This window comes from Taudactylus pleione, unplaced genomic scaffold (genome assembly GCF_031769625.1).
Source record: "Taudactylus pleione unplaced genomic scaffold, aTauple2 ptg000796l, whole genome shotgun sequence".
In the NCBI taxonomy this organism is placed as follows: Eukaryota; Metazoa; Chordata; class Amphibia; order Anura; family Myobatrachidae; genus Taudactylus; species Taudactylus pleione.
The window spans coordinates 1134760-1277684 of record NW_028285198.1 but is presented as its reverse complement, the minus strand read 5'-3'; the positions used below and the strand labels follow the sequence as shown (position 1 = coordinate 1277684).

General features: G+C 47.0%; 1 protein-coding gene across 6 annotated transcripts; it reads right to left on the bottom strand.

Annotated features, from left to right (window-relative positions):
- Positions 1 to 27248: 27248 nt before the first annotated feature.
- Positions 27249 to 102270, bottom strand: FERMT2 (FERM domain containing kindlin 2). Of its 6 annotated transcripts, none has more exons than XM_088457955.1 (17): positions 102189 to 102270; positions 100653 to 100819; positions 70261 to 70494; positions 57522 to 57656; positions 56885 to 56917; positions 56427 to 56652; positions 56199 to 56301; positions 52404 to 52511; positions 45031 to 45165; positions 42738 to 42787; positions 40426 to 40550; positions 37761 to 37867; positions 37081 to 37302; positions 33473 to 33493; positions 31216 to 31340; positions 30429 to 30570; positions 27249 to 29554 (listed from the first exon to the last, which is right to left on the bottom strand). In XM_088457955.1, exons 2-17 carry the CDS (start codon positions 100807 to 100809, stop codon positions 29381 to 29383), a joined length of 2097 nt encoding a protein of 698 aa, XP_088314081.1. In that variant the 5' UTR covers positions 100810 to 100819; positions 102189 to 102270; the 3' UTR covers positions 27249 to 29380. The 6 variants fall into 6 exon arrangements, with proteins under 6 accessions (XP_088314081.1, XP_088314082.1, XP_088314083.1 ...); XM_088457956.1 differs by lacking the exon at positions 102189 to 102270 and adding an exon at positions 101931 to 102002; XM_088457957.1 differs by lacking the exon at positions 102189 to 102270 and adding an exon at positions 101377 to 101481.
- Between the last annotated feature and the right edge of the window lie 40655 nt (positions 102271 to 142925).

Genomic DNA, 142925 nt, shown 5'->3' with positions numbered 1-142925 from the left:
AATCTAATAAATAGCGGACATGACGTATGGTGCGAGCGGCCAGGGGGCGTTTTTATCAAATAAACGAGCGTATGTTTTGCTCGCTCGTTCAGACTTAGAGGTGTGAACAGACTGCAATGTGCGAACGGATCATTTGCATAGCCACCCCTTGTTTTTGAACGAACGAACGCAAATAGCGAACGGCTCTGAATGAGGGCCATTGTGCCTTATACCCAATGCATGTAGCCATAGGGATCATTGTGCCTTATATCCAATGCAGGGGAATGTTACTAATGACCCCATATGAATGTATATATGTTTTTTTTATTTTATATAACAGCTTCATAATGGGGGTAAGGTGCAAACGGAGATTTCTAGACTCTTCAGGGAGACAGGGAGATTGCTGCTATTTCAGGGACAATCAGGGAGAGTTGGCAAGTATGGTTATACCCCTTTCACACCTAAATACTTGGTCTGGTCTGGGTTATTGAACATGGTTTCAACCCATCTTACAGCTCTTTGTACCCCTTTTCCACCAAAATGCCGGGTCCGGCCTTGGTTTTCAAACACGGTTCCACCCGGGTCAGACCCCTTTCATACTGCACCTTGGACCCGGGAAAGTGTAGTGGGCGTTCCTGGGCACTGACAAGGTGTCTTAGGGCATCGCCTCCCCAACGTTTGTAGTCGGCGTGCAGTCTGCACTGAAGTGCGCTGTTTGGGGCCTGGCTGATTGACCTAGATTATGTCATGGCCCTGGAAGCCTGGTAGAATAGCCCAGCGCTGGCCAGGCCAGAAGTTAGTTTATGTGGCTTGGCACTACGGACACGGTGCTGCCGGTGGTTACTGCCAGTCATTGGTCCCGGCGCAAAGGCCGCACTGCACCCACCTATGGGGTGGCGTCCATGTGCATCCGCTCCACTTGAACGACCCTTTAGCTGGCCCTGGGTAGAAGTACAAGGAAATCTGTGTTTGCAATTATGCTGACAAGGGGCCTGATTCAGAGCCGGACGCAATTAGCGCTCGCTCGTCCAGAAAATAGGGGTGGCTATTCAAATGAACCGTTCGCTCTTTGCGGTCTGTTCACGCCTCTAGGTCTGAACGAGCGAACAAAACTTGCGGTCGTTTTTTTGAAAAATACGCCCCCTGGCCGCTCGCATCCTATGTCATGTCCGCTATTTATTAGATTAATCGAGTACATCGACCAGCGTATGAACTGCTCGCTATTCTTGGGGTTGGTTTTTCCTACCACAATTTTGCGAGCAGTTCTGGCTATAAAATAACCCAGTGACGTGGTCAATGACGCTGCTGTATTAATTATGCACACCCATAAAACGCCCGTTTTGACCTTTAAGCACGCCTGCATTCGGATCTCCACTCCCCGTTTTCAAGCACCTTCCCCTGTTACCACCCACATACGCCTCTTTCTGTCACTCAAATTATCAGGCATTCGCTATTTTGCGAGCACATGAATTTCGACCACACTGACTGGTTCGCGCATGCGTATAACGGTCCGTACGCATGCGCAGTTGGGCAAACATCGCTCGGAGCGAACGAGAGGCCGCTTACGAGCGGCTCTGAATCAGGCCCAAGATTCCATGATGACATTTACCAAACAATACAACCACTAGGGGTCAGCACACAACAACCAACGGGATGAAGTTACATTGCGTACCATCTGGATGCCGGCTGACGAAATCCTGGCGTCAGAATCCCAAACCGCGGACAGAAGACCAGTGTCAGAATTCCAAACCGCGGACAGAAGACCGGCACCGGAATCCCGTCATGAGTGGAGATGCTGACGCTGGGATCCCAACAGCCGGCATCCCAATCGTAAGTATAGCGGACACCATTAGCTGTTAGCAGCTGGGTGGTTTAGGCACCCCCAAGGGTAGGGTTAGGGTGCAGGAGGGGGGAGGTTAGCGTGAGGCTGCGGACAGGGGGGTTAGGGTTAGGCACCACCGGAGGGGGTTAGCCACTAAGGGGGAGGGTTAGGTTTAGGCACTAACCAGGATGGTTAGGGTGCAGGGTAGGGGAGGGTTAGGGTGCAGAAAAGTATGGTTAGAGTGTAAGGGGGGTAGGGTTAGGTTTAGGCACTAAGGGGGCAGAGTTAGGTTTAGGCATTAACTGGGAGGGTTAGGGTGCAGAAGAGGAGGGTTAGGGTTAGAGGGAGAAGGGGGCGGGTTAGCTCACTTACATATCACATCGGGATTCTCAACATCGGGATGCTGCCATCAGTTTTTTCACAACCGGCATCCCAAGAGCCAGCCTCCTATACCTAACCCCAACCAACAGCAGCTCGGAGTATGAGATGTTGTATTACAGCACAAATGAGCAAGCACCAATCCCTTCATTTTATACACAATTGTCTATATATTTACTGAACTGTATACTAAGGGCATCTTCATTTATTATTGAACAGTTATTTATATAGTGCATACATAGGGTCCGATTCATTGCGGATTGCTATTGCGATCGCAGCTCCGTATAAGCGCACGCAGGTCTGCTGCGAAAATATGCTAATGAATGCTATCGCAATGCCGATATGTCCATCCAGTGGAAGGCCCAGAATAGGCTCCCCGGGTCAAAGTTCATGGCGTGGAAATGCTGGCAAAAGCAATGGAACTCGCCCCCCTCACGGGCCTATCTGGCTGTAGAATTGTGGATTTGTGTACGCAGCTGGTGGTACCGTAAGTGCAGTATATACAGTATACACTCTTACTCGCAGGGGTGAGAACATTGCACCTAATGGAATTGAGCCCATAATTGTTCTTCAGATTTACTCTTTCTGCGTTGGAAAGCAACTAATGAGCGCTGTGCTGATTCATCTTTACAAGTTCCCCGAGTGCAGATGCCTATCTTGTGATTTATATATATCATACTTGCCTACCCCCATGGAATGGCCGGGGGGCTCCTGAAAATCGGGTGGCACTCTTGACCACCCCGAAAGATGAACAAGTCTCCCAGGGGCTGTTGCCCCTGAACTAAGCAGATACTGTGTCTGCTGCAGTCCCCCCTAGATACTTCCAGGACATACTGGAATTTTGCAGATATCACCTGCATTTGGGTAGATATCCTGCTAATTTCTTTTGATAAATAGGCCCCAATGTAATAAAGGATGTAATCAAAGAGTGATTTGACCCCCAGACTCTGCAGCCTGCTGACGCGTAGAATCTTGTGTAGAATGAGCGTTACAGTTTTTGTGCGTTTCCTAATACGTCCTGCATGCAGCAGTCTCCTGGCAGTGACATCACCCAGATAACCTAAGTTGTAGAGCGTCAGACTCTTGGGAGAGTAACCCAGGGGTTCACGGACATGCTACAGACTACACTGAACCCTGCAACGTAATTGCCCATGTATTGGATGTTATGCCAGCGGCTTATATGTTACATACATGTATTATAGAGCATCCCTCCTACGTATTGTCTGAAGCATCTATTGCATCATCTCTTATTGGTGCCAGGACTAATGGCATAAATCTTCCCGGCTGCTGTCAGAGGTCCCAGGATGAGGCAAATTGTCGCCGTCCTGCCCTGACAGTCTCTAAGCTGCCGGGGGATTGAGCTGTGCTTCCTGCCAATGCTACAAAATCTAGATTGGATTGCCCAGCCCAGCTGGAAGGAAGGGATACAGTACGTTCTCCTTATGAGTTACAGTGCGGCTGTGGATACTGCGCCAGCAAATATAGAGCAACAGGCTCGTTGTGCAATACCCAAGGTGGACATAAAGCAGCCATAGCTCTGGTTACAGACTGTGACAGCTCATTCTATCACTATGAAAAAGCTGGGTTTTAGTGTAAAATCAGTACGGAGCTGCTTTTCAGCAGGGCGGTGCTGTCTCACGCAGTCTGTGCTTATTTACAGGGCCGTAACTAGGGTAGTGCGACCAGTGCCATGGCACAGGGCACCGCAGGGCAGGGGGTGCTGTTTGGGCCTGTCAATTATCAGTTTCACTTGTAACTTCCTATTCTTTTATCCCCAGCATCTCCTGGCCTCCCCTATCTCTTCCCTGGCCCTTCCCCATGAGGCCATGGCCCTCTCTCAGGTGCACTATATTATGTCACTGTTTATCCCCAGCATCTCCTGGCCTCCCCTATCTCTTCCCTGGCCCTTCCCCATGAGGCCATGGCCCTCTCTCAGGTGCACTATATTGTGTCCCTATTTATCCCCAGCATCTCCTGGCCTCCCCTATCTCTTCCCTGGCCCTTCCCCATGAGGCCATGGCCCTCTCTCAGGTGCACTATATTATGTCCCTATTTATCCCCAGCATCTCCTGGCCTCCTCTATCTCCTCTCTTCCCTGGCCCTTCCCCATGAGGCCATGGCCCTCTCTCAGGTGCACTATATTATGTCCCTATTTATCCCCAGCATCTCCTGGCCTCCCCCATCTCTTCCCTGGCCCTTCCCCATGAGGCCATGGCCCTCTCTCAGGTGCACTATATTATGTCCTCCTCTATCTCTTCCCTGGCCTTTCCCCATGAGGCCATGGCCCTCTCTCAGGTGCACTATATTATGTCCCTATTTATCCCCAGCATCTCCTGGCCTCCCCTATCTCTTCCCTGGCCCTTCCCCATGAGGCCATGGCCCTCTCTCAGGTGCACTATATTGTGTCACTGTTTATCCCCAGCATCTCCTGGCCTCCCCTATCTCTTCCCTGGCTCTTCCCCATGAGGCCATGGCCCTCTCTCAGGTGCACTATATTGTGTCCCTATTTATCCCCAGCATCTCCTGGCCTCCCCTATCTCTTCCCTGGCCCTTCCCCATGAGGCCATACCCCTCTCTCAGGTGCACTATATTGTGTCTCTATTTATCCCCAGCATCTCCTGGCCTCCCCTATCTCTTCCCTGGCCCTTCCCCATGAGGCCATGGCCCTCTCTCAGGTGCACTATATTATGTCCCTATTTATCCCCAGCATCTCCTGGCCTTCTCTATCTCTTCCCTGGCCCTTCCCCATGAGGCCATGGCCCTGTCTCAGGTGCACTATATTATGTCCCTATTTATCCCCAGCATCTCCTGGCCTCCCCTATCTCTTCCCTGGCCTTTCCCCATGAGGCCATGGCCCTCTCTCAGGTGCACTATATTATGTCCCTATTTATCCCCAGCATCTCCTGGCCTCCCCTATCTCTTCCCTGGCCCTTCCCCATGAGGCCATGGCCCTCTCTCAGGTGCACTATATTATGTCACTGTTTATCCCCAGCATCTCCTGGCCTCCCCTCTCTCTTCCCTGGCTCTTCCCCATGAGGCCATGGCCCTCTCTCAGGTGCACTATATTGTGTCACTGTTTATCCCCAGCATCTCCTGGCCTCCCCTATCTCTTCCCTGGCTCTTCCCCATGAGGCCATGGCCCTCTCTCAGGTGCACTATATTGTGTCCCTATTTATCCCCAGCATCTACTGGCCTCCCCTATCTCTTCCCTGGCCCTTCCCCATGAGGCCATGGCCCTCTCTCAGGTGCACTATATTATGTCCCTATTTATCCCCAGCATCTCCTGGCCTCCCCTATCTCTTCCCTGGACCTTCCCCATGAGGCCATGGCCCTCTCTCAGGTGCACTATATTATGTACCTATTTATCCCCAGCATCTCCTGGCCTCCCCTATTTCTTCCCTGGCCTTTCCCCATGAGGCCATGGCCCTCTCTCAGGTGCACTATATTATGCCCCTATTTATCCCCAGCATCTCCTGGCCTCCCCTATCTCTTCACTGGCCCTTCCCCATGAGGCCATGGCCCTCTCTCAGGTGCACTATATTATGCCCCTATTTATCCCCAGCATCTCCTGGCCTCCCCTATCTCTTCCCTGGCCCTTCCCCATGAGGCCATGGCCCTCTCTCAGGTGCACTATATTATGTCCCTATTTATCCCCAGCATCTCCTGGCCTCCGCTATCTCTTCCCCATGAGGCCATGGCCCTCTCTCAGGTGCACTATATTTTGTCCCTATTTATCCCCAGCATCTCCTGGCCTCCCCTATCTCTTCCCTGGCCCTTCCCCATGAGGCCATGGCCCTCTCTCAGGTGCACTATATTATGTCCCTATTTATCCCCAGTATCTCCTGGCCTCCCCTATCTCTTCCCTGGCCCTTCCCCATGAGGCCATGGCCCTCTCTCAGGTGCACTATATTATGTCACTATTTATCCCCAGCATCTCCTGGCCTCCCCTATCTCTTCCCTGGCCCTTCCCCATGAGGCCATGGCCCTTTTTTTCTTATGTCCCTATTTAAAAAAAATGGGGGGGGGGGGGCGCCAATGCTCTCTCTGGTACAGGGCTCCAAAAAGTCTAGTTATGGTTCTGGCCTAGTCTAGCCTTGCCAATATTTATGGATGTTACCAAGTGTACACAGCCCGTGATGTAGTTTAAATTAAAGATTTGTGGTTCGGATTTACTCGGTTATGTTCTGGTCTAAAAATGGCGTCATATTGGATATCCAGCTGTCACGTGTTTTAGACAGCCAATAAGAGAAATCCGAACTAATCCGGACTTGCGAAAATAACCGAGTAAAACTGAACCCGCACATCTGTAGTTTAAATCCTGTCTGAGCGCCGGCATCCCAACACCATTCATAATCCCGGTGCCAGCGTCCCGACAATAAGTAGTGGGGTTATGGGGGGGGGGGGTTAGGGTTAGGCACTAGGGGTAAGGTGAGGGTTAGGCACTAGGAGGGAGGGCTAGTTTTAGACAGCGGGGAGGGAGGGCTAGGTTTAGACAGCGGGGAGGGAGGGCTAGTTTTAGACAGCGGGGAGGGAGGGCTAGTTTTAGACAGCGGGGAGGGAGGGCTAGGTTTAGACAGCGGGGAGGGAGGGCTAGGTTTAGACAGCGGGGAGGGAGGGCTAGGTTTAGACAGCGGGGAGGGAGGGCTAGGTTTAGACAGCGGGGAGGGAGGGCTAGGTTTAGACAGCGGGGAGGGAGGGCTAGGTTTAGACAGCGGGGAGGGAGGGTTAGTGGTAGGGATAGGTTAGGATACTTACCAACAGTTGTTGGCTGCCTAACCCTGTTGGGATGCCGGCATCAGGATTCTGACCGCCTGCATCCCGTACCCAACCCCACAGCCAGGGCCGCCAACAGCCGCGCCGGGCCCATGTGACAGGGGGCGTGGCCATGCCCCCTTAGAAGAAAAAAAAAAAGTAAAAAAAAAATTATTTGCGCCGCTGCGCGCTGGGTAGGGGGGCACTGTATCCCAATCTCTTCCCCATGAGAGTGCTTTGTCACACATGAAACGTTTTAAGACACAGTGTAGGCAGTGGCATCATTAGGGGGGTGCGGACCACACCGGGTGTCACCCTCCAAGGGGGTGATACCAAAATGCTGGCTCCTCAGTGACCGGGAATCAAGTGCTGCACTGTAATATTATTGTGAGGCGCCCGGTTCTCAGTCACTGAAGAGGTACCAGGGGTGCAGGGGAAGTCTCTGGGGGCAACCTGGCATTTCTGGGAGTGCTGGGGGCAACCCCCAGATTGATTAAACTAGAGGGGCGTGCTGCAAGGCCATGCCCCCTTCACATCGAGGCCATGTCTCTGCCCAGGCGCACGTGCATTCAGCACACGCAGGGAATTACACGCGCCGGGCGTGACAGATGCCAGTGACTAAGCTGCACCGAGGCACTTTGCAGAGTTTAAAGTCTGTTGGCAGCAATAGTTGTGATTAGTCCCAGGTCCACCTTGTGAACAAAAGTCATGTGCAGGACAGTAGTCACCCTCTAGACAAGGACAAGCTGCGTGGGGGAGACCTAGCTTGTCCTTAATATTACATTGAGGAACTCCTGCATTCTGAGTTAATCAGCATTTTGTTAAATGTAAGGGCTCTTAATATATAATGGGTTTCTTGTAATATACTATAATGTGGGAGCTATTAACATAATGTGGGGCTTATTGGGAGGAACTTGATTTATTTATTGTGAATGCTATTAATTTTATTCTGTGACTGGCAGGTGGGAAATTAGCCTATTAAGTAAATGTAAATTGTATTAATTCAGTACCTAAGGGTAGAATAGGCCTATTGATTAAACGTGAGTACTATTTAATTTGGGGGCTTGTTGGGAAGAAATAGACCGATATAATAAATGTAGTTGATATTATTTGTAAGGACCTGTTGAGTGGAAGCTGATCAGTTTATTAAATGTACGTATTAATGAAATGTTGGGGGTCACTGGTGAGAAGGAGGCCTGATTATTAATGGGGGTGCTATTGATTTAATGGCAGGGATGGAGGCTTAGAGCATTCGCCTCCTGGAAAACCAGCAATGAGTGAATAGTAAATATTCCTTTTCCAAACAGGGCCCCAACATTCCAGGATCCCAGCAACAACCGAGCCTTAAGGTGCCCACACATATACCGATGTGGTCACGATACGATTTTATGGCCAATTTCCTCATGAACTTTCACGGGAGCTCCCTTGCCGTCGTGATCACGATTTGGGAAAAAAGACACCCAATCTGTCTTACGATCTCACGATCTATCGGATCGTACGCATCGTGAGATTGGACATAACAAATCGTGAGTTGAAAAAAAACAAAAAACAGGCTCTTGACTATTGGTGGGAAATTTAAATAGCCATAACAATGGGAGGGGCTATCTAGGGAGTATAAACAGCAGGAACCCTTAAACTCTGTGTACATTCTGCTCTGCTACTAGATGAGGCTAGGTGTATTCTTGCTGAATCCTGTACATTGCTACTGTGCTCTTTGTATTTGGCTTGCCTTATACAAAGTTTATTCTACCTGCAAGTGTGTGCTACCTACCTGCATTCTATCCTGTTCCTGAATTCTGTACTGATGCGTCCCTATCAGTATAAAGTGTTGGTCGCTGAAGCCGGGGTCCGGGAGATTAGGAAGAGGGCCCAGCGAAGAAGGACGAGAGCATGCTGGACCAAGGAGTGGCTGCTACAAAGGGATACCCGCTCTCACATGTCCCTGCTGATAGAGATCAAGGAGAACAACCCGGAGGACTATCGGAACCACCTGCGCATGGATGACGCCAGCTTCCAAGAATTGCTGCATCTGGTGACCCCCCACATCAAGAGACAGGAATCAAGGTGGCGGAGGGCAATCCCTGCTGAAGACAGACTGGTGGCTACCCTGAGATACCTGGCTACAGGAAGGTCACTGGAAGACCTAAAGTTTGGGACACTCATCTCACCGCAGTCCTTGGGCGTCATCATTCCGGAGACCTGCAAAGCCATCGTAAACGTGCTACAGTACCAGTATTGCAAGGTAAGTAAAAAAAAAACACCACACATTGGTTTCTTGTGCAAAGAAACATTTTTATATTTATTTTTTACTCAACATAAAGCAAGAAATTGCCTTCTTTTAGTACAATGTGCACTGACCTGCAGGCAACTGATAGTGTGCACTAAACTGTGTGCAAAATACTTTTTTATTACAACTTTACAAAAGAACATTATCACCAAATTTTATGAATCCCAATAGGTAGCCGGCTGTATGTGATAGGGTGGGTCAGACGCCAGTTTGAACAGGCCAATACTCACATGGCACAAGTACACATTGTGGCCCCGGCTTCCAGCTATGTGTACTTGTGCCATGTGCGTAGTGACCTTGTTCAAATGGCGTCATCACCACCCTATCCCATGCAGCAAGCACCGATTGGAATTCATAAAATTTGGTGATATTACAATATAGAAAAAATTTACATCTCTGTATATTGGGGCGACTCATCTGCTGCATCCAGCAGAGCATTATACAAGGTGGTGCTGGTGCTTGGGGTGCTTGGTGAGGGAGTAATATCTAACTGGGCAGGGGGGGGGCGGACATACCTATTTGGGACAGGGGAAAATAGCATTGGATCTGCAATGTATGTCAAATTTGAGATATTTTTGCTCATACAGCGACTCAAGAGGTCGTAGTTTAACCGTAAAAAATTTCGTTGGATATCTGCATCCAGATTTCTCAATGTGCTGTTCACATGAGCTGTGAAATCATCAATTGCATCTGGGGGTTTCTGCAGCAGCCGTTCTGCGTTTTGTAAAAAAATGGTCCTCTCGTTCTGTAAAATTCTCCTTTCTGCCTTTTTTTTTCTTTTTTTGGGGTTGTTGCGAAGATGAGGGTCCAGGTGGAACTTGACTTTCCACTTGTGTGCTATTCTCCGGATCACTGTCGCCACCGAGCAGACTGAGGTCCGGTGTTGATGTTAAATCAGGGTCTTGGGTGGGAGTCTATATAGGAAAAAAAGATATAAAAAATATTATAGTCATGTTTTAACATCTTTTTTCCTATTTTTACAGTTTCCTAACACCGTGGAGGAGTGGACCAGCATCGCGGAAGATTTTGAACAACGTTGGAATTTCCCTAACTGCGGAGGAGCCATCGATGGGAAACACATCCGCATCAACCCACCTGCCAACACCGGATCATATTACTACAACTACAAAGGATTCTTCAGCATCGTTCTCATGGCAGTGGTGAATGCCAACTACGAATTTCTGTTTGTGGATGTCGGCAAGAATGGGCGTGCTTCAGATGGTGGGTCCTTCAAAAAGACGGCTTTCTACCAGACACTCGCCAACAAAACCCTCAACCTGCCCTCACTGGACCAGACAAAGCACGGCCTAAATTACGTTTTCGTTGCAGACGAGGCTTTTGCATTACATGAACATGTGATGAAGCCATTTGCACACAGGGGCCTGACCAGAGAGAAAAGGATCTACAACTACCGTCTATCCCGGGCACGGCGCATTGTGCAAAATGCGTTTGGAATAATGAGCAACCGCTTCCGCATTTTCCACACCACCATCAATCTACATGTGGAGAAGATAGACTGGGTCGTGATGGTGTGCTGTGTGCTGCACAACTTTCTGCAAAGAAAATCTACTCAACGAGGACCAGTCCCAGCTAGACCAGAAGATGTAGGACCCCTGGAGGACATTGAACATTTGACATCTGTGTCTGCACCAACAACTACAACAACATCCACCGCACGTACCAAAGAAGTGAGGGAGGAGTACATGACCTATTTCAATGGACCAGGTGCTGTACCATGGCAGGAGGACTATCTGTGAACTACTGACTAAATTGGACATTTGGTATTTAACAACAAAAACATTAAGGATTTTGGTTTAAACTGTGTCACTACTTACCAAGACTTCTGCAACCTCTTCATCTCCCTCACGCTCAGACATCAAGATGATTGATTCCCTTTGAGGCTCTTGTTCACTGATGAATGACATCATTTAGTAGTACCACAGCGCAGGAGTATATATTTCATCTGTAGGAGCTCCTGATTTTTTGGAGTCATCCACCTTCTTTTTTTCTTTGATGTATACTGTCCTGAGATTTTGTATCTTTTGCCGTACAGTTTTCAGGTCTGCATCAGATATGTATTTTTTTGTATACACCAACAGTTCCTTGAGTGCGGCCAACTTCTGCGACTTATTGTGGTACTTCCGAGAACTGATCTTCCACAGACAGTCTTTCGAGTGCAGGATTTCAATGAATCCTGTAACGAATTCACGTTCTGAATCCATGGACATTATCTATGAATAAGAAAAAAAAGGACATTTAAATATTTGTGTATATAGTTTTGTAAAATGTAATGTTGTTATAGTTCACATTTTTAATGTTTTAATATTTTATTTTTTACAGGTTTTTAAAGGTTTGTTATGGTATTCTAATCATGTTTTCTTTTACAGGAATGTTATGTGTTTATTGCTTGGTAATATAATGTTTTTCTTTGACAGTATGGGTTTTCCACCTTTGGGCCTGTCGTTGTGGTAGAACTACAGATCCCAGGATGCCCTAAAAACAGTTTCAAAGGTGGGTGGCAGGTCATCCTGGGATCTGTAGTTCCACAACAGCTGGAGACCGAAAGGTAGAAGACCCCCAGCTTGAAATAATGTGTGTTTTTAAATGTAATGTATGGTGTTTTTTTTTGCAAAAAACGTGTTTATTTATTTATTTGAGGTATTACACACATTGGTGGGCAGTGGGGGAGCTTAATGCATGACCCAGCCACCGCCCGCCTCAATACGGCGGGCGGTGGCTGGGTCATGCATTTATTGCCTGGAGGCAGATATTGGTGGGCAGTGGGGGAGCTTAATACATGACCCAGCCACCACCCGCCTCCATACGGCGGGCGGTGGCTGGGTCATGCATTTATTGCCTGGAGGCACACATTGTTGGGCAGTGGGGGAGCTTAATGCATGACCCAGCCACCGCCCGCCTAAATACGGCGGGCGGTGGCTGGGTCATGCATTTATTGCCTGGAGGCACACATTGGTGGGCAGTGGGGGAGCTTAATGCATGACCCAGCCACCGCCCGCCTCAATACGGCGGGCGGTGGCTGGGTCATGCATTTATTGCCTGGGGGCACACATTGGTGGGCAGTGGGGAGCACATATTGGTGGTCAGTGTGGTTGTATTTAAACTGTACCAATACTCACCAAAAATTGTCCAAAACAAGACTTCAGTGTGCAGGCTCCTCAATGTGCGACTGTCTTGCTCCATACACGATGCTGCACAAGATGGCGATGGGGCGTGTCCAGGCTTCTGTCAGTCAAATTCCGCATTGTGTGATGAATCGTACGATTCGTGAGGAAAAAAACCCTCACGATCGGCGTCCATCGGGTTCATGGTTGGCTAATCTGCCCTACAGCATGGCAGATCAGAAGATGCGATATACGACGAGCGGGGACGCGCATCGGCATCGTGCTCGTGAGTATAAACTCACGATTTGTACTTTTTTTTACCCGATTCGTCGTCACGATTCGTCTAAATCGGCCAAATCGTGTAAAATCTCGCTATGTGTGTGGGCATCTTAAGACACCAGCAGCTGTCTGATTCTGGCGGGATTGTCCAATCACGACACATATGTGATAGGCAGTAATAAAATTAATTCTACATTATACCAATGCTGTACAATACCACCATACAGTAGGTGTAGTTTCTCTTCAGTCAAGATGAAAAATATAACGCTAGAGTTTTATTGACTTCTAGGCACTTTAGCAATGAATTCCAAAGCAAGCACGCAAGCGTTCCTTCTGCCACCATCCTGAGGTTCACAAAAACAGGAAAAGGGTCTCTCCATATTGTTCAGCGATACCCATAGATCTCTTAACACCAGTTTAATTTACTGGAAACACACAGTAAGCGGAGACTGGCCCCACACGCTAGTCTAGCTCAGGCCTAAGATACTTGTTCTAATTTCAGGAAAATCTGAGAGGAGGTCTGTCTGCTGACCTGAAGTATTGTTTAGCCTGTATTTCCATCGATAATTGAACATTGCAGTAATGATGTTTTTCAAAATCAGTTCCAGGTTGACCCTCGGCTTTCCTGGTCTAATCGTCTATGAAATTATTTCAGCCAAATAGTCTGTACATAGTGGTCAGGCGTCCACCCAGGGACCTTACAGGACTTTTCTCTCTTTCTCTCTAATATGACATTACTGTGCCTTGAATCTCAATGTCCAGCACTTTTTTATCAATTTGGAAAAAAAAGAGTAATTGATACCTCAGCAATTGGGCTGTTCAAGTACATTCCCAGAATTAATACTCACTTAACTTGAATTACAGATCCGACAACTGTCCTGATTTAGGACGAACAAAGTCTATGTGATTGGACAGTCCTGCGGATCAGAACTCTTGATTCCAGGACAGTTGGGAGGTGTGCCACACTAACAGTGCTGCGGGTGCCAGGGGAACATGTGTGCTGCATTGAAGGAGCATTTTTAGGGGAGGGAAATAGAACTGGGCACTTCAGACATGATGGGCAAACCCCTGGAGAGACATGGTCCACCCCATTGTGACGAGACCTTACAAATTGCTTCATGCAAACTGTCTGCATTCCCCAAAGTAAGTTGGGAGGTGGGTACCTGTCACCTGAAGACTGCAATCTAGGATATTTTTTAATAATTACAGTGCACTGGTTACTTACAGTGCATTGTATGGCTAATCAAATATTCCTGAACATGCAGCCTATCCATACACCAGGAAACAGTGACATCACTGAGAATGCAGCCTATCCATACACCAGGAACCAGTGACATCACTGAGAATGCAGCCTATCCATTCACTAGGAACCAGTGGCATCACTGAGAATGCAGCCTATCCAGTCACTAGGAACCAGTGACATCACTGAGAATGCAGCCTATCCAGTCACTAGGAACCAGTGACATCACTGAGAATGCAGCCTATCCAGTCACTAGAAACCAGTGACATCACTGAGAATGCAGCCTATCCAGTCACTAGGAACCAGTGACATCACTGAGAATGCAGCCTATCCAGTCACTAGGAACCAGTGACATCACTGAGAATGCAGCCTATCCAGTCACTAGGAACCAGTGACATCACTGAGAATGACCAGTAATATGCACATGCGTATAGTAGTTCTAACTCAGGCAGGTATAGAGGGAAGTATCTCTGGCTTCGCTGGTCAACACTACTGGGATTAGCTAATACTATCCTGAGACTCAGGTTAGCCAGCAGCAAAAAAGCTAATAGACTCAGGGCCTGATTCAGAGCGGCCGCTCGTTCGCTCCGAGCGATGTTCGCACACATGCGCATGCGCCAACAAGTCAGTGCGGTCGGAAATTGTGTGCTTGCAAAATAGCGAGCGCCTGCTAATTTGAGTGACAGGATGAGGCGTTTGTGGGTGGTAACAGGGGAAGGTGCTTGAAAACAGGGAGTGGAGATCAGAACGCAGGCGTGCCAAACGGTCAAAACGGGCGTTTTAAGGGTGTGCATAATTAACAAAGCAGCGTCATCGACCACGTCACTTGGTTGTCTTTTAGCCTGAACTGTTCGCATGATTGCAGTAGGAAAATCCAACCACAAGCACTGTGAGCAGTTCATACGCCTTTCGATGTACTCGATTAATCTAATAAATAGCGGAGATGACGTAGGATGCGAGCGGCCAGGGGCGCCTTTACAAAATAGTGAGCGCATGTTTCGTTCGCTCGCTCAGACATAGAGGCGTCAACAGACCGCAAAGAGCGAGCGCTCTATTTAAATAGCCGGCCCCTTTTTCTGAACGAGCGAGCGCAAATAGCGTCCGACTCTGAATCAGGCCCTCGGGCCGCTCTCCCTATAGAGGCCTATGGGGATGATAGAAGTGGCGCAAATAGGTTGTCACAAATTTCTCCCTGTAAATCTTGTTAACTTAACAGTCACTTGAGAAATCCCTTTTATGTGTGGTGAACATAGAGGGGACGCTTTATAGTTGGACACAAGATCACTCGTGCAAGTCGTGTGTCACGTTAGCATAGTGTTTTGAGCTGGTTCAAGAGGTGTTTACGTGAAGGTGCGCAGACTGGTTCAGCATGTCCCTCTTCAGACGGGGTGGGGGGGAGGAGAGTCACACAAGGTGGTCCCTCTCTCAGCAGACCATCCAACATGACCCCATCCACCAGGTACAAAGTTTTCTGCTCCTGGACTGCCCACTTGGTTTATGATTTCTGTCACCTGTGTAAAAAAAAATTGTCTTCTCTTCAATTACTCAGTTCAACACAGGGGACTGCAATCATAAATGAAGTGGGAAGTCCAGGAGCAAAGCATTTGTGTACCTGGTGGAAGGGGTCATGTTGGAGGGTATGTCTCAGCCTCCACAAAGATACTGCCCGTAGTTTTGTGGTGTGGACTGCAGGGCTGGGAGAGGAGGAGGAGGAAGCCTCGCTGGATGGATGAGCTTATTTCCACTTTATTGTAAGGACCTGGAAGTGAGGTTAGGTGAGGGCGGAAGTACAGTTCTATGTCAACGTGGATGGTAGGGAATGATGTTGGACAGTAACTGATGACGTCAGGGTGAGAGGCATCTAGATACTACGCTCGCTGGACAGCAGGTGTATACAGGGCTGGCGCTAGGCTGTGCTGCACCCAGCGCCGTATTTAGTTGCCCCTTCCCTCCTCCGCTCCCTCCCCCTGTGCTTACATATTACCTATTCCGCCGTTAGGGAGGGTGGGCATTTCCTGCGCCCTCCAGATACAGTGGCGCTCCGGGCGACGGACCGGCTTGCCCGTGCCTGGAGCCGCTACTGGGTGTATACCCTAAAATTGCATACTCTACTTATTGATTTCACCCTACAATACTGCAGCTGTATTGGCTTTTGATCGCTGGTTAATAAATAAGCGTAAATTCTGCACCTTAGACGGGTCACACAGGTGCATCTCTTAATAAGTTGATAAGGACCAACGTATATTCACTCTGGGATCGTCTGTTTTGCTAAATTTAAGGACATGTCTATCTTATGTGTAGCTCAAAAAACAAACCAGAAAACAGCGGTGTGATGCATTCACTAACCGCCATCTTTTACGTTCACCCCCAGAATGTACACACTGACCCTCCCTCCCACTCAGGCACTTTTCCCAGTGCAAACAAAATTGAGATTTCTCAACAAGTACTAATGTTTGACCATGTTCTTAACTTAGGAAAGAACAAATTCTGGGCACTGTTGTAGAGTAAAGGCATTATCTGTGTCACTGTGGTGATATGTGTCTGACTTGACCTCGGTTACATTACATATTTACCAGTAGAGGGCGCTAACAGCGGAGTTTGTTCTGTTTTGTCTCTATGTCATCCAGATATCCTGAGATCACACTGAAGTTCCAGTTTCTTAAACATCATCATTCATTGTTGATAAGACAAACAAATATTTCACAGAAGCTAAAGCAGATTTTATAAAGTGGAATGGGTCTGTAATTTCAGCTGTCGGAATGGCTCCTGTCAAAATACAGACAGTCGGTATTTCGACACCTATCTTAAATCCCATGTCGGACTTTCAGCGTCGGGACTCAGAACGGTGGCATGCCATCTGCCGGTCTGATAACTACATCCCTATAAAGCCTTATTCTGGGTACACACTGGCTGATATTTTGGCCATCCAATGGAAAGGCTGATCTACTGCGTGTGCGTCGGCCAGTGTGCACAGACGATATGTATTTGCATGGCGCCGTTCACAGACATCTCGTTGGCTGTGCAGCACAACCGAAGGCAGATATATCTTTCATGTGTGTACTCACCTTGAGCCACATATACCACGTGCGTCCGACTTCGAATCAGCCCCATTCAAAAAAAAAAAATTGCTTATAATATGAGTCATTGTGTGTTCTACATACAGAGGCCGATGTGGAGCTGTACGGGAAATATGCCTGAAAAAGAGTGACGTATCCAGTTCTGTAAGGGCAGCATGTAAGCCCAGGTTACACCAGGAGAGAGCAGTAGTATATGTGCCTGGGTTACACCAGGAGAGAACAGTAGTATATGTGCCTGGGTTACACCAGGAGAGAGCAGTAGTATATATGTGCCTGGGTTACACCAGGAGAGAACAGTAGTATATGAGCTTGGGTTACACCAGGAGAGGACAGTAGTATATGTGCCTGGGTTACACCAGGAGAGAACAGTAGTATATGTGCCTGGGTTACACCAGGAGAGAACAGTAGTGTATGTGACTGGGTTACATCAGGAGAGAACAGTAGTATATGTGCCTGGGTTACACCAGGAGAGAACAGTAGTATATGCGCCTGGGTTACACCAGGAGAGAACAGTAGTATATGTGCCTGGGTTACACCAGGAGAGAGCAGTAGTAGATGTGCCTGGGTTACACCAGGAGAGAACAGTAGTATATGTGCCTGGGTTACACCAGGAGAGAACAGTAGTATATGGGCCTGGGTTACGCCAGGAGAGAACAGTAGTATATGTGCCTGGGTTACACCAGGAGAGAACAGCAGTATATGGGCCTGGGTTACACCAGGAGAGAATAGTAGTATATGTGCCTGGGTTACACCAGGAGAGAACAGTAGTATATGGGCCTGGGTTACACCAGGAGAGAATAGTAATATATGTGCCTGGGTTACACCAGGAGAGAACAGTAGTATATATGTGCCTGGGTTACACCAGGAGAGAACAGTAGTATATGTGCCTGGGTTACTAATTAACCACTTAACTGACAAATTCTTTTTCCAAAAACCGCTCCAAAATTGTCGGTTTCTATTATGATTGAATTAGGTCAAGAACATAATTTTAAAAACTTATCCATCACTATTTTATTTGAAAAATATATATATATTTTTTTAAAACCCAGTATACCATAAAAATAGCAATTTTTATGTTATACGGTAGTGATGGCCATTGACAGCTGTACTATCGATGGTTCAACCATCGTTAGAAACCATCAATTGTTTAGCGATTGGTTGAGATCTGCGTAGACCACAACTGGTGATGTATCCTAAACATCGATCGAGGGTTGCCATTCATGGTGCAACATTGATGGCCACCAGCAATGGCAAACAACTTGTTTTCAGTCAGACAATCGATGGTTTGCAAACCATCAATGAGAGAGAGAGATGGTCGTATCTGATACAACTGTGCCAGGCAAGTGGTTAAGGGCCTGATTCACTTTGGATCGCTATTCTTCTTATACGCACACAACTGAGCTGCTAATATCAGCGGTGATATGTAAATGTTTGCATTCACATTGCGATTGCAGCCTGACATAAGGACGCCCAATTCCCCTTACCCACGTCTGTATACTTGACCAACACAGTGAAACCATCTGTAACATCAGCCAGTTAGAGAAGCCCAGACCTTACTCAGGAATTACTTACTGTATGCCAGGGCCGCAACTAGGGGGGGCTGGAGGTGCATGTGCACCGGGTGAGCCACTGTAGCCGATGCCAGTGACCTCCAGCCCGGCGCTGCAGAGAGGCTCCAAGCCGGACGTCCGCTGGTAATATTTATTCCCAGCGGGCGCCCTTCTCCTTATCTGCAGCGACGCGGTGTAGCCGGAGCCGGAGGCTGGAGTTCTCTCCCGAACTCCAGCTTCTGGCTCTCCCCACGGGCACTATGGGGGAGACGTCATGATGTTTCCCCCATAGTTCCAAGGAGCAGCCGGCGGACCGGACGTGACGCTGGATGTAGGAGCAGGGTTCAAGGTAAGTATTTTTCTTTTAATAAGCTGCACTACAGGGGCATGGGCATTATCACAGGGGCATGGGCATTACCACAGGGGAATTACCACAGGGGCATTACTATGGGGGCATGGGCATTAACACAGGGGCATTACTATTACCACAGGGGCATTATGATGGGGGCATGGGCAATAAGGGGCATTACTAATGGGGTATGAGTACTACAGGGGCATTATTATGGGGGCATGGGAATTACCACAGGGGCATTACTATGGGGGCATGGGCACTACAGGGGCATGAGCACTACAGGAGCATTACTATTGGGGCATGGGCACTACAGAGGCATTACCACAGGGGCATTATAATGGGGCATGGGCATTACCACAGGGGCATTATAATGGGGCATGGGCATTACCACAAGGGCATTATAATGGGGGCATGGGCATTACCACAAGGGCATTAATATGGGAGCATGGGCTCTACAGGGACATTACAATATGGGCACTACTACAGGGGCATTACTATATGGGCACTGCTACAGGGACATTACCTCAGGGGACATTACTATAGGGGGAATTACCAGGGGGGCGCCAAATTACTGCCTTGCCCCTGGTGACAAAAATCCTAATTTCGGCCCTGTGTATGTGCACGCTATGAGGCCTCAGACGGCACCTGGTATCACAGTGGATAATTTATGCACGCCCCTGCTGCGGCTTTGAAATGCACAGTCATGCCTGCGTTTGCCCAACCACCCCCCACAAACGGCACTTCTTGTCAATCACTCTGCCATGGGTCTGCCTAGCACACGTACTGTGATGCATGCGCAGTGCGAATTCATTGACCGATTGCGTACGTAAAAGCAACTGCGTTCATTGCTGAATATACACACACACACACACATATATTATATATATATATATATATATATATATATATATATACACACATACACACACAGACACACACACACACACATATATACATACATACACACACACACGTTGTTATCCCCTTTAAAGACAAAATCAAATGGGAATCTGTTACATGCAAATATTAATTAACGGGATCAGTGGGCGGGATCGTGAAGCACTCAGCCAATCAGAAGCGGCGGACGAATGTCACAATTATCAGTGCATATTATCGAGCAGCCAGTAGTGTAATATATATATGTAGATACATATAGATAATTGATTGCAGGTGCGCTCCATTTCATTATTTTGTATTGATTATTGTGCTTATAATAAACAGCCTTTTTTTTTTAGGAGTTTTTTTACCCCGTCACCCTGATGTCTCTTCCCGACACTTCCAGCCTCATCTCCTCTCTAATTATGTATCTATGTAACTTTCTCTTACTGTCCAGGGCCGCAACTAGGGGGGGGGGCTGGAGGTGCACGTGCACAAGGTGTGCCGCTGCACCCGGCATCAGTGACCTCCAGCTCGGCGCTGCAGGGAGACTCTAAGGCGGGCACCCGCTGAGATGTTACCAACGGACGCCCGGCTCCTTCTCTGCAGCGCTGCGCTAGCCGGAGGCTGGAGTTCTCTCCTGAACTCCAGCTTCCGACAGGAACTATGGGAGAGACGTCATGACGTCTCTCCCATTGTTCAGAGGAGCAGCCGGGCGGACCCAACGGCGGCGGTCACAGGAGCGGGGTTTAAGGTATTTAAGGGGGACTACAGAAGCATTACCAGGGAGCACTACAGGGGCATAATCAGGGTGTGCTATGGGGGCACTACAGGGGCATTAACAGGGGGATTATTAGGGGGCTCTACAGGGGCATTAGCAGGGAGCTGTACATTGGCACTACAGGGGCATAACTAGGGGTATTACTACATGGGCACTACCAGGAGGCTCTACAGGGGCATTACTAAATGGACACTACATGGGCACTACAGGGGTATGACTATGGGAACATTACCATATGGCCACTAGTACAGGGGCATTGCCTCAGCGGGCATTACTATAGGTGCACTACTATGGGGGCTCTGCTGTGGGGGAATTACCAGGGGGAGGGGGGCGCCAAATTACTGTCTTGCCTCGGGTGACAAAAACACCAGTTTTGGCCCTGTACTGTCTGTACCATTTTGTACTTTGATTTACCCCCACCTGCGACGTTGCGGAGTCTTTGTGTGGCTACATAACGAAAAAGGTACAAGCTGGTACAAAGACATTTATCGCCATAACAACCAATAGGGAAACCAAAAAAGTATGTTTTATTTTTTTGTTTTGTTTTTATAAGGTTTAATGAAATGCTTTGTAGTCAATGTGTCACCGGCACACCCACTGTCCTCACTCAGGATATACTACCGCCCCCATTTATCCCTATTTGCAGAGTGCATCAATGTCGCCTAATGCACAGCGGCCATGAAGCTGCTCTATACCCAATGTGATAGAGCTGAGCCCTGTAATTACTTGTGGCACTCGCAGTGTTAACCATCTCATCCCAACTAGCAAATAAAACTGTTTAAAGCTATAATCATATATAATAGAAAAAAATGGGGTACACTCACCAGTCATCAGAAAAGAGAGTCCTTTATTGAATATACATCATAGCAGGATTACAGCATATCTACGTTTCGGTCCTGCCAGCATGCACTCCAAATGCTGGCACATTCATGCCTCTCAAAACAGCAAACATAAAATGGAAGCTGCTCAAATCAATTTGGCAATACTCTTCAGGTGCATGAAGGGGAGGGGTCATACTAAACAGAAAGGGGAGTATCCCCTAGATATCCCCCAGCACACTAAATTGTACCTGCAACAATACAGGCTCTCAATTTGGATGTATTTCTGTATGTGCCTTTATCATGAGGCCTTACAACAGACAATTACATTGCCCAGAGTGGGTTCTGTTATCATGCAGAGTAGGGACTGCCAGTATCAGAGAAGCCGTGAAGTGGCCTATACCATATAGTTTTCAAGTATTGTTGCAGGTACAATTTAGTGTGTTGGGGGATATCTAGGGGATACTCCCTGTTCTGTTTTTCGGTTTAGTATGACTCCTCCCCTTCATGCACCTGAAGAGTACAGCCAAATTGATTTGAGCAGCTTCCATTTTATGTTTGCGGCGATCACTCTCACCTGCTGTTTCCGTATGCTACACTTTGCCAGGATCAAAGATTGTGGATTGATTATGCTGGCTGCCACAGTGCGAATGTAGTGAGTGCTGAACTGCTCATGAGCCTGCTGTCACCCCTATACTCTATCAGGTCACACCCAGCCTGCCGTCACCCCGATACTCTGCCGTCAGGTCACACCCAGCCTGCCGTCACCTCTATACTCTGCTGTCAGGTCACACAGCCTGCCGTCACTTCTATGCTCTACTATCAGGTCACACCCAGCCTGCCGTCACCCCGATACTCTGCCGTCTGGTCACACCCAGCCTGCCGTCACCCCGATACTCTGCCGTCAGGTCACACCCAGCCTGCCGTCACCCCGATACTCTGCCGTCAGGTCACACCCAGCCTGCCGTCACCCCGATACTCTGCCGTCAGGTCACACCCAGCCTGCCGTCACCCCGATACTCTGCCGTCACCTCTATACTCTGCTGTCAGGTCACACAGCCTGCCGTCACTTCTATGCTCTACTATCAGGTCACACCCAGCCTGCCGTCACCCCGATACTCTGCCGTCAGGTCACACCCAGCCTGCCGTCACCCCGATACTCTGCCGTCAGGTCACCCCGATACTCTGCCGTCACCTCTATACTCTGCTGTCAGGTCACACAGCCTGCCGTCACTTCTATGCTCTACTATCAGGTCACACCCAGCCTGCCGTCACCCCGATACTCTGCCGTCAGGTCACACCCAGCCTGCCGTCACCCCGATACTCTGCCGTCAGGTCACACCCAGCCTGCCGTCACCCCGATACTCTGCCGTCACCTCTATACTCTGCTGTCAGGTCACACAGCCTGCCGTCACTTCTATGCTCTACTATCAGGTCACACCCAGCCTGCCGTCACCCCGATACTCTGCCGTCAGGTCACACCCAGCCTGCCGTCACCCAGATACTCTGCCGTCAGGTCACACCCAGCCTGCCGTCACCCCGATACTCTGCCGTCAGGTCACACCCAGCCTGCTGTCACCTCTATACTCTGCTATCAGATCATACACAGCCTGCTGTCACCTCTATACTCTACTATCAGGTCACACACAGCCTGCCGTCACCTCTATACTCTGCTATCAGGTCACACACAGCCTGTCTTCACCCCGTTATTCTACTATCAGGTCACACCCAGCCTGCCGTCACCCCGTTACTCTACGATCAGGTCACACAGCCTGCCGTCACCTCTATACTCTACTATGAGGTCACACACAGCCTGCCGTCACCTCTATATACTCTGCTATCAGGTCAAACCCAGCCTGCTGTCACCCAGATACTCTGCTAATAATAATGATCAGTACAGCTCTAAGATATTGTGCCCGTGTAGGTACTTAAATGTAATAACAGAGCAATAATGCCTTTGACAAGCCATCACTGACAGACCACAGTTTGTTACATATGGAATTATTGGAAGGAAGTTATATTTAGATTTTTTTCTGCCATCATGGTTTAGTAAGGAACAATTCTCACTTACTGTAAATAGACTTACGCCTTCCATCCATATGTCATTACCAGGAAACCCTAATGGTGTCTGTAGTTATATGCCGTAAAGGGCCGTACCTGAGCTTGGCGATACTCTTAGCTACCAGACACTGACCTGATCGAATAGCTCTACACGTTCAGTGGAGTCTTCACTCCTGGGAATAAGAGAGAGGTGAGCACCCAGGGCATACTAGTTTGGCATGTATAAAGTATGTAGCAGAGATACAGTGTCTGCGGCCAAGTTACCACTGGTGTAGTAGGAAGGAAGACTCATGCAGGGACATCTTGCTTGCTAGGCTGAACGAGCACAGAATAAAGTTACTTACCGTGATTTGGGCTGGGTCCCCGTGAGACTGCCATTCACTGCCTCGCCAGACGGCACCTGCAAAAGACATGACACAATGCCCTCCCACAAAGTACTACGCTAAACTACCTTTACGCCGCCAGCCACACTAGCCTAACAAGGCACACTGACCATATTAAACCATATTAAACTAAAACTATTTGGCCAGCCTACCTTTAATTGGGGACGGACAAGGAGAGTGGCTGGGAGAACGCTGGCCTACAAAATGTCAGGAAATGACCAAAAGAGCGGTAACACAAAATGGTGGCAAAACACGCCTATTGCCCCACAGGCATAATGCCTGAATCACCAAGGCCCCAGGGGCCTAGTGCGTGAGTACAACACTTACCTCCCGACTTCTGGACCACAACCCAGAGAATAGTCCTCAATCTAGGGCTAAAGGACTAGTGCCCAGCAATCAAATGGGGCCACAGGCCTAGGGCCCAACAATCACGGAGCAGTCTCTGGATCTGCTTTCATGGGTATATTTACTAAAGTGCAGGTTTATGTAAGTGGAGATGTTGCCCATAGCAACCAGATTCTAAGATACTAGCTAGAATCTGATTGGTTGCTATGGGCAACATCCCCACTTCTAAAAACCCGCACTTTAATAAATATACCCCTTAGGGTCTTGCCTCTGCATCTTCTGATGTGGATTGCCACATTCTCCTTCGTCTGTGCTTTCTTCTCTGGAACTCTTCCTTCTCTTGACTTTTGCTGTCAGACAGAACCAACCCGCTTGCGATGGGCAAATATATGGCCACTGAGGGGGTGGGGCAAGAAAGGGCAGGCCTGCCATAGAACAAATCCTGTCTGTGGTAAATTCAGACTGTCCCACCGCAGTGCTTGATACATTCCCCCATCCAGAAGTAACCGCTTGCGTTTGCGCTGGCAATAGGACTTTTCACCCTCTGAAAAATAAGCCCTCAGTATGTTACTGAGGATAGTGGATTCCAAATACAGGAAAGAGTGGGTACAGAGTTCAGCTTATGGCTATAATCAGCCTGATAGGCATTCACAGATATTAGAGAGTCGGGGAGAACACCTTTTTTTTTTTTTTATTACGTTGAGGGGGAATTTTAGTTGTTTGTGGTTTGAAACCAGGAATTCCCTTTATGCCAAAACACAAATTCTTAATAAATGTATGCAAATTTCAGGCCATTTTATTTAGGTACATTTATTTTGGAAAGACCCTCCGCAATGTCTGATCCATCCCAAGCCAGTATTAAATAGGGCAGTGTCATTTTAACCTCCTTACTTTCCCGATCATATAACTGGCCTGGATAAGGATAGTTATCAAGGGATGTAGTCAGCTGACGGGATGCAGACAGTCTAAATACCAGCGCAGGAACCACCCTCCCCACAGCAGTCTAGATTCCGGCTCCAGAATACTGACCGTCGGCATCCCAAAGGTATGTATGAGGGGGTTAGGTTATGACCCCAGGGAGGGTTAGAGTATGGAGAGGGGGAGAGTTAGCATACTGAATACCACATTTTCATTCCTTGCTTTTATGTTGAAGATTTGCAATTTTTAGGTGGCTGTACAGCTGTGGATTACATGTATAATTGGGTGTGCCATCAATAAATGTTTGTGCCCTAGCACAAAAGGACAGGCATGGCAGCGTGCGTAAAGATAGGCTGCACTACGTGGCAAATACTGCATGAAAATTGTACCCAGTGTTCGGGGATTTGAGTACTTAAACCTTTAACATTCTTTAACCATCAACACCAAATCCATGTTCTCAGTCTCCCAAGACACAAAACACAAACCTCCACTTTACTCCTCACCTCCAGCTTCTCTCAGTGCCGTCACCTCCACCTTTAAAATTATTGCAAGAATACACCCTTTTCTTACCCAAGAAAATAAACTGTTTGTCCATTCGGTCACCAACTCCCACCTGAACTACTGCAACCTCCTATCTGGCAAACCTCTAAAGGTGCGTACACACAGTTCGATTAAATTGGATGATATGAACAACAACGATCATATCGTTAATATCATGCATGTTTCAGTACCCAACAATTTGCAATGCGCAGGCACATATGGTCGATATCGACCATCGCCAGTTTATGTAGGCCAACCTGGTCGATAACAACCAGGTTACTATAGGGATAAGCTATCGTTGATCGCTATAGTCGTTGTTGGTGTGCAGGATGATCGGTAGTCCAGCACACCCGGGAGACTGAACAACAATATTGTTTCGTCTGTACGCACCATTAGACTGGGTACACACTAGAGCGATATCTGCACAATGTCATTTTGAGACAAATTGGAAACGACATTGTGCTGATCGCACCGTGTGTACGCTCAATTGTGTGGTCCTGTGAGTCGTATAAAAAAAACCATCTTCTGGTTGGCCGTTCTGCATGGTCAATCAGAAGATATCGTGAACAATGCGGCACATAATGTAGTGTGTGCAGCCAACCGGACCAGTCGGTCAAATCAAAACGACCAGTCGTTTTGATTTGACCTCTGAAGACGTCAACTCTTAAAGATGGTTTGTTCTAGTGTGTAGAGCAGCAACGATAAATCGTAGTCAAAAGACACGTTTAATCGTTCCGTCGCTTGAAGGATTGCACAGTGTGTACGCTCAATATGGTTTGTCCTGGGATGAGGGGAAATTGGAGCGACAATTGCGTCATTTTGGCATCGCTCTGATGTGTACCCGGCCTAACCCATCAAACATCTCAAAGTACAATCCTCTTTGATTGGCCCCTGACCTGCACCCCTCCTGCCGTCTTCAAAATTTCTTCTATGACGTTACCCACTAATAGAATTCCCATCCACGCCCAGTTACTCCCCACCAAACTTCACATCTACACTATCCCTCCTAGTACTGTACATCCCTCTCTGCTCTCCCAAACTCCCATCCAAGTCACAACACTGTATCCTCATAATGACAACGCTACAACACAAATGCACAGACATGATCACCAAGCACCTCCTTGTAAGCCACTGGGAGAACCGGAATGAAAACTGCTCCACAGGTAAAAGTTATTTTAGTGCGGTTTAGAAAGTGACGGCAGAACACTGGCAGCATTATTTTCAGTTACCTATAAGAAAGTTTCATAACCCCTCCCCACTGTGAGGAGCACTGCTAATTAGAGAGCAGAGAAAGACAGTAAAAAAAAAAAAAAATACAATAAAAAAAAATAAAATTGTAGTCAGAAAACCCTGAGACCTTCACATAGCAGATGGCATACAACGATGCAAGTGGATTACTATTACTACTATTTCATTCATAACCAGCTACTTATAAATGAATATATTTTTGGTTCAACAGTCTAGAAAAAAAAAATTAAAGAAAAATAACCCCCCCCCCCCCCCACACACACACAAACTAGGCACAAGCTACATGCTAAAGGCACAGTAATTAGTACCCAATTCCTGGCTTAGTACACTCTGTACACTGCATGGTACAATAACGGAGACCAGAATTTGAGGGCTCAGCACCAGTCTTTGTTGTCCATGAAAAGATTAGCAAAAAAAAAAAGACGAAAAAAAAAAAAACATAAATAAAATGTCATCTTTTATTTAAAATAAAAAGCATTTATACATCATTTTAAATCATAACAAAACTTTAAACTTGTGTAGTACAGTTGAGGTGTCTCATGCAGCCCTTTGCACTGACAAAACGGCCAAATAATGGATATATAAGAAAGGCAGTGCCCAAAGGGACAGTAACTTCTCAGGATGTATGGAATTAAAAAGGAAAAATCTGTGATAAAACATTCCCCCCACGTGAGAAAGAACATGTTCCACAACGGTCTATGGCTCAATCATTCAGAGTAGAGAAACTTTGATTTCCAGATTTAAAAAAAAAAAAAAAAAAGTTAAAGGCTTTTCTGGAAAATTCATCTTGCTGGGGCTCGGCAGAGTCTTTGCAGTTTACATAACATCGGCCGCATAGACTGTGACGTGATATATAAACAGATAGGGTTAGTGTTTGTCTTTCATTGCACTTTCCTCCGCCAACAAGTTAAAGTTCTGCAGCGACGACCCATCCATCGGCCCCTCTAAAGGACAGCTCATCTATCAGAGGAGTATGTAACCTTTAGCACTGAGCCAGTTGCCAAGTCGCATCTCCCAGCCAACTATAGAGATCGCTGGATGGGGGGATTACGTTGTTCTATTTCAGTTCTTTGCCAGACCAGTCCTACTCTTGCACTTTGTTGTCAAGGAGAGGCCTTAACGGGCCACTAAACCTAAAGTACGGGCTGATAGACAAGTATCATGTAACAATCACAAATATAGGTGCGCAAGTTCCCATTACCCAATAACACTTAAAGTTCATTGTCTGTGTAGTGCGCACAGCTATTATTCGCAGTCAACCTGTGTAGGCTATACAGCGCATTTACTAGCTTACAGCATTTTTTTTTTTTTTTTAATTAATTACATTTGTGTGTCTAAATAATATTTGAGTGTTACAATACATGTTATATCTCAGGAACTTGCATTTTAGCCTTCGCTTTCTATGTACACCGCTCATGACAGTCATGTCATCCTAGCACCATATTCCATTTTCCCACTGACCTCCCCATGATCTAGACGAGACAATAGAAGTTCTGTGACACGAGAACATTATAAAATGTAGTGATTTTTTTTTTCCCAATACACAAATAAAAAATAAAGGAATACATTCTTAAAAGTTGTTTTGTTTTTGTTAAATGCAGATACACTATATCTAAAGCAAAACAGTGAGTAGTTAGGCAAAAACAAACAAAAACACTGTACAATTTTATAAAATTTGTGTTTGTTTTTTTTTTTACATAAGTTACACAAAAAAAAAAAAATGTATACTTCATTAGACCTTAACTTCATATTGTTATGAAACATTGCATATCTGCTGCAAGAACGCTGGTGAACACTACATTTTGTTTAATACTATACGGTGTAGATAATAATAAGAGGAGAAAAAAGGTAATCTACTGGGGTATGAAATGGATAGGATACTTTAAACCGTACCCATAGTGGAGGTAGCCACGTTGGCGGCTGAACCAAAAAACTCACAGGAACCCATCAAGTCACTTGTAGGCCGCCAAGAATATCGGTTCAGGCCCCAAAATAGCCACCGCCACGCGATGCAAGTGACTGGTACCCTTAGTTAGGGAGTTTTCTTAAATACTGCTCTCAAGATAGCTTAAGAATTCAAAGTTGACCTAACCTGTCAAAAGCAGACAAGCCAAAACACTTTTCAGAAGGTAGGGCAGTTTAAAAATCCACAAAATTAAATTATACACTGGATTGTTTTAATAATTTTAAGCCCTGGGTAGCGTTAAATTCCTGCACTCTCCCCTTAGCTTAGTTCATGATTAGTCCCCGTTGCTGCAAAAAACCCGCCTCTCAAACCACTGGCGGATTAAAAAAAAAAAAAAAAAAAAAAAAAGAAGTCCTGAAATTTCTGCCAAACGATTTTTTTTTCTCCTCTTTTGGCAGCAGGCAGAGCCGGCTACATATAATGGTGGTAGAGTACGGAAGTGCTCTGGTTAATGGGCACCGCTCGCGAAAGGCAATACGTTCATAGAGTGGATACATTTCAAGCTAACGTTTATTTAAATGGATTTTTCTTAAGCAGCATACTTTAGGAAAAAAATAGAACAGCTCTGGTAATTGGGGAAGAAGAAGGGAAGCGGCATGGAGCATCTCACACCCAACCACTGGTGAGTTTAAAAAACATCTCCTCATCGAGACTCTCGTTCTGGTCCTTGGCCCGCGTGGACAGGAAAATGTATCCGCCAATAAATTCGTGGACTACTTTGCAGTCCACTTCCGCGCATATGAAGGAGAGCCGCATTTCATCCGCAAACTCCACGGTCACCTACAGGGCACACAACACATTGGAGAGATTGTCTGATTGCCCAGTTTCCTGGTGATTTCACAAAAACCACACACAGTACATTCATTAACAAAAGTAACTTTTACCCTATAAACTGCACAAGAACAAAAATAATTCAGGAAGACGTTACTGTGCAAAGAGCCAGTTTTGTCAGTACGTGACCTTTATATGACGGAGCCTTCTGAACGGAACTTCATATTCGTGGCTTGTTCTGCTGGTCTTGGGCAAGACTAATGCACTAAACCAGGGGTTCTCAACTCCACAGCAAGCCATGTGTTGTGGATTTCTTTAATCACGTACAGGCGAGTTAATCTATGTTTCTGGGTCAGTAATTATCCTACCTGCTTCCATAGACAGAAATCCTCACACCATGAGCTGTTGGGGGTATGCGAGGGTTGAGGATGAGAACCACTTGTGTAATCAACTAAGAGGGCATTTGACAAAAGTCAATGTATCCTAAGTGCATGTGAAAATCACATTTGTAACCCAGATACATTGACGACACTATTTTCTTTCCTTTGTTGTTTAAATGTACCCGACCCCTACCCCTGGTGGGGGCCAGTGGTCAAAACTGCACTACCTGGCTTCAGTCTCCATCTGAACACCTTCATTCCATGGAAGGCAAATCTTACTGCTACAGCACATAGTGACATAGTAGTTAATTGTGTGCCTCCCCCTTTGAGGCAGCAGTTCGGGGAAGGCACTCTCTTGACTCTGCATATACAATGCCCCGTGCACAGAGCGAGGAAAATCAGAAGTTCTCAGCAAGCTCCTTTGTACTTATTCTATTTTACCCTTGTGAACTATATGCTTGCTCCCCCCCCAATATAAAGTTTATTAGCCACATTAATCTTACCATTTTGATTTCCCAGTTGACATTCCACTGCTTCATGTTGCTAAACCGCCATGTTTTAATAGCGTCTCCAGTGCTTGCATCCATCCTAATGAGCCGATTGTAGGTAATGCCGATCAGCTCTTCTTTCTTTCCCCCTTGGAACCTGCATAAAGGGATAGAGCCTGTGTAACTACATAACTTGTGAATGAGCAACGTCACCAATGCCAACGTGCCCTGGTTAAACTGGAAAAGGGGTCTGAACTTACCCTTGCCCCATATTTATACTTTCCCGGACAATCTCGAATATGGATCACAATATATGTGCGTACACAGTAGAAGATTTTTTGAAACAATACTGCAGAGAACGGCACATAGTTATGACAATTTTTGTTTAATAGTCTAGTGTGTACGCACTAGATCAACGGCAAGTGTGCATGCACTTACCGATGCCGGCACCCCCGCCAGATCCCGCCGCTGACGATATCGCTGGGTACACACATCGTTTAGTGTGTACCCAGCTTAAAACAGTTCCTAGCACAACTGGCCTAAACGGTCACTTGGTGGGTGGTCAAGAAAAAGACCAAATTCAGATTCAAACCCTGTAAGATGTTCATTCTGCCCTACAAATATAATCTATTCATTGTCTTATACATCTGCGCAGATCTCTAAAATCCGAGCCAGTGATTGCGGGAACTTGGGCGTGCTGAAAACGTATGCCCGACAGAAAGATTTGCAGTGTAGACCAATCATATCAATAGTAATCTTTCCGCAGTGGTGGTTTGTATGAAGTGCTAGTAAGCAAACTGACCTGGCGAGAAAATGGGTGATGCCAAATTCTGGCAGCGACTGCCAGGCCTGGATGAACCTCATCTTCGCTTCTATTAGACTCATCTGAGCGACGTTCTGATGCGCCTCCAGGATTCGGGCTGTAATCTGAGCGGTAATTGAAGACATGTCAGGAGATAAAGAACCGAAATCCGCATGTCAACGAACAACATTGTAACTAGAGGAACAGCAGTAATGAGGAGGCAAAACGTCCGACGACTCCAGGCCTAAAACTGCGGGCCACATGGGCCCGTCCCTATGGCGTCAGCGTGGGGGCTGCCAAACTACTCACTTTGTGCAAAAAAGTAAAACTGGGATGTGCAATCTGTAAAATGTATCAGGTGCATATTCTGAAGGTTTAGCTATGGGCTAATTAAGGGCTTTATTACTTAATCTTGTATTTTTATTCAAAATGGGAGACAGATGGTATTGGTACCACTAAGAAGTGTTGGGCATTGGACGTATAAGGGTGAAATAAAAAAACAAAAAACAAAAAAAAAAAAATAAAAAAAAAAAAACAAAATAAAAAAGGACATGGGGTAAAAAACAAAAACAAAAAAAACAAACGAAAAAACCACACACGGATCTCTGGGCCTAGGGTTCTATCTGAAGACTGAAGGACAATGAGATTGGGATGTACGTGCAGCTGGAAGCAATTTAAACTTACATACACAGAGGGCCTGAACAACATGCACTGGAAGTTTTTGTATTTCTATTTTATAGGATTACTAATATTTTCAGATTCCTTATCGCAACCACTTACATTTACACACGCTCGTTATTTCTTTAAAAAGCTAGCAACATAGCGGAGAGCAAGTCACCAGGCCGGATTGCTGTACAACCCTATCTGACCACATACATTGTGGGCGTTCCGGGCACACCCATGTGTCAGGAAAAGGGGGTGAACGAACATCTCATTACCTGCTGCCTGATGACTACATATAAAGTCTTGTAGGACATATTCCATTCTGACAGACATGTTCCCAACAGATTTATATCCAGGGAGCACACCCCTGGATCATCCAAACTTAGCTCCCACTTAGGAGCCAGATGAGTGTAACTTGCTTTTGTGAGTGAGGTACATACTGGCAGATTTATTGGCAGATTAATTGATCGGCCAATATATCGTGCGTGCGTCGGCCAGTGTGTACCAGCGATGTGTCTGTGAATGTCGTCGTTCACAGACCTCTCTCGTCGGCCGTGCTGTGATGACATATCTGCAGGTATATTGGCTTATCAGGCTGTGTGTACGGGCGATCAGCCCACCACTCATACACTTGCTGCAGAGGCTGCGGGGAGGGGGGCACGACACGACCCCTGCCCTGCAGGACCCGCGGCCAGATGATTGTTCAGTGTGTATGAGCCACCATCATCTGCAGATATATCTGCTAGATGTGTACCCCAGCTCAAGACATAATGGAGAAGTTGGGTGCCCAAAACAGCACCCACAAACTCCCACCAACAGTATATAAAATAACCAAGCTGGCATACAAAACCTGCAGATACCATACATCCACAACTCATGGATGGAAGCTAAAAATGTACTTTGCTTGCTGTGGAATACAGGCTATTGGAGCATGTTACCAACAAGATGTTGAGCACTTTGCGTTCTTCACTTTGTCAATGAGTACAGCGGCTGTGCCCCTCTTCCTCCCCCCCCCCCCACCCCAAAATCAAAATGTGAAACTCCAGTTTCAACTCAGGAAAGCTAAACGTGGTGATATAGCGAATTCCAATCACTTAACTGATCGTTACATCCTCTTCTGCCAGCAGATGACACCCACATTCCAAACAGAAGAAGTGGTTGGCACGTGGGCAGGTCAGCTGTCATATGAAATTCCAGACTCTAGATAGGGGATGGGCAGCCATTGGCACATCATACCTAGTCAACCCACAACTGCCATAATTCCCAGCCAGCCAATACCCAACCTCTCTCGCAGAGGTGATTATTCATAGCTGGGGTTCCTGAGCTGGTACTAATCAGAGTGCCCTGCTGGGCATCCTACCTCTACATTAGCCGAATCGTCATAAAATAAAGCAGCTTTAGGTTACATTTACTGAGCTGTGTTTTTTATGTTTCGCTACACTTGGAAAGGATTCAGGTTTCTGAAAACAGGAAATATTAGAAGGGAAAGCCCGTATCTCAGCGTTCTTAGCTCATAGCAGCAAATCTGAAACATAGCAGGGTTAGAACGAAGTCACAAAACGGCCACTGAAACATAACACTACTTATAACTTACCAAGTCTCTTACATAGCCTGGCTGCAGACGCCAATGCCGAGAAATGGAAGGAAGGATAGAAAAAAAAAAAAAAAAGAAAAACAAAGGTGGATAAAACAAAAAGAGCAAATGAGATTTATGATAAAAACAAGCAAAAAAAAAAGAGAAGATCTGCATTTCTTCCGAGAATAGAAGTCCAGCCAAAACATGCAAATTACCTTTGAGAGAGAGAACAAAAGAGCAGAGTTGAATGCAAGCAAAGAGAGAGGTGGGCACCGTAACCATAGCGGGAGGTGGGCACCGTAACCATAGCGGGAGGTGGGCACCGTAACCATAGCGGGAGGTGGGCACCGTAACCATAGCGGGAGGTGGGCACCGTAACCATAGCGGGAGGTGGGCACTGTAGTGTACGATGCGGGCCGAATGTTTACTATTTGAAACACATGGGATTTGTATGCAAGGAAATGTATGCACTATTTCACAGTCCATTCCCAATCCTCTGAACGTGATCTCCTCGACATGCAAGGCGTAGAAGACAGATTTAAACCATTCATAACACATCCCCCTGTTTGGGTTGCAAGGGGCTAGAGCAGGGGTTCCCAACCACGGTCCTCAAGGCACATTACCAGTCCAGGTTTTGAGGATAGCCATACTGAAGCACAGGTGACAATTAGTACCTCAGTTATTTTGATTTAAACATCTGTGCTCAAGCCTGGATATCACCAAAACCAGGACTGTTAGTGTGCCTTGAGGACAGAGGTTGGGAATCACTGGGCTAGAGGAAGAGTCTTCCCTCCCTCGATTTGCAGACCCCCTGATAATTCTGGAGTGGACGGAGTTTTGACAGCAAACACCAAAGATGAGCCATTTATTTGGGGGAGGTGGCCTGATCTTGGGAGGTGTCTCCACCTACCACCAATTTTGCATAGTCCTGCCTTTGGTGGACAACTAAATGCATTCACCAACAAATCAATGTGCGATTACGGCTGCGTCTGAGAACTAGGTGGAGATGTAGGAAGCCTTGGAGAGTGATCGGTCCTTTTTCTCTCTCCACTGTATCTATCAGCTCCTTACACCCATCTTACTGACTCTGTTTGAAAAATAACAGTTAGGAGCGGATTGCGTTTCTCACTATGGGGTAGATGTACTAACCAATCAGAGCGGCCAGACAGGACACTCTGTATGCCTCTCGGGGAAGGGGGGGGCGCACCTGATACTACCATATATGGTGTGCGGCCACTGGAAGACCGAAAAAAATATGTTGTGATTTAAAAAAATAAATAAAAAAAAATCTACTGAACTCAACATACAACTATACAATCCAGTGCACTACCACTGGCTAGACGGGCTGGCTCGCCACCCAGACACATCCTCAACCCAGCGAACTACATGACTGCTGCAGCTTGGCCATGGGGAGCAGGGCAGATGTGCGGCATTACACTAAACCTTTGGGAAGCCATTAGGAAAAAGGGCTTTTGCTTTCATTTTATTATTTATTTATTATTGCCTGGATTAAGTTTTGGGCCAAAAAAAAAAAAAAAAAAAATTTCCAATTTTTTTTTTCTCTACTCCTTCGAGATCTCTAATATATACAGTCAGGTGCATAAATATTGGGACATTGACAGAATTTTCATATTTTGGCCTCTATTCACCACCACAATGGCTTTGAAATGAAACAAACAAGATGTGCTTTAACTGCAGACTTTCAGATTTAATTGAGGGTAATTACATCCAAATCAGGTGAACGGTGTAGGAATTACAACGGTTTCTATATGTGCCTCCCACTTTTTAAAGGGGACAAAAGTAATGGGACAAACTAAACATTTATAAATCTAACTTTCACTTTTTAATACTTTGTTGCAAATCCTTTGCAGGCAATTACAGCCTGAAGTCTGGAACACATAGACATCACCAGACGCTGGGTTTCATTCCTGGTGATGCTCTGCCAGGCCTCTACTGCAAATGTCTTCAGTTCCTGCTTGTTCTTGGGGCATTTTCCCTTCAGTTTCATCTTCATCTAGTGAAATGCATGCTCAATCGGATTCAGGTCAGGGGATTGACTTGGCCATTGCATAACATTCCACTTTTTAGCCTTAAAAAACTATCTGGTTGCTTTTGCCGTATGCTTCGGGTCATTGTCCATCTGCACTGTGAAGCGCCGTCCAATGAGTTCTGAAGCATTTGACTGAATATGAGCATATAATATTGCCCGAAACACTTCAGAATTCATTCTGCTGCTTTTATCAGTAGTCACATCATCAATAAATACAAGGGAACCAGTTCCATTGGCAGCCATACATGCCCACGCCATGACACTACCACCACCATGCTTCACTGATGAGGTGGTATGTTTTGGATCATGAGCAGTTCCTTTCCTTCTCCATACTCTTCTCTTCCCATCACTCTGGTACAAGTTGATCTTGGTCTCATCTGTCTATAGGATGTTGTTCCAGAACTGTAATGGCTTTTTTAGATGTTGTTTGGCAAACTATAATCTGGTCTTCCTGTTTTTGAGGCTCACCAATGGTTTAAATCTTGTGGTGAACCCTCTATATTCACTCTTGTGAAGTCTTCTCTTGATTGTTGACTTTGACACAGATACACCTACCTCCTGGAGAGTGTTCTTGATTTGGCCAACTGTTGTGAAGGGGTTTTTCTTCACCAGGGAAATTAATCTTCTGTCATCCACCACAGTTGTTTTCCGGGTCTATTGGTGTTGCTGAGCTCTCCGGTGCGTTCTTTCTTTTTAAGAATGTTCCAAACAGTTGATTTGGCCACACCTAATGTTTTTGCTATCTCTCTGATGGGTTTGTTTTGATTTTTCAGCCTAATGATGGCTTGCTTCACTGATAGTGACAGCTCTTTGGATCTCATAGAGAGTCGACAGCAACTGATTCCAAATGCAAATGTCACACCTAGAATCAACTCCAGACCTTTTACCTGCTTAACTGATAATGAAATAACGAGGCAATAGCCCACACCTGTCCATGAAATAGCTTTTGAGTTGATGGTCCCATTACTTTTGGCCCCTTAAAAAGTGGGAGGCACATATAGAAACAGTTGTAATTCCTACACCGTTCACCTGATTTGGATGTAATTACCCTCAAATTAAATCTGAAAGTCTGCAGTTAAAGCACATCTTGTTTGTTTCATTTCAAAGCCATTGTAGTGGTGAATAGAGGCCAAAATATGAAAATTCTGTCAATGTCCCAATATTTATGGACCTGACTGACTTTTTTAATTGCAACTTTTGTATTACAGAGTCTTTAAATACTAAGTGAATAAAGGTCCTTTGTACTGCGCAGCCAGTTGACATCTCTCACTAGCAACAGGCAGATCGCATTCCACACATTCCCCCACACAGCACATCCTGCAATGTACATGTCATGAGAATCTGTGGTACAGAGACAGTCCCATCTGACCTCTGGGACCACAAAAGGGAGCCGGCTTGCCGGATGCGGGCAGGCGGCGTCACTATTAACCCTTTCACTGCAGCAGCCTGACCTCTAGAAAAGCAGCTTGGAGAAGCCATCACACACCCTACAGAGCCCCAAGCCGTGTACTGCGCCAGAAGAGAGAACAGGCACTTGTGTTCAATAAAACGCCACTAGGAAAAAGGGCGGCGGTACCTGTTTGTTCTTGTACTTCTTCAAGTATCGGGGTGAAACGACACATTCGGGGTTAATGTCCGAGTTGACTTGGTCAGGAATAAACTGGGGGTCGGGATTCAGGTGCTGCATCTTCAGGAAAGACAAGATGTTCTGGACTTCCAGGTTGTAAGAGCTATCCGCCATGGTCTTTCCTTTGGACGCCAACCTGCAGGCTGCCATCCAGTGGGCATACTGCTTCTCCTGCCAGGAGACAAATCGTTATAGAAAAACTGGAAGCACGTATGGAATATATGGTCACTCACATTAAAATAGAACTTTATGGTTGGACCACCCCATCATCAGATGCGTTATACAAGAGCGTGACCTAACCGTGGGCACACCTACAGACCGAACCTTCATAATGATCAACTAACCGCGATTTCAGAAATAACTGACCCGGTTGTACAAATCAACAGACCTAGAATAGTGCCAGGACTTACACTGGCGCAACAGCGCTGGGCCCACTAGACTGCCCCACCCCAGGCACCTTTGCCACACTGGACTATCTCCCCAACTCGCCAGCATGAATGGTAAGTGGTAGACAGGAGCAGCACTGGAGACAGGACAAATCCATATAAGAATGCAGCTAGCAACCATAATGTTTATGTTGCAGGCTGTCACCTAGCGTCTAATAAAAGGTGTACATTACAGTATCTTACAGTTTCACACCGGAGCCAGATCTCATTCATCCCTTCAGCCACTGGTATGAGGAGTTTAATGATAAACTTCTGCCCAGATATGTTCACGTCTGGAGTCACTTCGCAGCCTGAAAAACAGGAACAGTTTGTTATCCAAAAAAAGGTTCTTTATTGCCCCACACTCTCACACAGTACATCATGTTCCACTCCAGAGCCTGAGCAACATCTAGCAGCACTCCTGCCATGACCATTTGCCAGATGTGTCAGCTTTACATTAGGTTATATTGCGCGGTCATGATTTATAAGGCGTGGGAGGAGAGTGGAGGCGGTACAATGCAATGACATTACTGGGACTTCTCCGGGTTTTCACAAAGAGGCGACGATTCTGGGTCTTGCCCAGTTTCCAGTATACGGTTAGAGTTTTAGGTCTTTTAGAAATAAAAAATAAATAAATCCTTTCAAATAAGGAAATCAATCTGGATAGACCAACAAACAAATTAATGGCTTAAACAAGAAGAGAAGTAAACAATCGACAGTTATATAGAAGAAGAGAGCGGAGTCGCTTAAAAAATAGACTAGCAAACCGTGATATAATGCATGCAAAGATAATTTATTAATCCACTAGCGACTACAGTCATCCCTAATTCAGGGGTCTATTTACTAAGCAGTATTAGGAGAAGTGAAAAGTGATAAGGTGCCAGCCAATCAGCTCCCAGCCAATCAGCTCCCAGGCTGTGTTTGAAAAATGACAGTTGGGAGCTGATTGGCTGGCACCTTATCACTTTTCACTTCTCCTAACACTGCTTAGTAAATAGACCCCCAAATTAGGGATAAGTGAAAAGTGAAGAGTGAAGAGTGAAAAGTGATAAGGTACCAGCCAATCAGCTCCCAGCTGTTATTTTTCAAACACAGCCTGTGAGATGACAGCTGGGAGCTGATTGGCTGGCACCTTATCACTTTTCACTCTGTCTCCTAACACTGCTTAGTAAATAGAACCCTCAGTGCCAAAAAAGCAACCTGAACTGTGGGGGACCCCCCACTCTCTGCACCGTTGGGGTCCCTGAAGAGATCAGGCCCGGGTTTAAAAGGCCACGCCTCCTGCCGCCATCATTACAGGCCGCCAGCATGACAAAGTATTGCGCCATGACCTGGTGTCAGCAGTGCATTGTGGGAAGCAGAATTCAGAGGAACCTGCTGCTGATTGGGGCCTCGCTTTTAGCCTCCAAACATGGCAGATGGCAGATCCAGGATAAGGGACCCCTTCAGAACAAGTGAGCAGATAATGAATATTTAATCTCCAGTCTATAGACGACATCCACACCACCACTTTACAGGTGACAAATATATGGGATCTCTTCTGATTTCAAACTTCCAAAAGAGATTGTAAGCTCTTTGGAGCAGGTACGATACATTGCCTCTTGTTACAGTTCTCAAATTTCCCCAAAATACTAATGGTATGAAGCACTGCATACACAAGTGATAATCTGAATAAATCTACATATTAACATAGCAGCAGTCACCTAGGACGTACACATTCTCATGCCACAACTATCCTATAGTATGGTACCGAGATATCACACAGCAGCTGTGCTCAGATTACACTATAATGGAGGAGCATTCTTTCTGGACCAGTCACCAGCTCCTAGAGTAGGTCCTCCTTCCCAAAAAGGTATTCCTGGCTTTATCTGTCATGACTATGGCCTGACATCATTTGGAAACGAAGAGTGTTTACTGCGCTGCTAAACAGACAGAGCGAGCCGGCACAACTCCTGAGCTATTCACTCTCCCTCAGCACCTTACTTAGGGGTCTATTTACTAAGCAGTGTTAGGAGACAGAGTGAAAAGTGATACGGTGCCAGACAATCAGCTCCCAACTGTCATTTTTCAAACACAGCCTGTGAGATGACAGTTGGGAGCTGATTGGCTGGCACCTTATCACTCTTCACTTCTCATAACACTGCTTAGTAAACAGACCCCCGAATCTCAAAGGGCTGCAATAATAAACTAAATAAAATATAAAGTATGACTACATCTCAACACAGTGCTAGGTCTATTCGCTTGTGGGTGGAGGAGTCGTCTCAATTCTCCGTAGTACACTGGGCAGCACAGTGGCGCAATGGTCAGCTCTCTGCTTGGTCTTGAGTTCGATTCCCACAAAAAAAGCTGATCTGTACGAAGTTTGTATGTTCTCGCTATATTTGCCTGTGTACTGTGGCTTCCTACCACAATCCAAAAACATAAAGGTGGGTCAATTAGCTTCCGACAAATAAATAACCCTAGTGCCTGCGTACACATGTGGAAGGGGATATAGAGTGTAAGCTCCACTGGAGCAGGGGCCGATATGAACGACTAAACGCACTGTGGACTATATGCGCGCTATATTAATAATAGATCGTAAATAAATCTAATTCTTAAATCTGGAGCCACATCCAAATCCCTTGCTGGAAGCCACCGCATTGCCCTGCTTTCACTAACAGGTAGAAGGGTCAACTTCTCCCCTTGTCTCCTGAAATATTCTGTGCTGCTGTGGAGCAGTCAGATCTCATGGACCACAGGTTGTTCCAGTCCCCGTCACCCTTCCACGCTGAGGACACAGACACGATCATTCAGGAGATGAAAAATGGCAGCAGCAGGTGCATCGATCCTAGTCAAACCCCAAATCACTTATTGTATCTGTGTAGCTCACCTCTCAGGTTCATTTGGTGGGCGGGCGTTCCATTGGCCTCCTCTTTACTCTTGTAACAGGAAATGGAGGTGTCTTTAAATGTGCACCAATACGGCTTGTAGCCCTTCAGGGTCAGTTTCTTGGGTCTGTGATGCCAACACAAAAGGTGAATTAGCACAAGGATCAAGTCAAATGTACGTTGCACACATAAAGCCATAAGATGCATTAGATGCCGAACTGCCCTGGCGGGGTGTCCTGATCAACCCATTACCCCTATAATCACCCAGTGTATGAGCTCCCTGGCATTAGAGACACGTGTGAACCATACAAGTACACAAAACCAACTGTGAGCACCCTGGCCAGATGTTACAGCGCTTCATGAACATTTGGTGCCTGCCCACTGTTTAACATTAATTAGGTGGAGAGTAAATCAACAAATTAGAAAAAAAAAATTCCACGCACTTAAATGAATCACAACAGCGGCACTGTTAACATAACTCACCATGGTGATGGGTTGCATCACGGATTGACTCGGGTGTGATGACATCATCAAGTATGCACCACCGGATTGGGCGTCCAGGTGGTGTAAGGTGTGTTATAGGTTATTCCTAAGTCTGATGACCGTGCCTGAATAGAGATGCTGAAACGTTGCTGCAACATTGTGCCGCTGTTGTGATTCACTTAAGTGCGTGGAGAACTGCACCACCACGGGGAGACACATGGACACCCACCCCGCCCTGGCTACGCACAGGAGCGATTTCATCTTGCTACCGCCCCCTTGCATCCTACGCATGCCCCCTGCATTGTACAACAGCCTGCTTCTCACTACTGCCCCCTGTATCTCACCAGTATCACCACAACCACTGCTGCTCCCACCAGCCGCTGGCTGGGGCCCGGCCACTGGGATGTGCTGGGAAGGGCAGGACCATGGATGAGAGATACAGAAATACAGATTATACACATACGGTGTATTTCTGTATTTGCACAGCTGTTAGGCTAGCATACATAGGAAACTAATACTGGACAGTGCACATATCGTGAATATATCATACGTAAATATGGGGCAATGTAACTTGCATTGTGACACTTCAAACCTATTCTAAGTATGTACATATTGTATACATTCAAAAACAAAAAGAGGTTTTTATTTCTCTTATATTTAAGCAGTGAACAATAAGCTCTATATTACTACATCCCAGTTACAGAGAAGAGCGCATAGCTTCTAGCAAACCCCCCCATAAAGGGCGGCATTCGTCCGTATCGCTACGATTAATCCCTGTGGGCCTAATCCGTTGCAGAGATAGGAAAATAATGAGGATTATAAACCAAAAATGATTTAAATCTGTATTTCTGCATTAAATTAAAAGGCAATCCCCCCCTTCTGTAGCCAGAACGTATTTCGCACTGAGCCTTTGCTCACTTTACGCCCAGACTGTTTTGGGCTCTTTCCAAACGTCAATTGGATTTGGAGTGATTGAATATTGTAATATAAATAGACCAACTCTATTTATTTTTTGAAAGCTGCGTCTCTGTATTTGACATTTGAGAAGAGCATATTGTATTACAGCCCCCCTCTCTCCCCTGCAGCTCTTGGCTATGGCGGCTTCCTGTGCCCTGGGGTCTACAGTGTCCTAACCTATAAGACTCCCCCGGCTGGAGCACAAATAGCACTTGGGAGTGATAGTGGTGACCAGCCAATTGGTGTTACTCCAAGCACAAACAGTACATGGCAAAGGACCAAGCTCTAGTGGGTATAAGGATGGTGACAATGCAGGTGTGGAGCTTCCACTTCCCAGCTCAAGAACTTCTCCACATTCTAACAATTCAATGGAAAATACAAAAAAACAAACGCATATATAATCCTGGACAGAACACCTTGTGTTAAGGAAAAATGATAATCTGTAACAGAATTTGTATTATTGTGCAGTACAGCCAAGGGGTAACCATCATTTGCACATCTTGAGACAGTAGTTTTGTCACATGAACCAATATTCATTCACATCAGTCCCAGCCCCAGTGGAGCGTAGAGCCTAGATACCAGCACAGCACACATTAGGGTTCATTGTGACAGAAGCCAATTAGCCCAACAGGTTTTTCTTTTTACATTGACTTCCTCCAAAAAAGCATAAGAGGGGGAAGGGGGGTTAGAACATACAAACTCCACACAGATACATTGCTGGTCGGAATTCATCCCATGCCCCCAGTCGTGTAAAGGCCAAAGGCTATCAAGAATTGAAACCACATTCTTGAGGGGAAAGCAGTAGCCCATCTGATATGGGTAGGTAACAGGTGAACACCACACTAGAATTAGCATGAGAAACCTACGTACTTACTTGAAAATTTTTAAGTTGTCTGTAAGTTCGGGAATGGAGGTAATGTCGCCCTACACACAACAAAACAAGGAGTTAGACAAGGAAACAGACCAGCACCAATGTAGGCACCTCGCCCAGCACTGCAGTGATTTTGGAATGACAATGTCTCCGATAAGGCTTTAGGCCATGGTCCGGCTTTATGTGAGGTACAGCTGGCATTTCTTAGGTTCATAAACAAAGCATGAGGCATAAACTTCCCTGGAGTTGGTGGGGGGAGGTGGACAGGCGTGAGAGGGCATTGCATCTCTAACTAATTATCTGGCAGAGCACACTGCCTGCAGGAGAACAAGACTGGGCCTTTATCATCAATAGTCTACTGCAGGGGTAGGCAACCTGCGGCACTCCAGCTGCTGTGGGACTACTTGTCCCAGCATACCCTGCCACACTAAACATGCACTACCTGTAAAACGGTGGCAGGACATGCAGTTCCAACGCAGCTGGAGTGGCACAGGTTGCCTACTCCTAGTTTATAGGGACATTTCTGACATCAGCATCCTATTACACAGTTATCGCCATGTCTAACAACTGTACACACTAATGAGAAAGAAGATGAACACAGGACTGGCACAGACAACCTAAAACTGTGTTTTTTGAAGAAGCGAGATTCAGGAGCAGAGTCTTTGCCGTTTCACAGACTTCTTTTTTGGAAAAACTGGAACAGGGGCAGCAGATTACTTGTCCCGAGCGGCTTTGAGAATTTTGTGGTACATTTATTTGCATTTTTATTTTAAATAAGTGGTGCAAAAAATTGTTATATGTCCATTTGCATACCTGAATTAGGATTTGCAAAGTACAGCTCTTTATAAGAACCACTCTATAAAGCTGGTTACACCCTGACCGATATATTGGCCAATCAATTGATCTCTATACAGCAGGAGAGAGGTTCCAGTGCTCGAGGCCCCCAAAGCTCCTCACACACACTGTCCAGCATGTCACTGCTCGGCCCAGACAACAATGCAATCAGCACAGGGAACTGGGGACCAGAGAATGAAACATTGCAGGAAGGTCAAAGGGAGAGCAAATACATAAATATATATATCAGGAGCTTAGGGGGGGCCATGACAAGGGGACCTGCCATTCTGTTGTCTGGGAGTCACAAAAATATAAATCTATTTATTTGATATGCAGTTCTTTAACTCTTCATGGCTCCATTGCTGTATTTGTGGTAAGTAGCCACCATAAACACGTTCCCCAGCAAGACCGGTTATACAGTCTATAATGCATGGAGGGAAAAGTGCATATATACAGTATACACAACTGTTATGGATAGACCCTTACATTGTACAATACAGACTATATAGATGGGTGTATCTGTGTAATCGTGTTGCTAGGCTACATGCTGACTGTCTCCTGGGCTATAGACAGTAATAACACATGTGCCCCTATGTGCGGTACGCTATTCTGCCTCACACCCATGTACATTACACAGATACACCCATCTATATAGTCTGTATTGTACAATCGTGTTGCTAGGCTACATGCTGACTGTCTCCTGGGCTATAGACAGTAATAACACATGTGCCCCTATGTGCGGTACGCTATTCTGCCTCACACCCATGTACATTACACAGATACACCCATCTATATAGTCTGTATTGTACAATTGTGTTGCTAGGCTGCATGCTGACTGTCTCCTGGGCTATAGACAGTAATAACACATGTGCCCCTATGTGCTGTATGCTATTCTGCCTCATACCCATGTACATTACACAGATACACCCATCTATATTAGTCTGTATTGTACAATTGTGTTGCTAGGCTGCATGCTGACTGTCTCCTGGGCTATAGACAGTAATAACACATGTGCCCCTATGTGCTGTATGCTATTCTGCCTCATACCCATGTACATTACACAGATACACCCATCTATATTAGTCTGTATTGTAGAATCGTGTTGCTAGGCTACATGCTGACTGTCTCCTGGGCTATAGACAGTAATAACACATGTGCCCCTATGTGCGGTATGCTATTCTGCCTCACACCCATGTACATTACACATTTTGCTCTCCTGAATATTCTATGTAACGTTTCCATGTTGGTTATCTAACAAACTTGAAGTCACTTCCTGAACAGAATGCGATTTTAAGTCTGTGCCCAGACGCTACACTAGCTTTGGGGCTACATAATATTACAGACCCCCATGTTCAGCATTAAAAAAAAAAAAAAAATGTAAAAATAAAAAGTCGAATGAACCAAAATCAAAAAGGGAACAATACGCTATTCCCAGGGTGTCAAAAGGTAACAGGCGTCTTACTAAAATGGTCGACGTTTTCCCTCCTTCCAGGGTGATCTCTAGGTCGGACAAAGCAGCGTCCACCTCATCCACTTCTTTATCGCTGTTATTATAATGATTCTCGGATGACATCATAGATAGCTTATTTATATGGTACTAAAATAAAGGAGAAAACACAATAAAAAAGTACTTCTTTATTAGGACGCACACAGGCATGTTACAGTCCAGGTACATTGTAAGTAAGTAGATCTCTATTGGATTTCTCATGCAGGAATGGGGGGCCTTATTACAGCAGGACTCTGTCCAGCCTTCCAGCATAAACCAACAAGACAGCAACAGACAGAGGGCACGATTCATCACCAATAGCAACTGGAACAGTGTGCGCAGATCGGCCAATGGTGCATGCCTTGCAGTGCGCGTGCATGATTTAGCATTGTTATCGCACTGCGATGTCCTACGCCAGTGTTGGCTAACCTTGACACTCCAGCTGTTGTGGAACTATATATCCCAGCATGCCCTGCCACAGTTTTAGCATGCCCTAATAGCAAAACTGTAGCAGTGCATGCTGGGTTATGTAGTTCCATAACAGCTGGAGTGTCAAGGTTAGCCAACACTGGCCTGCGCAGATACAAAGCCATCGCAGACCTAAGGACAGGAGCGGTTGGGGGCGGTGACCGGGGAGTGGTTGGAGTAACACAGGCGTGCCTGTCCGTTTGAACCTAGAGTCCTGGCAGTGCATAAATTAGCCACTGCGACGGCATACGCAGCCTGAGTACTCACTGCGTGCGGCGAGGTTAGCAAGTTCTGAGTAAGGTCAAACCTGCTATAATTGTGCGTGAGGGGCTGATGTTACCGATGTATACGCAGGACTTCGAGGTATTACGGATGTGAGAGCGGTAGTGCGAGTCTCTATGCTGGCTGTGCGACAGCAGTCAGAATCCCGACAGGGTTAACATACCGACACTTGTTGGTCGGTATACCAACTTTTCCCCCCCTCCCTAACCCTCCCTTCCTGGCATCTAACCCTAACCTCCGAAAGTGCCTGAACCCACCCCCCCCTCCACCTTCCTGACTGCTGTTGGGATTCAGACACCGGTATTTAGACAGTCGGCATCCAGTCAGCCGGGATGCCGACTACATCCCGTCCCACATATGCTCCATACAATCATATCCGATAGAAAGGGATTGTATTGGATCACGCCCAAAAGCGCAGTATAACACGGTACAATCGGCAGCCTGAGCCATCCTAGTTTAACTAAATCCAAATACCACCCCCCCCTCACAAAAAGAGCATTGATGTGTTTACAGAACACGCTGTTTAAAAAAAACTAAAATTAAACAATTCAATATACTAATCCCTAAGTGAATACAACTAAAGTTGTATAGATATAGCGAATTCTGTGCAGACACAAGGGCCTCATCACGTTATCTAGCTCCCCTTCTATATGAAACCGCACAAGGACCCATCGAAACTTCCTTTGTGGACTCATTAAGTCTCCTGGAGCGTTCATTATTAGTGGACTCCAGGGATTATTTATGAATTTAAAAGATCACCCACACCATGCGTCTATACCAGTGGTCGGGGAACAGGGGTGAATTACCTCACATGGGGTAAAAATGAAATTCCTAGGAGTAATGGACGGACAACCAGGCATGCATATGAATCATTCTATAATATAGAGTGATTCATATGCATGCCCGGCTGTGCCGCAGGGAGGCTCTAAGCCGGATGCCCATTGAGATGTTATTACCAGCGGGCATCCGGCTCCTTCCCTGCAGCGCCGCGTTAGCCGGAGGCTGGAGTTCTCTTCTGAACTCCAGCTTCCGCCTCTCTCCATGCGCACAATGGGAGAGACGTCATGACGTCTCTCCCATGGTTCCGAGGAGCAGCCGGGCGGACAGGACGGCGGCGGATGCAGGAGCGGGGATTAAGTGTTTTTTTATTTTTTTAAAAAGGGGCACTACAGGGGCATTATATGGGGGGCACTACTACAGGGGCATAACTATGGGGGCACTACTACAGGGGCATAACTATGGAGGCACTACTACAGGGGCATAACTATGGGGGCACTACTATACGATTTCCTTCCTTTCAAATCAAGGGGGCAACATTGGCGTATCTAAATATATTTTGGGGTAAAAGGTAAAAAAGCTCCCTGACCCCTGCTCTATACCATTCATAACTTGGGTGAGTCATCCTTTTAAATGAAATGAGATTATACCTGGCTGCAGTGTGCGGCTCTTGTAGACAGTGGCCTTCCATACACAACTATCACACATCAGTAACACAAATAGTCTTAAATTTAGAACACGAGATACTGAACACAAGCCTATTAGAAAGTACATAACACAAAACTACACTGTTCCTTCCGGTGCAATAATCCTAAAGACATCACCCAATTATATTTGGCAAGTCTTTAATTATTTAAATAATGTTATTGACTGAATAACATTGGACATTATACACAAAATGCATAGATTAGATTTCTGTATATTCTATATTAGAAAAACTGAACTGGACACAACTTACTGCAAGGTTCACAGTTTAGAAAGAAGCCCAGAAATTCACTTTGACCTTGTAGAGGTTTTCCGATACGCAGATAATGCTCGCAACATTGCCAAATAACTTTCCAGTCCAAACTACGGAATCGGTATGATTTACCGCCGGACCTATGCCCAGCGGTTGGAATCCCGACAGCGGCATCCCGGCAGAGGAGGAAATCCCGATCTTCCCAAGGTAAGTATTATCTAACCTATTTCTACCTCCTAACCCTCCCTTAGGGGTGCCTAACCCTAACCTTCCCCCTCCGCCAGTGCCTAACCCTAATCCCCCCCTTCCCCGCAACCTAAACCTAAGTCCCCCGGGAGGGGGGGGGGTGCCTAACGCTAACCCCCCCTTCCCCTAGCCTAAACCTAAGCTCCCGGGGGGGTGCCTAACCCCAAGTCCCCCCGGGAACCCTAAACCTAACCATCCCCCCCGCAGCTATCCGCACTCTGCGTCCCTTCGATCGAGATGCCGGGATATGACAGTCGGGAAGCCGGCCATCGGGATTAGGTCCGCCGGCTTCCCGACTGAATACCCCAAACTATGTAGGTGTTCAATACTGGGACTCCTGTCCTGGTGGGAGGTTGCGTCACCTCCTGTAAAACATCTGGAGACCCACAAGAACTATCTGCCGCCTTTAGATCCTCAGCATGTTGCAGGCGTGAGAAGCGCAATCCCACAACAACTATACAATATGGTCCATAAGTTATTGGCATCTGAACTTCCATGTCTGCTAAACAGTGGAACATCCGCACAACTTTATAAGCAGACATTTGTCTCTAAACAAAGTTAATTATTTTGAGACTAAGTAAGCCACCAGTGGTCAGGTCATGTTGGGGGTGTAGTGTCCTATGTCTGTATATAGTGTAATAGATGTGTATTATGATCATGTACAGTGGTCAGGTCATGTTGGAGGTGTAGTGTCCTATGTCTGTATACAGTGTAATAGATGTGTATTATGGGCATGTACAGCGGTCAGGACATGTTGGGGGGGTGTAGTGTCCTATGTCTCTATACAGTGTAATAGATGTGTATTATGGTCATGTACAGTGGTCAGGTCATGTTGGAGGTGTAGTGACCTATGTCTGTATACAGTGTAATAGATGTGTATTATGATCATGTACAGCGGTCAGGTCATGTTGGGGGTGTAGTGTCCTATGTCTGTATACAGTGTAATAGAGGTGTATTATGGTCATGTATATGGGTCAGGTCATGTTGGAGGTGTAGTGACCTGTCTGTATACAGTGTAATAGATGTGTATTATGGTCATGTACAGTGGTCAGGTCATGTTGGGGGTGTAGTGTCCTATGTCTGTATACAGTGTAATAGATGTGTATTATGATCATGTACAGTGGTGGGCGAGTGAAACGATCTAGGTCTGTGCAGTGGGTTCTGTACACAACATTATTAATAAGCCTGACATAAGCAGGAATCATTGTGCAGGTCAGGTGAGCAGAGGATTGTCAGAGCTCATTGTTCCACTCGCACAGATGGAAATTATTAAAGCTATTTCCAGAGAGGTCATTTTGTGTTTATAAAGTAATGTAACACATACCATACAACAGTGCTGCAGTACTAATTAAATCAAAGCAACTCACTCATGCAAGCAAAGAACTCGCTTCATTATAAAACTAGGGGGAGGCAGAGAGTAGGAGGGGAGGGGACACGGATAGAAGCCTTTCCCTCTACAGTGCTCAGTCTGGATAACTGCGACTTTCCATGTACCAGAAATACCAGCTCGGCCAGTGTCCTGTCCACTACAAGTGTTTATAGATCTCATAGTACATATGCAAACGCATAACCAGAGTATTATTCAAGACACGGCTGGCAGCTTAATAGTCGGGGGTTTTCCACCTTTTCCCTTATGTCCCCCCATAGGTCTGCACGTTTTGGCCAAGTTCCTCCAAACGTCAGCGAACGTATACAGTGTAATCTCCTAGGCCCATACATGTGCAATACATCCCTTCTAGCGCCCCCTGGTGACACATTCACTCCTTCCCAATACAAGACCCTCCAATAGCATGACGACTGACGTACCCCCGAATCCCCACCTGGTCCAGATGGGAAACTCTGCGCTGGGCGATTACATGCCGGTTGTATGAGAGGGTCACAGATTGGATTTCACACCCCAGAGACCTTCATTGAAACTCTGAATCAGCAGTGTGGCCGATAAAAGCCGGGAGCCCTATAGCATTGCACAGAGTAGGCGGCTCGCATTCCCAGACCCTGTGCGACACTAGAAATATTCTGACATATGAGCTTCGAGTCTGAATCACAGTTTAGGAGTGAACAGGCCAGACCTAAACCAACTCCTGGGATTAGTCACTAAACACCGGTCGTCATGCGAGGGCTGGGACGCAAAGGAATCCGTATAGGACATCCAGTGTCGGCTGCTCATTTCACGTAACGAAAGCCAAGAGGTGTAGGCAAACTCTTGCAAGGAAACCACTCCACCCACCCACGCACCCCCGTTTAAAAATAGTGAAGGCGACTTAACTGTTCCAACAGCTGTGCTAGAAAAACAGATCCCATTTCACATATACAAAGACAACAGGAAATGCAACCACTTTCCCAGATCAGATGTCCGAGCCTCAGGAACGTCTCCAGTGAAAGACGCGCTCATTCCTCTGTTTTTACAATTCTATTTTCTCCCCCCTCTAGAGGGGACATTATTGAATTTTATGGACTTGGAGTAAGACATTTTCTTGATGCGTTGAAAACCCGAAACATTTTTCTTATAATGTTTTCTAATCACCTCTGTAAAAGAGACAATTGTTGGACTTCTGCAGAATCAATATCATTTACATGGTAGATATACAGCTTTTACTGCCAGGTAACAAAATAAAAAGTGATTGTGTACCATAATTAGAATTCCCACAAGACTGCGGGTGATGCGCTACTGCGTGCGCTCCCGAAAAAGGGGCATGGCTGGCCGGGGAGGGGGCATGTCCTTTTAACACGTTTCCAATTTGTCACACTTGGGGGAGTGCACAGCACTTATAGAGGTGCTGGGCTTCCCCCCCAAGCTCTCCCCTCATGGTGAATAGATGCCGCGCATATGTGCATGGTGTCTATTCATCCGGCGGTGATGGTTCACCGCAACTCTTCCCACCTGCGGGACACTGCGGCCCACAGGTGGGGAAGGCTCAGGGCAGGCCGTTTTAGCGGGGCACCGCTAAAATGGCAGGGCGCAGTTTGCCCCCTTAAAATCAGACAGGACGCGGCGCCTCGCTAAAATAGCCTAGCGGGAACGCTGTATGTATGTATGTATGCATGCATGCATGGCTCCCACTAGGCTGTTTCAGCAGGACGCTGCGCCCTTCCCCATTTGAAGTCGCTAAAATGCACCCCTGCCCTTATACCAGCGCCAAAATAGCCGTCCACACCCATGGGCCGCAGAGTCCAGAGGGGGGATAGTTCCGGTAAGAGAATCACCAGTGAGTGAATAGATGACATGCGCACGGCATCTATTCACACTGCGGGGAGAGCTGCAGCAGCCATTCCAGTAACATTAGAACAGCAGCAGCAGGAGAGCAAAAATTCAAACCCCAAAATTTTTATTCAGGAAATGATTCATGAAGGTAAAAACACGCTGTGAAAAAAAAAAAAAGGAGTAGAGAACAAGCTATTTTATTTTGGACAACTGAAGCCACTCCTGCCATCTTCAGTACAGCATCCGGGTATTATGCGATGTGGGTCAAAACGCGGAGATTGCGGCCATTTAGGTTTCTAACATCACTGGTCCAGGCCCTCTGTACTTGACAACCAACACATCTCTGCCAATCTATCCCTCACCCTGGGCCTGTCTGTGACCGCCAACTGGACGCAGTTTGCAACCTGGCAAGTACCGTGCATGCATCACAACAGTTACCGCCGGGAGACGCAGAACAAATTCGGACGCAAGAGCCGAGATTTTCAATGGGCGTTCCTGGCAGTCATCGCCAGGGTTGGGAGGGGGGGGTGGTGATTAGGCAGGGGCGGGCGTTTCGCTAACAGCGACAGTGTCTAAAAATGCAGCAGCGCTGACACAGGACGCCATGTTCACATGCAGAAACTGCACTAGCATAAGGCTGGTGTATGTTTCGATGGTGCGACGAGACAGGTCATCTCTGCTGCCAGTGTGTGCCTCAGTGGCACCATAAAGACACAGCCACGTCTCGGTGCGCCTCAGATTCAGGCCCACCGTGTCTGATAAAAGCTCCTCCCTTCACGCGCACCCTGGTGCAGGGGAGCGCAGGGATTACCTATACATGCATCAATTTGCAGCTCTAGAAATGACATACCGTAGGAGCCACGGCCATTTTACGCTGGCCATCATCATTTTCCCCACATCTTAAACCACTTTGGTTTAAGTTTTACAAGAACACTTCCTAGTTTTCCTTTCCTACTTTAGCCTACAGGGAGCAGTCACTCCACCTAGCTATGCGCTATTTACCACACATCAAACAGAATAACCGTACAAAAAAAACAAAAAAAAAAAGACATAGCCAATATAAAAGTAAGACCATGGACAAATGGAAATACATATTGGCTGTAAATTGCTGCCTGTGGAGAATGCTGTGCAGTATTTAAGGTCTGCATGTGTCAGCAAAGCTTCCGGATATGTCCCAATCCCAAGGATTGCTCTCAGATGTGCTGCAGACTCCCTGCCAGGAAGAGTTCAGTGACCCTCTGTACACAGATACCAGGAGGTGGGGAGGAGGACGCCGTATCGAACAAAAAGAACACTCATCACAACCAAAATATCTCTTAGCTTAACAGCAGAAGAGAGCGGCCCCGGTTGACTGGCTGCCAACGTCAGGAGAGAACAGAAGGACAAACACGCAGACAGCAGCTGCCGCTCACTTACCTGCAGAGCCGCAAACATCATCATCTCCTCCTCCGTGCACTCTATCTCCTCCAAAAGAATGGACCACTTTGCTTGTTCAAAGAGCTGGTTGATCCGGATGGCATCATACTACAAACACAGCAATATACGAGCATCAGTCAGACAGATTGTTGTGCAGGGATTTGCAGACCCGAACAGGCAGACACCCTTACATAACCACTGACCCCAACCAGCTCCCCCTCAGTACCTGACCACCAACCCTAACCCCCTACCAGCTCCCCCTCAGTACATGACCACCGACCACAATCAGCTCCCCTTCCCCCTCAGTACATGACCACCGACCAGCTCCCCTTCCCCCTAAGTATATGGCCACCAACCCAAAACAGCTCCCCCTCAGTATCTGTCCTCCAACCCTAACCCCTACCAGCTCCCCCTCAATACATGACCACCGACCTCTACCAGCTCCCCTTCCCCCTCAGTATATAGCCACCGACCCCAACCAGCTCCCTCTCAGTACCTGACCACCAACCCTAACCCCCTTCCAGCTCCCCCTCAGTACATGACCACCGACCCTAACCCCTACCAGCTCCCCCTCAGTACCTGGCCACCAACCCTAACCCCTTCCAGCTCCCCCTCAGTACCTGTCCACCAACCCTAACCCCTACCAGCTCCCCCTCAGTACATGACCGACCGACCCCAACCCCTACAAGCTCCCCCTCAGTACATGACCACCGACCCCGACCAGCTCCCCTTTCCCCTCAGTACAAGACCGACCGGCTCCCCTTTCCCCTCAGTACATGACCACTGACCAGCTCCCCTTCCCCCTCAGTATATAGCCACCGACCCCAACCAGCTCCCCCTCAGTACCGGACCACCAACCCTAACCCCTACCAGCTCCCCCTCAGTACATGACCACCGACCCCAACCAGCTCCCCTTCCCTCTCAGTACATGACCGCAGACCCTGACCAGCCCCCCTTCCCCCTCAGTACATGACCGACCCCAACCAGCCCCCCTCCCCCTCAGCACATGACCGACCCCAACCAGCTACCCCTCAATACATGACCACCGACCCCAATCCCTACCAGCTCCCCCTTAATACATGACCACCGACCTCAACCAGCTCCACCTCAGTGCATGACCATGACCCCCACGGTACATGACCACCAACCCAGCCAGCTCCACCTCAGTACATGACCACAGACCCTAAACCCTACCAGCCCCCTTCCCCTCAGTATATGACCACCGACCCCAAACCCTGCCACATACATGTCCACCAACAATCCTTATTGGTTGTATATACGAACTCCAACCACAAAACCATGATATATGACCTCCAACCCATGATCTATAATCACGGATCCCAGACCCAAGATACGGCTAGATATAGCCTTAGCATGAGGAAGACCTAAAATGTTTTCCACTGTAATATTTTTATCTGTTCATTTTAAACTGGCTTTACCTAATGGCGTTTTCATGCTGCCTGTGTAGCCGTACAACCATTTGCCAAATAACAGTCAGGTGCGGTATAATATTGACATCTAGCATGTTGGCAGCATAACCTTGACATGGTCTGAATGCTTACATTTATGACGACATGTTCAATAATTAGACATCACAATGTCGACACAGACAATTTTGGACAGTCAATTTGACAATAAGATTTTAAGCTAAACCAAACTGCAGCCCAACACTAACCCTAAGATCATGTGTTGACATTCTGGCTGCTGACATTGATAATGTTGACACTCTGAACATGTTAACATCCATGAATATTGACATTCAAGGCACGTTGACAGCCTAGTGCCAACATAATTACTGTATACCCTAAAGTCTCATTGGTCTATTCTTCGTTCAAACCAGCAGAACATTCTACAGATCATCATTTATTTTGGGAACTGGAAAAGAACCTTTAAAATGTATTTCAAAAGCGGCTCACACCGCGGATCTCTGCTGTATTAGAGGCTACTGATCATTACACACAGCAGAAAACCTTGTATGTACTCACTCGGCAAAGGAAACACAAAATACTGCCGAGTGCTGGCTTCTACAGCATGTCCCAACACTCCAATACACACCCCCTGCCGTGGCTGCTCTGAAAAAAAGGTTACTCGTGTCCCAGTTGGATAAGGTTTATCGCTAATCATCCATATTTATAGTTGATGTCAACCGAAGATGCTCAGGGGTAAATTTACTAAGAATCGAGTTTGCAAACTCATGTGAGTTTAGCCTGTTTTTCAAACTCGCAAATTTACTAAGACCAAACAGGTGTGAGTTTGTAAGTGAGTTTTCTCTTCTCACTGTTAAAACTCATGTGAGTTTGCAAACTCGACTAAACTCACCATCGGTCAAACTAGGAAGTACTGTACATGAAAAAGTTGCAACTCACAAATTTACTAAAAAAAAAAAAAGTAGAGTTTACAATCTGGGGGTGAGTTTGTAGCATCTCAGGGGAGATGGGGTTCCCCCAAAAAAGGAGTCTCATCTCTCAAACCCCCCCCCAGGCTTGGACTGAAGCCGGGGCTCTTCCCCACTCCCCTGGAGCGTTGGGTACTGAGGTAATAAAGTGGGGCCGGTTCTAGTTTAATTATGGGGGGGGGAATGTTACGGAGAGCAGCGCCAGGATCTAGAGGAGTAGATATTCTTTTTGAAGTGGGGGGGAGGGGGGAGGGGAGAGAAGAGACCCCTCCTGAGATGCCCGGCTTGGGCTGACAATACTTAGGCCATGGAGCCCCGGTGAAAGGGTCTCCGGGATGTGGCGTTACGGCCTGGCCATTTTGGGTCCGGTGCTGGTTTTAATTATAGGGGGACCCCTACGCAATTTTTCCCCCCTAGAATTAAATCCAGGAATAGCCCTGCAGCCAGGTGCTGGTTCCTAAATTACAGTGGAACCCTACTCATTTTGTTCCCTGTAATTTTAGGAACCAGGACTGGCTGGCAAGTCCGGGGCTGGTTAGGCTTTTTTTTTTTTTTTCGGGGGGTGGGTGGGAGTGGAACCCACGTCATCTTTTAAAAAAAAAACAACAACATTTAACCTGTTTTTTTTTATTTTTTTTATAGGTAACCCATCAGGCAGCCTTCACATATCTCACAGATATGTGCAGGCTGCTTGCCTGGGTGAGTTTTGCAGAGAAAACACTGCAATCTCGGGTACGTAATCTCATCTAAACTCGCAATTTGGGGGGAATAAAAGTTTGTTCTCCTTCACCATCGGAAAACGCACTTTCAGCTAAACTCACTTCTTAGTAAATTTGCGAGTTGTTAAAGGGTAAACTCACCTGAGTTTTGGTGAAGCAAAGGGAGTTAAAAAAAAACAAAACAAAAAAACCTCTACCAAACTCGTTTCTTAGTAAATTTACCCCTCAGTCTTGATAGAGTTGCATTTTATTCATTTACAGACCACGGCAGACCCCACATGTCAGATGGCCTGGCAAGACGATCAAGGTCTGCATAGGATTAAAAAGGACATCAGATCAAGATTATGTTCTCGTCAGAATAGGATACGGTGATAGACCACTAAAGGAAGACTGCAGACAGACATGCTCTCTCTCCAAGGTGTGATAAAGTAAGTACCAACCAATCAGCTGTCAACCTTCTAGCACAGCCTGCAAAATGACAGACGCTGAATTGTTGGTTCTTTATCCCTCTCCAATATTTGCCAAATCTCCCCATTGGTGTCTAGAAGCTTATTCTAGTTTCATAGGTCAACATGGGGCTAAAGCCCACCAGTCAATTAGAGTTGTTGAAGGCGGCACAAATTATTCCAAAATATCGCACTGCAAGGACGGGGAGAAAAAAATAAAAATTTGCCAAATTACCTTCGGATTCAAATCAAAGAAGCTGTAGTATTTAAATCTAAGTAATAAGGCTTCATTGTCTTTCACCTCTTGTTCCATGAGAGACCGGGAGGAATCCAGCCATCTACAAAATAAATCAGAACACCCTTCACATATGCAATGTCTTTAGCTTACTGTCAGAAATAGATTTTTTTTTTTTTTTGGGGGGGGGGGGGGGGGGGGGGAGAAGACACACACACACACGCTTACCCCTGATTTATTTTGGCTTTGTCGAGAAGGGACTGAGGCTTGTACATTTTGGCGACAACATCTGGAGAAGTAATTGGTTGGCTGACGGCAAGAATTCCAGGATTCCCTTCTGACAAGGCACTGTCACCAAACCATGCTGAAGTGGGCGAGAGGGGGCTACCATCACGGGAATCATACGTGGGGGTCATGGTTTTACTGTATAGGCCCGGGCTGGAGTATATACTTCCTGATAAAAAAAATATACTATATATTTATCCTGTTTTTTAGGTCTCTAATTCCTCAAAAGACAGAATGCGATTAGCTTCAAATACAATAAAAAAAAAAATAAAAAAAAACACCCCACAACATTTTCCTGCATGCTTCTGGAGACTGCAAAGAAATACAAAAAGAATGGGAAAAACACAGGAGTGAGGACAGGACAGGGACACAAAGGCGCAGAGGGAGGAGCCGGCACTCACCTTTCACTGGACCAATGTATAGAACATCAGTGCCTAGGGAGACCAGGGGAAAAAGAGAAAGGAAATGAGACAGAAAGAGACAGTGAAGAACAGGAAGAAGAGAGCGCCCCGGAACGGTCAGACTTAGCCGGACAAACTGAAATTGCATTTAAGTAAAATAACAGCCAATGGTGCTTTGGAAACTGAGTATTCCAACACTACGTGGTGGCTGCCATTTTGCAGGTTAAACCAACATCCACAAGACTGCTGCTCATCCATTCTATAGGTTATAGTAATATCACTGAGGTATAAATGACATAGAAAGCCATCTAGTAGGCAGTTTATGAGAAAGCAATTTGATTAAGTCTAAGGCGTGTGGTCAGTAGTTCCCAGTGGATGGATTACATTCTCATGGATGGCAGCTCAGCCCACAAAATGGCTGCCTCCACGGTGTCCGTGACAGGCACAATATTGGAAGTTCTGCAAAGAAAAACAAAAACATTGCGCGATTATGAATATCAGCGTAATGTGGACAGATCAAGGCACAAATGTCTATAATATAGGAATCTCACAGAAATCCATTTGGTCAGTCTGAAACTGGTGAGCTATCTGTGAAGTGAATTCCCATAAGGAGGCCGGTCCTAGGCCCTATACTAACCAGACCCCGGTGTCATTAAGGGCCCTTCAAGTTCAAGAATGTTCTCCTCCGACAAGTCGTCAATTTTTTTCTTTTTCTTCTTTGTTGGGTCTCTCGGTTTCCGGAGCAGCGAGAGTTCTTCAGGATGACGGATATCTAAAGACAAAAAGGAAAAGAAAAAAAAAAAAAAAAAACCACTTTGAAAAATCACGTATTCTTATCAATGCCATAAATAAAAATAAAAAAATGAACCCAGTAGATGAGTTGGCGCCTTAGACTGGATCAACTGTTCTAGTCGGAGGCAGCGGTGCTTTTGTAAGTGTTTTCCCAATAACAGAGGACGCTGCAAAGTCACCTACAGCAGCAGAACTGGAATAAAACCAGGGTGCACACAAAATAACCACCATAGGAGGCTATTTTATCCCAAAACTAATTCAGGACTTTGCTGCCACCTGGATCCATGGACAATTTCATCAAAAGAATTGAAGGAGCACACACGGGTAGTGTCATCAGCAAGACTCGGTGAGCAATGTCCTTTCATCCAGGAAAGTGTGGCAGCATGGCGATGAATGACTGGCATCACCAAGTCAGAAGGCACACGTGGTACTGCAGACTGAGTACGACCATATTTCACACACCACCTCCTAAAAAGGTATTCACAACTAATAACTCCGCAGACGGTCACATCTGTAAAAAGCTCATGTGGAGCTAGGGTGACCAAGTGTACTGGCTTTTACACTCTAGTGCTGGGTTCATGCTTAGCGATGTGTACCCAGCATGATGTCATCTGTGGCAGGTCCCGGCATCGGCAAGTGCGCGCACAGACTTACCGATGCAACGGCACGACAATGGGGGCCATGCCTCGTTGGCAGCATGGTCCCCACCGACAATATCACTCGTTGGACCTGCATACGGATCTGACGGGCGACGTCACCCGACGTGCGGGAGCGTGCAAAGTCAGCGACATAGCGGGTACACACTTAATAAACCATACATTGCTGCATCACAGTCTTCTTGGAAATTAAGAGCATTGTTACTGTGGGCCCGTGACAGTTATCAGGCCGTCTTTGGGGTCTATTCATCCTTCACTTATGGTAATGGAAATCTAATTTCAGATTGGGGACCTCTGCCCTACACAATGAATTGGACGGTTACTTCAAAGGCAGCCCTCAGGGCTCCCCAAAAGACTAGGTTTTAAGGCCCCCCATACATCAGAGATTGATTGCAGCAATCGTGCAATCGATTGAAAAAGGGAAAGATTTTTTATACACAATAGATTGCAAATTGCACGATTGCTGCAATCAATCGCTGATGTATGGGGGCCTTTAGAGATAGCCATGGATGAGTACAGGTGGTTAAATCAAATTGACTGAGGTACTAATTAAGTCACCTGTGGCCAAGCATGAATATCCTTAAAACCTGGACTGTTTGGGAACCTCTGGTCTAGGGTTTCCCCTACATGGGGATAATGTGAACACGGACATCAGGTCGCCAAGCAATAGGTCACCATAAAAAAATAAATTAATTAAAAAATTAAAACGCGGACATGTTCATAATGTCGACAGGTTTTTTTTTTTTTATTATTTTTATTAGGGTTAGACTAAAATAAGAAACCTCCCCCCCCCGATCAACATTCTGGTGTCGACATTTTAACCATTTTGAATGAACTTTTCATACCACACCCGTTTCCCCAAACTCAGCCCCTAAAGCAGCCTAAAGCTAGCTACACACTATTTGTGAGTAAGTGAAAGCACCTGGATATTGGCGGCACCCACAATTACATTTTTAAAACCTGCTGATTTTCAGGCGCATGGATTTGCATATGTCCTCGCACAAGGATTATTATTATTATTATTATTACCAGTTATTTATATAGCGCACACATTTTCCGCAGCGCTTTACAGAGAATAGTTGGCCATTCACATCAGTCCCTGCCCCAGTGGAGCTTACAATCATTGTTCCCTACCACATGCTCACACACATACACACTAGGGTTAATTTTTGTTGGGAGCAAATTTCCCTACCAGTATATTTTTGGAGTGTGGGAGGAAACCGGAACACCCGGAGGAAACCCACGCAAGCACAGGGAGAATATACAAACTCCACACAGTTAGGGCCGTGGTGGGAATTGAACCCACGACCTCAGTGCTGTGAGGCAGTAATGCTACCATTACACCGTCTGTGCTGCCCACAAGGATGATGAGGTAATCATAAAAAAAATTGTAGGAAATATGGTTAGATTATCGAGAACACACAGCGCAGTCTGACAAACTCCAAAATGGAAGAAGAGCGTTTGTGGTCATTTGTTGCCCATTTTATCAGCAACACACCCATGCCTACACACTACACGAGAAAACAGATCGTTGCACATCGCCAATTGTATAGTGTGTACAGGTTTTAAAGGATCTCCGTGCTTGTGCACAGATGGTACAATCCAATTGGCTGAGGTCGTAATTAAGTCGCCTGTGCTATGTGGCCTGTGTGTGAAAAAGCATTTCAGGGAGACGGTGGAAGCAACGCCAATGCGTGCAGCCCTGAAGAGGGCGTGTACTGCTCCAATGGAGTGCTGCGTCACAAAATGATGCCAGAAAGATGTTGCATAGTTTGACATGCATACATGATAACAGGAGAAGATTTCCTATAGAAGTAACCATGCAATAAAAATATGATGCGTTCTACTATTCCGTAGCACTTAGGTCATCTTTCCCTTCCACCATTTTAATGCAATTAGGGGTATAAATACTAAAATTGGGGTTTTTATAAGTGGAGATGTTGCCTATAGCAACCAATGACATTTTACTCAACACCTGCACCTTCTAGAAGATAATAGTTAGAACCTGATTGGTTGCTATGGGCAACATCTCCACTTCTAAAAACCCGCACTTCAGTATACCCCTAGTCTCATCTCCTGTAATCCATCACACAACGAACATGTAGCCATGTTCTTGTAGCACACAACCACATCATGCCCTAGATTCTCTCCCCTAGATTGTCAGCTCCTAGGAGCAGGGTCCTCCTCCCCACTGTCTCACAGCACTCTTCTCTAGCACTTCTATGACAGCCTTCACCTTCAGAGCTGTACTGTGTATGGAGAATTGTGTTACTAATTGTTACTTGTGTTCTGTTTATGTTTTGGTCTGTAATGTAATGTTCTGTGCACCCTGTACTGTATGTAAGGCGCTGCGGACCACTTGTGCCACTCTATAAATAAACATAATTATAATAATAATTCTTCCTTTCCCCAGTAATTGCTCCATGGTGGGGGGGGACAGTGATAATGTCACACCTGGTGGCTCTATAACTTAATAGTAGAAAACAGTATAGCAATAGGAAGGTATAGCGCCACCGGGTGTTTACACATTTCTTTGTTTGCATTCACTATTCTAGTGGGGGTATAATGTAACCCACGTGTCCATACCTGAGGCGGCTATACCTGGGTGTGCTAAGGGGTTGTATATAGTACTGTACCTTTTGAGCTAGTGATAATGTCACCACTGTTATACGCACACCCAGCCCGGTCTCATCTTTAAAACCTGGACTGTTGAGGTGATTTGAGGACGGAGTTTGGGAACTCCCTGAAATCACATACACTAGTATTGGAAGATCATACTATTTTTCTAATTGAACAGGCTCCGGAAATGCATCATCTTCGGAAACGGTTAGCGTAGTTAATACGCCTTCAGAGTATGGTGCAATTATCCCCGAGCTTCTTGTGAATAACTTTTTCAGCCCTCAAATAAAAAAAGAACAGTGAAAAGGAAAGCATTTCACTTTTTTCGACTGGAAATACGGTGTCCCGGGCTGACCATATAAAAGTTGGTGAATTCTTTTTCTGGACACTAAACCTGTAGTCTTCAGGGTTAAATCCCCTTCTAGAAACGCCAGGTACAGCACCGAACGACCTCCTACTTTGCAGAATTCTACGAGAAGTCAGCCGAGCATAGAAGGGTTAATTATCCACCAGCATTGCAGGGTCGGTGTCTGGTTCACAAAAAGGAGCCATAACCCAATTAGAGGTCCCACTTCATGTGCTCCAGCCTATGCACACCTGGAGCTTTGTATGTGCGGTTTTGCACGGACCCAACTATCAGATACTGGCTGCCATGTACATAATGCAATATTGCACACAAACTGCAAAAAGTTCAATGTCCTAACTTCTTAAAGGACCCAGATCAACAAATGCGCACGGTCGCACCAATTCCATAACTTTCTTAAATGGGTTTTATATTTTTATTTATTTTCCTAAAACAGAAATATCCATCCAATCCACAAACTCATTGCCAGGTGACCAGTAATAGTCACCATAGAAAAACGTGACTAGAGTCTGTATCTAAGGGTCATTCGGTTCGATCAGCAGCGATGAAGCAGCTATAGAGCGCGCCATGCAAAACACAGCAACAACTGAGAAAACACTTTTTTGTCTGCTTATTTTATTTTTTTCTCTCCCTGATCGTAGGAGTATATATCTTTTTACATCTGTGTTCCTGGCTGACAGCGGAGGGCATTCAACAGGCCTAGAAGAAAAAAAATAAAATGATATATACACACAGAAATGTACCAAATCTCTCACAGCCTTTTAAGGTGCTCTGAATTGTGCAATCTCTGACAGAGGACAGAAGGGATCAGCTCAGAGGCATTGGCAAGAGAGAGGGAAAGGGGGAGGAACACAAGAGGTATTGTCCCAACCCTGCGCTTAATCCACGTCACTGTATTCCTGATTAATAAAGGACACCTCTACGTAAAACTTCTCACAGCAGATCTCAACGAGTGTATAGCTAATGGTAGTGGAATTACAGGTCACGTCAGGAACAGGAGGTGCCCAAACGTAGGACAAGTTTGCAAGAAAAAAAAAAGTTTACTTCAGTGTCAAAGGGTAACAGTCACAGCCAGATAAACAGGGCACCTGGGGCAGATGCCCCCCCCATTCCACCATCATGGGGGGGGGGGGGGGGGCGCTGTGGCATATGTGAACTGAGGTTTGTGTGCGGCATAATGTGAGCTGGAGGCACTACAGTTTGTTTAACACATTTGTGGGAGCTGTGAGTTATTTATACATTATACTTTTTATCAATAGTATTTGTGTAACCCATTTCCTCTGCCTCATGGAATTCTCACACATACTGATATTTCAGGCATGGGATGATAATCCCGACCGCTGGGATTCCGGTATTCAGAATGCAGACACCAGAAACCCCAACACATATCAGAATACAGGCGCTGGCACTCTGACCGCCGGGATTCCAAAGGTAAGTACTGTGGTTAGGCTGCAGGGAGGGATTGGGTTAAGCTTACTTACCTGGAGGTGTTGGGATTGCAACCTGGACGGGATGTCGGCGCTCGTGATCCAGAGCACCAGTGGATGACATCACACAATATGAGGTCATCCAATTTTCTGCCCTGCCCAAAACTGTTCTAAGGAATCCTTACGGACAGCTCACAGGTTACAAAGTCAGCATATTCCAGTTGGTGCCCACTGGCCGCCCTCATGCCAAGCCTAACCTTGCAGCCAGAGGTGCGAGGTAGTGACCTCTGCCAGATATATTGTCAAAAAAATAAAAGAAATGCTGATTAAATGAACGCTGATCAATGACATTAAATAAATAAAGCTCTATGGGGTAAAACTTCCAAATAAGTGAACGTGGAGGCGTTGCCCACAGGAGCTAATCACATTTGAGCTCTCATTTACCTAGTACAATGTAAATTCAAATTGTGAAGCGCAACGGAATTTACTGCGCTATATAAGGAACTGTTAATAAATTAAACCCTCATAGAAGACGATAGCTACTATGGGCGCAACTTAAATTGGTGACGCTGCAAAAAAAAAAAAAAAAAATGGGCGATACAGGATGTACAGTTTACACAGTGTGTACATAACCAGCTGGCAGAGCCTCGTTTTATTACGCTGTTCGCACCCCCAGATGGTAAAGCGTTACGGAGTAGTCCGGCACTACATTAACAAGTGTTCCTAAGTACACAGATAATATATACACAGAATGGAGCAGGCCTGTATATTACTAAAAGTTAGACAAAACCCCCCACCCAGAAGTCTGATTTATAAAAACGAAACATTGGATAGTAAAGTTTTACATCCGGACTAAGGGGGGACCAGATTTGCAGAAAGGGGGTTTATTTTGGCTCTACAGCAATTTGTGATAACGACAACACACACAACTTCTCATGCACAAGGCTGAACGGCATTGTTCATTAAGGACCAGGATAAAAAGGAAACAATCGGGCACCTCCTTTCCAGCAGTAGTAACTTATAAGCCGGCCGTGTATCCGGTTTCAGGCTTTGAAGCCAATGACAGATGTAGGAGGGGGGTGAAGCTGCTAAATATGTTCAGGGACAAAGGTTTAAAGGCCGCACCACCCCCCTCCAGTTACACGATCTCTCTTCTGAGTGTGTGTGGCCGTAGGAGGGGCGCAGAGCTGAGCTTTAGACCTACACCACCAATGGTTCTCCCCCATTGCTCCACTTGGAAATAAAAGCAGAGTAACCGTCAAATGGCTCAATCCAACGGGAAACAAGGGGTGACCATCGCCAAAGGACCGGGACCCCCCTTCCCGCGCCGATCACCAAACCCTCCACAGTTGGAAGCCACCATAGGCACTAGTCTATGTCACTGATGAGTCATCTGACCATGGGGGAGATATAGCAATGAAAGCCCAAAGCAACCCCATCCGCTTATACCTGGCATTCACCTGGCACAGTCTATAAAATGACAGAAGCCGACTGATTGCTTTGGGCAACTTCTCCCCTTTATCGCTTTCCAAGGCTTGATACATCTCCCCATCATCTCACCTCCCCCCCACTCATCAGTAGTACGTTGCCATTGCTCTGGGCTTAGACCAACCTTGGCCATCCCCTTTTTACAAAGAACTTTCAGAAATCGGACAATTTAATTCAGTTTGATAATTCGGCCCATAAATCCTTCATGCGCGCCTTTGCCTGCATACGGAATACTCCGCACCTAGGGGGTCATTCAGACCCGCTCGTGAACGGCAGTACGCTCGCAAGCGGGTCGATGTTCCCCCACTGCGCATGCGCACGACGGTGGGAGCTCCGTGCGCATGCGTGAGACCTGGGAAGCGACGGGCTCTCCATCGCTCCGGGTCTCGCACCAAAGGGGGCGTGCTGTCGATGTTGATTGACAGCACGCCCCCTTTGGTGGGCGTGCCGGGGGCGTGCCTGCCAGATGGAGGCGTTCCCATGGGAACGCCTACTGTCTCAAGCCGGCCCCACTGACATCACTAGTGATGTCAGTGGGAGTGATTTTGGTTCAGATAGAGCCAAAATCACTCCAGGCCTGGCGGCAGCGAGACCCTAACACAGGGTCTCCATCGCAAGCCTGATGGTCGCGATGGTAAAGACCATCGCAACCATCATCATGGACGCTCGCTATCGCTGTGGGTGGTAACCCACAGCTATGCGAGCGTCCATGAGGACGCTCCAAAAAAAAGGTAGGAGGGCCCTGATTCAAAGCGAGTGCTCTGGTCAGAGCATTCAGCTTTGAATCAGGCCTCTAGTCCCAAAAGTTCAGAATACTTACAAAGAAACTCACATCAGAGACTCCCTAAAAGCCACTAATGTCACCATACTGCTTTTAAATGGATTAGGTCAGCAACGTCTTGAAGCCAAGAGGATACACGCTGAATCTATGCCACATTCACGGATGTCCAAGCAACCAGTAACAGCTCATACCACAGAGCTTGGGAAGGTAAGAGTACAGGGAGGGGTCTCTGGAGGACCGGTGTACAAGCTGCCAATCTCTAATTTGACTATTAAAAAAACACAAAAATCACACAAACACACGTGTACTTATGCAAACAAAAAATTTTAATGAATATTGTGGGGGGTCTTTAAAGCCGCTATTGCAGGGTATAATCAATAGGTATTTTTACAATCTACGTTCAGAGCTTTATAACCTTCAGTTCCCCAAAAGTGCTGACCTCTAGCTATAAAAGAGACCCAAACATTTGTGCTGATCTGAAAACAGGCCTATAAGGAAATAAAACAAGGTCACCACTTGCTTACGGTTGAGAAGCGTTTTGTATTGAGCTTGTACAGTCTGGTAATTAGGTTGAAAAGGAAGGTATTCCGCTGGGATGCTACTGTCTGGAAACACGCAGGCAATATAAACAGATGTAATGGCTCACAAAACCATCCAGCCTTACGGCAAGTAACCGAAGAATACACCAGGGTCCCCGGCTCCTCACAGGAATACATCATTTACTGATGCTCCCATTATCTCTGGATACAATTCCTAGTTCCTGTTAAACATGGTGCCCAAGTGTAAACGTGATCAGTTTCTGGGGTATAGGAGACTAATTCTAGTGTTGTGCCTTTTACTGCAATGAGATCCTATTCCAGACGAACGCACACGTTTATAACAACTGGCTTCCATTACAGAGGGAGCCACAACCCCTTCAAGCCTATTAGGCATTTGTTTATTTTCTATAAGCACTAGAAAAAGCATAGTTGAACCTGATTGGTTACATCACCTTTTTCCTGTGCACCAGTTGTCACAAATACACACACACACACGACACGGTCGCCAACATTTTGGATCAGATTACCGAGGAAACGTCACAGCTGAACTGTCGCAAAAAAAAAAAACACGCCATGCGCAGTACTGTCATGGCGGCTATTACATCCCAACAATCATGTTTATGGAATTTTATAGCTACCTAATTTTTTTTTGCATCGTAAAATAGTTCCCTTCGATAGTAAAGATAACCCCAAGATCATAAACATGGTAGTATCTTCAGCCAACATACAGAATAGTACCACGTAGTTGTTAAATAGGGATGATCATTGGAAATTGGGGACAGTTGGTAACCGGAAGAAATGCAACAGGAAGATTTCTTCCCCCCCCCCCCCCGATATCCTGCAGAAATGGAGACACACTCGGGATGACGACAGAGACTCCATGTGCCGGGGAATGTCAAATCTCCAGATGAAAGTGTTATTGAGCGATTGTTACAGGGATAGTGAAAGGTCAGACAATAGAGCGGATATTGTTACCAACAATCCCCGTCTGTCAGACATTTACATTCTTACGGCTTTTACTCACATTGAACAAAGCCATCCCTATGCTGCCCAGGGTCCGCACAACGGTTCCACACAATTAGCTATATTGAAACCAGCTCATTAAAACCAGACCATTCAGCAAACATCGATCAGCCAAAGAGAGACTTGAATTATAATGAAGTCACTCAGGAGCTTTCGAAGGGATTTCACTTTTTCCTAATTAGATTATATTACGTCCCCTAACACTTAAATCAATACAGGCTTAGAGGTGGGGCGAGGGTAACAGTGAGCGATTTTACCTCCAGGTCGCCGTCCATGTCACAGCTCGTGTTCAGTTAAATGCAAACGGCAACATCAAATCAAGGATTTTGAAAAACAGAGCTGATGTCATTTTATAGATCTATAGTAAAACCTATAAAACAAAAATCAATTGAGGACGGCAGAGCTGCACACAGACTGACATGCAGGAATTACTTCCCCCGTAACCAGATCAATAACGATCAGCGCGGCCCTTTGCGGAAGCTCGAAATAAAAACTGCAAAACTGTAATTTATACTTCAATGTTTGCATTATACAGATATGTCCTCATACATCTAGCCTCAATACGCCACGAAGCGAGACTTGCCAGGCCCCGTGCTACTCTGCTAGCATCTGGCGTCTTGTTTTGCCGAAAATGCATATATGCACACGGATATACAAGTGTCACCTATCAAATTAATCAGCACAGTCTGCTGGTGCGTCCTAGTCGCATCGCATTGCCACTTAGACACATTTTTGGCGAAAAAAAAAGACGCCCCAGCGCTAGCAGAGTCTCACGGATCCTGACGAGCGAAGAAGGGCTATTTAGCGCGACTGCAGCAAAAGTGTGTAAGGACACATCTGTACGTTTGAACTCCCCCTCCCCCGATAGCCTCATCTGGCTAGTAGGGTGCCTAGAATGGCATAATCTATGCAGCAGTGCCACCTGCTGCGTCCTTCGGGAGCTGTAAGGGCAGTGGTGTGACCGTCTGAAGCATCCTGAGCATCCTCAGGATGCTCCGGGCATTGCTGTAATCACCGGTGTGATTACACCCCCGTGTGACGTCACGGAGGGAGCATGGCCTGCACTGTGCCCGCGAATAATGTTATATATAGATCAAAATGGCCCTTGGCAGAAAGGTTCCCCCCCCCCCCCCTCCTCCCCGACTTAGGGGTTTATTTAGATAGTCATCCGGGTGTCTGGGTTACTTAATATCTGTACCAGCACATACGTTGGCCATACAAAATGTTGGGCCCAATTTAACAAAAAAAAACAAAAAAAACACATAGGCGCAATACAGCACCCGCTCTCATTGTCACTCGTAGCGCTATTTAGCATTACCTGGCAGTGAGCGATGGTGTTACTTTACCTGACCCTTGTCGGGATTTCGGCGCCAGGCATGCGAGAGCCGGCTTTGTGCGCGTAGGGATGTCAACTACATCCTGTATAAAGAGCTATAGATAGACTATGAATAAGACCTCTGCACGGGGCTAGAACTGAAGTTTGTGGTTTTGCTTAAATAATGAATTAATCGCAAAAATCAGCTAAACTGACTGTTTATCCTAAATCTATGTATTTTTGTGAATGTGCAGCCATAGGACACCTATAGTTAGCCAGGGTGACAATTTGCCATACAAACAAGCCTTACATTGTTATTCCACATTTCTGGGAACACAAATAAAAGGCAGCGAGACAACAAACAGGACCTTATTCTGCATATAAACACCAGACAGATAAAAGGCTGCTAACTTCTGTCCTCTAAATTCCTACTCCACAGGCTCCGGTCATCCGCCAATAGCAGACAGATGTTTTGCAATCAGGAGCGGCCCAGCTCTTTAGTTCTAAAGTTAATGATGAAACTTTTGTGCAAATCAACTTTGTACACATCCTCGTTTTAGGCGGCACTGGCAGAACTAGAACAGATGGTTCCCATGAGAGAGACCGTTCAGTATAAGCCTACTGACACAACAGGGCGCCCTTCTAAAGCAATGCAAAACACAATTGTGAAAATAAGAAAAACACCATGCGTCAACCATTTCTGTGGCGAACATTTTCGCGTCGACCTTTGACACGGTCAACCTTCTTCCATGTCGACTTTGTCCCTGACGACCTATTGCCTATCCAACATCTAGGGGTACATTTACTAAGATGGGAGTTCTATTAAGAAGTGATGTTGTCCATAGCAACCAATCAGATTCCAGGTATTATCTTCTAGAAGGTGCTAGATAAATGAGAAGTAGAATCTGATTGGTTGCTATGGGCAACCTCACTTCTTAAACAGAACTTCCATCTTAGAAAATTTACCCCCTGGTGTCTATCTAGACATTGCTGATCTTGTAGCGGTCTATCTTCTATACCACACCCGTGCCCAGATAGCCTCACACGCTGTGTCTGACTGAAAACAAGCTTGTCGTGAAACAAAGTTCCCATTTCCCGTGGCACCAACATAACACAGCCCCAAAGTGGAGGTTTTAGGACAAGGAAAACGTTGCATTCTGGAGATATTAGACACCCCCCTACCAAGTAGTTCTGAATGGCACACATTGTTCCCCGGTCACACGGGGTATTAGTAGGGAGGAGTGAAATAGCAGCAACATTTCACACAAATGGAGTTCTGTGATAAAGCAGTTCCACATTTCTGTCGATTAGCATACATCACTACCAGGAATCCGCAGCATTCTATCAATGTCTGTTGTATTTCATCTTCTTAAGGCAACATACAGATCAGCACCGTTTAACATACACCTTCCTCCCCATCTCTGTCACCCCTGTTTGTCTTCCCCTCCCCTTTTAGAATGTAAGCTCTTACGAGCAGGGCCCTCTAATCTCTTGTGCTTCTCCCTACTTTAGTTTCATCTACTTCTTACTCACCACTAGGGCACCTAACACTTGGTGCTTATGCTCTGTTCCTATCTGGGTGTTATGATCACTAATGTAGCAATATATATTATCCATGTCCTCGTCCTGTATTGTTCTGTAAGTCGCTTGCCTACAACTTTTTTATGTACTGTGTAAGGCGCTGCGGAACATTTTTGGCACCATATAAATAGATGATAATAACAACAACGCATCAAAACTGGTGACCATGTGACTGTGCGTAAAGCCCAACGTCGCCTCTGCTTTCATCTTCTATACTGTGCACAAAATGACAGCTTGCACTAGCAAACTTCTGATTGGCTGCTATGGATTACAGAACCTGTTACCCATTGCACCAGTTCTTTCTGGCTTGGGGCTTCCCTAAAATATGATAGTTGTATAATTCATTATTAATAGCGCCGTCAGCATATACCGGTACAATTTACAGCTGGGAATACTGTAATAATGAAACAAGACTGGATATTAAACAGCGGTGAGAGGGCCCTGCTTAGAAGACGGTCATCCCACCGTGTAAACACCCACACAAGACAAAGGTAGCCGAAGGTCACTCAGTTTTACACCCAGGTCACAAATAAGGGATGGGAGTACATAGGTAGCAATACTCCACTAATCAGTAGAAAGACTGGGAAAGCCGCACTAATCACTGTACATCTCCAGGTCACAAGGTCTATCCCAAGACAGGAAAACACGGATGTGAGACATTCCGCAGCTCCTTGTCATTCGGTCTCCTGTCCACATATTGGCATGAAACAGCCCGTAAACATCCATTCGCTAACCCAATTCATCTCACCCAACAGCTGCTGTCCCACAGGGGCACCTTCCTCCGTACTTACTGAAGGTCTTGCAGATGTCGGAGACGGCTTTGAAGACGCGGTCAGAGAAATTGACCTTCACTTTCACGTACTTCATGTTTGGGAGCTGCAGCCGGAGGAGTTTGTGCTGAGGGGTGAACTGCAGTTTGGCATCTGCCTGGATACCGTACTTGTCCAAGGTCCAGTGGGTTTTGAGGAGCCATGTTTTCTTCTTCTCCCACCACAGCGCGTGGTCAGACCAGTCCCTCTTTACATCTGTGAGGAAAAAAAAAAAAAGTTAAATATATGTATCAGATTTAATACTGCACAGATCTATAGCGCACCAGACCTTTATGCTTGAAATTAAATAATTTATAAAATTCAGAAAGACCCCCCCCCCCCCCCTTATAACATTTTGGGATTGCATGTAATCATGGAGGGGGAAGAGAGGACGTGGTCTGATCAGTCCTTCTGTGAAGTGATTACTTTATATTCTAGTCACTGTTACTCCCAGCCTGAATTAGGCCTCCACAGAGCTGTCGTCACTAATGGCATTGGGATCGCTGCTTACCCATGAAGCATTACAATTAGGAACCTGCTCTAAAATTCGGAGGTGACCCAGTCAGAGGACTCCTCGTGACGTTCTGCAGGAGGACATGGTGGGCAAGATGAGGACTGAATACATAAACTAATGCAGTGAACGGGATTCCAGTCATACCCCGCACGCCTCAACAGCAGCTCAAGGACAGCACTCAGGAGGCTTCAATCATACCCTAAATAGATAAAATATACATATTCCTCAGTCTGTGCAGCCCACCACCACTGCAGGTGTGAACCCAAGGTCACGTCTGCACAACATACTGTACATGTTTCTCACAGGAGTCTAATCAACGTGTTCCAGCAAGGGGAATGTGTCAGACAATGAAATCTGGACTCGGACCTTAATTTCAATAAAATCAATAATAGATAGATAGATAGATATATATATCTATCAGAAGTTTCTCTGCCACCCCTTCCTCCTGCAGGCTACTCTCTCTGCATCTCGATCCTCAATTTTCAGTTCTTGAATTTTAGAACAAAAGCGATTCACAACTAGTCAGTCACTTAAACATCAGCTCAATAAAAAGCTTAAATCGTAGCACTCTTGTTGTTGCTCCATTGACAAGTACGTATCTTGCCGGCAATGCGGTCTTCAAGAACGCGACCCAAGTCTTAACAATAAAAACTTAATGTAAAAATCAAGCTGCATAAAACAAAAAATTAAATATAGCCATCCTTTGCCAGTATGACTGTTCAGCCCAAGGTCCAAACCTTTGGATCTGTGCAATTCTGCACTCCACGGGTATGGTGACATTGCATTAGCATACAACTGTGAATACGGCCCAAACGCATTTGCGAATTTTGCTACTTCGCAAATGCCAAAATATAACAAATTTCATCTTGAAGCCCCAATCTGCTTTGAAACCTTAGCCTGGGAGAGACGGTGCTGATGCAGTATAACTGCCTTGTGTAGTGTTGCTGTGCTCAGTCTTGCCATGGTGTATGATCTGTGACATGAAACTGTCTTTCACAACCTCACCTTTGTAGCAGAGTTTGGCTGTTCCTCAACCAGTTTTAAAGCCTCCTACACAGTTGTTTCTTTTTCAGTTAATGACCTACATATGAAAATGATCATTATCACCTTTTTGGTATGTTTGGTTAATCATACACCTGACTATAATCCTACAAAAAAATCCCTGACTTGGTGCAAGTGTACCTAGAAGAAGAATTGATGCTGTTTTGAAGGCAAAGGGTGGTCACATCAAATATGGATTTGAGTTACATTTCTCTTTTGTTCATTTACTTTGCATTTTGTTAATTGATAAAAATAAAACTATTAGCACTTCTATTTTTGAAAGCATTCTTACTTTGTAGCATTTTTCTTCCACACCTGCCTAAAACGTTTGCACAGTAAATATCCATCTATCGTGCTCCTGTATTATCTCCAAGGCTGCAATACAAGACCATCCTATTCCTCTAGGAGGCGCCAGCCAGGAATGACTTTCTTTTAATTGTTTTATCACGAGCTTCTTCATAAATCGGGCAGTTGGTCACCACGTCTTCAGTTACAGCAGAGGTTCCCAATTCCCGGAACTACAGTCCATGTTTTAAAGGAGAGCCATGCTTGAGCACAGGTGCCTTAATTAGTACCTCAGTCAATTTAAGTATCTTTCCTGCTAGGCTGTTTTAGCGGGGCGCCGCGCCCTGCCCTCCTTCTGGAGGGCAAACAGCGCCCTGCCCTTACCGCGCAGTGCCTCGCTTCGACAACCTGCGGGTGCTGTCTTCACCCACGGGTCGTAGGTCCCGCGGGTGGAGAATATGTGCGGTGACCTTGTCACCACCGGTGAATAGACGTTGGGCATCTATTCTACCTGTCAGCAGCGCTGGGGGGCTACCCGGCGTGTCCGTAAGTACAGGGCACTCCCCCAACAGTGACGTAGAGGGGACGCGTCTCACAGACATGCCCCCTTTTTCGGGCGTGCACGCAGAAGTGCCCTCTCTAGCTCCAGTGCCCCTGCCTGCTGCTGGAGTTAGAGTGAACACCATTTAAGCATGAATATCCTTCAAATCTGGACTGTAATGGTGGTGTTTGGGAACCTCCGAGTTACAGTATGTACCAATATATACACTAGTCAGGGCTTTTTAGCCCATTAATGGTGGCAGCTCCCCTATGCACCCAGCTCTTTAGGAGAACACGCAGACACAATACAATATTTCTGCATGAACTCTGTGCAAGGGATGATGTATTGTATCGCTGTGTGTGTATGGACAGCAGGGCGTGAGGAGACCATGGCTGTGGAGTGTCCTTATCGGTGGGGGTCATCCTTATCTGCAGCAGAGACAGTACTTTCTCTCCTTCCCTTTAAACACAGCCATAAACCAGGAGACCTTCATCTCCCCCCATCTCCAATACAGCTTTCAAAATAACACATCTTAGCACAAAGAGGGTTATTGATCTCCCCGGTCATCCACTTTACAGCTGATAGAGGGTTTTTTTTTTTGCCTTCAGATAAGAAAGGTTCCTGAGTGGTTAGTCTCAAACAATCAACAAATATCAGATAACAGCACCAGATACACAAGTCCTGGTCTCAAATATAGGCAGGAAAGAGGGGAAAACAGCGTGGCGAGTGAAGATAAACCAATATCCACCACTGATGTTCAGATCCTGATATACAACAGATAAAAAAGGGAATATAACATTGTCAACTCCAAACTAAACTCAAGTAACAGAGTTTAACATACAGAATAGGTGGGTATGAGGGTGACTGCAGCCAACACATACTTCTCGGCATCTTTGATTGTGGTGGGCACTCACGCCATGCAAAGCAGCTGGGAGACAAAAGCCATTTGCTGTGCTGAATGGGGGGCGGGGGTGGGAGGGTCCCATGCTCCTGCCACTGGTGCATGTGGTAGTGGGGGTCATGGCGATCGCGAGGGAAGGAAAAGATGACACCTAGTGCATTTCAGCGCTAGACATGGCACCTGTCCTGATCCAGGCTCCCTCAACCTAGGCCAGTGCTATGGTGATAGGTGGACAGCCGACGGGAATCAAATCAAGAACCCGCCCTTTACACAGGTCATGTATTCTATAGTCATGCAGCATACTTCTCAGGCCCGATTTGCAGGGATAGTCCCGCTATCAGCACATTCATCCCAGTATTTGGGAGATGGAGGCATTTCTACTACCGCAAATGCAGTGGAGCCAGGTTCCTCCACTGTGTGCTGCAGAAAATGGCGTCCCTAGCTAAACACGCGCCCCCCCCCCCCCCCTCCAGATGTGCTGTGGACAAGCCTCCATCGCGATTCATTGTCTCTGTATTTTGGGAGGAATGGCTATGTACTATTGGGTTAAACCCAATCGTCTGGTTCAGTCATCATCATCTATTTATATGGCGCCACAAGTGTTCCGCAGCGCCTTACAAGTAACATAAACAAGTTGTAGACAAGCGACTTACAGAACAATACAATACAGGACCAGGACACTGATAATATACATTGCTACATTAGCGACTATAACCCCCAGATAAGAACAGAGCATAAGCAACCAAGTGTTAGGTGTCCTAGTGGTGAGTAAGAAGTAGATGAAACTAAAGTAGGGATAAGTACAAGAGGATAGAGGGCCCTGCTCGTAAGAGCTTACATTCTAAAAGTAATTATCCTACAGATGGAAATCTTCAAAACATGACCTGTTGGGGCGTTAAGAGGTCTGGAGATGGGAAACACAGCAACAGAGGAAGAGTACAGGTGCGGTGTAGCCAGGCATCAAAAGCATTTCAAGTAAGGAGAACCCACAAAACTTCAGGGTCACTGGCTGATATCAGAAGAGTCAGGGACACCAGCTGGTGCTCAGCTTCAGTTACATTTGAGAAAGTGAAGGATCAACTTGTGTTTGCAGCACCATCTCCATCAGACACCATCACACGGGGCATTCTAGCAAAATGTCCAACAGAGGAAGGTCAAATATTTACCTTATTCGAAAAAGTGGAAAAAAAAAATAAAAATTCTTCATTAACAAGCCAAATCGATTTTTAACCATAGTTTTACATTAATTACATTAAACAAAGCCCAGCTAGTAATTACCATATCATAAGAACCAAGTCAAGCTAAAGACAAAATGTTATTACAAATAAAACAAAAACTGGATGTTCCCCAACCATACAGAACAGCCACGAGTTACAGCCATATCAAGAAAACAACAAGTAGCAGCCACTGGCTAAAATCATAGAAGGATGGCTTTTTCTTGGAATTCATGAATATAGGGGGGGGGGGGGGGGGGGGAGAAATTGGCAGTAGAGTAACCATTAATCTGGGCATTTAAGGAAAAGTTTGTGCATATATGAAGTCTAAATTTGAGACGCAAGTTCCCGTGTAGAAGTACTTGGCATAACATACCGGTCGCCCTCATAAGTCAGCCAGCTCCAAATGATGTCTGGCCACAGCAATTCTTTCCAATGTTACAGAGGAAAGATGTGAAACTTATCACACCCAGCACTTCCACACACAGAGCCTGCGCTGCGGACAACGAAACAGGATATAGACTTGTGTGTGTGTTTTAGGTTTATCTGCATCTTTTTCCCCCAAGCAAAGATTGATGTGACTTGTATAGCCCTAGGACCCACATATCCAGCTAGGTTTCTCAGTCACAGACAGTTATCCATTGTAGAGCAATTCCTTGGATGCTGCGATGCCACACAGGTAGATTGAAATGTGTAGACCTGTAGTCCCCTCAGGCAACTGCTTTCTGAGTAATGTAGGTAATTAATGATGGATAACTGTTTCCTATGCAGGAACACTACTTATATAGACACAGTGTAAGACCCCAGAGTCCTCGGCAGTAGGAGTATGAAACATATATAGATGGTCGTTTGCCCAATACTGGAGTAATAGCAATCCATTCTGACATGTGCACACAGCACAAGCACTACCCAAGGCTTTGTAGCAGCTGCATGTATGTACCCATCAGTCATAACATTAAAATCACTGACATGTGAAGTGAATAAAGCAGCATGCACACTAGACGATGTACAGTCAGGTGCATAAATATTGGGACATTGACAGAATTTTCATATTTTGGCCTCTATTCACCACCACAATGGCTTTGAAATGAAACAAACAAGATGTGCTGTAACTTCAGACTTTCAGATTTAATTTGAGGGTAATTACATCCAAATCAGGTGAACGGTGTAGGAATTACAACGGTTTCTATATGCGCCTCCCACTTTTTAAGGGGCCAAAAGTAATGGGACAAACTAAACATTTATAAATCTAACTTTCACTTTTTAATACTTTGTTGCAAAACCTTTGCAGGCAATTACAGCCTGAAGTCTGGAACGCATAACCATCACCAGATGCTGGGTTTCATCCCTGGTGATGCTCTGCCAGGCCTCTACTGCAAATGTCTTCAGTTCCTGCTTGTTCTTGGGGCATTTTCCCTTCAGTTTTGTCTTCATCAAGTGAAATGCATGCTCAATCGGATTCAGGTCAGGGGATTGACTTGGCCATTGCATAACATTCCACTTTTTAGCCTTAAAAAACTCTTTGGTTGCTTTTGCCGTATGCTTCGGGTCATTGTCCATCTGCACTGTGAAGCGTTGTCTAATGAGTTCTGAAGCATTTGACTGAATATGAGCATATAATATTCCCCGAAACACTTCAGAATTCATTCTGCTGCTTTTGTCAGCAGTCAAATCATCAATAAATACAAGGGAACCAGTTCCATTGGCAGCCATACATGCCCACGCCATGACACTACCACCACCATGCTTCACTGATGAGGTGGTATGTTTTGGATCATGAGCAGTTCCTTTCCTTCTCCATACTCTTCTCTTCCCATCACTCTGGTACAAGTTGATCTTTGTCTCATCTGTCCACAGGATGTTGTTCCAGAACTGTAATGGCTTTTTTAGATGTTTGGCAAACTATAATCTGGTCTTCCGGTTTTTGTGGCTCACCAATGGTTTACATCTTGTGGTGAACCCTCTATATTCACTCTTGTCAAAGTCAACAATCAAGAGAAGACTTCACACATATACACTTACCTCCTGGAGAGTGTTCTTGATTTGGCCAACTGTTGTGAAGAGGTTTTTCTTCACCAGGGAAATAATTCTTCTGTCATCCACCACAGTTGTTTTCCGTGGTCTTCCTGGTGTTTTGGTGTTGCTGAGCTCTCCGATGCATTCTCTCTTTTTAAGAATGTTCCAAACTGTTGATTTGGCCACACCTAATGTTTTTGCTATCTCTCTGATGGGTTTGTGTTGATTTTTCAGCCTAATGATGGCTTGCTTCACTGCTAGTGACAGCTCTTTGGATCTCATATTGAGAGTCGACAGCAACTGATTCCAAATGCAAATGTCACACCTAGAATCAACTCCAGACCTTTTACCTGCTTAATTGATAATGAAATAACGAGGGAATAGCCCACACCTGTCCATGAAATAGCTTTTGAGTTGATGGTCCCATTACTTTTGGCCCCTTAAAAAGTGGGAGGCACATATAGAAACCGTTGTAATTCCTACACCGTTCACCTGATTTGGATGTAATTACCCTCAAATTAAATCTGAAAGTCTGCGGTTAAAGCACATCTTGTTTGTTTGTTTCATTGCAAAGCCATTGTGGTGGTGAATAGAGGATAAAATATGAAAATTCTGCCAATGTCCCAATATTTATGCACCTGACTGTATGTACGTACAGCCATGGCCAAAAGTTTTAAGAATGACACAAGTATTGGTTTTCACAAAGTTTGCTGCTTCAGTGTTTTAGACCATTTTGTCAGATGTTACTAATGGTATACTGAGGTAACATTACAGCATTTCATAAGTGTCAAAGGCTTTTACTGACAATTACTTTAAGTTTATGCAGAGTCAATATTTGCAGTGTTGACCCTTCTTTTTCAAGACCTCTGCAATTCTCCCTGTCATGCTGTCAATCAACTTCTGGCCACATACTGACGATGGCGCCATTCTTGCCTAATCAATGCTTGGAGTTTGTCAGAATTTGTGAGGTTTTTTTTGTTTGCCCACCCGCCTCTTGAGGATCGACCTCAAATTCTCAAGGGGATTAAGGTCTGGAGTTTCCTGGCCATGGACCCAAAATTTTAATGTTTTGCTGCCCGAGCCACTTCGTTGTCACTTTTGCCTTAAGGCAAGGTGCTACATCATGCTACAAAAGGCATTGTTCGCCAAACTGTTTTTGGATGGTTGGGAGAAGTTGCTCTTGGAGGATATTTTGGTACCATTCTTTATTCATAGCTGCTTTCTTAAGCAAAATAGTGAGCGAGCCCACTCCCTTGGCTGAGAAACAACCCCACACATGAATGGTCTCAGGATGCTTTACTGTTGGCATGACACAGGACTAATGTTAACGCTCACCCTTCCTTCTCCGGACAAGTGTTTTTCCGGATGCCCCAAACAATCTGAAAGGGCAATCAGAGAAAATAACTTTACCCCAGTCCTCAGCAGTCTAATCCCTGTACCTTTTGCAGAATATCAGTCTGTTCTTAATGTCTTTCCTGGAGAGAAGTGGCTTCTTTGCTGCCCTTCTCGACACCAGGCCATCCTCCAAAAGTCTTCGCCTGACTGTGTGTGAAGATGCACTCACACCTGCCTGCTGCCATTCCTGAGCAAGTTCTGCACTGGTGGTGCCCCAATCCCACAGCGGAATCAACTTTAGGAGACAGTCCTGGCGCTTGCTGGACGTTCTTGGGCACCCTGAAGCCTTTTTCACAACTATTGAACTTCTCTGCTTGAAGTTCTTGGTGATCTGATAAATGGCTGATTTAGGTGCAATCTTACTAGCAGCAATATCCTTGCCTGTGAAGCCCTTTTTGTGCAAAGCAATGATGACTGCATGTGTTTCCTTGCAGGTAACCATAGTTAACAGAGAAAGAACAATGATTTCAAGCTCCACCCTCCTTCTAAAGCTTCCAGTCTGTTATTCTAACTCAATCAGCATGAGAAGGCCTGACCCTCCATGGGTCAGAGCCGTATTGGTAGCATGAGGGGTACCTATACAATATCAGGCAGGTGCTTAATTATACACACACACATGATACTGTATATATTTCAGAACACTACACATTAATACACACAACTGTTAGAACTCCGTGCATTTGGAACTTGTACAAGTAGATCCATGCTGCCAGGACTAAAAGGGAAAATTTGAGTTTGTGTACAACAGACAAAAGAAACAATTATATTGGGACACTTTGGCACAAGGATATGGAAAGTTAGCCCAGTCTATTGCCAACTTCAGAGATTCACTCGGGAATATATATATATATATATATATATATATATATATATATATACACATATATATATACACACACACACACATACACACACACACGCACGCACGCACACACGTAAAGCGGAGTGATCACCGCTGGTGAATAGATAACCGGGTGCATGTTCCCAGCATCTATTCACAGAGAAGGGAGAGCTTGGGGCAGCCCGGTGTGTCTGTAAGTGCCAGGCACACCCCTAAGAGTGGTGAATAGGGGAAGAGTCTTAAAGCCATGCCCCCTTCTCATGGCCATGCCCCCTTTCTCAAGGTCCGGTGCCCTACACACACATCCCTGTAATGAAATGTTGGTATATGTGAAGCTTACAGGAGGCACTAGGTGTTGGCACTAAATGTGGCGCACTTGTTTGCCTCCCTCTATCAAATGACGACATTTAATATGGTTAGGTTACTTGCTTCATTAAATCTATCAAACGTATGCAATAAGGCACTAAGCTTCATTATAATTTATCGTTCATCACAGAATATTACTATATTAATTTGATAGGGGCTTAATTCAGAGTTACAGTATGGAACTAAAGTTTCTTTTCTATAAGCAGAAGGTCTCTAACAATTCCAGAGAATATTCGCTGTAGTCGCCCCACACTCGTGTAACCAGTATGCGCAGTTGGCACCATGTTCTGTAATCCAGCAGCTCTGGGACACTGCTGTGGCTTCTGCTGAGCAGATTACTGATGTGCGGGTGTCACGTGGTCACCATTGCAGATAAGAAAATATTGTAGCATGCGCTCTGGTTATGCGCAAATATAAAAATCACTAGTAAAAAGTAAATAGGGGAACATAAAAAAAAAAAAAAAACCCCCAAAAACAGGCATTGTGCACCCAACTAATGCCGGCAGCGTCGGGCTCCAGCCCGCATAAGCCAGGTGGGCCGCTGAGACCCAGTTACCACCCAGAAACTGTTTAAGAGGGTCTCACGGAAATAAAAAGAGAAAGTCTGATCAAAGTACAGCTGTCACCCACCAGAAGTCAGGACTGCGGAATCAAAGTGTGGTCAAATATGGCAGCAGCAGTTCTGTTATACACTTATAGGAGGACATTTGGGGAAACAGGTGCACGTTCATTTACTGGTGGGACTGAGAAAAAAAAAAAGAGAGAGAGACAGTCACAGTCGCTCTGCCCCTCTCACAGTCGCTCTGCCCCTCTCACAGTCGCTCTGCCCCTCATTAACTAGGACGTAATGTCCTGGGACAAAATTTCATTTTCTCTAACAAAGTCTTATTTTGAAGGCCCTTCTAAGCAACTTCTTTTCTAAATAATAAAACAAATATAGATTAGTCTTTCTAAAGCTCCACCCTCCAGCAGCTCCACCCAAAGTTCTGGAACTATTTTTCCAGAAAAATAGCCCTGTGTGTAATATATTTAAATAAGGACTCCCAATTACCAGAGCTATACCAGCATTCGGGCCCATGCAGAGCTGAATGTACAGTTTTTGCAGACGCATCTTGCACACACAAATGCAGACAGCATGAGCCGCCTATCAGAGCCGCCCGTTACTATGGTTGGTGTTTCTCTCATTAACCACACAATGGAGAACGTGCAGAGCGCAGGCCAATAAGTCCTGCACCAGCCCCACCAAAACTACAGCTGCAGGAGAAGATGTACAAGGAAACATTACCAGATTTGGAGAGCTGGGGAAGAGTTATTGGACATTCCAGCCAGCTACAGTATAACTCCCACAATTCCTGAGCGCAGCTGGCGATGGATCAGGTTAGGAATTATAACAGTTTGCAAATACATTTCATTTATTTGAAAGTAAGGGGAAAATGAAAAAAAAAAAAAAAAAAAAATCCAGCATACAGGAGCCAATGGGTATTATCCAAACAGAGGAGGCCGCCTCTGGATGCCTTCAGCTTAGTCTGTGCGAGCATCTGGAGGAAATTACCGTTCACAACTATTCCTGATCTGTTATGGCCACGTCACTGGTATGTCGCACATCATTACTCCTGTGCCAAAACGTAAGCCTCCGAACACACACCCCTCCGTGAAAACGCATGCAACCGTCTGACATTTTTAAACTTCCCCATTGTCTGGTTTATTTAAAGATTGAGATTCCCTTTACCAAAATGTCCGCCTCTAACGCGCTTTGTGGTGAGAAAAGGGAGAATAAAAAAAAAAAAATAAGTAATGATAGTAGTAAACAGACCACCACAGAAATCAGTTCTCTTTTTAAAGCAATAAGAATTTCACAGCCACAAATTAAAGCGCAAATCCACCCTCAGAGTTCCTCCAGCCCTTTTTTTGTTTATTTTGTTGACATCGGAAACGACCAATCAAGTCTGTGCACAAGAGATACATTGCTGTATCCAAGGGCAAAGAGAACAAAGCCGACCGGACAACAGAATTCTCTCAAGGTGAGCAAAACAATTGACGCAATTGGAAATATAGGCATGCCATTGTATCCAACGTAACCACTTTGTGGCAGAAGGTTGTTGCAGAAGACTTGCGAGAGATTGTAACATTAAACTTACAACAATTCACACTCATTTGTAACGCTTTTAGTTTACTTTAGTGGGTTTTTGTTAAGGACAAGGCCACGAGAATAGTATGTGAAGGCTGGATAAGCGTGAGTATAACTAAGAATACTATGTTTTTTGCTGTATGGATGTTGATGTCAGCCTTGTTGCTGGGAAGATTACAAGGCTGTCTGGTCAGCTGGCTGGTTGAGCCAATGATATTGCTTGAAGGAGTGGTCAGATGATCAGTATATATTGGCTTGTGTGAGCATGGACAGCCTCTTGGGTTTCAAAGATCCAGGAACCACCATCCCACCCGTTACTGTTTTTGGTTGTGTCACACTAACTTTTTCTTCCCAATTCAGGGGAGGGGCAGCATGGCGGGAGTACGCTGCAGCTCAGTGGCTTTATGTGGCGTAAGATACGTTGCGGGGGCACTTGCCCTCGATGAACCTGGCGAATTTGTCCTCCGCACGGGGGGACCCGGGTGCTTTTTGTACGAAAGCGTCTCAGATTGGCCCAGGAGGGAAGTGGGACCCTCGCAGCGTTAGTGTGTCTAGAGGGGGGACGTGTCAGTCGTTCGAGTATTTGAGCAAAGTAAAAGCTAGAACTGAGCCTGCAGCGTCTCTTTGCCACCCTGGTTAGGTTAATTAATTATAAATAAAAGCTGTGACCTTTTAGCCAAGCTCTTGTTGTCTGTGTCGTTATTTATTAGTTTAAGTTAAGTAAGCTATACAAGGTTGTTAAGGGTTAGAAGCAATAAACCAATGTATTTCTTAAACAAAAGTCCTCTTATTCATGCCAAACGCACATGGTAAGGGGTCTGAACCTCATGCAAGGTCCAACCATGCGGCTGGCAGTCAGGCACATCAGTACAGCTGGAGCTTGCATGAGATCAAACATAAGTTTACAGCCCATCACTAGAGCAAAGCAAGTTACATAAAATCAGCTACAAACTTCAGACCTCTGCAGAAACTCCACAATGGCAGCTAAAACCATCACCTGAAAGCGTAAAACACCATCAGCTGCCTGTGGCTGAGCTCAGCCAGCCGCCCCGTCACTCAGCAGGCGCAGGGTACGTCACACATCGGGGGGCAGACACAGGCAATACGTTTCCAGCGTTCACATCGCCAAGCACTGCCATTCAGGACATATATATCAGTCACACATACATCCTGCCCTGGACTAGCCTACAAACAGATTCAGCAGGGGGGGGGGGGCATTTATGTGGTAGGAATAAGATAAGGACAGCAGTGCACTAGTCCAAATTGTAGTCATTGTACCTGGTGTACGGGGCACATATTGGACATGTAAATGACACAATGCAATTAAAATAGACTAAAAATAGAGACCTGCATAAGCTTCACAATCAAAGGAGACAAAGTTAAAAAAAAAAAAAAAAAAAATCACCCAATTATGGAAATCAACCACAGATTTATTTAAAATAACGCAGTCACATTCTGCAGCGCGCCGGAGTGTGTTTCGGTCACTCGCATCGGAGCCTGCTCCAGTGGAGCTTACACTCTATATTCCCAAACATACACCGTCATTTTTTTCTTTCTTTACACAAACCAATTAACCTGACAGTTTTTGGTGCGTGGGAGAAAAATCGGAGCACCCAGCAGAGGAAACCCACCCCGACAGAAGAACATACATACAAACTCCACACAGATTGTGTTACAACCTATAACTCATGACCACAGGGCTATGAGGCAGGAATGCTGACCACTATGTAATTGTGCAGCAATTACATTAGTCTGAGTTGGCTAGCATCGGCTAGTGCTCGGACACGGTTATGGGTGTTACACCAGGTTATAAATAAGACGTCTGATTCAGTTATGTGCAAGTCTGCACAGCCCTCTGACTCATGACTGTTATTACGCTCCGGCATTTCCCCTATATCCCACTCAAATGACTCCCCTGCCCTTCCTGACAAGGCAATGTGACCATTACTGCATTTCATAGAAAGCCGAGAATCACTTCCCCTGTACATTACATAATGGGGCTCCTTGGCTTTTCCCTCCAGCCTGTATGAAAGTGAAAGTTGCAGTGATTCTGCTCAGGCCTCCAAACCTTGTAAAGGTGCGTATCCACTAAGACTAGGAAATGACGACATTGTAATCGTGCAGTCGTTTCACAGTCCAATGTGCCTACACTATACGTTCAGTGTAGGCTCATCAATCATCCCCAAACGTGGGCAACCTGACAGCGTCGTCAGGTTGACCAGCATGTTCGGGCGATGATAGATGTCAAGAAAGTCCAGCGGGAGCATGCGCAACGCTAGTAGTTTTCGGCATTTACATGGCCGATTTGTGAGCAATTAACAACTGAATGATAACGATGTAGTTATCATTCAAACGGCCTATTTAATCGCTAAGTGGATACGCACCTTAAGACAGATTTTAAATAGGTAATATCCATTTATATGGCGCCACAAGTGTTCTGCAGCGCCTTACAAAGTATATAAACAAATAGACAACCAGTGACTTACAGTACAATACAATAAATGACATGGATAATATACATTACTACATTAGCAACCATAACACCCACATAAGCAGCAGAGCATAAGCAACCAAGTGTTAGGTGCCCTAGTGGAGAGTAAAGGTGCATACACACAACGATTTTTTGAACGATCATCGTTAACGATATTGTTTATTGTTCAAAAAAATCGTTCACTTTCTGAGTTAAAACGATGAACGATTATCGTTCATGCGCGTTCACGTTTTGTAGTTCAGTCAGACTGACCAACTGAATGATTTTCATTAAGGGAATACGCAAAAATATTTGGTAGTTCAAAAAAATCGTTCATTACACTTTAAAAAAAATCTGACAGATAATCAGACATAAAATCGTTGGTAACGAAATCGTTGCGTGTGTATCCAGCTTAATGGTGCATACACACGGTCAGATGTGTCAGATGAACGACTTGAACAACGATTTGAACTATGAACGATTTTTGACCATTAAAATGACTGAAATCGTCCAAAACGGACTGCAAACACATCAGATGTCAGATATCGTTATCTGAACATCGGGAACGCGCATCATTCAGGCATGTCACATATGTCAGATTTTCCTTCAGATATGAACGATTGAATGAATTTTGAAATAGTTATCGTTCAGATCTGAAGAAAAATCTGACAGTGTGTATGCACCATTAGAAGTAGATGAAAGTATAAGTAAGGAGAAGCACAAGAGGGTAGAGGGCCCTGCTCGTGAGAGCTTACATTCTAAAGGGGAGGGATAGACAGACACAAGTGTGACACAGAAGGGGTAGACAGGGAGGAAGGAGCAAGTAGCAGCAAGTTAGGATGAGAGCTGGAAGGCTATGATGAAGTTGTGGGTCTTGAAAGTCCGTTTGAAGGATTGTAGAGAGGTGGAGAGTCTGATGGGGAGAGGGAGAGAGTTCCAGAGGTGGAGAGCAGCACGGGCAAAGTCTTAGAGACGGGAGTGGGAGGAAGTAATCAGTTGTAATAGGATAGGGAATGCCGTCAAGCTGTACTAATTTCTGTCCTGTGCTTTCAATACAAATACCTGTGACACCACATGAAAATGTACGGAGGGATTTCCAGTGGTTTCCCTTCCGGCACTTTGCCAGCGTTCCCGCCCATATGAATCCCCAGTATCTACGTCGAATTGAATCAAACCCATAGAGCAGGGGTTCCCAACCACAGTCCTCAAGGCATACTAACCGTCCAGGTTTTATGGATAGCTATTCTTGAGCACAGGTGTCTTAATTAGTGCTAACACAAAAGATGTAATATCCCGCACAGGATCTTAATCATTATACAGTAGACACATATGTAACCAGCAATCTAATCCCATATAACCAAACAAAATTCTGTTCTTTACGGTATATATATTTAGTGCTGGAGGTGCTCCCTGGAATTGAATATCTAATACTCCAAAATAAGAATAAATTGGTCCTAACAATTATCAGCTAGAGAATCCTTTGTGGGGTACATTTTTATATATAGGCGGTGGATAGTTAAACAATATTAAAATATAACTTATTTTTTCCTTTTTAAAAAAATGTGGGGTTTCTTATGCTCTGATGTAGAAAATTCTGATAGAGCCCCCTTGAACAAACCTATTCAAATCTTGTAATATAGATGATAACATATCTCATATTATGCATAATTATAAATATCACTTGTGTGGTGACTATGCTCAATTGATTAAGGACTTGATTAAGGACTAATGAGTTTGTTTAGCAGGTTTGGCATAAAAACAATAAAGAATTCATCATGTTCAGTTATCAAATGCAGTGCGAGATAGATAGATATATATCTATCTATCTATACACATACACGGCTATTTTATATACAGTATTAATATTGTGTCTGCATACATCAGAATATTTCTAGGGTTAGTATACCCAGATGGAGCTTCAAATTTACCCCATTGTGCGATTTGTCATTAATCAGGATATTTACTGGGTTAAATTCTGTATGTGATCCACGTCTCAACCGTTCACCCCCCATGGGCAGTCCTATCAGCAGAAATCTGAAGGATGTACTGGGTTGCATAAAGATACTATGTTGTAATCCTCTAGGGTAGTGTAAATACTTAGAAGAATCTAAATACAATGTTGCAATCTACCTCAGGACATGCTTGGATACAATCACATATGGAAATAACCCGATACTCCCTAGGATTCTAAGCAAAAATAAAAATGATATATAAATACTGTACCATCAGTGAGTATCATATACTCAATAGTCAGATGGTAAAACAAACATGACACAACCAACAATAATTGCTAGAATATCCTAGGAGATCAAAGGGGTAAGAATATGTAACTATAAACATCCAAGCACATGCATATTCATATCTGGATACCCGGGTAGTTTGGCCGAGCCCTGGCAAAAACCTGGGAATCTCGCCATGTCAGATGTATATGCATGTGCGCTAATGTTTATCATCCCATATACTTACCCCTTTGATCTCCTAGTATATTCTAGCAGGGCCGTAACTAGGGCAGTGTGACCAGTGCCATGGCACAGGGCACCGCAGGGCAGGGGGCACTGTTCGGGCCTGTCAATTTTCCTGTCTATTATCATTCTCACTTGTAGATTCCTCTTTTATCCACAGCATCTCCTGGTCGCCCCCATCTCTTCCCTGGCATTTTCCCATGAGGTCATGGCCCCGGTACGGGTGTACCATCTTATGTCCCTATTTGAAAAATGGGTAAGGGGGGGGCGCGAATGCTCTCTCTGGCACAGTGCACCAAAAAGTCTAGTTACAGCTCTGTATTTTAGCAATTATTGTAGGTTGTGTCATGTTTAGATTACCATCTGACTATTGAGTATATATGACACGCACTGATGGTACAGTATTTATATATCCTTTTTATTTTTTGCTTAGAATCCTAGGGGGTATCAGGTTATGTCCATATGTGATTGTATCCAAGCGTATCCCGAGTGAGGTAGATTGCAACACTGTACATAGATTCCTCTAAGTATTTATACTACCTTAGATGATTGCAACATAGTATCTTTATGCAACCCAGGGCATCCCTCAGATCTCTGCTGATAGGTCTGTGTGTGTGTGTGTGGGGGGGGGGTGAACGGTTGAAATGTGGATCACGTACAGAATTGATCCCAGTGAATATCCTGGTTAATGACCAATCACACAATAGGGTAAATTTGAAGCTCCATCAGGGTATACTAACCCTAGAAATGTTCTGATGTATGGGGGACGTATGCAGATACGATATTAATAAATGAAAACAGCCTCATCTATGAGTGTATATATATTTACTGCATTTGATGACCGAACATTATGAATTCTTTATTGTTTTTTTTGCCAAACATACTCATTAGGAGATGTACTTAATTAAGCATAGTCACCACACAAGTGATATATATATAATCATGCATAATATGAGAGATGTCATCTATATTATATGTTGTTAACTATATAACAATTATATTTTTACAAATATTACAAAAATTTTAATAGGATTGTTGAAGGGGGCTCTAGCAGAATTTCCTACAGCAGAGCATAAGAAACCAAAAAGTTTTTAAAAAGGAAAAAAAAAAAAAAAAAAGATTTAACTATTCACCACCTATATATAAAAGAGTTCCCACAAAAGTAATCTCTGGCTGATAACTGGTTGAACCAATTATTGTTATTTTGGAGTCTTAAATATTGCCTCAGTTATTTTGATTTAACCATCTGTGCTCAAGCATGGATATCACTAAAACCTGGACTGTTATGCTGGCCATATACCTGTACGATTTCGGGCCGATTGCCAGATTTTCGATGAGTTAACGATGAATCGTGTAGAAATCGTGTATATTTGGAGTAAGATCCGATCCGATGCGCTCTCCCGCAGCTCCTAAAACGGATCTTACGATCAGATGTGTAGCACATATGTCCCATCCTATCGTGTGCAGATTGTACCGTGTATTCTGTTAATCTGATCCATGTCATTTCAATTACTGTTTCCCTGATGAGCGCGTGAGGCACATGATCGATCATATGACAGATCGTGTGCTAAGATAAACAACAAATATGCCGCCAGGACTGCCAGGGGGCTCCAGGGAGTCGGACGGTGAATCTGATCTGATGCTGGTCGCGCAGGTGTATGGCCAGCATTAGTGTGCCTTGAGGCCCGAGGTTAGGAAACACTGCCATCGGATCTAGTGTGGAATCTCCCTTGCCCTCACCCTCCTTAACCATTAAGCTGGCCAGTCTGCAAAAACGGGACGAGGGGGCAAACCGGAATCAATACAAAGTGTCTGCACCTTAAGCATGAACCTACGTCATAACTTCATGAAAACTGCCTGCGTATGTAGATGGTCATATATCAAGTATGTCTTCACCATACTGTTTTCAGTTTAGGTTTTCAATGTATTAATAAAGAGGTCTTATTACATAATAATAATAATTGGATTATGTTCATGAAGCACATGACAGAACCAAATGATCAGTCCGTGACAGGACAAAGTCAGTTGCTTCAAGCAGACAATATGGAAAACGTCGCCTCTGTCAGCTGACAGCGCTAGGAACAGGCCTGGCCAGGGAAGGGGCGGGTGGGGGTTAACTTCCTCAGGAAGCAGAGTCACATTATGAAAACATCTGTTCCTGACAGGAATCCAGCAGGGCCCATTTGTAGACACTATCAAGATATTACAAATAAATCTGGCCTCAGTATGAGCAGATCGTTCCTGCCACACCGCTGGACGCTGCATGACATTTGAAACGAATGCATTTGTTCGTGTGTACATCCGATATGTCTGAATCACGTCGTTCACAGACATAGGTCTGTCCTGCAGCATGGCGAAATATTATAATATATAACACACACATAGTCGACCCACCATCCTATCTGTACACTGGCAGCAGGAACCACCAACACCACTACTGAGCAGGCAAATTGAAATGCCCATCCAGTTGTGATGTTTGGCCAGACACACCATGTGGCCGAATGGCAAGTGTGGATGCTTACCAAATACGCCAGCTCGGTATGTGGGTCCGACGGCGTAGTTTGTACCCAGCTTTAGACACCAATTTGTTGACAAGGATGAAACCAACCAGTCCCCTGAAATGCAACAGCGGTCACGGACATGGCCTGGCACACAAGAGACCAGCGTTATGTAACCACTATAGAGGCAGACATTTTGTGGACTGGACCAATATTCATGGGACAGCAGTCTACCCATTCACCGGGAACTAGCGAAATTGCTGAGGCACAGTCATTGGGCCTGACCCAGAGATGGACGCAGTTCACACAGCAGCTACGACTTTGGATGAAACTGCCGAGTGAAAAAAAAATGTGCACAGTACATATTCTGCACATGTGCAGATCGACAAACATCGGAGTTGTACATAAACCATCGGGATTACATACATCACTGAATCAGGCCCACCGCTGCCTAGTGATGGGCACACTAAATATGGTCTCCGATCACAAAATGGCTGCCACATGGCTAAATGCATATACAGGAAGAGAATACACCCCTTGCATGTAAACATAGAAACTCCTTGAGGGAGTCGGCCCACATTCTGCAATCACCTCACTCCAGGCTGGGTGATGGTCTCGCGAGGCGTGACACAAGACCACCATCTCATTTGCGTACAAGGGTTTTTTTCTGCACTTAGTGCAAACCGTAATAACACTGGGAGCTGAGGGAAAAATTTTAATTTTAACTTCAGGATATAAAGCACTTGTAATAGAGAAAACCTGCACGGCATGTTACCAGATAGCAGACAAGTGACCAACTGACACAAACAATGAGTTACAGGATTACATCTGACATCTGTAGAGTTGAAGTATATAACTTTGTATTGGATAATGCCCAGACCATTGTCCGATGACCCAGGTTATCTACAAAGCGAGAAATTCATCAACAAGTAGGGCAGAGATGCTGCGCTCTAAGGCTTCCAGTCTTTAATCTAGTCAATTAATCAATATTGCGGCTAGTGGCGTCACCTGGCATTGTAACTTCATGATCAGCCATTATGGTAATATTACTAGCAGAGAGATGCAGACTATCATATTACCAAAGGCCAATTATCTCCTGCGGTAATACCACAGCTTCTCCTACGGCACAATCTACGAGACCTCTGTACATGACAGAAGGAAAGGTGGGGGGGGGGGGGGGGGGACACGGGACACGACAACCTAAAAACGGATGCATGGGAGCCACTAACATTTTGAGGATTTATCACTACAATAATTCAGAATACAATGAAAACATATCTGTACTTTACACCTTACCGCATCCTAAATTGCCATCTCCCTGCACCACCAATGTATTACAAAAAATGAATGATACCACACAAAGACAAAAAGGAAATCCAATGAGAAGCATTTCATTAGGAGTCTACAATCATCCTGCCTAAATCGTGCTGTCTCCTGGTATACTCTGTGCTGCTGGGATCTAGGGTTGTTGCAGAATTGAAGCAACATGCTGCGTCCTGTATTTACACAGTTTGTCCCATTTTTAGATCTACGGAGCGCAGCCGACTGAGAGACAGAGCTCCGCCTCCGAATCCAAGTAACAGATAGGCCGCGCTCAGCCTCTGCGTTCAGCAGTCACACAGAGACTGAGCGCCCATCACCGTCACGCCGTCTGGACCCTACTGCAGGGTCTCGTCGCAAGCCCGATGGTCGCGATGGTCTTGACCATCGCAACCATCTTTTTGGCCGCTCGCATAAGCTGTGGGTGGTCACCCACAGCTATGCGAGTGGCCAGGAGGCCGCTCCAATTTTAGGTAGGAGGGCCCTGATTCAGAGCGAGCGCTCTGGTCAGAGTGTCCGGCTCTGAATCAGGCCCAGAGTTTGAGAACCACTGCTCTAAAGCAACACAAAGTACCGAGTACAAAGACAAAGCAACCATCCAGCGCAGTGGTTTGTGTCACAGTACTGGGGTCATGAGTTTGACTTCCATCTGATGGTGGAGTTTGTATGTTCCTCCCATGTTTGTGTGCATTTCCTCCCACACTCCTAGGTTAGCTGGCTGCGGATGAAATTGGGGGGGGAAAAAATAAAAATAAAAATGGAAGGGTGTCCTGGCACTAGTATGTGAGTGCGTATTAGAATTTAGACTGTAAATGCCAATGCGGCAGGGACTGATGTGAATGACAAACCTTCTTGTACAGTGCTGCGCAATTGGTGGGATAATGCGAATAATAATCGTACTAGCCAGTACAAATAAAGTTGAACAATCACCTACACCCCCCCCCCCCCCTTATCCTTATGGTGCTACGTACATTAAAGTCATAAGTAATAGGAGGCTGTATTCCCCCTGCTATTCAATGAGACAGGAGTCCTGCCCAGCCCTTATTCAATGTACATGTGGTTTCCGTTTTACCAGAAGACATTAAGAGCTCAGCAGAACAATGAGTGAACACTGTATAACACAACCTCAGGTAAGCTATTAACACAGTGATTTACTATAATCTTGTGGTAACAAATGTTTATCCGGTAAAGCCTCCTTCCAAATACCAGGAGGCCACTTCCTAGTGTTACTTAGAGGTCGGCATCCGCTCGCAGAGGAGTGTCAGCTGTTCATTCCTAGACTAGGGACTTCTAGAGCTACAGGGACAGGCTGCGGGTGCCATTCTCTGCCAGTATAAGGGCGCAGTGTTCTCCCCCGCAGGGCACAGGGTGAGTGGCTGTAGGAGCGGCAAACCAGGTATTTTTAACAAACCATTTTTCTTGATCCACCTACGGATCGCCGAGCAGATCGGTGGATCAGACAGACTTCGGCAGAATGAAGAATAGGGCTGAAGATGTAGTGGAGGTTATTCAATGCGTTTTGTAACACTTGCAAAACAAATGTAACTGGATCTGACAAGAGAAACCTTTGTTTCAAGTGTTACCCATTGGCGTTTAGCCAGATGCTTTGCTCAGTTTTCGGTACACTCCTTGATCCATTCCTAGGAGTTTCAAAGACATAAAAAGTCTCTAAACACATGCAACACGCCAATAGACGCACGGACTAAAGCTGGGTAGAGACTGAGCGATGTGTAACCAGCCGATATATATATCGGCCCGACATACCGATTCCTGGGTACAGATCAAAGCGATTTAACGAACAACGGGACGATCACTCGTTCCGCCCTTCATTGTACTACATGGCGCCACATGCAAAATCATCATATTTCATACACAATGCACGATGAGCGAGATTTGTCGTTCCGATTTGGCCAAATCGGAATGACCGCTCCAGTGTGTACCTGGCAGAAGAAGGAAAGGGCAGCTCGAGCTCATCAGTCTCTGAAGCAGTTTTAAAAATTCAGGAAGCAGCATTTTGATCTAGTTGCAAAAAAAGGCGTCTAAGATTGTCAGACGCCAAGGAGCAGGCCTAGTCACACCGAGTATACTAAGCACTGTAGCAGTGCTCGACTTATCCAGGTAGCTCAAACACCCACACCAACATTGCTGTAACCGTATAATGTGAGCCCCTCCCCTGCCCCACATATGGGGCATTCAGACCCCTGCAAAGATGAGGACAAAGGTGTACATATCAGTGTTCTTCCCAGAAGAAATTTTTTTTTTTTTGCCGGGCGGCATTTATGGAGGCACCCAGGAAGGGTAGCTGGCCAATCTCCATCACAGCAGAAAGCCGCAGTCTATTGTACATTGTACACCCTTCCATTTGGGATCTCACTTACTGTGCGGGAGGCCCCAGGTAAAACAGTGGTAGGCAGTGAGGCTGCAATGCTTGCCTCCAGTGAAGGGTGCGTCGAGGTGGCGGCCGGCATCCTCCTCCTGGTGAGGACGCCTCCAACAGGGTGAGCCGAGGTGTAGGCTGGCATCCTCCTTTTGGCAGGGGCGGCTCAGCCAATAAGTTGCGCTGCGATTTCAATATGAAACGTCAGCGCAGAGTGACTTTCAGCAGCATCGCAGAGAAGTTTTGCTGGGCGGACGCGATAAGAATATAGCACAGGGAGAACACTGCATATGTCCGAGTAATACAGTTTTTATTCACATCACACTTAGCACATCAGCTCATCTGTTAGGGAGAACCAATTTCTAAGGTGTACCAACGGGTACAGAAGGGGTTTCTGGCCTAACAACCATATCCTAAAATCAGAATATTGCAAAATACAAATGAAACACACAGAATTTGATGCTACACCCATCATGTGCAATATGACAAACAGTTCTTCCCTGTACCATGCAAAAGGCCCATTTATTAATGCAACAACTTAACAGCAAAGGAAGCTAATTATAATCCATATCAGAAATACGGCTGGAAAAGTCTCTGCAGAAAATCTATAACTCAAAATACTGAAGGCCGCGGTTATTTTCTGCCATTTCTGCAGACTAATTACTTTACTCTGAGCACTTAGCCCTGCAGAAGTCACCTTGACCAGCTCCCTCCCAGTGTGCGGCTGCAGGGAAAGGAACTGCACAGACACGGCTCGCTCGTTCGGGCCGAGATTCTCCTTCCTGTCAGGCCTTGAGAAATGGAATAACTTGTGGCATTTGCAGATTTAGGAAGCATAGGTTTTGTTTATCTATAAAAACATGACTGATATGAAAATGTAAGTAGGATTACTTTCCAAAGAGCAAAAAAAAAAAAAAAAAAAAAAAACATCCCGACACAGGGAATGCCGGTGCTTAGAATACCGGCACCGGAGCCCGGCACCTGGAAGAATCCCTACGCCGGCATCCCGAAGGTAAGTAGCGGGGTTAGGCTTAGGCAATAAGGGGAAGGTTAGGATTAAGGCACTGGCGAGGGGGTTTAAGGTAGGGAGAGGGTTAGGATTTTGACCACCGGCATCCCGTACCAATCCCCTTCAGCTAATAGGCTAAACCCCTTGCTTTGAAAGCCATATTTCTCCTCATTCTGGCTTGGGTGTTAGATAAGGGCATCGGGAAGATAACACTTAGAATAATTCTATAGAAAATCACATCCCCTAGGCGTTTCTGCAAGGAAAAAAATAAATAAAAAGGGAGGATCTGCAGGAATTAGAATGTAGGGTTCGGAGTTCCAGAAGAATCTCAGGGGTATATTTACTAAAGTGCGGGTTTTTAGAAGTGGAGATGTTGCCATAGCAACCAATCAGATTCCAGCTAGTATCTTGTAAAAGGTGCCCTGACTATGAGAGAGATTCCGTCATGGGCTCAGATGTTTGTGCCATTGATATGCATTCCCGGAATATAAAAATTGTGAAACTGATTATTTAAGTCAACATACCATCCTCCAGGAGGAGTGGTCCCTACATCCAGGGGATTTTAAACTCTTAGGGGAAAGGCGTGGACATACGGATCAGCTGGCATCCGGGCACAATCAAAAAGTAAACCGGTTTGGTTCCAGGTCCCATTGGTGGCGATAGAAAGACCACGTCAGTCCCTTGGAATTTTCAACTGGGACAGCTTTTCTCCACCCCATTCCAGTGATCTCTTGGGTACCGAAAAAGATCAGGAGGGAAGGGACACCAGTTACCCTGGTGGCTCCGGACTGGCCAGGAAGGGAGTTGTGATTTTAGCCATGAGAAGAGGCACAGGACAGAGCCTTCCTATTCGGGGTTGTCTGCTATAGTATGGACCAGTGTCCGCATCGGGAACTTCATCTTGCAACTTTGACGGCATGGCTACGGAGATCAATATCCTAGAGGTAAAGGGGTTTTCAGGGAAAGTGGAGCGTACCACGATTAGGGCTACTATAGAATTTGATTTATGCAAGACGATGGAAGAGGAATCTGGTGCATGCTTCCTTTTTCAGTCTGGATTGGATAAGGGCCTATGCCTGCGTTCTTTATAGGTTTAAAGTATCCGAGTTAACAATTTAATCCAAAAGAATTTAGTAGTTAACAGAGGCAAAACATTTTAACAGCGGCAGCCGCCATATGTTCCTGCGTTAGAGCCATGGTTTCTCAACCTGGTTCTAGCGGGTGGAGATGCAGTTTATGACCTGGAAGGTGTTGCATGATGATAGAGCAGTACTAAAGATGAGCAACCAACGGTTGTATCTAGTCTCCATCTAAACCAGGAGATTGTTATTCCAGTGTTTAATATAACAGAAGCTTCCACTAGGTGGGATCAGCTGGCCTTGCTGGATGTGGTTAAAGCTTTAAAGGATTTATCTGAAGAGAACAGAAGGTCTTCGGAAAACAGACTCTTGTTTGTTCTATATTAAGCATGAAAAAGGGGGTGGCCGGCATCAATAACAGGTTATTGACCCTTGGATTAGGTCAGCTATCCAGCAGGCTTACCCAACAGCCTAGCCCTTACAAGATTTCATCTCATTCCACTAAACCAGTTGCTGCTTCTTGGGAGGCCGGGCTGGAGCCTCAGCCGAGCAGGGAGTCTGTCCAGAAATTTACAAAATTCTATCATTGTTTTGCAATAAAGGATGCTTGTTTTACAAGCTAAGTTTTGGTTCAGTTTAATGGAACATGCCCCTAGAGCAGTGTCCCCTAGATGGAAGAGGGAAGAGTTGAAATTAAGATTTTTGGTACTCACTATCAAATCTCTGAATGCATGCAAGGGGACACTGGGCCTGATTCAGAGACGGACGCTCTGAACGAGCGCTCGCTCTGAATCAGGGTGTTTTGGTTTTTTTTTTTGTTTGGCCTCCTGGCCGCTCACATAGCTGTGGGTGACCACCCACAGCTATTGCGAGCGGCCAGGTTGATGGTCGCGATGGTCAAGACCATCGGGCTTGCGACGAGACCCTTGTGGTAGGGTCTCGTGGCCGCAAGCCCCAGAGAGCTCCTGGCTCTAATAGAGCTGGAACCTCTCCCACTGACATCACTGGTGATGTCAGTGGGGCCGCCCCCAAACGGCAGGCGTTCCTTCGGGAACGCCTCCATTTGGCCAGTCACCCCCCCCTGCCCGCCTACCAAACGGGGAGAGCTGTCAATCACCATCGACAGCTCGCCCCCTTTGGTGCGAGACCCGGAGCACCAGTCGCTAGCCGGGTCTTGCGCATGATTGAGCCGGCTCCGTCGTGCACATGCCCAGTGGGCAAACATCGATCCGGTTGCGAGCGCTCAGCACTTGCGAATGGGTCTGATTCAGGCCCATTGTTCTTTTAGAGTCAAATATTCTCTCTCTCTTAATAGGAGATATAGGGTGAGCAGTGTTTCCCAGATGGACTTGGAGATTACCAAAAATCTTATTTTATCCAATTTTTTTAAGACAAGAAACCGCTAAATCTACCAAATTCTAAACAGAAAGATTACTCTTATAGTTATTGCATAGAATGGAACTGCATACTTCAAAGTCACATCCTAAGGAAACGACACAGATCTTAAAAGCGTGAATTGGACAAGATTCCAGGGCAGGGGCAAGGCACCAGCACTAATGGGTGTGGTCAGTTACATATGACCAAAAGAGGCCAACATTGACTTAAGCACCTTACTAGTGCAGGGGACATACATTGAAGATGTACTCAAAGCAATTAGAGAAAAAAAAAAATTGAGCATCAGGGCTTCAAATGAATACACCGCTCCGAAATGACATAATTACAGCAATAGGAAAGGAAAATAATGTTCCATGCTGACTGCTATAAATGCGTCACCCTAATCTCAGTAAGGGGACAGGGACATCACTACTACAGATCCTGCTGAATTCCAGACCACTGTACAACCCCATGCTCTTGTAACACACCGAAAAGACCACCAGCTCCATGTCGGTGCACACACCACCGAAGGGTGGTGTAAGAGGTCGGTGCCAGTCCCTGCAGGCTCCCTCCTCCGCCATGGAGCAGTTGCGAGCAGACTCTGCCACCGTCTGCACCATTTTCCCAATGATTTCTGCTGACAATAAGACAGGAAAGCAGGAGCCTACGCAATGCCCAGAGGCCAGGGGCAACTTCATCTGGGATACGTTCAGCATCCCGACAGAGGAGATGCCGGCACTTAGAATACCAGCTCCGGAATCCCGATGGTAAGTAGCGCCGTTACGGGGGGGGGGGGGGGGATTTAAGGTTGTAAGGTGTGCAAGTATTTCAGTATGTGGATAGATATATAAACACAAAATAAGTGAGTCAGACAACAAGATCAAACAGATCATCAATAGTCAGCAATTACTGGCATTTACTCAAGCAGGGCAACACACTAGCAAACGTCCTGCGTGTCTCCTGCTCATCACCCAGGCAACCCTGGCGATCGTAAGGCGCTGGCCATCACTGCAAGAAGAACAGCAGACCACCATTCGGGCCCGGAAGCAGAACAGACCACCGACATGCATAGCCTGCATCCAACAACTACCAACGACACCGGCAACCCTGCAGCATCAACACCAAACCACTCACCGGTAAGTGAATTTCGTTTTAGACGGGACCGCAGCCATCACACTGGACTGATTACAGTAACTCTTTCACAGGCACTACTGCAGGCCTGGCCTACCTGTGGCTCTCCAGCTGTTGTGAGACTACAAGTCCCAGCATGCCTTGCCAGAGTTTTAGCATTCCCTAATAGCAAAACTGTGGGAAGGCATGCAGGGACTTGTAGTCTCACAACAGCTGGAGAGCCAAAGGTGGCCAGGATTACACTACTGAATACAATGTTGGGTCTCTCACTTTCTGGCGAGCTGTTAATCGGCGCTTTGACCAACGAGTCAGGTTTAATTTCTTAGCTGCTAAACGAATTCGGAACCAATACACAAAATACGGCCGTGTTATACAACAGGGAATACGTAAACCCCTTTACCCAGTGAGCTGTAAAAGCTACACAAGACAACACAAGGCAGTTCGACAGCTAAAACGCCACATATAGGAAAGTTGTAGGGAAGACATAAAAGCCAAAAAAAAAAAAAATGAAAAAAAAAAAAAAAAAAAAGTCACCTGAGGTGAATTATCCCTTTCAACACTTCGTTCTTCCAAGCGGGTAATCATTTATCATGCCACAGAGCTAAGGTGCCACAACCTATGTAGGCACACAGCACGCAGTGCCTGATCTGCATTACAATCACAAAGTAAACAGAGTAGGCGGATTTAGAAAATCAGGATTTGGAGCTGGATGCCCACAACAGAGGAAGCCTCACTGACAGCAGACAGGGGAGAGCTCAGACACGTCCTGGGCAGGAATTTCATATTTTCTAATACGGCCAAGTAAAGTATAACAGATTTCCATCAGACCACTCGTGGGTAATCCAATGGTTTTGGGGTCTTGACACTTGAGCATCTGGCCGATTCACCAAAATCGACACCCATTTCTGCTGTCTGTAGTCGAGCATTTACAGTGCAGCTGTATAGTCTAATCTGCTGGGTCTTGAGAAAATACTGTAGTAATGTACCCATTAACAACTTAATGTACATAAACCACAGACATCAGATTTGCATTACAGTTGGTCTCTTAAAAGCTCATCCTCTGTCAGTTTGTAAAATATATTCGGAGCCACCTACGTACGGTTTATTAAACTAGTTGATTGATAAAATTAAAAAAACATTTATTAGGAGATCATTTACAAAAGGGGTCTCCGATATTTCGACTGCCTAGGGGCCTCCACTGGGTTTAATCCGGCACAGGCTATGTGACAATATGGTTTACATTTTGTTTTTCATTAGAAAAAGGTAAGCTGCGATTTGGTAGTACCAGCGTAATTCGTGAACTAAACGTTTTATTCTTTTTTACTAATCATTTATAGAGCAGGCTAGGTATGCAAGGTTTGCAAAATTAAAGAAAGGGCTGGCCTGACCAATCGTGTATACCGTGACGTTTTTACTCAAAATTAAAAACCCCAAAACTTCCAGAGTACAGAGCCTTGGCCACTGCCATCACCACTCGTCAACACATAGTTGTGGCACATTACAGCAAATTCACTTTTCAGGTTCTAAAAATGCTTCTCCACCCACCGTGTGGCACAGCACAAACCAGGATCGCTATATTGGACAAAATAACCATGTGGGACAGAATGGGTGGGGTATGGAGTAGGAATCTTATGAATGGACAAGTGTGGAGGCTAGGCAATCACATGAGAGTGAAACAAATATAAATATAAGTTTATACATACACACAGTTAAACCCCCTCTCACTGCAAACCATATAGGGGGGGCTCAAACTCAAATTTGGACTTAGGTTCAATAAAGCAAAAATGTACTATACTACGCCCGTTAGCGAGCGCAGACAAAGGAAACCGCTAACTGGCACGTACAGTGCTTAATACTAACAAGGCTATCAGCAGATTTATCAGTCAAAAATGAAAGTCGGATAAGATAGATAAGTCCGGCGTTTACATAGTGTTCCACATTTATGCATTTACCAGTGTGTACATACTGCTGACAGCCTGGTCATCTGCCATGTTTACTTTGACATGTATACAGCTAATTATACACCACAGACTGTACAGGGCTCTCAGCTGGCTGCACAATTCCATTTTCAAAAACAAAAAAAGAAAAACCCTCGAGATAAAATGTGGTTAAAGAAGAAATGATTAACTGGATTCTGTTAATAACCTAGTCAAGGTCTCAGGACGGATACGGAGGGATAGATGGGAGTGACCATATATACATACATACATACATACATACAGGTTGAGTCTCCCATATCCAAAATGCTTGGGACCAGGGGTATTTTGGATATCGGAATATTCCGTATTTTGCGGTACATGCATACCATAATGACATATCTTGGGAACTTGGGAGGTGGACCCAAATCTAAACACAGAATGCCCTTATGTGTTATATACACCTTATACACACAGCCTGCAGGTTTATATACACCTTATACACACAGCCTGCAGGTTTATATACACCTTATACACACAGCCTGCAGGTCATTGTATACAATATTTTCAATAATTTTGTGCCTTAAAGTTTGTGTACATTGAACCATCAAAAAGTAAAGGTTTCACTATCTCAGTCACGCTAAAAAAGTCCATATTTCAGAATATTTGGATATGGGAGATTCAACCTGTATGGAATAGGCATGTAGTCCCGGCAGCCCAAAGGGAGAAGATCCTGACTGGGCAGGTAAGAACCCCATCCCTACCACTCTCCCTCCCCTAACCCTCCCTTAGTGATGCCTAACCTCCCCCCCTACCGCACCCTAAACCTAACCTTCCCCCAGGGGTGCCTATTCTTAACCCACCCCCCTCCCAAAACCCATCCCTACTCCCCACTAAGGGAGCCCCAGACTTACCTCTCACCTCAGGCTGGCGTCCTAGTGTTGGTATTTTGACACCTATCTTAAGTCTCTTGTCGGGATTGTGATGTTGTTATTGATAGAGAGAAAATATAATATATATATCTCCAAAGGAAGCGGCACTCTGTAAATAATCAAGCTAAAGACATGATGATGCATCTTAGTAGAATTTCGTTAATTTTGGAGAGAGATATATATATATATTTTCCTGGCGAAAGAACGATTAAGGTTTTGAAATATTGGGTTTCTATTTAGGGACCCTACTGTCATTTATCGACGCCGGTGTGAGTGCCGCCTGCTTCATTGGATAAAATATATATTTTCTATCTAACACACTTCAAGGCTTCTAAAACCAATTTATAGGAACTGTGAAGGACTGAAGTATGACAGGTCTAAGAACACTATATAGTGATACATGAACAAGTTAAGGGAACTTAGAACAAAACAGTTATTGAGAATAACTTTCCTTGTACACGAGTGAAGCCAGTAGAATGAATTCATTATTCTAGACCCTGGGGGAGGGTAATCGGCCAAATAAAGTTCCCAAACACAGCCACACCTTCCCTATGTGCAACTTACCAAGTTTTTCCACTAATTTCAGCATCACCCCTCCAATGTGCACGTCCCCGGTAACTCTGAGGGTAACATCCCGACTAAGATCCGTCACGTGGATGTTTAACTCCCATGTCCCATCCGCATAGCAGCCATCTGGCATCCGTATGCCATCGAGAGCCATCTTTCCCTTCCTGCAAGTAGAGGAAATGAGAATCCCATTAGCCCAGAGCAGACTCCTGGTAGCATAAATTTACCAAACTATGCAGCAGATACAGGTATAGGGACAAAGAGGAATATTTATAGCTGCAACACAAAAACCATAAACATTTCTGCTGGGAACTATATAAATAAACGGTAAGAGGAGAATGAAGAATGCCAGTATAGGGTCTCCTATAAATACCGACTGGCACCTACAGCTTTAGCTGGACAGGAGCTGGAGAAGTAACAACGGCCGCAGAGAAACCCCACCAGTGTATATTTGTCACCCCTTTGCAACTGGTCCTTCTCCCACCCCACCCAGCACTGCAGATCCCAGCACAGCCCAGGCAGTAGTGTCACACCCACTTCACCAAGTCATTGAGAAAAAAATAAAGGAAATTATTTAAAATAGAAATAAAACCACAAAATGAGAGAAAGCTGGAGGAAAAGCAGAACCAGGCAGCGGTGCTGTGATTCCGCCTGGTTACAATCGGGGAACACACACAATAAACATTGCTTAGGAGCAAGACTGCAAAAGGGACACAAGCACCTAATTGTCCTCCAGCAGCTTTCTGCACAGCCTGTGGCTCAGCAGCTGTTGTGGCACTAGAAGTCACAGGCAAGCAGACCCTGACAGCCAGGGCCTGCTGGGACTTGTAGTTCCCTCACAGGCAGCCCAGGGGTTAGGAGTCAAGGAGAATCAGTGTGTCTGTTTGCAGAAGAGTGGTTTCCTGCGCATCCCCTCCTGGCCCCCGGAACCCTGCAGCCCCTCCTAGCCCCCAGAACCCTGCAGCCCCTCCTAGCCCAGGGCTTCCTCCCCTGCAGCCCCTCCTAACCCAAGGCTTGCTCCCCCTGCAGCCCCTCCTAGCCCAAGGCTTCCTCCCCTGCAGCCCCTCCTAGCCCAGGGCTTGCTCCCCCTGCAGCCCCTCCTAGCCCAAGGCTTCCTCCCCTGCAGCCCCTCCTAGCCCAGGGCTTGCTCCCCTACAGTCCCGGATTACTGCAGCCCCTCCTAGCCCCGGGATCCCCGTCACCCAGTGCTGTGTGTGCAGGATGGATCCTATGTGCACTCTGCAAACCGCTGTTCACCTGTTTCTTGCAACTCACCCAACCGGTCTAGCTGCTTCCAGCCCGGGTACACTACTAACTTTTCTCCTAGGGAGAGGGGAGGACAGGGAAGGGGGGAGCATGGGGCGATGCATTAGGATAGAGGGGAGGGGGGGAGCATGGGGCGATGCATTAGGATAGAGGGGAGGGGGGGGAGCATGGGGCGATGCATTAGGATAGAGGGGAGGGGGGGGAGGGGGACAGGGGAAGATGGGGTGGTGATGCATGGAAAGTAAGGGGGAGCAGAGAGCAGCTTACCTCTCCCCTGTCCCTGCACTCAGGCTGCTGCTGCTGGGAGGATGAGTAAGGACTCTGCAGAACACAGGACACCGCTTCCCTCCTCCAGGGGCTGGGTGAGCGCTGCAGGCAGCTAATGGAGTCCCCCCACCCCCCCAGGCGGCGGCTGGGATCACACACGTCACTCACAGTGCCCGGGAGCTGGGGGGAACTTCCCGGAGGGGCGCTGGATGCAGCACTACTAGCCCTGACTGACTGAGGGAGGACGGAGTCCCAGCAGCCGCTGCCCTTTTATGGAAGTGAATAAAACGCCGGGATTGGATCCAACATCCGGGCCTCAGCTAAGGTGGGGGTGAGGTGGAGGCAGAGGGGGAGCTGGAGGCTCTGCTGTCCCGTTATACTGGGAGCCCTGGCCCAGATGTAGCAGACCAGTCCCCACCAGTCACCCCCTCCCTGCCGGCAGCTGGAGGATGGGAAAGTCGCCGACTAACTGCATCACCTGTGGCCCAGACAGCGGGATATTCCCCTAATAGTCCCGATTTCTGCCACAGTCCAGTCCCTGGGAAGTTTTTTTGTTTCTCGTTTGAGTATTAAAAAAAGGTGTAGAAATTCCCTTTTCTTCTGAGAGGATGATATAGTGACCAGGCTGAGAGCTGCAGATATTCCTATGTAACGTTTCCATGGTGTCTTATTACAGTGGACTCTACAATTTTTTTTTTATACTTTTTTTATTTGAAACTTTTGTAGCTGATGATCCTGCATCTTGTTTTTTCCCCCCACACCCTATACTGTACATCGCTGCCACTCTTATTTCTGTATTGTGTTTGTTTTTCTTATTTACTCTTCTACCTTCATACCACTTTTTGCCTGTTATGCCCCAGTCCCATTTTGTTACTCTTTGGGGGCCATTCAGTTGTTTTTTGGGCGAACCAATGGAGTAATTCAATTGTTCCTGAGTTAGGGGGCGCGAGTGCTACTTGTACGCATCCAGAAACATCGGGTTTATCTGCGCAAAGCAGTTAAACCCGTCTAAAGGTGCCCAAAGGGGTCTATTTACTAAGCCTTGGAAGGAGATAAAGTACCAGCCAACCAGCTCCTAACTGCCATTTTTCAAACACAGCCTGTGACATGGCAGGAGCTGATTGGCTGGTACCTTATCTCTGTACACTTTGGACCTGATTCAGACCCGCTTGCAACCGGGTCGATGGTGGCCAAGTGCGCATGCGCACGATGTAGCCGGCTCCGTCGTGTGCATGCGCGAGACCTGGATAGCGACAGGCAAGCCGTTGCTCTGGGTCTCGTACCAAAGGGGACGTGCTGTCGATGGTGAGTGACAGCATGCCCCCCTTGGTGGACGTGCCGGGGGCGTGGCTGCCCAGACGGAGGCGTTCCCATGGAACGCCTACCGTCTGGGGCCGGCCCCACTGACATCAAAAGTGATGTCAGTGGGAGTGCTCTCGGCTCTGATAGAGCCGAAAGCACTCCAGGGCTTGCGGCAACGAGACCCTACCACTAGGGTCTCGTCGCAAGCCCGATTCTTGACCATCGCGACCATCTTCCTGGCCGCTCGCTATAGCTGTTTGTGTAGCCAGCCACCCCCCCCCCCCGCCTACAAAACGGGGCGAGCTGTCGATCAACATCGACAGCCGCCCCTTTTGTAGTGAGCTCCGGAGCAAGAGAAATTCTCTTTCGCTCTGGGGCTTACGCATGTGCAGTGCGGCCGCTGAATGAGACCCTATGTGCCTCCACTTTATATTGTGCCACATTACAGTACCCCAGTTAATATTATGCCACACTATGTGCCTCCACTTTATATTGTTCCACATTACAGTACCCAGAGTTCATATTATGCCACACTGTGTGCCTCCACTTTATTTGTGCCACATTACAGTACCCCAGTTCATATTATGCCACACTATGTGCCTCCACTTTATATTGTGCCACATTACAGTACCCCCAGTTCATATTATGCCACACTATGTGCCTCCACTTTATATTGTGCCACATTACAGTACCCCCAGTTCATATTATGCCACACTATGTGCCTCCACTTTATATTGTGCCACATTACAGTACCCCCAGTTCATATTATGCCACACTATGTGCCTCCACTTTATATTGTGCCACATTACAGTATCCCCAGTTCATGTGCCACACTGTGCCTCCACTTTATATTGTGCCACATTACAGTACCCCCAGTTCATGTGCCACACTATGTGCCTCCACTTTATATTGTTCCACATTACAGTACCCAGGGTTCATATTATGCCACACTATGTGCCTCCACTTTATATTGTGCCACATTACAGTACCCCCAGTTCATATTATGCCACACTATGTGCCTCCTCTTTATATTGTGCCACATTACAGTACCCCCAGTTCATATTATGCCACACTATGTGCCTCCACTTTATATTGTTCCACATTACAGTACCCCCAGTTCATATTATGCCACACTATGTGCCTCCACTTTATATTGTGCCACATTACAATACCCCCAGTTCATATTATGCCACACTATGTGCCTCCACTTTATATTGTGCCACATTACAGTACCCCCAGTTCATATTATGCCACACTATGTGCCTCCACTTTATATTGTGCCACATTACAGTACCCCCAGTTCATATTATGCCACACTATGTGCCTCCACTTTATATTGTGCCACATTACAGTACCCCCAGTTCATATTATGCCACACTATGTGCCTCCACTTTATATTGTGCCACATTACAGTACCCCCAGTTCATATTATGCCACACTATGTGCCTCCACTTTATATTGTGCCACATTACAGTATCCCCAGTTCATGTGCCACACTGTGCCTCCACATTATATTGTGCCACATTACAGTACCCCCAGTTCATGTGCCACACTATGTGCCTCCACTTTATATTGTGCCACATTACAGTACCCCCAGTTCATATTATGCCACACTATGTGCCTCCACTTTATATTGTGCCACATTACAGTACCCCCAGTTCATATTATGCCACACTATGTGCCTCCACTTTATATTGTGCCACATTACAGTACCCCCAGTTCATATTATGCCACACTATGTGCCTCCACTTTATATTGTGCCACATTACAGTACCCCCAGTTCATGTGCCACACTATGTGCCTCCACTTTATATTGTGCCACATTACAGTACCCGCAGTTCATATTATGCCACACTATGTGCCTCCTCTTTATATTGTGCCACATTACAGTACCCCCAGTTCATATTATGCCACACTATGTGCCTCCACTTTATATTGTGCCACATTACAGTACCCAGAGTTCATATTATGCCACACTATGTGCCTCCACTTGATATAGTGCCACATTACAGTACCCCCAGTTCATATTATGCCACACTATGTGCCTCCTCTTTATATTGTGCCTCATTACAGTGCCCCCAGTTCATATTATGCCACACTATGTGCCTCCACTTTATATTGTGCCACATTACAGTACCCAGAGTTCATATTATGCCACACTATGTGCCTCCACTTGATATAGTGCCACATTACAGTACCCCCAGTTCATATTATGCCACACTATGTGCCTCCTCTTTATATTGTGCCTCATTACAGTGCCCCCAGTTCATATTATGCCACACTATGTGCCTCCACTTTATATTGTGCCACATTACAGTACCCCCAGTTCATATTATCCCACACTATGTGCCTCCTCTTTATATTGTGCCACATTACAGTACCCCCAGTTCATATTATGCCACACTATGTGCCTCCACTTTATATTGTTCCACATTACAGTACCCAGAGTTCATATTATGCCACACTATGTGCCTCCACTTTATATTGTGCCACATTACAGTACCCCCAGTTCATATTATGCCACACTATGTGCCTCCTCTTTATATTGTGCCACATTACAGTACCCCCAGTTCATATTATGGCACACTATGTGCCTCCACTTTATATTGTGCCACATTACAGTACCCGTAGTTCATATTATGCCACACTATGTGCCTCTACTTTATATTGTGCCACATTACTGTACCCCCAGTTCATATTATGCCACACTATGTGCCTCCTCTTTATATTGTGCACATTACAGTGCTCAATTTCATACCATATTACATGAGCAGGTCTGATTATGCCACATACCCATGCCCAGTTCAGATGATACCACATACCAGTGCCCCTTTACCATTATATTATCCACTACACACATCTCTCACTGAGGTGTGTGCAGGCTGGGCAATGGGTTGGACCCAATTGCTTAGCAGGCAAATCTGGGAAATTGGTATGCAACTACAGTATATAACCTGGGTTCAGGGCCCACTAAGCCTCTTGGCCCCATACCAATGGCACTCCTTTTTGTCGCTGATGAGGCTTTCGCCCTTCATGAAAATGTAATGAAGCCATTCCCACAGAGGGCCTTTACTCATGAGAAGCGGGTGTTCAATTACCGCCTTTCTCCTGCAAGGCGTATTGTCGAGATTGCCTTTGGGATGTTGAGCAACCGATTCCGGATTTTGCAAACCCCGCTAAATTTAAAGGTGGAGAAGATTTCCTGGGTGGTCACGGCCTGCTGTATCCTGCACAACTTCCTACGCAAGAAAGCCACCCAGCAAAGGTTATTGGGAGCACCTGCAGTGGAAGACCAAGAAAATCCGGAAGAGGTTGCTCCGTTTCCCTCAGTGGCGGTACCCGCGGTTATGGAAACCGGGACTTCTCTGGCCAAAAAGGTCAGAGAAGAATATATGGCCTATTTTAATGGGGACGGTGCAGTGCCATGGCAAGAGGAGTTCATCTGAAAATGTTGGAACTTACCATAGATGACTCTGCCAATTCACCAACATCCTCTTCCAGCAGGCTGCACTCCTCTGACTCAGCCATCACCTGTACAGAAGGCCAAACCGGATCTTGCTGCACCAGGAACAGGAGGAGGTCATAACACCAGAGCGTGGGTTTAAAAAGGTTTGTCCCGTCTCCCGAGAGCATTGAATTCTCCACCTTCTTGTGCTGTTTGATGAAGGTTGTACGCAGATTCTGAATCTTATTTCGAACCTAAACTAGGGACAGCGCATAAACGTGATATAAGGCCTGGTTACGCTTCTGTTTGTTGCTGTACATTTTTTACTTGGTACGCCAAAGACAGTCATGGTGTCTGTATAGCTCGATAAAACCATTTATGAATTCTGGTTCATGATCCAGAGACATTCCTATGGTGGAAAAAATAAATGTAAATAATGGAGTATAATGGACATATTCATTTGGTGGTTTTTAATATGGCCACCCCCAACAGTGGGGGTGGCCATTGAACTGTGTAAATGGGGCCCCCACTGGACTTATATTCTCTACACCCCTAACAGTGAGGGTGGCCATTGAACTCGAAATAACGCCCCCAAAATGGTGTATTTTTGTTGATTTGTTATTAAAGTTGCAGTGTAATTTATTTAAGATGCATATAATTGTCTATGGGGTGGGGGATAAATCCAATTAATTATCACAATGTGCTTTCCATGATTTAATTAATAAAACATGACCAGTGGGGTGGGCGATGGGCATTGATTCCAAAACAAAGGTGGCCAGTGGGCACATAGGTGAGCAATGGGGCTTTGCTGGACAAACGGGCGGGCATTGCTGGGCGATGGTCAGTGTGTGGAGGGCTCAAAGCAACGTCCACTATGCATATGTAAAACATTGGTGGCCAGTGGGCATTGTTGGGGTAACATTGGTGACCAGTGGGCATTGCTGGGGTAACATTAGTGACCAGTGGGCATTGCTGGGGTAACATTGGCGACCAGTGGGCATTGCTGGGGTAACATTAGTGACCAGTGGGCATTGAAGGGCAGCAAATACTATACATACCTGCACAATCATGTCTGCTGCTCACGATGCTGCTCCTCTCCGCTCAGGCGCTGTCTGCAGTGGGCGTAAACAGGAACTTATCACTCAAGTGACGGGACTTGGACGCACGATGCATCACATGATGAAAAACACGGCACGATCAGCATACGAATACGACATATAATACGGGCTGCACATCTGATCATACAATCCATTTTAGGAGCTGCGGGAGCGCGCATTGGATCGTATCCTACTTTAAAAATATACGATTTCTACACGATTGAACGTACAGAGCGTCAAATATCTGCCAATCGGCCACAAATCATGCAGGTTTATGGCCAGCATAACCGATCCTTCCTGCAGGCCGCTGTCCTCTTTGCTATGCCTTCCTTCCTCCAGGCAGCTGTGCTCTCTTCTGTCTCTTACTTCCTGCAGGCCACTGTCCTCACACTATCCCTTCCTGCAGGCAGACAGCTGTCCTCTCTTCTGTCCCTTCCAGCAGGCAGGCAGCTGTCCTCTCTGCTATCCCTTCCTTCCTGCAGGCCGCTGTCCTCTTTGCTATCCCTTCCTTCCTCCAGGTCGCTGTGTTCTCTTCTGTCTCTTAGTTCCTGCAGGCCGCTGTCCTCTCTTCTATCCCTTCCTGCAGGCAGGCAGCTGTCCTCTCTTCTGTCCCTTACTGCAGGCAGGCAGCTGTCCTCTCTGCTATCCCTTCCTTCCTGCAGGCAGCTGTCCTCTCGTCTATCACTTCCTGTAGGCAGCTGTCCTCTCTGCTATCCCTTCCTTCTTGTAGGCATCTGGCCTCTCTTCTATCACTTCCTTCCTGCAGGCAGCTGTCCTCTCTTCTATCCCTTCCTGCAGGCAGCTATCCTCTCTTCTATCCCTCCCTTCCTGCAGGCAGCTGCCCTCTCTTCTATCACTTCCTTCCTGCAGGCAGCTGTCCTCTCTTCTATCACTTCCTTCCTGCAGGCAGCTATCCTCTCTTATATCCCTTCCTTCCTGCAGGCAGCTGTCCTCTCTTCTATCACTTCCTTCCTGCAGGCAGCTGTCCTCTCTTCTATCCCTTCCTGCAGGCAGCTATCCTCTCTTCTATCCCTCCCTTCCTGCAGGGAGCTGTCCTCTCTTCTATCACTTCCTTCCTGCAGGCAGCTGTCCTCTCTGCTATCCCTTCCTGCAGGCAGCTGTCCTCTCTTCTATCCCTTCCTGCAGGCAGCTGTCCTCTCTGCTATCCCTTCCTGCAGGCAGCTGTCCTCTCTTCTATCCCTCCCTTCCTGCAGGCAGCTGCCCTCTCTTCTATCACTTCCTTCCTGCAGGCAGCTGTCCTCTCTTCTATCACTTCCTTCCTGCAGGCAGCTGTCCTCTCTTCTATCCCTTCCTGCAGGCAGCTATCCTCTCTTCTATCCCTCCCTTCCTGCAGGCAGCTGTCCTCTCTTCTATCACTTCCTTCCTGCAGGCAGCTGCCCTCTCTGCTATCCCTTCCTGCAGGCAGCTGTCCTCTCTTCTATCCCTCCCTTCCTGCAGGCAGCTGTCCTCTCTGCTATCCCTTCCTGCAGGCAGCTGTCCTCTCTTCTATCCCTCCCTTCCTGCAGGCAGCTGCTCTCTCTTCTATCACTTCCTTCCTGCAGGCAGCTGTCCTCTCTTCTATCACTTCCTTCCTGCAGGCAGCTGTCCTCTCTTCTATCCCTTCCTTCCTGCAGGCAGCTGTCCTCTCTTCTATCACTTCCTTCCTGCATGCAGCTATCCTCTCTTCTATCACTTCCTTCCTGCAGGCAGCTGTCCTCTTGTAGGTCTGCGGGAGACCAGATATATGTTACATGTGTATTCTGTCAGATGCGAGCGCTGCTTATCAGACACATGTTGAATGGAGACAATCTCCCTGAGACCACCTCACTTATATCTACACTATAATACCCTTATCCAGTGATACACTGATCCTGCTGGATGTCAGGTCCCTGACGGCAGTTTATATAGGAGCCGTGTAATATAATCACCACTGTGATATATATAAATATATAGGATTGCCTGACCATATTAGAGGTGTTTAATCAATATGTATAACCATCTAACAGTGATGGTATAAGGGTGATACTATATGTGAGATAAGTGCATAATATTACTTTGTTAGGTATTCATACCAAGAGCAACAAAATGTTGCTATAACATCAGCTTCTGGATACAATAAATATCCAATAATATGCTTGGCAACTAAAGTGATAATTGCAACATAATAGTGTTACAATTACAGGAGGAATTTCTGTAAGCTATATTTATGGTCTATTACAAAACAACTGCACACAATATATTTAGAATGGCACTACCTTAACTCAAATTAATAATAATTTTTTGGTGAAAGCACAGACACATCTTGGATGCCAGTTTATTTATACATCAGCGGAATCATATTTTAAACACTTGTATTTATTTATTTTTCTTCACATTCTTTTCTATGTTTTGTTTTTATTTCGCTAGCTTCACATGTGCTCATTATAACAAAGAATTTTATATGATTTAATAAGTTATATTTCAATATTCAATACATTGCTTGAGTGCACCTAGCTTTAAGATTCTTTTTCCACTTTCCCCATTCCTTGTACAAGTTCTCTCTTCTATCCCTTCCTGCAGGCAGCTGTCCTCTCTTCTTTCCCTTCTTGTAGGCAGCTGTCCCCTCTTCTATCACTTCCTTACTGCAGGCAGCTGTCCTCTCTTCTATCCCTTCCTGCAGGCAGCTGTCCTCTTTTCTATCCCTTCCTGCAGGCAGCTGTCCTCTCTTCTATCACTTCCTTCCTGAAGGCAGCTGTCATCTCTTCTATCCCTTCCTTCCTGCAGACAGCTGTCCTCTTTTCTATCCCTTCCTGCAGGCAGCTGTCCTCTCTTCTATCCCTTCCTGCAGGCAGCTGTCCTCTTTTCTGTCCCTTCCTTCCTGTAGGCAGCTGTCCCCTCTTCTATCCCTTCCTTCCTGCAGGCACCTGTCCTCTCTTCTATCACTTCCTTCCTGCAGGCAGCTGTCCACTCTTCTATCCCTTCCTTCCTGCTGGCAGCTGTCCTCTCTGCTATCCCTTCCTTCCTGCAGGTAGCTGTCCTCTCTTCTATCACTTCCTTCCTGCAGGCACCTGTCCTCTCTCCTATCACTTCCTGCAGGCACCTGTCCTCTCTTGTATCCCTTCCTTCCCGCAGGTAGCTGTCCTCTCTTCTATCCCTTCCTTCCTGTAGGCAGCTGTCCCCTCTTCTATCCCTTCCTTCCTGCAGGCACCTGTCCTCTTTCCTATCACTTTCTTCCTGCAGGCACCTGTCCTCTCTTGTATCCCTTCCTACCCGCAGGTAGCTGTCCTCTCTTCTATCCCTTCCTTCCTCCTGGCAGCTGTCCTCTCTTCTATCCCTTCCTTCCTGCAGGCAGCTGTCCTCTCTTCTATCCCTTCCTTCCTCCTGGCAGCTGTCCTCTCTTCTATCCCTTCCTTCCCGCAGGCAGCTGTCCTCTCTTCTATCCCTTCCTTCCCGCAGGCAGCTGTCCTCTCTTCTATCCCTTCCTTCCTGTAGGCAGCTGTCCTCTCTTCTATCCCTTCCTTCCTGCAGGCACCTGTCCTCTCTTCTATCACTTCCTTCCTGCATGCCGCTGTCCTCTCTGCTATCCCTTCCTGCAGGCCGCTGTTCTCTTCTATCCATTCCTTCCTCCAGGCACCTGTCTTCTCTTCTATACCTTCCTACCTGCAGGCAGCTGTTCTCTCTGCTATCCCTTCCTGCAGGCAGCTATCCTGTCTTCTATCCCACCCTTCCTGCAGGCACCTGTCCTCTCTTCTATCCCTTCCTGCAGGCAGCTGTCCTCTCTTCTGTCCCTTCCTTCAGGCAGGCAGCTGTCCTCTCTTCTATTCCTTCCTTTTTGTAGGCAGCTGTCCTCTCTTCTATCCCTTCTTGTAGGCAGCTGTTCTCTCTTCTATCCCTTCCTGCAGCAGCTGTCCTCTCTGCTATCCCTTCTTTCCTGCTGGCAGCTGTCCTCTCTGCTATCCCTTCCTTCCTGCTGGCAGTTGTCCTCTCTGCTATCCCTTCCTTCCTGCAGGCAGCTGTCCTCTCTTCTATTCCTTCTTTCTTGTAGGCAGCTGTCCTCTCTTCTATCCATTGCTTCTTGTAGGCAGCTGTCCTCTCTTCTATCACTTCCTTCCTGCTGGCAGCTGTACTCTTTCTACTTCAGGGTCCATAGGGGGTCCACAGGGTTGACCTTGGGTTATAGCTGGATCTGGATCCACGGGCACCATGCAGTTAAAGCTTTGCTGCTCCCAGGATGCACTTGGGTCCGTCCTCCTCTATACTCCACCCCCAAGCCACAGCACCTCAGTTTTAGTTGGTGCCCGGCCGGAGTCGGGTCACCCTGGCGCAGTGGGGCTGCATAAGCAGCCCCTAAGCTTTATTTATATTTTTTTCTACAAGATTTTATTTATTTATTTTTACTTTTTAAGAGCGGCAGCATCAGACTGTCCATCTGGACGTCCACGCTGCTGCTCCAACAGCCCCGCTGGCGCTGCGACACCAGTACTGATCTGGGGATCGCAGCGGGACCCCGGAGTCAGTACTAGCTTGGCTCCGGGACCTCCCAAGGACTGCTGCTGGACACACGGGGCCAGGTAAGCTCCCCCCTCTGTGGCATACCCCCCGTGACTGCTGGACCACCAGGGTGTAAGTACCGGCAGGGAACCGGCTTCCCTGGGGGGTTTTCATTACTAGCAGGGGAGGCAGCCTTCCCTGCTTTAGCGGCTCCTCCCCTCAGCCCAGCGCGCCTTCTCTCATGCGTGCTGGAGTCGCTGGGCTGTTATCTCTCGGCCACTCCTCAGAGGTCTCCGGCGGCCATCTTCTCCAGGCAGCAACGCAGAGCTCCCAGGCCGTATCTAGTGGACCGGTCCCCCTGCGTACCTCTCCCCCTACAAAGGACAGTGTTCGCAGTGCTATAGCCCTCCCAGACACTGAATCTGGGAGGGTGATTGTAGCTGAAGGTGCAGTGAGTATAACTTCCTGCATGGTATGTGACATTTGCTAGTGCTGCCTGTCTGTGCTTATTTCTACTTACTGTCAGCTTATAACTATCCCTTTCCTTCTCCTACGGCCTGCAGGTGTGTGGGGGAGGAGTGTTCTTTCTGTGTACCTCACTTATATAGATCTACGTATTTGTGAGGTCCGTCTCATACTGCGGTGTGCTACTCAGTACCATATTGTGGGCTGTTGTGTTGCATACTTGGGAGTGCGCAGGTGTTATATGCCTCACCTCTTTTCGGTGATACATTTTTATTGCTAAAAGTTTCATGTCATGTCTGATGAGGAGAATGAGCGCTCCGTGGCTCCTGTGTTGTTTTCCTGCCGACGCTGTTCGGTAGGGGTTGACGGGGCGGATTTGTCTCAGGACGGTTTGTGCGGGCGGTGCCAGCTGGTACCTGGTCCTCTAAACCCCCGGTGGCGCAGGATCCTCCTTGGGCGATGTTTACGCAAGTGCTGGTGTCGATCGCGGACCGGCTTACGGTCCTGACTGCAGTCCCTTCTATGGCATTGCCCCAGCCTATCATCCCCCGTTCCCCGGGTGTGACGCGTCTGGTGCAGTCTCCTCCCGGGTCTCAGACTGTGGGTCCTTATGCGGGATTGCCTGTATAAGTGCAATCTCCCACGGTGATGCAGCAGTCGATGGTACCCTTTCAGGGGTATCCTCAAACGGTACCCCCTCCCTGGGTGGATGTCCTCTCCAGCTCTGTTCATCTTTGTCATCGGCTTTTCAGTCTATGTTGCACAGTGATTTGCCCCCAAAGGCGTCCAAGCGACCCGTTTCGGCTTCACTGGCGGCGCAGTTCACGGACACGGACGTGTTTTCGGATGACGGGGAGATCCATGAAGACTCTGACTCGGATGCCGGGGCCCAGGAGGTGGAGGCTAAGTCCTCCATTAATGTGCCGGCATTGGTTAAGGCGGTGCGGGCCATCCTTCATATAGAGGAGGATGCGCCGGCTCCCAGGTCGAAGTAACCTAATTTTAAAAAGGCCAAAGTGGCTTCAACTGTTTTCCCCCTGTCCGACCAGTTGACGGCTCATATGGCGGGGGCCTGGCAGTTGCCCAGCAAGAGATTCCAACCGCAGAAACGGTTGGCTTCAAACTATCCTTTTCCTGAGGCTCATTGCAGGAAATGGGAAACTCCGCCTGCGGTGGATTCCCATGTCACCTGCTTAATTAAAAGCGCTACGTTGCCTTTGCTGTCGATCTCCTCCCTGAAAGATCCCACGGACAGGAAAGTGGAGACTTGTTTAAAGTCTATCTACTCTCTCTCGGGGGTGGTGGCCCGTCCGTCCATGGCCATCTCTTGGGTGGCTAAGGCCATCGAGAGCTGGGCCAACGCTTTGGAGGATACCTTTCCGGAGGATGCTCCGGAGATCCAGAGAGCATTGATAGGACAAATGAGGGATGCGGCTTCCTACACTGGGGAAGCATCGTTGGATGCAAGCCTGCTGACCTCTTGGGTGTCGGCTGCAGCTGTGTCGGCGCGTTGGTCCTTGTGGCTGCGGTCTTGGAGAGCTGACGCAGACTCCAAAAAGTTCCTGGAGGCCTTACCTTTTAATGGAGAGTTGCTTTTTGGTCCAGACTTGGACAAAATAGTGGATACTCTAGCTAAGTCTAAATCAGCCTTCTTCCCTTCGGCTTCTGCACCTACCAAGGTACGGAGCTCTGCCTTTTGGTCCTTTCGGGTTCAGGGCAAGGCCAAAGGTCAGTCCTTCCCGAGGCAGTCGGCGACCAAGGCCGCTTCGAAGCCAAAGAAGCAGGCTTGGAGTGCCAGGCACCCTTCTTCCAAGCAGGAAGATAAGCCTTCTGCCTGATGGGATGGGCCTCCCTCTGGGGGACCCCAGAGTGGGAGGCCAATTTCTTCTATTTGTCCAGTGCGGGTACAATACCACCACGGATGCCTGGGTTCGAGAAGTGGTCTCCCAGGGGTACGCCCTGTCTTTTCGGCACAGACTGTCCCACCAGTTTTTCTGCACGAGTCCTTCTCAGGACAAGACCAAGACTTTACAGATTCAGGAAGCTATAGAGTCCTTGCTGAAAGCAGGGGTCATTATTCCCGTTCCTCAATTACAACGAGGGACGGGGTACTATTCTTCTGGTGCAGAAACCCAATGGTTCTCATCGCCCTATCCTCAACTTGAAGACTCTGAACAAATTCCTCAGAGTTCCCAAGTTCAGGATGGAAACGTTACGTTCCATCATTCTGGTGATGGAACCTGGGGATTACATGGTGTCCCTGGTTATCCAGAATGCCTACCTCCATCATCCGATAGCACCTTCGCACCAGCGGTATCTGATGTTTGCTATCCTTCAACATCATTATCAGTTCCGGGCGCTACCGTTTGGCCTCTCCATGGCACCGAGGGTATTCACAAAGATTATGGCGGTCATGGCCGCACATCTTCGGAACCAGAATGTACGGCTGCTGCCGTATCTGGATGACCTCCTGTTGCTGGCGAGCTCCCCGGAGGTACTGCTTCAACATCTCCACCTGACGATCGCTTGCCTGCAAGCACACGGGTGGGTGATAAATTGGAGAAAGTCCTCCCTGAATCCATCACAGCGGATAGTTCATTTGGCAGCCCTGCTGGATTCTCATCAGCAAAGGATCTTCCAGACTCCAGAGAAGGTATCCTCCTTACAGCTGCGATACACAGTTGCCTGAGAAGTTGCCGTCTGTCGGTCCATTCGGCTATGAGAGTTCTGGGGTCCATGGTGTCGACATTCGACATGGTGGAATTTGCCTAGTTCCATTCACGGCCCCTGCAGGGGCTGATTCTATCGGAATGGAACAGGTTACCTCACCGGATCCACTCTCAGATGCTGGTGTTGTCCCCGGAGGTTCGGCTGTCTTTGGCTTGGTGGCTTCAGACAGCTCATCTGGTCGAGGGGCGCCCCTTTTGGATCCCAGACTGGGTCCTGCTCACGACGGATGCCAGTCTCCGGGGTTGGGGGGCAGTGACCGGCTCTTTGTCGCTTCAGGGTCGTTGGTCTGCGGAAGAAGCACTTCTTCCCATCAACATCCTGGAACTGCGGGCAGTATACAGGGCCCTGCAGTCGTCCGGCCCCGCTCTTCACGGAAGGGCGGTTCAGGTGCAGTCCGACAACGTCATCATGGTGGCGTATATCAACCACCAAGGAGGAACTCGCAGTCGGGCAGCGATGTTGGAGGTGTCTCGCATCCTTGCTTGGGCGGAGTGCCACATTCCAGCGATCTCGGCAGTCTTCATCCCTGGAGTCCTCAAATGGGAGGTGGACTTCCTCAGCCGTCACGACGTGCATCCCGGGGAATGGTCGCTTCACCCAGAGGTGTTTCACCTACTCGTGGACAGATGGGGGCTGCCGGAGCTGGACTTGATATCCTCCCGTCACAATCACAAGTTGCCCGTTTATGGGTCAAGGACAAGAGACGCAGGCGCATGTCTGGTGGATGCGCTGTCGGTGAAATGGACGTTTCACCTGGCGTATCTGTTTCCTCCGATATCCCTACTTCCTCGGGTTCTGCGGAAATTCAAGCAGGACGGCGGCACGCTCATGCCGGTAGCTCCGGCGTGGCCCAGACGTCCTTGGTACTCCGATCTGAGGAGCCTCTCCATCGACGCTCCGTACCTTCTGCCTCAGCGTCAGGACCTGTTGTCTCAAGGACCCTGCCTTTACCCGGATCTGGGTCGGCTGTATTTGACGGCGTGGCTCTTGAGACAGCCGTCTTGAGGTCTCGGGGCTTCTCCTGTTCGGTTATTGGTACCATGCTCAGGGCACGCAAGCCTGCTTCCGCACGGATTTACCACAGGGTGTGGCGCACTTACTTTCAGGTGTTCCGAGTTTCTAGGATCTTGGAATTTCTTCAATCAGGTTTGGACCTCGGCTTACGCCTTGCCTCTCTGACGGTTCATGTGTCCGCTTTGTCCGTGTGGTCCAACGACGGATTGCTACACTGCCAGATGTTCACACCTTTTTCCAAGGTTTTTTCAGGATCCAGCCTCCCTTTGTGCCTCCTGTGGCTCCTTGGGACTTGGCGGTGGTGCTACGGGTCCTGCAGGGTCCTCCTTTTGAGCCTCTTGAGTCAGTGGAACTCAAGTGGCTGACGTTTAAGACTGTTTTTCTCCTGGCAATTGCTTCTGCCAGGAGGGTGTCAGAATTGGGGGCGCTTTCCTGTCGCCCTCCTTTTCTGATTTTTAACCAGGACAGAGCGGTGCTCCGCACTCATCCTGAGTTTTTGCCCAAAGTGGTCTCAAAGTTCCACATTAATCAGGAACTTGTTGTGCCAGCTTTTCAGTCACCTGATCTTTCAGCTGGTGAGGCTTCCTTGGATGTAGTCCGGGTGCTTAGAATCTATGTGGACTGGACTGCTTCGGTTAGGAAGTCTGATTCATTGTTTGTCCTCTTCGGTTTTCACAATAGGGGTTGGCCTGCCAACAAACAGACGTTAGCCCGTTGGCTTTGTTCCGTTATTTGTGAGGCTTATGCACAGGAGGGTTTACCTGTGCCAACCTCTGTTAAGGCTCATTCTACTCATTCTGTGGGTCCTTCTTGGGCTGCTAGGCATGGCGCCTCTGCTGTGCAGCTGTGTAAGGCGGCCACTTGGTCTTCAATTCAGACGTTTTTGAGGTTCTATGCGTTTGACACCTTTGCCTCTCAGGATGCATCCTTCGGGTGCCGGGTACTCCTTCCAGCACAGGAGCGTCCCCGCCCTTAGTTGAACTGCTTTGGGACATCCCCAAGGTTAACCCTGTGGACTGCATATGGACCCTAAAGTAGAAAACAAGAGATATGGTAACAACTTACCTTTGTTATCTCTGTTTCTACGAAGTCCATAGGGTCCACAGGGCGCACGCCCTGATGCACCTGGCTTCATATGGGCTGTGTGACTGGTCACCGGTTTTCCGTCTCCCATTTCTGTGAGTATGGTTTCTTGTGTGTTCCAGTCTTCCTTCTCTCTGTTTAGTCTCCTCCTCCGGCCTTAGCTGCTTACCAACTGAGGTGCTGTGGCTCGGGGGCGGGTTATAGAGGAGGACGGACCCACGTGCATCCTTGGAGCAGCAAAGCTTTAACTGCATGGTGCCCGTGGATCCAGATCCAGCTATACCCCAAGGTCAACCCTGTGGACCCTATGGACTTCGTAGAAACAGAGATAACAAAGGTAAGTTCTTACCATATCTCTTGTTATTCTATCACTTCCTTCTTGTAGGCAGCTGTCCTCTCTTCTATCCCTTCCATCTTGTAGACAGCTATCCACTCTTCTATACCTTCCTTCCTGCAGACAGCTGTCCTCTCTGCTATCCCTTCCTTCTTGTAGGTAGCTGTCCTCTCTTCTATCCCTTCCTTCTTGTAGGCAGCTGTCCTCTCTTCTATCCCTTCCTGCAGGCAGCTGTCCTCTCTTCTATCCCTTCCTTCCTGCAGGCAGCTGTCCTCTCTTCTATCCCTTTCTGCTGGCAACTGTCCTCTCTTCTATCCCTTGCTTCTTGTAGGCAGCTGTCCCCTCTTCTATCACTTCCTTCCTGCAGACAGCTATCCTCTCTTCTATCCCTTCCTTCCTGCTGGCAGCTCTCCTCTATTCTATCACTTCCTTGCTGCAGGCAGCTGTACTCTCTGCTATCCCTTCCTGCAGGCAGCTGTCCCCTCTTCTATCTCTTCCTTCTTGTAGGAAGTTGTCCTCTTTTCTATCCCTTCCTGCAAGCAGCTGTCCTCTCTTCTATCACTTCCTTCCTGCAGGCAGCTGTCCTCTCTTCTATCACTTCCTTCCTGCAGGTAGCTGTCCATTCTACTATCCCTTCCTTCTTGTAGGCAGCTGTCCTCTCTGCTATCCCTTCCTTCCTGCTGGCAGCTGTGCTCTATTCTATCACTTCCTTCCTGCAGGCAGCTGTCCTCTCTTCTATCCCTTCCTTCTTGTAGGAAGCTGTCCTCTTTTCTATCCCTTCCTGCAGTCCCCTGTCCTCTCTTCTATCCCTGCCTTCCTGCTGGCAGCTGCCCTCTCTGCTATCCCTTCCTTCTTGTAGGCAGTTAAACTCTCTTCTATCCCTTCCTTCCTGCAGGCAGCTGTCCTCTCTTCTATCCCTTCCTTTTTGTAGGCAGCTGTCCTCTATTCTATCCCTTCCTTCTTGTAGGCAGCTGTCCTCTCTTCTATCCCTTCCTGCAGGCAGTTGTCCTCTCTTCTATGCCTTCCTTCTTGTAGGCAGCTGTCCTCTCTTCTATCCCTTCCTACAGGCAGATGTCCTGTATTCTATAACTTCCTTCCTGCAGCCAGCTGTCCTCTCTTCTATCCCTTTCTGCTGGCAACTGTCCTCTCTTCTATCCCTTGCTTCTTATAGGCAGCTGTCCCCTCTTCTATCACATCCTTCCTGCAGACAGCTATCCTCTCTTCTACCCCTTCCTTCCTGCTGGCAGCTGTCCTCTATTCTATCACTTCCTTCCTGCAGGCAGCTGTCCTCTCTTCTATCCCTTCCTTTTTTTAGGCAGCTGTCCTCTCTTCTATCCCTTCCTACCTGTAGGTCACTGTCCTCTCTTATATCTCTTCCTTCCAGCAGTCCCCTGTCCTCTCTTCTATCCCTGCCTTCCTGCTGGCAGCTGCCCTCTCTGCTATCCCTTCCTTCTTGTAGGCAGTTAAACTCTCTTCTATCCCTTCCTTCCTGCAGGCAGCTGTCCTCTCTTCTATCCCTTCCTTTTTGTAGGCAGCTGTCCTCTATTCTATCCCTTCCTTCTTGTAGGCAGCTGTCCTCTCTTCTATCCCTTCCTGCAGGCAGTTGTCCTCTCTTCTATGCCTTCCTTCTTGTAGGCAGCTGTCCTCTCTTCTATCCCTTCCTACAGGCAGCTGTCCTGTATTCTATAACTTCCTTCCTGCAGCCAGCTGTCCTCTTTTCTATCCCTTTCTGCTGGCAACTGTCCTCTCTTCTATCACTTCCTTCCTGCAGACAGCTATCCTCTCTTCTACCCCTTCCTTCCTGCTGGCAGCTGTCCTCTATTCTATCCCTTCCGTCTTGTAGGCAGCTATCCTCTCTTCTATACCTTCCTTTCTGCAGATAGCTGTCCTCTCTGCTATCCCTTCCTGCAGGCAGATGTCCTCTCTTCTATCCCTTCCTTCCTGCAGGCAGCTGTCCTCTCTACTATTCCTTCCTTCTTGTAGGCAGCTGTCCTCTCTTCTATACCTTTCTGCAGGCAGCTGTCCTCTCTACTATCCCTTCCTTCCTGCAGGCAGCTGTCCTCTCTTCTATCCCTTCCTTCTTGTAGGCAGCTGTCCTCTCTTCTATCCCTTCCTGCAGGCAGCTGTCCTCTCTTCTATCCCTTCCTTCCTGCAGGCAGCTGTCCTCTCTTCTATCCCTTTCTGCTGGCAACTGTCCTCTCTTCTATCCCTTGCTTCTTGTAGGCAGCTGTCCCCTCTTCTATCACTTCCTTCCTGCAGACAGCTATCCTCTCTTCTATCCCTTCCTTCCTGCTGGCAGCTCTCCTCTATTCTATCACTTCCTTGCTGCAGGCAGCTGTACTCTCTGCTATCCCTTCCTGCAGGCAGCTGTCCCCTCTTCTATCTCTTCCTTCTTGTAGGAAGTTGTCCTCTTTTCTATCCCTTCCTGCAAGCAGCTGTCCTCTCTTCTATCACTTCCTTCCTGCAGGCAGCTGTCCTCTCTTCTATCACTTCCTTCCTGCAGGTAGCTGTCCATTCTACTATCCCTTCCTTCTTGTAGGCAGCTGTCCTCTCTGCTATCCCTTCCTTCCTGCTGGCAGCTGTGCTCTATTCTATCACTTCCTTCCTGCAGGCAGCTGTCCTCTCTTCTATCCCTTCCTTCTTGTAGGAAGCTGTCCTCTTTTCTATCCCTTCCTGCAGTCCCCTGTCCTCTCTTCTATCCCTGCCTTCCTGCTGGCAGCTGCCCTCTCTGCTATCCCTTCCTTCTTGTAGGCAGTTAAACTCTCTTCTATCCCTTCCTTCCTGCAGGCAGCTGTCCTCTCTTCTATCCCTTCCTTTTTGTAGGCAGCTGTCCTCTATTCTATCCCTTCCTTCTTGTAGGCAGCTGTCCTCTCTTCTATCCCTTCCTGCAGGCAGTTGTCCTCTCTTCTATGCCTTCCTTCTTGTAGGCAGCTGTCCTCTCTTCTATCCCTTCCTACAGGCAGCTGTCCTGTATTCTATAACTTCCTTCCTGCAGCCAGCTGTCCTCTCTTCTATCCCTTTCTGCTGGCAACTGTCCTCTCTTCTATCCCTTGCTTCTTGTAGGCAGCTGTCCCCTCTTCTATCACTTCCTTCCTGCAGACAGCTATCCTCTCTTCTACCCCTTCCTTCCTGCTGGCAGCTGTCCTCTATTCTATCCCTTCCATCTTGTAGGCAGCTATCCTCTCTTCTATACCTTCCTTTCTACAGATAGCTGTCCTCTCTGCTATCCCTTCCTGCAGGCAGATGTCCTCTTTTCTATCCCTTCCTTCCTGCAGGCAGCTGTCCTCTCTACTATTCCTTCCTTCTTGTAGGCAGCTGTCCTCTCTTCTATACCTTTCTGCAGGCAGCTGTCCTCTCTACTATCCCTTCCTTCCTGCAGGCAGCTGTCCTCTCTTCTATCACTTCCTTCCTGCAGACAGCTATCCTCTCTTCTATCCCTTCCTTCCTGCTGGCAGCTCTCTATTCTATCACTTCCTTGCTGCAGGCAGCTGTACTCTCTGCTATCCCTTCCTGCAGGCAGCTGTCCCATCTTCTATCTCTTCCTTCTTGTAGGAAGTTGTCCTCTTTTCTATCCCTTCCTGCAAGCAGCTGTCCTCTCTTCTATCACTTCCTTCCTGCAGGCAGCTGTCCTCTCTTCTATCACTTCCTGCAGGCAGCTGTCCTCTCTTCTATCCCTTCCTTCCTGCTGGCAACTGTCCTCTCTTCTATCCCTTCCTTCTTGTAGGCATCTGTCTCCTCTTCTGTCACTTCCTTCCTGCTGGCAGCTGTCCTCTATTCTGTCACTTCCTTCCTGCAGGCAGCAGTCCTCTCTTCTATCCCTTCCTTCCTGCAGGCAGCTGTCATCTCTGCTATCCCTTCCTTCTTGTAGGCAGCTGTCCTCTCTTCTATCCCTTCCTACAGGCAGCTGTCCTCTCTTCTATCCCTTCCTTCCTGCTGGCAGCTGTCCTCTATTCCATCACTTCCTTCCTGCAGGCGGCTGTACTCTCTGCTATCCCTTCCTGCAGGCAGCTGTCCCCTCTTCTATCTCTTCCTTCTTGTAGGAAGTTGTCCTCTTTTCTATCCCTTCCTGCAAGCAGCTGTCCTCTCTTCTATCACTTCCTTCCTGCAGGCAGCTGTCCTCTCTTCTATCACTTCCTTCCTGCAGGTAGCTGTCCATTCTACTATCCCTTCCTTCTTGTAGGCTGCTGTCCTCTCTGCTATCCCTTCCTTCCTGCTGGCAGCTGTGCTCTATTCTATCACTTCCTTCCTGCAGGCAGCTGTCCTCTCTTCTATCCTTTCCTTCTTGTAGGAAGCTGTCCTCTTTTCTATCCCTTCCTGCAGGCAGCCGTCCTCTCTTCTATCCCTTCCTTCCTGCTGGCAGCTGTCCTCTATTCTATCACTTCCTTCCTGCAGGCAGCTGTCCTCTCTTCTATCCCTTCCTTTTTTTAGGCAGCTGTCCTCTCTTCTATCCCTTCCTACCTGTAGGTCACTGTCCTCTCTTATATCTCTTCCTTCCAGCAGTCCCCTGTCCTCTCTTCTATCCCTGCCTTCCTGCTGGCAGCTGCCCTCTCTGCTATCCCTTCCTTCTTGTAGGCAGTTAAACTCTCTTCTATCCCTTCCTTCCTGCAGGCAGCTGTCCTCTCTTCTATCCCTTCCTTTTTGTAGGCAGCTGTCCTCTATTCTATCCCTTCCTTCTTGTAGGCAGCTGTCCTCTCTTCTATCCCTTCCTGCAGGCAGTTGTCCTCTCTTCTATGCCTTCCTTCTTGTAGGCAGCTGTCCTCTCTTCTATCCCTTCCTACAGGCAGCTGTCCTGTATTCTATAACTTCCTTCCTGCAGCCAGCTGTCCTCTTTTCTATCCCTTTCTGCTGGCAACTGTCCTCTCTTCTATCCCTTGCTTCTTGTAGGCAGCTGTCCCCTCTTCTATCACTTCCTTCCTGCAGACAGCTATCCTCTCTTCTACCCCTTCCTTCCTGCTGGCAGCTGTCTTCTATTCTATCCCTTCCGTCTTGTAGGCAGCTATCCTCTCTTCTATACCTTCCTTTCTGCAGATAGCTGTCCTCTCTGCTATCCCTTCCTGCAGGCAGATGTCCTCTCTTCTATCCCTTCCTTCCTGCAGGCAGCTGTCCTCTCTACTATTCCTTCCTTCTTGTAGGCAGCTGTCCTCTCTTCTATACCTTTCTGCAGGCAGCTGTCCTCTCTACTATCCCTTCCTTCCTGCAGGCAGCTGTCCTCTCTTCTATCCCTTCCTTCTTGTAGGCAGCTGTCCTCTCTTCTATCCCTTCCTGCAGGCAGCTGTCCTCTCTTCTATCCCTTCCTTCCTGCTGGCAACTGTCCTCTCTTCTATCCCTTCCTTCTTGTAGGCAGCTGTCTCCTCTTCTGTCACTTCCTTCCTGCTGGCAGCTGTCCTCTATTCTGTCACTTCCTTCCTGCAGGCAGCAGTCCTCTCTTCTATCCCTTCCTTCCTGCAGGCAGCTGTCATCTCTGCTATCCCTTCCTTCTTGTAGGCAGCTGTCCTCTCTTCTATCCCTTCTTACAGGCAGCTGTCCTCTCTTCTATCCCTTCCTTCCTGCTGGCAGCTGTCCTCTATTCCATCACTTCCTTCCTGCAGGCAGCTGTACTCTCTGCTATCCCTTCCTGCAGGCAGCTGTCCCCTCTTCTATCTCTTCCTTCTTGTAGGAAGTTGTCCTCTTTTCTATCCCTTCCTGCAAGCAGCTGTCCTCTCTTCTATCACTTCCTTCCTGCAGGCAGCTGTCCTCTCTTCTATCACTTCCTTCCTGCAGGTAGCTGTCCATTCTACTATCCCTTCCTTCTTGTAGGCAGCTGTCCTCTCTGCTATCCCTTCCTTCCTGCTGGCAGCTGTGCTCTATTCTATCACTTCCTTCCTGCAGGCAGCTGTCCTCTCCTCTAACCCTTCCTTTTTTTAGGCAGCTGTCCTCTCTTCTATCCCTTCCTTCCTGTAGGCCACTGTCCTCTCTTGTATCTCTTCCTTCCTGCAGACAGCTGTCCTCTCTTCTATCTCTTCCTTCTTGCAGTCCCCTGTCCCCTCTTCTATCCCTTTCTTCTTGCAGACACCTGCCCTCTCTGCTATCCCTTCCTTCTTGTAGGCAGTTGTCCTCTCTTCTATCCCTTCCTTCCTGCAGGCAGCTGTCCTCTCTTCTATCCTTTCCTTTTTGTAGGCAGCTGTCCTCTCTTCTATCACTTCCTTCCTGCAGGTAGCTGTCCATTCTACTATCCCTTCCTTCTTGTAGGCAGCTGTCCTCTCTGCTATCCCTTCCTTCCTGCTGGCAGCTGTGCTCTATTCTATCACTTCCTTCCTGCAGGCAGCTGTCCTCTCTTCTATCCCTTCCTTCTTGTAGGAAGCTGTCCTCTTTTCTATCCCTTCCTGCAGTCCCCTGTCCTCTCTTCTATCCCTGCCTTCCTGCTGGCAGCTGCCCTCTCTGCTATCCCTTCCTTCTTGTAGGCAGTTAAACTCTCTTCTATCCCTTCCTTCCTGCAGGCAGCTGTCCTCTCTTCTATCCCTTCCTTTTTGTAGGCAGCTGTCCTCTATTCTATCCCTTCCTTCTTGTAGGCAGCTGTCCTCTCTTCTATCCCTTCCTGCAGGCAGTTGTCCTCTCTTCTATGCCTTCCTTCTTGTAGGCAGCTGTCCTCTCTTCTATCCCTTCCTACAGGCAGATGTCCTGTATTCTATAACTTCCTTCCTGCAGCCAGCTGTCCTCTCTTCTATCCCTTTCTGCTGGCAACTGTCCTCTCTTCTATTCCTTGCTTCTTATAGGCAGCTGTCCCCTCTTCTATCACATCCTTCCTGCAGACAGCTATCCTCTCTTCTACCCCTTCCTTCCTGCTGGCAGCTGTCCTCTATTCTATCCCTTCCATCTTGTAGGCAGCTATCCTCTCTTCTATACCTTCCTTTCTGCAGATAGCTGTCCTCTCTGCTATCCCTTCCTGCAGGCAGATGTCCTCTTTTCTATCCCTTCCTTCCTGCAGGCAGCTGTCCTCTCTACTATTCCTTCCTTCTTGTAGGCAGCTGTCCTCTCTTCTATACCTTTCTGCAGGCAGCTGTCCTCTCTACTATCCCTTCCTTCCTGCAGGCAGCTGTCCTCTCTTCTATCCCTTCCTTCTTGTAGGCAGCTGTCCTCTCTTCTATCCCTTCCTGCAGGCAGCTGTCCTCTCTTCTATCCCTTCCTTCCTGCTGGCAACTGTCCTCTCTTCTATCCCTTCCTTCTTGTAGGCATCTGTCTCCTCTTCTGTCACTTCCTTCCTGCTGGCAGCTGTCCTCTATTCTGTCACTTCCTTCCTGCAGGCAGCAGTCCTCTCTTCTATCCCTTCCTTCCTGCAGGCAGCTGTCATCTCTGCTATCCCTTCCTTCTTGTAGGCAGCTGTCCTCTCTTCTATCCCTTCCTACAGGCAGCTGTCCTCTCTTCTATCCCTTCCTTCCTGCTGGCAGCTGTCCTCTATTCCATCACTTCCTTCCTGCAGGCAGCTGTACTCTCTGCTATCCCTTCCTGCAGGCAGCTGTCCCCTCTTCTATCTCTTCCTTCTTGTAGGAAGTTGTCCTCTCTTCTATCACTTCCTTCCTGCAGGCAGCTGTCCTCTCTTCTATCACTTCCTTCCTGCAGGTAGCTGTCCATTCTACTATCCCTTCCTTCTTGTAGGCAGCTGTCCTCTCTGCTATCCCTTCCTTCCTGCTGGCAGCTGTGCTCTATTCTATCACTTCCTTCCTGCAGGCAGCTGTCCTCTCTTCTATCCCTTCCTTCTTGTAGGAAGCTGTCCTCTTTTCTATCCCTTCCTGCAGGCAGCCGTCCTCTCTTCTATCCCTTCCTTCCTGCTGGCAGCTGTCCTCTATTCTATCACTTCCTTCCTGCAGGCAGCTGTCCTCTCTTCTATCCCTTCCTTTTTTTAGGCAGCTGTCCTCTCTTCTATCCCTTCCTACCTGTAGGTCACTGTCCTCTCTTATATCTCTTCCTTCCAGCAGTCCCCTGTCCTCTCTTCTATCCCTGCCTTCCTGCTGGCAGCTGCCCTCTCTGCTATCCCTTCCTTCTTGTAGGCAGTTAAACTCTCTTCTATCCCTTCCTTCCTGCAGGCAGCTGTCCTCTCTTCTATCCCTTCCTTTTTGTAGGCAGCTGTCCTCTATTCTATCCCTTCCTTCTTGTAGGCAGCTGTCCTCTCTTCTATCCCTTCCTGCAGGCAGTTGTCCTCTCTTCTATGCCTTCCTTCTTGTAGGCAGCTGTCCTCTCTTCTATCCCTTCCTACAGGCAGCTGTCCTGTATTCTATAACTTCCTTCCTGCAGCCAGCTGTCCTCTATTCTATCCCTTCCTTCTTGTAGGCAGCTGTCCTCTCTTCTATCCCTTCCTGCAGGCAGTTGTCCTCTCTTCTATGCCTTCCTTCTTGTAGGCAGCTGTCCTCTCTTCTATCCCTTCCTACAGGCAACTGTCCTCTCTTCTATCACTTCCTTCCTGCAGACAGCTATCCTCTCTTCTACCCCTTCCTTCCTGCTGGCAGCTGTCCTCTATTCTATCCCTTCCGTCTTGTAGGCAGCAATCCTCTCTTCTATACCTTCCTTTCTGCAGATAGCTGTCCTCTCTGCTATCCCTTCCTGCAGGCAGATGTCCTCTCTTCTATCCCTTCCTTCCTGCAGGCAGCTGTCCTCTCTACTATTCCTTCCTTCTTGTAGGCAGCTGTCCTCTCTTCTATACCTTTCTGCAGGCAGCTGTCCTCTCTACTATCCCTTCCTTCCTGCAGGCAGCTGTCCTCTCTTCTATCCCTTCCTTCTTGTAGGCAGCTGTCCTCTCTTCTATCCCTTCCTGCAGGCAGCTGTCCTCTCTTCTATCCCTTCCTTCCTGCAGGCAGCTGTCCTCTCTTCTATCCCTTTCTGCTGGCAACTGTCCTCTCTTCTATCCCTTGCTTCTTGTAGGCAGCTGTCCCCTCTTCTATCACTTCCTTCCTGCAGACAGCTATCCTCTCTTCTATCCCTTCCTTCCTGCTGGCAGCTCTCCTCTATTCTATCACTTCCTTGCTGCAGGCAGCTGTACTCTCTGCTATCCCTTCCTGCAGGCAGCTGTCCCCTCTTCTATCTCTTCCTTCTTGTAGGAAGTTGTCCTCTTTTCTATCCCTTCCTGCAAGCAGCTGTCCTCTCTTCTATCACTTCCTTCCTGCAGGCAGCTGTCCTCTCTTCTATCACTTCCTTCCTGCAGGTAGCTGTCCATTCTACTATCCCTTCCTTCTTGTAGGCAGCTGTCCTCTCTGCTATCCCTTCCTTCCTGCTGGCAGCTGTGCTCTATTCTATCACTTCCTTCCTGCAGGCAGCTGTCCTCTCTTCTATCCCTTCCTTCTTGTAGGAAGCTGTCCTCTTTTCTATCCCTTCCTGCAGTCCCCTGTCCTCTCTTCTATCCCTGCCTTCCTGCTGGCAGCTGCCCTCTCTGCTATCCCTTCCTTCTTGTAGGCAGTTAAACTCTCTTCTATCCCTTCCTTCCTGCAGGCAGCTGTCCTCTCTTCTATCCCTTCCTTTTTGTAGGCAGCTGTCCTCTATTCTATCCCTTCCTTCTTGTAGGCAGCTGTCCTCTCTTCTATCCCTTCCTTCCTGCAGGCAGCTGTCCTCTCTTCTATCCTTTCCTTTTTGTAGGCAGCTGTCCTCTCTTCTATCCATTCTTTGTTGTAGGCAGCTGTCCTCTCTTCTATCCCTTTCTGCAGGCAGCTGTCCTCTCTTCTATCCCTTCCTTCCTGCAGGCAGCTGTCCTCTCTGCTATCCCTTCCTTCTTGTAGGCAGCTGTCTTCTCTTCTATCCCCTCCTGCAGGCAGCTGTACCATCTTCTATCACTTCCTTCCTGCAGGCCGGTGTCCTCTCTTCTATCCCTTCCTTCCTGTAGGCAGCTGTCCTCTCTGCTATCTCTTCCTTCTTGTAGGCAGCTGTCCTCTCTTCTATCCCCTCCTGCAGGCAGCTGTCCTCTCTTCTATCCCTTCCTTCCTGCTGGCAGCTGTCCTCTCTGCTGTCCCTTCCTTCTTGTAGGCAGCTGTCCATTCTTCTATCCCCTCCTGCAGGCAGCTGTCCTCTCTTCTATCCCTTCCTTCCTGCAGGCAGCTGTCCTCTTTTCTTTCCCTTCCTTCCTGTAGGCTGCTGTCCCCTCTTCTATCCCTTCCTTCCTGCAGGCAGCTGTCCACTCTTCTATCCCTTCCTTCCTGCTGGCAGCTGTCCTCTCTTCTATCCCTTCCTTCCTGCAGGCACCTGTACTCTCTTCTATCACTTCCTTCCTGCAGGCAGCTGTCCTCTCTTCTATCCCTTCCTTCATGCTGGCAGCTGTCCTCTCTGCTATCCCTTCCTTCCTGCAGGCCGCTATCCTCTCTTCTATCCCTTCCTTCCTGCAGGCAGCTATCCTCTCTTCTATCCCTTCCTTCCTGCAGGCAGCTGTCCTCTTTTCTGTCCCTTCCTTCCTGTAGGCAGCTGTCCCCTCTTTTATCCCTTCCTTCCTGCAGGCAGCTGTCCACTCTTCTGTCTCTTCCTTCCTGCAGGCACCTATCCTCTCTCCTATCACTTCCTTCCTGCAGGCACCTGTCCTCTCTTCTATCACTTCCTTCCCGCAGGCAGCTGTCCTCTCTTCTATCTCTTCCTTCCTGCAGTCCCCTGTCCTTTCTTCAATCCATTTCTTCTTGCAGGCAGATGTCCTCTCTTTTATCTTTTCCTTCCTGCAGACAGCTGTCCTCTGTCTTTTCTATCCCATCCTTCCTGCAGGCAGCTTTCTTCTGTCTTTTCTATCCCATCCTTCCTGTAGGCAGCTGTTCCCTGTCTTTTCTATCCCATTCTCCCTGTAGGCAGTGTCAGGTCTTTGACTATTTCAGTACATAAAGATAAACTACACATGCCGAAGTTCCATTGTGGTCGTTGGATGATCTATCCGGGTTTCTGGCGTTCATCACATGCAGTGTGCAGAGAGTTAAAGTGATCGTCTGTTTCTTAAGTGTCGTCAGGTTGTTGGATTCCTTGATTGCTTATTTCATTTCAAATTTCCATCTATCTCCATTTCAAATTTATGCTCTCATCATACAGTACTGCCATTTCCCTCTCTAAACAGTCATATTTCAAGAACCTAATTTCCTCTCAATCCTCAAATCCCCAATGTCTCTTCACCACCTTCAACTTCCTCCTCCGCCCACCCCCTCCTTGCCTCCCCTCCTCGCTCTCTGCCCTTGACTTTGCTACCTACTTTACATCTAAAATTTGCTCCATATGTCAGGACATCATATCCCATCAGTCCCCCTGCTATCCACCTCCACCTTTCCCAGATCACCCCTCTCCTTCCATTTTACCAACTCTAACTTTCTTCTCCCCTGTATCTGGAGAGGAAGTAATGTCCCTCATCCAGTCCCCCCCCCTTCCACCTCTCCCCTTGACCCTATCCCTTCACGTCTCCTCTACCTCTCTCCTTCTGCCTGCTCCCATCTTGCCCACCTCCTTAATCTCTCCCTATCATCAGGCACTGTCCCGTCTGCATTCAAACCTGCCCTTGTCTCCCCCATACTAAAAAACCTACCCTTGATTCTAAAACTCTCTCCAACTACCGTCCCATCTCTCTCCTCCCTTTTGCCTCCATGCTCCTTGAGCGTGTTGTTTACAACCGCCTTACCACCTTTCTTTCCTCCCACTCCCTCCTTGACCCTTTTCAGTCTGGCTTCCATTCTCTTCACTCCACTGAAACTGCCCTCACAAAAGTCAGGAATGACCTCCTTGCTGCCAAATCCAAGGGCCACTACTCTCTGCTCATTCTCCTTGACCTCTCTGCTGCTTTTGACACTGTGGACCACCCTCTCCTTCTGCAAATCCTTCACTCCCTTGGTCTACGTGACACTGCCCTCTCCTGGCTATACTACCTCTCTGACCGATCCTTCTCTGTCTCCTCTCATGACTCCTCTTCTTCCCCACAGCCTCTTGCTGTAGGTGTTCCCCAAGGTTCTGTTCTTGGACCTCTCCTTTTCTCACTGTATACATCCTCACTAGGTGAACTCATCAGCTCTTTTGACCTCCAATATCATCTCTATGCTGATGATACTCAGATCTACCTTTCCTCCCCTGACCTCTCTCCCTCTCTCCTCACTCGTGTCTCCAACTGTCTCTCTGCCATCTCTTCCTGGATGTCCCAGCGATTTCTTAAACTTAATATGTCTAAGACTGAGCTAATTATCTTCCCACCGCCCTACATAGCCACACTTCCCACCATTTCTTTATCAATTGATGGCACAACTATCTCCTGTAGCCCCAAAGTGCGCTGTCTTGGACTCCTGCCTCTCCTTCAAACCACATATTCAGAATCTCTCACAGTCCTGTCGTTTTCATCTTAAAAATATTTCCAAGATTAAACCCTTTCTCACCCAGGATGCCACTAAAACCCTCATACACTCATTGGTCATCTCCAGATTGGACTACTGTAACCTCCTCCTATCTGGCCTCCCCAACTCCCTTCTCTGCCCTCTCCAGTCTGTCCTCAATGCTGCTGCTCGGCTCATCTTCCTTTCAAAACTCTCTGCATCTGCCTCCCCTCTCCTACAAGCTCTCCACTGGCTCCCCTTCCCCTTTAGAACCCAATTTAAGGTTCTCACACTCACTTACAAAGCCCTCACACATTCCTCTCCCATTCACATCTCTGATCTCATCTCCCTTCACTCTCCTGGCCGCCCTCTTCATTCAACAAATGCATGCCGCCTCTCATGCCAATTGATTACTTCCTCCCACTCCCGCCTCCAAGATTTTGCCTGCACTGCTCCCCACCTTTGGAACTCTCTCCAGCTTCCCATCAGACTCTCCACCTCTCTTCAATCTCTCAAACGGGCTCTCAAGACCCACTACTTCATCAAAGCCTACCAGCTCTCATCTTAACTTGCTGCTACATACTCCTTCCTCCCTACCCACCCCATCTGTGTCACCCCTGTTTGTCTGCCCCTCCCCCTTAGAATGTAAGCTCCTATGTGCAGGGCCCTCTACCCTCTTGTGCTTCTCCTTACTCTACCTTCATCTACTTCTTACCCTCTACCAGGGCACCTAACACTTGGTTGCTTTGCATTGTTGCTTATCTGGGTGTTATGGTCGCGAATGTAGCAATGTATATTATCCATGTCCTGTATTGTATTGTATTGTATTGTATTGTACTGTACTGTAAGTGATTGTAAATCAACCTATTTGTTTATGTACTTTGTAAGGCGCTGCGGAACACTTGTGGCGCCATATAAATAAACGATAATAATAATAATTCCAAACCTGATTCTATTTGGGTCACATGTTCTAAACTTCCTCTGGATCACAGACCTCTAGTATAAAGCCTGTTACTAACTATGCCTCATTGTCTGTGCAATGTTACTTTCAGTTCTTCCTTGGACTCCTGCCAGATCCCCGCTGTGCCTGGTGTATGCTGTGGACCCCACTACATTCCTGCTCGTGTTCCGGTTCAAGTTCTGATACAGGTTATCAGCTGCACTACAGAGCTCAGCATTGCCATTGTCTTTCCATTGTTATCCTGCTCTATTACTGCTATTCCATTCTACGCTACACTATTTGGTTTACTTGTTATAATTGACTCATACGGACACTGGGGTTACTTCTTCTACAGTTGTCAACTGCACCGTTACAGTCTATCCTCATCGGAATCCCATCACATTGCAGGGCTCAACCCTGCTCCGGACCTTCATCCTGCCGCAGGGCTCAACCCTGCTCCGGACCTTCATCCTGCCGCAGGGCTCAACCCTGCTCCGGACCTTCATCCTGCCGCAGGGCTCAACAATGCTCCGGACCTTCATTACATCGCAGGCTCAACCCTGCTCTGGACCTTCATCCTGCCGCAGGGCTCAAACCTGCTCCGGACCTTCATCCTGCCACAGGGCTCAAGTCTGTTCCGGACCCTCATCACGTCTCAGGGCTCAACCCCGTTCTGGACCCTCATCACGTCTCAGGGCTCAACCCCGTTCCAGACCCTCATCACGTCTCAGGGCTCAAACCTGTTCTGGATCTTCATTACGTCTCAGGGCTTAACCTCGTTCTGGATATTGTTACATCTCAGGGCTCAACCCTGTTCCGGACCTCCGTCGCGATACAGGGCTCAACCCTGTTATTGACCTCCATTCTATCCTGAGGCCCTAGCCTTGTGTCGGACTTGGGGTTTACCCCACACCAGTTCAGTGTGTACTTTGAACTTTGTTTCTCGCAGGGGCATACCCCTGCACCTGTTAGTGCATGTCATGAACTTTGTGTTATTGAGATTTAATGTGGAACTTTGCCATACAGTTTTTGTTCTTGAATAAATTCTATTTACTTTTATTTCGTGCTAGTGATATTTCATGAAAAGGTCATTCCTAAAACCACCTCAGTTCATACTACCTAGTAAGCCTGGCTCTTCCCAGGAGTCTCAAGTGTCTGTAGCCATGACAGACAGCTATCCTTTCATTATGCAGGCCCCTGTCCTCTCTTTTATCCTTTACTTCCTGCAGACAGCTGTTCTCTGTCTATTCTATCTCTTCCTTCCTATAGGCAGTTGTTCTCTGTCTTTTCTATTCCATCCTTCCTGCAGTCAGCTGTCTTCTGTCTTTTCTATTCCATCCTTCTTGTAGGCAGCTGTCTTCTGTCTTTTCTATTCCATCCTCCCTGTAGGCAGCTGTCTTCTGTCTTTTCTATTCCATCCTTCCTGTCGGCAGCCGTCCTCTGGCCCTGATTCAGAGCCGGACGCTCTGACAGAGCGCTCGCTCTGAATCAGGGCCGGCCTTCTTGTTTTTTAGAGCGGCCTCCTGGCGGCTTGCATAGCTGTAGGTGACCACCCACAGCTATAGCGAGCGGCCAGGAAGATGGTCGCGATGGTCAAGACCATCGTGACCATCGGGCTTGCGACGAGACCCTTGTGGTAGGATCTGGTTGCCGCAAGCCCCAGAGAGATTTCGGCTCAAACAGAGCCGAAATATCTCCCACTGACATCACTCGTGATGTCAGTGGGGCCGGCCCCAAATGGAGGCGTTCACATGGGAACACCTCAGTTTGGGCAGCCACTCCCCCGGCCTGCCCACCAAAGGGGGCATGCTGTCACTCAACATCAACAGCACGTCCCCTTTGGTACAAGACCCGGAGCAACGGCTTGTGCACGCACTGGGCCACCATCGACCCGCTTGCGAGCGCATAGCACTCGCGAGCGGGTCTCCTTCCTTCCTTCCTTCCTTCCTTCCTTCCTTCCTTCCTTCCTTCCTTCCTTCCTTCCTTCCTTCCTTCCTTCCTTCCTTCCTTCCTTCCTTCCCTCCCTCCCTCCCCTGTCTCTTCTAGCCCTTGCTTCTTGCAGGCCACTGTCCTGTCCTCTCTTCTATACCTTCCAATGGTTCCTTTGTGCGCACGCAGTAAGGGTTTACTAGACTTTGCACATGCGCTGTAGAAAACAAAATCACTAAACAGCACAAACATTGGTGAGCATGCTCCTCTGAATCAGGCCCAGAGTGACCATTTCTGCTTAAATATGAGATACTGTGACTACGCCGCGGAGAAAGTATTTTCATGGTAAACAGTTGGACGATTAGCGAAACTATTCCGAAAGCATACACACAAATGTTTGTTTCTCTCTCAATGTTACTACACCAGAGAGACGAGCTGCTCAGATAATGCCAGAAAATGTCAGCGTGCTGGTTAGTATAGGAATTAGCTGAGTATACTATATAAAGTATGACAGCCGGATCGGGTGAGGCGCAGCCTCTCTAGTGAAATGAGTGATGCTTCTGCTCTAGGTGATGTTTTGCATGAATACAAACCTCAGAGCTTTGGGTCCTTATTTGGATATTACAGCTTGTTAAAGCCCACACTGTTCTAAACTCCAAACACTAGGAGATTTCAGTTCCAGCTGCTTAGCATGATGCAAGACCCACTGCAATCACATAATGACATGCCTTCCTTGGAAATCCTGAATGCCATCTAATGTATAGTCCAATAAATCTCTCTTCTTTTAGAGTAATATGCGGTTCTAAGGTATGGAAAGAATTGTATGTCTTCATTACACTGTTTAGAATTTGTTCATCTATAGTGGAATTGCTATAATATTTAAGATTTAGAGTTATGTGTTTTTTCAATTAATATCTTTCAGAAATTAATTAAAGTAGCAAAGGCAAATAGAAAGTGTTTTTTTCTTTAAATAGGAAGCACATTTTAAGCATGGATAATGTTTTTATGAACTATCTTTTTACAAATCATTATCTCCTTTTCAGTATATCTCTGGAGAGCAAACAAGAATGGCTGCCATAGGGTTAAATATGTTAGCATGTCATGTGATGAAAGAGGGGATGGGGAAGGAGGTCACAGTGCCCAGAGCAGACACAAAACACATGGTGTGACACAGTCAGTCTCCTACACAGACACAGCCTCACAGCTCTTAGCATGTCAGATGATGGCAGATTGGGTAGAAGGAGGGGTAGGCTGTCACAGTGCACAAAGCAGGCACATTGGGTCTGATTCAGAGCTGGACACTGCTTCCTCTGCTCCTGTATCTGTTGCTGGAGTCTCGGCTGTGATAATATGGAAATGCTAGATTCTGCCTTCCCCTGGTTTAGTAGCCTGCATCTGAATGAGCAGGTGTGTCACCGCAGCCGAACCTGGCGCCCACTTACCGGGTCCAGCAGCGATAGTGTTCCTGTTGGCGTAGGGCAGCGTCCCTGGTGCCCGCTGCTGGTGTTCTGGCTCCCGGCTCCTCTCTTCCTACGCGGTTCCAAATGTAGGTGGCCGCAGCATCCCTTAGGGTTTTACATGCCGACTTGCAAAAAGATTTAAAGGAACAGTGGCGCCAAATGTGGCGTCGCGTTTGGTGGGAGAATTGAACTCTTGCCTATAAAGGGAGTCTCAGTATAGGCTTCTATTTCAGCGTTCTAGTGATCCCTACATCTTGTTCCTGACCTGATTCCGTCTCCTCCCTGGTACTAAGCTTGGTATTCCTGTATTGACCTTGGCTATTCTCTGTGACCATGTTTACGCCTGATCCCTGGTACCGTCTTGTCCGCTTGGTTCTGACCCGGCTTGTCGGCTACGTTTGTACACTTATGTCATACTCTGGGTCCGATTCAGACCCGCTCGCTAAATGCGTTCCCATGCTGCCAAAGTATGCAAATCCTGCAATTGCACAGCGAGGCATTAGCACGCCCACTATGCCTTGGCGTGCGATCGCGGTGTGTATTTAGACAACCACCAGCCTGTCTTAAGACGCCCACTTTCCCTTAGCAATACACGTCATCTCCAGGAAGTGTATGCAACAATCGGTAACATCGAGAACCATCGTATCCATACGCAGCACTTGTGGCTGACCATACCCTACCGCGAAGCACTGCGAGTGCTTCAGTGTAAAATTCAGCCATATGACGTGTACTATGACGCTGCGTCTTACTTATGCACGCCTCTAAAACGGCGTTAAGACGCTCAGACACTCCTGCGTTCGCACCACCACTGCCCCGTTTCCATCGGCCATCCCTTGTTACCACCCACAAACGGCCTCTCCTGTCACTGAAGCTAGCGAGGTGTCTATGCACAAGGGGCGATTGGTTCGCGATCGCATGGAATGGTTCGCGCATGCGCACTGCAATGCGTATGTATGCGCAGAATGCAAACATCGGCAGTCTGCGTGCGAACGCTTCCTAGTGAGCGGGTCTGAATCGGGCCCTCTGCTCCAATCCAGAGATCACCAGCACCTGTACTAAGGAGCCAAGTCTGAGGGCTGTGACCTCCGTGTCAGACGCAGCCTCCTTGCGGGGGTCCCTGATGAATACCGCCGGCAGGTTAGACTCCGTGCCTCGGTACTGGGTCTCGCCAATCCCGAAGTACAGGCTAAGCATCCACTATCCACCCATGAGTTTGTGACAGCGAGCCCTGAAATGCCCGCTTTCTGCGTCTTTGCACGCTGCAATACCGCCGGTGATTCTTAACGTGCCACCACCGCCGTACCATCGCCTGCTCCGTCGGCACTTGCACCAGCTTTATGGCCAGTGCAGTGTCTATGTCTGAACATGGCCTCTGTGGCTGCGGCTGTGCCTTTGGGAAACGCAGCCGCTTTCACTGACTCGCCCGCGACACTCATAAGACACACCCATGAGACATACTTTTTTTTGCGTTCACTTCAGGCCACCTCCCAGTCTCCACCCTGATCCACCCAGGGATTGCTGACCCTTTCTCAAGTGTTAGAAATACAGGGCCCAATATAGAGATGTATGCAAACCCAAGGTTCTGCGTACGGCCCCGAATATTACTGTGATTGACATGTTGCTGCTGTTTGAGAACAAGGTAGCGCCTGGGTCCATGTCTTCTGATTAGCATTTTTTTGCTTCGCCTCCGCGACCAATGATCTCAGGGCCTGATTCAGCAAGCGACGCAAGTGAGAGAACGCACGGTGCGAGCCGATGTTTGCGATCTGCGCTTGAGTATGCATTCCGTGTGAGCGAACAGATCACTGAGTACGGTAAGGGCTCTCTCACAGTACGCAGGGAGCCCGCAGAGACCTTCGATGTTGATTGACAGGAAGTGCCGTTTGTGGGTGGTGACGGGGGTGGTTGGCTGAACACAGGTGTGCCTGTGCGTTCACATGCCATTACAGGGGCGTGCATAAATTAATCTCAGTGGCGCCGCACGCATCCGGGTGCCTCTCTGCATGCAGGAATCTCTCAAGTTCTGCGGCAGGGTTAGGTCTACCCTTCGTTTACACGCAGCTTCGATGGCACTCAATGTTCCCGATGTTTACGCTGTCAATCACGGCATAGGTGGGCGGCTTTATGTTTTGCTGGGTGTCTGTTTCTTGTGCTGTGGTCTTCGTGCGTATGCATTGATTAGCATATTCTCGCAGCATCTGCGTGCGTGCGTCTGCTAGCGTGCGTTCCTTGCTGAAGCAGGCCCTCAGTGCTGCGAGGCAGAAATACTAACCATTACACCCACCTAACGATACTGGATTAGAACCTCTATACACTCCTTCCTATACCTTCTAATATCCTGCCTATACCTTCTAATATCATGCCTATACCTTCTAAGGATAACGCTAATTTGCGTACGCAGTCATACAGTAAATAAAGACTTCAGACCTAGAATCTCTGGTTCCAAAGCACAAAGTATTATTCAAGTAAAAGTACAGTCAGTTACACGCTATTGATCCAGACACAATTCGGCGCAAAGGAATTATACAGACCCAAGTACAGTATACATACGCAGCGCTTCCGGACCAGATGTTAGGCATCAGCAAGAAACCCCTCGTCTATCAGCATTCAGCACGAAGACTAAAGACCCAGCGCTGGAGCACACATATTTATACCCCCCGGAATAGACAAAACAATAGAGACATTTGTTGCTGATGTCATTGGTTCCCAAGGAGGATCCATCTGTTACAGCGCATTTAACAGGCTGATTCAAATAGACACAACCCAGCCTCCGACAACTGAGGGTCCCTAGATTCCCGCCACATGCAACATCCTAACAGTTATTCATATCATATACATTTTGTTGCTTGAAGTCTCTGTGGTCCATAAGTCGAGAATGCATGATGCGATCTCCACACCGATAGTAAAAGCTGTTAGAGGCTGGGTGAGTCTATTTGAACCAGCCTGTTAAACGCTCTGTAACAGATGCTTCTCCCCTGGGAACCAATGAAATCAGCAACAAACTTCTCTATTGTCCTGTCTATTCTGGGGGATGTATAAATATGTGTGCTCAAACACTGGGTCTTTAGTCTTCTTCCTGAATGCTGAGGGACGAGGGGTTTCTTGCTGATGCCTAACATCTGGACCAGAATGCGCTGCGTATGTATACTGTACTTGGGTCTGTATAATTCCTTTGCGTCTAATTGTGTCTGGATCAATAGCGTGTAACTGACTGTACTTTTTACTTGAATAATACTTTGTGCTTCGGAACCACACATTCCAAGTCTGGATTCTTTTATTTACTGTATGACTGCGTACGCAAATTGGCATCACCCTTAGAGGTTTATAGGTAGGATTTTAGAAGGTACAGGCAGGGGTATATAGAGGTTCATTTCAATATCGTCAGTTTCAATGCCATTACAGGGACGTGCATAAATTAGCTACTGCGACGGAGTACGCAGCTTGTGCACTCACTGCGTGCGACGTGACTTGCAATTTCTGAGCCAGGTCAGGGCTGCCGTAATTGTGCGTGATGGGCTGATGCTACTCATATGTGCGCAAGACCAGAGCCGTAACAAGACTTTTTAGTGCCCTGTGCCAGAAAGAGCATTGGTGCCTCCCCTCCCACCCTTCATTTTTCACATAAGACACGCATCGAAAAAGGGCCAAGGCCTCATGGGGAAGGGCCAGGGAAGAGATAGGGGAGGCCAGGAGATGCTGGGGGTAAATAGGGACATAATATAGTGCACGTGAGAGAGGGCTATGGCCTCATGGGGAAGGGCCAGGGAAGAGATAGGGGAGGCCAGGAGATGCTGGGGATAAATAGGGACATAATATAATGCACCTGAGAGAGGGCCATGGCCTCATGGGGAAGGGCCAGGGAAGAGATAGGAGAGGCCAGGAGATGCTGGGGATAAATAGGGACATAATATAGTGCACCTGAGAGAGGGCCATGGCCTCATGGGGAAGGGCCAGGGAAGAGATAGGGGAGGCCAGGAGATGCTGGGGATAAATAGGGCCATAATATAGTGCACCTGAGAGAGGGCCATGGCCTCATGGGGAAGGGCCAAGGAAGAGATAGGGGAGACCAGGAGATGCTGGGGATAAATAGGGACATAATATAGTTTACCTGAGAGAGGGCCATGGCCTAATGGGGAAGGGCCAAGGAAGAGATAGGGGAGACCAGGAGATGCTGGGGATAAATAGGGACATAATATAGTTTACCTGAGAGAGGGCCATGGCCTAATGGGGAAGGGCCAAGGAAGAGATAGGGGAGGCCAGGAGATGCTGGGGATAAATAGGGACATAATATAGTGCACCTGAGAGAGGGCGCAGGAGGCAGGAGTGGAAGGAAGTAATCAATAGGCAAGAGAGGTGGGATACATTTGTAGGAGTGGGAGGGAGATTAGTAGGATGTAGATGAAGGTGTGGTGAGGTGATAGGGAGAGGAGGGTGGGTGCTGAGCTTAGTGGTTGGGTAGTAGGACCATTGTGGGGGAGAATAGAAAGAGAGAGGAGTAACAGGAGAGGAGAAGGAGGGGAGCAGAGGGGAGGAATACAGACAGAGAAGGGGAGGAGACTAGGGGGGAAGGATAGAGGTGGGAACAGGGGGAAGAATAAAGAATTAGGTAGGCACTGAGTAAAGTGAGAATATGAAGAAAACATGGTCACGGTGTGGATGAGGTAAGAATAGTGTATGTGTGAGAACAACAGCGTTGAAGGTTTTTCAAAAATGCTGGTGAAAGAACACTGTTAGTGACTGCGTATGCTTGATGAACAAAGTAGTGTTTTGTTTTTTTTGTTTGTTTTATTGAGGGGAATATAAGTGATTTAAAGTGTTTATCCTTGTCCTGTATTGTATTGTACTGTAAGTCACTGGTCACCTATTTGTTTATGTACTGTGTAAGGCGCTGCGGAACACTTGTGGAGCCATATAAATAAATGAGAATAATAATAATATTATGGGGGCTATTTCATTGATAACGGGACAATAGTAAATTATTTATAAAGGGGCAAAAGTTATTATTTAATGATAAGGTAGAATTTACAATGCACACTTGTGTCGTGCGATTGCGCAGTAGTGCTTTTTTACTACCGCCTTGCCTTAGGTGTTCGCAAATCGCCATGCAACTTCATTCGTTTGTGTTTTTAGCCTCCAAACCACAGAGTACCAAAATCCATCGGTCTGGAGGTGAAATTTGGACATTGGAGAACTGCCGGATAAATTGTTGATTAATAAATTTCTTCTCAACTCTCAATTTTAACTATGGAGAAAATAATATAATCGTTAGTTCAAAAATGGCGGTTTATAAATATACGAGTAGATGTTGTTTCATCAGCAGAAAGTTACATAAGACTATAATTATCACTTTATTGAATGTCCTCTTAGATAAGACTGTTACACACAGACTTTCCCTGCAGTTAGGAAACAATGTGACACTTATCTGGGCATTGTCCCATGTGACATTGTAAGAGATTAACAGATTGATGTGTTGGCTGAAACGTTGCATGCAATTACACAGAATACTGCACAAAATATTATTTGTACCAATAGGTTTGTTACTATCAAGGCCGGGTTATAGGCAGGATGGCCACTCCGGAGCCCTCACACATAGGGGCCACCACACACTATCCAAAGATGTAGCTGCTGTGTACACTGACAGGCACAATGGTACAGAATGCATCATAGGTGGGTGTGATTCATTAGATCGACAGTAAAAAGGTAGAGATTGTAAGGTTGCGAGCAGGGTCTTCCTACCTATATATCTGTCTGTTATTACCCAGTTTTGTTCTATTAATGTTTACAATTGTAAAGCGCAATGGAGTATGTTGCGCTATATAAGAAACTGTTAATAAATAAATTATAAATATAAAGGTAGACAGTGTCTACATAGATGCCAAGTGGCAGATAGTCAATAGGTCAACAAGAACAGAAGGTCGTTATAGATGTAGGTGGACAGGGTGAGGAGTTCAACACAATTGTGGGCACGTTTTCTTTTTGTTTGTTTTCTAACCTTAATCTTCACCCTAACCCTCCCTTTAGTGCCTAACCCTAACTGTCCCTCCAAGTGCCTAACCCTAACTATCCCTCCAAGTACCTAACCCTAACTGCCCCTCCAAGTACCTAACCCTAACTGTCCCTCCAAGTGCCTAACCCTAACTATCCCTCCAAGTACCTAACCCTAACTGCCCCTCCAAGTGCCTAACCCTAACTGCCCCTCCAAGTGCCTAACCCTAACTGCCCCTCCAAGTGCCTAAACCTAACTATCCCTCCAAGTGCCTAACCCTAACTGTCCCTCCAAGTGCCTAACCCTAACTATCCCTCCAAGCGCCTAACCCTAACTGTCCCTCTAAGTGCCTAACCCTAACTGTCCCTCCAAGTGCCTAACCCTAACTGTCCCTCCAAGCGCCTAACCCTAACTATCCCTCCAAGCGCCTAACCCTAACTGTCCCTCTAAGTGCCTGACCTTAACTGTCCTTCCAAGTGCCTAACCCTAACTATCCCTCCAAGCGCCTAACCCTAACTGCCCCTCCAAGTGCCTAACCCTACAGTAACTGTCCCTCCAAGTGCCTAACCCTAACTATCCCTCCAAGCGCCTAACCCTAACTGCCCCTCCAAGTGCCTAACCCTACAGTAACTGTCCCTCCAAGTGCCTAACCCTAACTATCCCTCCAAGTGCCTAACCCTAACTGCCCCTCCAAGTGCCTAACCCTAACTGTCCCTCCAAGTGCCTAACCCTAACTGTCCCTCCAAGCGCCTAACCTTAACTGTCCCTCCAAGTGCCTAACCCTAACTATCCCTCCAAGTGCCTAACCCTAACTGCCCCTCCAAGTGCCTAACCCTAACTGTCCCTCCAAGTGCCTAACCCTAACTGTCCCTCCAAGTGCATAACCCTAACTGTCCCTCCAAGCGCCTAACCTTAACTGTCCCTCCAAGTGCCTAACCCTAACTGTCACTCCAAGTGCCTAACCCTACAGTAACTGCCCCTCCAAGTGCCTAACCCTAACTGTCCCTCCAAGTGCCTAACCCTACAGTAACTGTCCCTCCAAGTGCCTAACCCTAACTGCCCCTCCAAGTGCCTAACCCTAACTGTCCCTCCAAGTGCCTAACCCTACAGTAACTGTCCCTCCAAGTGCCTAACCCTAACTGTCCCGCCAAGTGCCTAACCATTTCTCCTAGTGCCTAACCCTAACTGTCCCTCCTGGTGCCTATCCCTAACTGCCCCTCCAAGTGCCAAACCCTAACTGCCCCTCCAAGTGCCTAACCCTAACTGCCGCTCCAAGTGCCTGACCCTAACTGTCCCTCCAAGCACCTAACCCTAACTATCCCTCCAAGTGCCTAACCCTAACTACCCCTCCAAGTGCCTAACCCTACAGTAACTGTCCCTCCAAGTGCCTAACCCTAACTGCCCCTCCAAGTGCCTGACCCTAACTGTCCCTCCAAGTGCCTAACCCTAACTGCCCCTCCAAGTGCCTAACCCTAACTGCCCCTCCAAGTGCCTAACCGTAACTGTCCCTCCAAGTGCCTAACCCTAACTGTCCCTCCAAGTGCCTAACCCTAACTGTCCCTCCAAGTGCCTAACCCTAACTGTCCCTCCAAGTGCCTAACCCTACAGTAACTGTCCCTCCAAGTGCCTAACCCTAACTGTCCCTCCTAGTGCCTAACCCTAACTGCCCCTCCAAGTGCCTAACCTTAACTGTCCCTCCTAGTGCCTAACCCTACAGTAACTGTCCCTCCAAGTGCCTAACCCTAACTGTCCCTCCAAGTGCCTAACCCTACAGTAACTGTCCCTCCAAGTGCCTAACCCTAACTGTCCCTCCAAGTGCCTAACCCTACAGTAACTGTCCCTCCTGGTGCCTAATCCTAACTGCCCCTCCAAGTGGTAAACCCTACAGTAACTGTCCCTCCAAGTGTCTAACCCTGGCTGTCCCTCCAAGTGCCTGACCCTAACTGCCCCTCCAAGTGCCAAACCTTAACTGTCCCTCCAAGTGCCTAACCCTAACTGTCCCTCCAAGTGCCTAACCTTAACTGTCCCTCCAAGTGCCTAACCCTAACTGTCCCTCTAAGTGCCTAACCCTACAGTAACTGTCCCTCTAAGTGCCTAACCCTAACTGCCCCTCCAAGTGCCTAACCCTACAGCAACTGTCCCTCCAAGTGCCTAACCCTAACTGTCCCTCTGAGTGCCTAACCCTAACTGCCCCTCCAAGTGCCTAA

Coding starts and splice junctions, on each gene's coding strand:
- FERMT2 (XM_088457955.1), bottom strand. CDS start 100,809: ATGGCTCTCGATGGCATACGGATGCCAGATGGCTGCTATGCGGATGGG. Junction 37,303..37,760: donor TCTGGCTCCGGTGTGAAACT/GTAAGATACTGT, acceptor GTCTCCTGGCAG/GAGAAGCAGTATGCCCACTG. Junction 33,494..37,080: donor AGAAGTACAAGAACAAACAG/GTACCGCCGCCC, acceptor TGGCGTCTGCAG/CCAGGCTATGTAAGAGACTT.